The 144,179-nt window shown below is 44.6% G+C and overlaps 2 protein-coding genes across 3 annotated transcripts; both read right to left on the bottom strand.

Moving 5' to 3' along the window:
• Window positions 1-24,497: 24,497 nt before the first annotated feature.
• Window positions 24,498-127,295, bottom strand: LOC139565525 (glutamate receptor ionotropic, NMDA 2B-like). Its single transcript, XM_071385937.1, has 16 exons — window positions 126,537-127,295; window positions 112,538-112,645; window positions 88,577-89,176; window positions 58,871-59,014; window positions 58,212-58,482; window positions 55,748-55,940; window positions 49,818-49,932; window positions 47,830-48,038; window positions 46,710-46,881; window positions 44,290-44,443; window positions 43,875-44,000; window positions 42,576-42,805; window positions 42,174-42,334; window positions 40,972-41,159; window positions 38,867-39,105; window positions 24,498-32,436 (listed from the first exon to the last, which is right to left on the bottom strand). Exons 2-16 carry the CDS (start codon window positions 112,562-112,564, stop codon window positions 30,109-30,111), a joined length of 5,157 nt encoding a protein of 1,718 aa, XP_071242038.1. The 5' UTR covers window positions 112,565-112,645; window positions 126,537-127,295; the 3' UTR covers window positions 24,498-30,108.
• Window positions 127,296-128,250: 955 nt separating this feature from the next.
• On the bottom strand, window positions 128,251-140,423 carry LOC139564979 (activating transcription factor 7-interacting protein 1-like). Of its 2 annotated transcripts, none has more exons than XM_071384934.1 (12): window positions 140,141-140,423; window positions 136,511-137,397; window positions 136,108-136,304; window positions 135,735-135,863; window positions 135,547-135,621; window positions 135,351-135,421; window positions 134,929-135,074; window positions 133,497-134,795; window positions 133,258-133,368; window positions 133,016-133,135; window positions 132,863-132,930; window positions 128,251-129,394 (listed from the first exon to the last, which is right to left on the bottom strand). In XM_071384934.1, exons 2-12 carry the CDS (start codon window positions 137,388-137,390, stop codon window positions 128,903-128,905), a joined length of 3,588 nt encoding a protein of 1,195 aa, XP_071241035.1. In that variant the 5' UTR covers window positions 137,391-137,397; window positions 140,141-140,423; the 3' UTR covers window positions 128,251-128,902. The 2 variants fall into 2 exon arrangements, with proteins under 2 accessions (XP_071241035.1, XP_071241036.1); XM_071384935.1 differs by having other exon boundaries at window positions 136,108-136,301.
• Between the last annotated feature and the right edge of the window lie 3,756 nt (window positions 140,424-144,179).

Below are 144,179 nucleotides of genomic sequence, written 5' to 3'. Positions count from 1 at the left end.
TGAAAAACTGAGTTTAAATGTATTTGGCTAAGGTGAATGTAAAGTTCCAACTTCAACTGTGTGTATATACACTGCTCAAAAAAATAAAGGGAACACTAAAATAACACATCCTAGATCTGAATGAATGAAATATTCTTATTAAATACTTTTTTCTTTACATAGTTGAATGTGCTGACAACAAAATCACACAAAAATGATCAATGGAAATCAAATTTATCAACCCATGGAGGTCTGGATTTGGAGTCACACTCAAAATTAAAGTGGAAAACCACACTACAGGCTGATCCAACTTTGATGTAATGTCCTTAAAACAAGTCAAAATGAGGCTCAGTAGTGTGTGTGGCCTCCACGTGCCTGTATGACCTCCCTACAACGCCTGGGCATGCTCCTGATGAGGTGGGGGATGGTCTCCTGAGGGATCTCCTCCCAGACCTGGACTAAAGCATCCGCCAACTCCTGGACAGTCTGTGGTGCAACGTGGCGTTGGTGGATGGAGCGAGACATGATGTCCCAGATGTGCTCAATTGGATTCAGGTCTGGGGAACGGGCGGGCCAGTCCATAGCATCAATGCCTTCCTCTTGCAGGAACTGCTGACACACTCCAGCCACATTGTCTAGCATTGTCTTGCATTAGGAGGAACCCAGGGCCAACCGCACCAGCATATGGTCTCACAAGGGGTCTGAGGATCTCATCTCGGCAGTCAGGCTAATGGCAGTCAGGCTACCTCTGGCGAGCACATGGAGGGCTGTGTGGCCCCCCAAAGAAATGCCACCCCACACCATGACTGACCCACCGCCAAACCGGTCATGCTGGAGGATGTTGCAGGCAGCAGAACGTTCTTCACTGCGTCTCCAGACTCTGTCACGTCTGTCACATGTGCTCAGTGTGAACCTGCTTTCATCTGTGAAGAGCACAGGGCGCCAGTGGCGAATTTGCCAATCTTGGTGTTCTCTGGCAAATGCCAAACGTCCTGCACGGTGTTGGGCTGTAAGCACAACCCCCACCTGTGGACGTCGGGCCCTCATACCACCCTCATGGAGTCTGTTTCTGACTGTTTGAGCAGACACATGCACATTTGTGGCCAGCTGGAGGTAATTTTGCAGGGCTCTGGCAGTGCTCCACCTGCTCCTCCTTGCACAAAGGCGGAGGTAGCGGTCCTGCTGCTGGGTTGTTGCCCTCCTACGGCCTCCTCCACGTCTCCTGATGTACTGGCCTGTCTCCTGGTAGCGCCTCCATGCTCTGGACACTACGCTGACAGACACAGCAAACCTTCTTGCCACAGCTCGCATTGATGTGCCATCCTGGATGAGCTGCACTACCTGAGCCACTTGTGTGGGTTGTAGACTCCGTCTCATACTACCACTAGAGTGAAAGCACCGGCAGCATTCAAAAGTGACCAAAACATCAGCCAGGAAGCATAGGAACTGAGAAGTGGTCTGTGGTCACCACCTGCAAAACCACTCCTTTATTGGGGGTGTCTTGCTAATTGCCTATAATTTCCACCTTTTGTCTATTCCATTTGCACAACAGCATGTGAAATTTATTGTCAATCAGTGTTGCTTCCTAAGTGGACAGTTTGATTTCACAGAAGTGTGATTGACTTGGAGTTACATTGTGTTGTTTAAGTGTTCCTTTTATTTTTTTGAGCAGTGTATATATATATACAATGTTGTGAAAAAGTATTTGCCCCCTTCCTGATTTCTTTTTTTTTTTTGCACATTTGTCACACTTAAACGTTTCAGATCATCAAAACAAATTTTAATATTACACAAATATAACCCAAGTAAACACAAAATGCAGTTAAGTGATCATTTTATTTATTAAGGGAAAAAAGCTATCCGAACCTTCATGGCCCTATGTGACAAAGTAATTCCCCCCCCTTGTTTGTGACGTAGAAGTCCGTCACTGGCCGCGGGCAGCATTTGGTTCTTCAACGCACACACGCATTCATCACTCCTCCCTGCGCCATTATAAGATAAGTTAACAATGTGGGTCGACACACAAATTAACTTCTGTCTTAGTGCATACATTTCACACTTATGTCAATGTTCATATTTGAGATATACAATATAAATTATACTTATCAATGTTGTGGATGAGCGCATTGTTTGTTTGTTCTGTTCCTCTCTCTCTCCATCTCTGTAGCTTCCGGGTATGCTGGAAAAGGACCCGAGCTAAGGGAATTGGGCTGGCTTTATAGTGCCTGCCCCAAATGGCTCATTAATGCATATGGGCATATTGAAAGATATTGTCAGTAGTGATGTAATGTTGTAAATGTTATGTTGTGATATTGTTTAAAACCGTGTTGCAATGTATATCCTTTAGTATGTTTAGTTAATGGAAAATGTAGGTTTGTATTGTTAATTGCTTAATTAATTAGGGTTAATTGTTCTGAGGGGAGGGGCTAGCCCTACAAAAGGAGCCTCTCTTTCAGTTCATGGAGAGGCATTTTGGATCGAGCTGTGGATGGGGCAGCATTGTTTTTAAGCTGTCCCATAAGGTAGACGTTGATGGCAGTACTGTTGTTTTTTGTTCCGGAATCACTTGTAAATAAACACCTTTGCACAGAAGAACGTTTGCGGTTCCGCCATCTTTTTATTTTGATAGAGGTTAGGTTGTCCAGTTTAGCCTTCTGGCCTACTCTACGTGACATATGGTGGCAGTGGTGGGATGGCGCACCGCAAATTAGTGAATTCCAACAAGAGAGGTAAAGGAATGCGTACAGGATTGCGTTCTCAGCAACAGCATCAACTGTCAGAAAAGGTACCTGAAGTTGAACCGGGGTGGAATACCATGGAATCGTCTGGTGAAGAAGAGGTCAAGTATGAGAAACTAGGAGCCCGACCACGGGGCCAAAGACAACCAGAACTGGGTGAGCTGCTGACTGAAGGAGCAGTTGGGGGACCAGAACCACACCCAACCATGGTAACCCTTTTTCAGCAACTTTTCACCTGCCTTGAGAGGAGGGACGAAGACCTCAAGCAGGAGTTACGTGGCCTACGCCAATCTATCCTCACAGCTCCCCACCAAGCGGAACTCGTCAGTGAGAGCCCAAGATTGGGTCTTCCAACACCAGGACGACAAAGGCTTGACGCAGCAGGGACTTCAACTCCACAGCAGGCACCCCAAGCAGTAATGAGGCCAGCCCCAGCACCAGGAGACCAGTCCAGCAGTGTTAATGTCCATCTTCCAGCATTCCTGAGGAAGGAGCCAAAAATGCCCTCATACCAGCAGGGGGAGGACATTGAAAACTACCTGCTGAGGTTTGAGCGCATGGCCAAGACGTGGCAGTGGCCGGAGGTAGAGTGGGCCTGCAGGCTTGTCCCATTGCTCACGGGCAAGGCCTTAGAGGCTTACACGGCAATGGATGAGGGGCTGTCCAACGTCTACAAGGGCTTGAAGGAAGCGCTGCTGGTGAAGTTCAATATCTCACCGGAGACCTACCGTCAACGCTTCAGAGCTGCATCGACACCATCGGGTGAGTCGCCGACAGAGACGTACCACCGCCTCAAGGGTCTCTACCGACGATGGGTTCGACCAGAAGAGAAGACACAGGACGAAATCGGTGAGGTCATCATCCTCGAGCAACTTCTACAAGTTCTACCACACGATATTCGAACCTGGGTCCGAGAGCACGAGCCCAAGGACGGGCTTATGGCGGCCAAGCTTGCACTGCAGTATCTTAATGCACGTAAAGGGGGCCCACCACGACCTGCAGCACCCGCTCCAAGGAGTCTCAGAGACACAAGGGACATCAGAGACGCCAGAGATGGTGGAGGTAACTCTGGGGGTTATGTGTCTGGGAGGGAGGTAAGGGATCATGCAGTTCGCTCTGATGGGAGGGGTCTGACCTGTTTTTACTGTCGGCAGCAGGGGCACAAAGCTTCAATGTGTCCTCTATGTAAATCCAAGCTCTCAGGTTACTGTTATGTACCCAGAGAGGGGGATGGTGTTCAGAATAGACAGACTCGGGAAGAGTCAGGCTTGGTACCTGTAAAAGTAAATGGTAAAAGTCTTACTGCAATGATTGACACCGGCAGTTCCCTGTCATTGATCAGAAAAGGTAATGTACCTGTTAATGACATTGATTATGGTCATCAGACACTGATCCAATGTGTCCATGGTGACCAGTCACAGCTGAGCTCACAGTTGAGATTCAGGGTCAGAAATACCTCCTCAAAGTTGGGGTAATGGAGAAGCTACCTCTTGAGATGATTTTGGGGAGGGATGTGCCTGTACTCTCTGATCTGTTGGGAAGTGTGGGGGGTCAGCTATATGAGCAGTCAGTTTGCCAGTCTGATGTTCAGGTGTCATGTTCAGTTGTCACTCGTGCCCAGGCCAAAGCTGGTTTACAACCTCTGCCTGACTTGTGTGATAGTCTGTGCGAGGGGGGAACCAAAGGGCCCAGAAAGTCACGCCGCCAGCGGCGTCTTGAGAAGTATGTGGGAACCCCTGTACCTGTTGCTGATGTGTCTGGGTTAGAGGTGCAATGGGATGTTCCACAAAATGTTGCTACACTGCAGAAGTCTGATGCAACCTTGAAATGTTTGTTTGACAAGGCCTTAGCTGGGGACAGTCAATCTTCATGTGGGGGGATTTACACGGTAGACAACCACATACTTTACCTTGGGTCAGAGGCAGATAGCAGGAAGTTGGTGGTGCCATCTACCTGTAGACCACTTGTTCTCAACCTTGCACATACAGTTCCATGGGCAGGTCATCTAGGGCAACATAAGACCTATCTTAGGCTAGGCTCCCGTTTCTTTTGGCCCTCCATGTATACTGATGTACAAACATACTGCAAATCATGCCCCACGTGCCAGAAAACCAGTGCTGTCCGTAGGTCTGACCGGGCTCCTCTATGTTCACTGCCAGTTATCTCTACCCCATTCAAGAGAATTGCAATGGACATTGTTGGACCCTTGGAGAAGAGTAGTGCAGGTTACAAGTATATATTGGTGATCTGTGACTATGCCACCCGGTTCCCAGAAGCCTTCCCACTCCGTTCCATAACCACTCCAAAAATAATCAGTGCTCTTGTTCAGCTCTTCTCTCGTGTAGGAATCCCAGATGAAATCCTGACGGACCAAGGGACAAACTTCACCTCGCGACTGATGGTTCAACTCCACCAACAGCTGGGCATTAAAGGCTTGAGGACCACTCCCTACCACCCCCAAACGGATGGGCTCGTAGAGAGATTCAATCAAACGCTCAAGAACATGCTGAGGAAGTTTGTGGATGACACTGGTAAAGACTGGGATAAGTGGTTACCCTTTCTGCTTTTTGCTTACAGGGAGGTGTCGATGCCTCAGGCATCGACAGGTTTCTCGCCATTCGAACTCCTCTATGGATGGCCAGTGCAAGGACCACTGGACCTGCTGAAGAAGTGCTGGGAAGGTTCCCCAGTAGCTACCTCAGGACAGGGGATTGTCCAGTACGTCCTCCAGATGCGAGACAGGTTGGAGCGGTACCGAGAGGAAGCTAGGGCAAACCTTCAGCAAGCCCAGAAGGACAAGAAGAGAGGTTATGACCAGCACGCTCGCCACAGAGAGTTTGAGCCAGGACAGAAAGTCCTGCTCCTCCTTCCCTCGTCTACCAGCAAGCTCCTTGCGCAGTGGCAATGACCGTACCTAATCGGGAGGAAGATGGGCCCGGTGACCTACGAGGTGCTGCACCCGGACAAGGGTAAGAAGAAGCAAACCTATCATGTGAACCTTCTCAAGGCCTGGGAAGAGAAAGAGGAACTCTCCAAGGGAAAGTCCTTTCTGGTCCGCAGAGTAGAAGAAGAGGATGAGTCGGATGGGGTCACAGAGGCATGGAAAGAACGAGCAGAAGTCATACTGGCTCACCTAGAAGAAAACAAGCAAGATGAGCTGAAGCAGCTGTTTGGCAAGTATCCGGCCCTCTTCAGTCAGAGACCAGGAAGAACCAAAGTCCTAGAACACGTCATTCGTTTGAAGCCTGGCCAGAACCCTGTCCGCAAGCATCCTTACCGTGTGCCTGAGAGGCTGGTAGTAGCCCTCAAGGAAGAGGTCCACACCATGATAGAAATGGATGTTGTCGAGCCATCTTCAAGTGAATGGAGCAGCCCTATTATCATTGTCCCAAAGAAGGATGGCTCTTTGCGTGTCTGCATGGACTTCCGTAAGGTGAATGCCATCTCCCAGTTTGATGCCTATCCCATGCCCCGCATTGATGACTTACTGGAGAGAATAGGTAGAGCTCATTACATCACCACATTGGATCTCTGCAAAGGGTACTGGCAGGTGCCCCTGCATGAACAATCCAAGGCCTACACTGCATTCCGGACGCCGATGGGCCTGTTCCAGTTCAAGGTCATGCCGTTTGGCCTTCATGGGGCCCCTGCGACTTTCCAGAGGCTTATGGACAAGGTCCTCCAGGACTGTGATGATTACTGTGCTGCTTACTTGGACGACGTGGTGATCTACAGCCACTCCTGGGAGGAGCACATACAGCATCTTAGCAGAGTCTTGGGGAAGATCCATGATGCAGGCCTCACGCTTAACCTCCTGAAGTGTGAGTGGGCGAAACAGGAGACAAAGTACCTGGGTTACCAGCTGGGTAAGGGTGAAGTTCGGCCTCAGGTGGACAAAGTGGAATCCATCAGGAACAGCCCTCAACCCAGAACCAAGACACAGGTGAAGTCCTTCCTAGGTCTGGCAGGGTGGTACCGGAGATTCATTCCACAGTTTTCGACCATCGCTGTCCCTCTGACCAACCTCACTTCAAAGGTGGCCAGCAACCCTGTGAAGTGGACTGAGGAGTGTGAGGAAGCCTTCCTGATACTGAAAAACAGAAGAGGTTTCTCGTGCAGGTGGACGCTTCGGCTGTGGGAATTGGAGCTGTACTGGCCCAAGGAGAGCCAGGAGAAGAGCTTCCTGTGCTGTACCTGAGTCGGAAGCTGTTGCCCAGGGAAACAAGGTATTCTACAATCGAGAAGGAGTGCCTGGCTATAAAGTGGGCCCTAGATAGCCTCCGTTACTATCTTCTTGGGAGGGAATTTGACCTGCACACAGACCACAGAGCACTGACCTGGATCCAGACCATGAAGGACCGGAAAGCTGAGTTCAATTTCACTAGCCACACCCAGGCCTGATTACTGCCAGACCTGTTGAATCAAGAAATCACTTAAATAGAACCTGTCTGACAAAGTGAAGTAGGCCAAAAGATCATGCCGCGATCCAAAGAAATTCAGGAACAGATGCGAAACAAAGTAATTGACATCTATCAGTCTGGAAAGGGTTACAAAGACATTTCTAAAGCTTTGGTACTCCAGCGAACCACGGTGAGAGCCATTATCCACAAATGGTGAAAATTTGGAACACTGGTCATCTTTTCCAGGAGTGGCCGGCCTACCAAAATTACCCCAAGAGCGCAGCGACGACTCATCCAAGAGGTCACAAAAGAACCTACAACAACATCTAAAGAACTGCAGGCCTCACTTGCCTCAGTTAATGTCAGTGTTCATGACTCAACCATAAGAAAGAGTCTGGGCAAAAATGGCATCCATGGCAGAGGTCCAAGGCGAAAACCACTGCTGACCAAAAAGAACATAAAGGCTTGTCTCACTTTTGGCAAAAAACATCTTGATCCCCAAGACTTTTGGGAAAGTATTCTGTGGACTGACGAGACAAAAGTTGAACTTTTTGGAAGGCGTGTGTCCCGTTACATCTGGTGTAAAAGTAACACAGCATTTCAGAAAAAGAACATCATACAAACAGTCAAATATGGTGGTGGTAGTGTGATGGTCTGGGGCTGCTTTGCTGCTTCAGGACCTGGACGACTTGCTGTGATTGATGGAACCATGAATTCTGCTCTCTACCAAAAAAATCCTGAAGGAGAATGTCCAGCCATCAGTTCGTGACCTCAAGCTGAAGCGCACTTGGGTTCTGCAGCAGGACAATGATCCAAAACACACCAGCAAGTCCACTTCTGAATGGCTTAAAAAAAAAAGGAAGGTTTGAGTGGCCTAGTCAAAGTCGGGCCTTGAATCCTATTGAGATGCTGTGGCGTGACCTTAAAGGCGGTTCATGCTCGAAAACCCTCCAATGTGGCTGAATTAAAACAATTCTGAAAAGAAGAGTGGGCCAAAATTCCTCCACAGCGTTGTGAAAGACTCATTGCCAGTTATCGCAAACGCTTGCGATTGCAAACGATTGCAGTTGTTGCTGCTGAGTGTGGCACAACCAGTTATTAGGTTTAGTGGGCAATTACTTATTCACATAGGGCCATGAAGGTTCGGATAGCTTTTTTCCCTTAATAAATAAAATCATTACTTAACTGCATTTTGTGTTTACTTGGGTTATCTTTATGTAATATTTAAATTTGTTTGATGATCTGAAACATTTAAGTGTGACAAATGTGCAAAGAAATAAGAAATCAGGAAGGGGACAAATACTTTTTCACAGCACTGTATATGATGGAAACGGCAGATCTTTAATGGAATATCTACATAGGCGTACAGAGACCCATTATGAGCAACCATCACTCCTGTGTTCCAGTGGCAAGTTGTGTGTTAGCTAATCAAAGTTTATCATTTTAAAAGGCTAATTGATCATTAGAAAACCCTTTGCAATTATGTTAGCACAGCTGAAAACTGTGGTTCTGATTAAAGAAGCAATAAAACTTGCCTTCTTTAGACTAGTTGAGTATCTGGAGCCTCAGCATTTGTGGGATCGATTACAGGCTCAAAATGGCCAGAAACAAAGAACTTTCTTCTGAAACTCGTCGGTCTATTCTTGTTCTGAGAAATGAAGGCTATTCCATGCGAGAAATTGCCAAGAAACTGAAGATCTCGTACAACGCTTTGTACTACTCCCTTCACAGAACAGCGCAAACTTGCTCTAACCAGAATAGAAAGAGGATTGGGAGGCCCCGGTGCACAACTGAGCAAGAGGACAAGTACATTAGTGTCTAGTTTGAGAAACAGATGCCTCACAAGTCCTCAACTGGCTGCTTCATTATATAGTACCCGCAAAACACCAGTCTCAACGTCAACAGTGAAGAGGCGACTCCGGGATGCTGGCCTTCTAGGCAGAGTTGCAAAGAAAAAGCCATATTTCAGACTGGCCAATAAAAAGAAAAGATTAAGATGGGCAAAATAGCACAGACACTGGACAAAGGAACTCTGGCTAGAAGACACCCCCCTTTTGTTCAGGGACACATTATTCAATTTCTGTTAGTCACATGTCTGTGGAACTTATTCAGTTTATGTCTCAGTTGTTGAATCTTGTTATGTTCATACAAATATTTACACATGTTAAGTTTGCTGAAAATAAACGCAGTTGACAGTGAGAGGACGTTTCTTTTTTTGCTGAGTTTATGTACAGTACAAGTCAAAGGTTTGGACACACCTACTCATTCAAGGGTTTTTCTTTATTTTTTCTATTTTCTAAATTGTAGAAGAACATTGAAGACATCAAAACTATGAAATAACACATATGGAATCATATAGTAACCAAAAAAGTGTTAAGCAAGTCCAAATCTTTTTTATATGAGATTCGTCAAAGTAGCCACCCTTTGCTTTGATGACGGCCTTGCACACGCTTGGCATTCTCTCAACCAGCTACATGAGGTAGTCACCTGGAAGGCATTTCAATTAACAGGTGTGCCTTGTTAAAAGTTTGGAATTTCTTTCCTTCTTAATTCGTTTGAGCCAATCAATTGTGTTGTAACAAGGTAGGGGTGGTATACAGAAGACAGCCCCATTTGGTAAAAGTCCATATTATGGCAAGAACAGCTCAAATAAGCAAAGAGAAACGACAATCCATCATTACTTTAACTTCTTTGGGGTAGGGGGCAGTATTTTCATGCCCGGATGAAAAGCGTGCCCAGAGTAAACTGCCTGCTACTCAGGCCCAGATGCTAGGATATGCATATTATTAGTATATTTGGATAGAAAACACTCTGAAGTTTCTAAAACTGTTTGAATGATGTCTGTGAGTATGACATAACTCATATGGCAGGCAAAAACCTGAGAAAAAATCCAACCAGGAAGTGGGAAATCTGAGGTTTTTAGTTTTCAACTCTTTGCTTATCCAAGATACAGTGGAAATGGGGTCATGTTGCACTTCCTAAGGCTTCCACTAGATGTCAACAGTCTTTATAACCTTGTTTGATGCTTCTACTGTGAGGTGGGGGCGAATGAGAGGGGATTGAGTAAGGTCTGCCATGAGCTGACCATGCGCTGACCATGCACGTTCATGTGAGAGTTAGCTTGAGTTCCATCGCATTTCTGAAGACAAAGGAATTCTCCGGTTGGAACATTATTGAAGATTTATGTTAAAAACATCCTAAAGATTGATTCTATACTTCGTTTGACATGTTTCTACGGACTGTAATATGACTTTTCGTCTGAACTTTTGCCTGGACCGCGTCGTGAGTTTAGATTGTGTACTGAACGCGCAAACAACGAGGAGGAATTTGGACATAAATGATGGACATTATGATGCTATTTCTGACTTGTTGACTCCAACATGGCGGATATTTCTTTGGGTTGATTTGTCGTCTGAGCGCCGTACTCAGATTATTGCATGGTTTTCTTTTTCCGTAAAGTTTTTTTTAAATCTGACACAGCGGTTGCATTAAGGAGAAGTGGATCTAGAATTCCATGTACAGTGGGGAGAACAAGTATTTGATACACTGACAATTTTGCAGGTTTTCCTACTTACAAAGCATGTAGAGGTCTGTAATTTTTATCATAGGTACACTTCAACTGTGAGAGAAGGAATCTAAAACAAAAATCCAGAAAATCACATTGTATGATTTTTAAGTAATTAATTTGCATTTTATTGCATGACATAAGTATTTGATACATCAGAAAAGCAGAACTGAATATTTGGTACAGAAACCTTAGTTTGCAATTACAGAGATCATACGTTTCCTGTAGTTCTTGACCAGGTTTGCACACACTGCAGCAGGGATTTTGGCCCACTCCTCCATACAGACCTTCTCCAGATCCTTCAGGTTTCGGGGCTGTCGCTGGGCAATACGGACTTTCGGCTCCCTCCAAAGATTTTCTATTGGGTTCAGGTCTGGAGACTGGCTAGGCCACTCCAGGACCTTGAGATGCTTCTTACGGAGCCACTCCTTAGTTGCCCTGGCTGTGTGTTTCGGGTCGTTGTCATGCTGGAAGACCCAGCCACGACCCATCTTCAATGCTCTTACTGAGGGAAGGAGGTTGTTGGTCAAGATCTCGCGATACATGGCCCCATCCATCCTCCCTTCAATACGGTGCAGTCGTCCTGTCCCCTTTGCAGAAAAGCATCCCCAAAGAATGATGTTTCCACCTCCATGCTTCACGGTTGGGATGGTGTTCTTGGGGTTGTACTCATCCTTCTATTCCTCCAAACACGGCGAGTGGAGTTTAGAGCAAAAAGCTCTATTTTTGTCTCATCAGACCACATGACCTTCTCCCATTCCTCCTCTGGATCATCCAGATGGTCATTGGCAAACTTCAGACGGGCCTGGACATGCGCTGGCTTGAGCAGGGGGACCTTGCGTGCGCTGCAGGATTTTAATCCATGACGGCGTAGTGTGTTACTAATGGTTTTCTTTGAGACTGTGGTCCCAGCTCTCTTCAGGTCATTGACCAGGTCCTGCCGTGTAGTTCTGGGCTGATCCCTCACATTCCTCATGATCATTGATGCCCCACGAGGTGAGATCTTGCATGGAGCCCCAGACCGAGGGTGATTGACCGTCATCTTGAACTTCTTCCATTTTCTAATAATTGTGCCAACAGTTGTTGCCTTCTCACCAAGCTGCTTGGCTATTGTCCTGTAGCCCATCCCAGCCTTGTACAGGTCTACAATTTATCCCTGATGTCCTTACACAGCTCTCTGGTCTTGGCCATTGTGGAGAGGTTGGAGTCTGTTTGATTGAGTGTGTGGACAGGTGTCTTTTATACAGGTAACGAGTTCAAACAGGTGCAGTTAATACAGGTAATGAGTGGAGAACAGGAGGGCTTCTTAAAGAAAAACTAACAGGTCTGTGAGAGCCGGAATTCTTACTGGTTGGTAGGTGATCAAATACTTATGTCATGCAATAAAATGCAAATTAATTACTTAGAAATCATACAATGTGATTTTCTGGATTTTTGTTTTAGATTCAGTCTCTCACAGTTGAAGTGTACCTATGATAAAAATGACAGACCTCTACATGCTTTGTAAGTAGGAAAACCTGCAAAATCGGCAGTGTATCAAATACTTGTTCTCCCCACTGTATAACACTTGTATTTTCATCACCATTTATGGTGACTATTTCTGTAAATTGATGTGGCTCTGCAAAATCACCGGATGTTTTGGAACTATTGAACATAACGCGCCAATGTAAACTCAGATTTTTGTATATAAATATGAACTTTACCGAACAACACATACATGTATTGTGTAACATGAAGTCCTATGAGTGTCATCTGAAGAAGATCATCAAAGGTTAGTGATTAATTTGATCTATATTTCTGCTTTTTGTGACACCTCTCTTTGGCTGGAAAAATGGCTGTGTTTTTCTGGCTCTGACCTAACATAATCGTTTGGTTTGCTTTGCTTTCGTCGTAAAGTCTTTTTGAAATCGGACACTGTGGCTGGATTTACAACAAGTGTATCTTTAAAATGGTGTAAAATACATGTATGTTTGAGGAATTTTAATTATGGGATTTCTGTTGTTTTGAATTTGGCACCCTGCAGTTTCACTGGCTGTTGACGAGGTGAGACGCTACCGTCCCACATACCCTAGAGAGGTTAAGACATGAAGGTCAGTCAATACGTAACATTTCAAGAACTTTGAAAGTTTCTTCAAGTGCAGTCGCAAAAACCATCAAGCGCTATGATGAAACTGGCTCTCATGAGGACCGCCACAGGAAAGGAAGACCCAGAGTTACCTCTGCTGCAGAGGACAATTTCATTAGAGTTACCAGCCTCAGAAATTGCAGCCCAAATAAATGCTTCACAGAGTTCAAGTAACCATCCCATCTGGTTTGTGCTTAGTGGGACTATTATTTGTTTTCCAACAGGACAATGACCCAACACATCTCCAGGCTGTGTAAGGGCTATTTGACCAAGAAGGAGAGTGATGGAGTGCCGCATCAGATGACCTGGCCTCCACAATCACTCGACCTCAACCCAATTGAGATGGTTTGGGATAAGTTGAGACCAGAGTGAAGGAAAAGCAGCCAACAAGTGCTCAGCATATGTGTGAACTCCTACAACACAGTTGGGAAAGCATTCCAGGGGAAGCTGGTTGAGAGAATGCCAAGAGTATGCAAAGCTGTCATCAAGGCAAAGGTTGGCTACTTTGAAGAATCTAAAATATATTTTGGTTACTACATGATTCCATGTGTTATTTCATAGTTTTGATGTCTTCACTATTATTCTACAATGTAGAAAATAGTACAAATAAAGAAAAACCCTTGAATGAGTAGGTGTCCAAACTTTTGACTGGTACTGTATATGTATTTATATTCCATTCTCTGACATTGCTCCTTCTGATATTTCTTTATTTGTGTTTTTCTGGATTTTGTGTGCATTTTTATTGAATTTTTTACTGCTGGACTTCTCTGCACCTGCAAATCTGTTAATATGACCAATCATCTTTTATTTGAATGATAATTGGCAGGTTTCAATCGTGGCAGTTAAACAAATGATATCGTTACACATGTTGTCAGTTTCGTTTCCCAAGTCAGTTTACTACTACATCCAGTAGCCTAATAGGTTTTGGGTTGAATACTTTTGGACCAATATTACTCTGACTATAATTAAAATGTTAATGCTGGTGACGTGATAATAAATTCATTATGGTATAAAATGTTGTCATTAATTTAATGCTAGCTACAACATGACAGTTTATGAAGAAACAGCCAATTCGATTAGAGACAAATTACGCTTTTATTGACAACACAGTGCTGTCACACCAGGTGTTAAACGTAACCACTGGCCTCACGCACTGTAAACAAGTTGTCTGTAGAGTTATAGGCCAGGACAGAAGTAGGTTGATGAACCACGTCCTCTACTAAACCAATGCCATGGCACATAGCTATATATTATGATGTAGCTAGCAAAAACGGTGGATAGTGAATAACATTAGTGAATAATATAAATGTTTAATATCAGCTAGCCATTTGAGCACACCCTGTATTTTATTTAGTTAGCTACGTTAGTTGCAGACCAAACTATGCGCGAGCAGCTTCTAGAATCTAGATAGTAGTTTCATGTTGACGTTAGTTGTAGCTAATATTAGCTAGCTAGCACGTTTAACGTTAGCTTCATGCATCACAATTTGTGGGTGCTGCTGGACTAGCTAGGCTGTGCTATAGAAACCCATTTGCGTCATTGCAAATTGTGTTTGAGTTATTTTACTGCAATTTAGCTACGTTAACTATCCTGTTCAAATAGATTTGTGCACAACGAACACAATTAGCTAGCTAACTAGCAATGCTAGCTACCTGGTCTGTCCAATAATCATAATAGGACGGGGAGGCAAGCAGCTTACAAAAAGAGGGTGATTAGGTGCAGATGTTAGAAATACAGCAGTGGTAGGTGGGTAAGCATATATAACACTGAATAAAGCGGATGCTGCTGAAGACAATCTTCCCCCCAACATGTAATTTTCCCTTACTAAACGCAGAGAAAAACAAAACAGAGACACTCTTTCAATGCATACGTTACCTGGGAACGCTTAAGGCCCCTCGAAGAGTAAAAGGTTGTTTTGTGACACTCCCGCTGCTCTGGCAGGAAACCCCGGTCTTGAGTCGACTGCTCCGCCGCTTTTCCCTCACCCTCTGTCGTCTTGACAACCCCGACCAGCGGCGGCGAGTCGGGGGCCCCGTCACAATTAAATCCCGGGCCTTTCCTCCAATTTTCCCTTTCTTTTGTCCTCACCTCCACAAATTATGAGAGCACAATCGGGGTGCCTGTAGGTCCCGTAACCAGTGAGGTCCATACACCCCCTCCCCTCTTGATCCCTCTCCTTTCCCTCTTTCACACACTGTTTAGGTGAAGCCACCTAGCTCGAGCTCAAATTAAACGCATTGCCAGTGTCACCGCACTAATTGTACAACTAATAACTATAAATCTCAAGTGCCTATTTCCATGATACGTACATCGTATAAAAGCATGCATCTATCCGTAGACCTATTCGTTTTCCTGTTACTGTTTTTTTTGCTACTGAAAGACCGCCTTGAAAATGCATACACTCATATTCCTGCACCCCCTCCCTCCCTCCTCTCTTCTCATCTCTTCCCATCACATCCCTCCATCTCCCCTGCTTTCCCAATCTTTTCTACTTAATGATTTTTGTATTTATATATATATATATATATATATATATACTGAGCGCAAAAGATGACTGTTTTAAATCACTGCATTTTGCCATCTTTGCTCTTGGATTGATTCTTTCAATCAGTCTCTTTGTTCTTATTTCATCCAAGTGCATGATTACTGAATTCATTACAAAGGAACCCGTGAAGAGACGTGACAGTGGTTGAACGGTGTTAAGAAAATGGGTTTAATAAAGATACAGACAGCATACTGGTTGATGTGGTTATTTGCCTGGTCTTTAAAATCTCTGATGTTTAGGGATAACGCCTGACATTCAGTAACTGCAGCCTACCTTAGCTACAGCACACTGACACCCAACACATAACATAGAGCCCTTCTCAACTGACTCCTGACTTATGAAATGTCTCATTAAATTACCCTACTGCAAGGAATACCATGCACTGAAATTAAAGAAATGAAAGCCCAGGCTATCGAATAGCCTACCTGATTAGATTTATCACATTGTGATTAGGAAACCATGTTATCATGTACAATAACAGAGGTTCTAAACAATATCGTTTCCCTATTTAATTTGTGTTGTCGCTGAGTGCTTATCTCCTCTCAAGCACAGGCAGTGAATGCAGTGCAGACACACTCACTCTCTCCTAGTCATAATGGCTTGGCCTATGGCCCCCATCCACGCTGCTGCACTTTTAATGTACTGCAGTGTACACACACTCATTCACCGATCTTTTATTTTCTGTCTCTATTTCTAAACAACACCGTTCAATTATTTTGTTCCCATGCAGATACCCGTCTATTTCTATCATGGTTACCATAGCAACTGCATCACAGAATCCTAACTGTGGAAAATGTGTCTATGCCGGTTACACATGTGCACATGCACACACTTACTAGTAAATGTAGGCCTATACATACCTACATACACAGTATGAACATGCATACACTCACAAATACAGTAGCAGTAGTCCTGACATGCATAGAAGCAGCGTAGTACTCAAACATGTTCTATGCTTAGTCACACTGAAAGAATTTAGAGGTGAAAAGAGCGGCATCAACAAGGACAGATATCCATCCAATATACATACAGGAAACATAGGCACTGATATAAGTGAATGTAAGATCATTTATCACAGGCAATGTTACTGTTGTGTCCCTGTTCGACTGTGCTGTCTTTGTCCATTCTCTGTAACATTGCTGACTCTAAAACAAATGATTATCAATCCATTGCTGATATATATATACATATACTGTATATTTATTTATTTTATATAGCACTTTTCCTTATAAAGATAATCTCAAAGACGCTTAAAAACAAAAAAGTACATGTCTTCAACAGTCAGAGGCTGGCACGTCCAGGTAACATCCAACTTCGGTGGGCTGCACATAGGTCAAGTCTACAGTACACCCGTCTCCAAGTCAGTCTCCCTTAGAACTCTCCTCCACGATGCTGTTCTCAGCTCCTCTGATACCCTGAAGCAGGCTTGAGTAGGGGGAAATCAGTGGTCACATCCAGCAAGGTGGGGTGGGGGGTGGGGGGTGGGGGGGCAGAGGCTCACTACACATCAATTATTGGGATAGTCCACCTTGGAGTGAGAGATCCACTCAAAACTACATGCCTCTGTATGATGTTCAAGCTTGTGCCATCTCCAGTAATAAAAAAGAAAGAAGGCTAAACATTGTCATAAGACCGGCAAGTCAGTTAGTTATAAAAACACATAAAATCAATAAAATATTTACAAATATACAGGAGTTCTCTGCCTAGGCCATGGCAAAAAATTTAATATATTGTTGTCAATAAAGTATTCCATTATCTATAAAGAAATATATTATTTTTATAGGGACGTTATACCAGGCGAGGTCATAAAATAATTAGAATTTAAATTTAGAATCTACAGTTTGAATGCATGTTTTAATGATCTACCTCTTCAGTGAATTAACCCTCACCTGATATGTCATATACCTTAGGGAGCACAAAGCTGACAATGTTGCTTGGAGAAGGAACTCAAAATCCACCTTAAAGGGGCAATCTGCAAATGAAACAATAACAAAATTAAATCCCCAACATTTTATCTGTAAAAAGCTGAGGGATGGGGCTGGAGAAATTGAACCACTCTCAAATTCATAGACAGAGCTATGGATGCAAGGACTGACCATCCATGATATCAATATTATAGTTTTAACCATGTTTTGAGGCTATACAGTGTTTATTTATAATTAAATTGTTTACAAACATTGGATTAAAACAAGTTTATATTGCGAGTTTTGATGGGGCACGACAGTTGAATTAAGGTCGTGAGGCATTTCTAAATTATGTTCTTCAAGAATCAATGGGTACATATCATTGATTTAGAAGTAAAAACAATGTATGTAGCAACTGCAGATTGCCCCTCTCAACAGAACAGTGATCTAAACATAGTCTGTAGATTTAGCTAATCGTCAGATTATCAAAGTGAGGAGGGTCAACAATATGCATAATCTCAAGAAAAACGACGATAGCCCTTTAATACATTAAGTTGCAGCTGTACCTGTGTAGGAACACTTGAATTGCTCCAGTAACAGCAAAGACTCAAGACCTGAGGTGGTTTTGTCGAAAAGGTCTAATATATGAAAAGCAAGTGTTCAGGATGCCAATCAAATCACTGAATGAGCAATTAACAACCCAGTTGGAGCACAGTTCTAAACCCTGAACTCACGCAGGGAGGAACACTGGCTAAGTACCTGTACTGGATGTCTTTCTTTATACTGTAGCCTACACATTTCAATAGACCTCTTTTAACCATCACATTTCCCAATGTATTCAAATGTATACTATTACTAGAATCATATCATCAACTATAAAGCGCTACTTACTTTTGATCAGAAAAACAGAAAACTCAAATCCAACCAAAGAGTGAAAGGTACAGGCACTCAGGCAAATGTTAAAGTTACAAAAGGCCTTAATATACTGGGCATATAGCATATAAAAACAGCTATGTGTTTCAGCATAGAGTCTTCATTAAGGTACCACACAGGGTATTTATTTATACCTGCAGGGCTCCCGAAACTTTTCACCAATGACTTCTGCTTTTTGTACTTTCTCTGTAAGGATATTGTAGTCTGGTCAAAGGTTGTCACTGTCCAGTAGAATGATCTCTCTTTATAGAAATGCTGTAGGCAGGTGGGTGTAGTTCACAGCAGTGGAGGCTGCTGAGGGGAGGACGGCTCATAATAATGGAACGGAGCAAATGGAATGGTACCAAACACATGGAAAGCATGGAAACCATGTGTTTGATGTTGTTGATACCTTTCCACTTATTCCGCTCCGGCCATTACCACGTGCCCATCCTCCCCAATTAAGTCTCCAGATGTTTATCTTCACAAATGAAGTAGTTTAAAGGAAGGCATCAGAAGAGACATGTAAGACACCACCTTACATCTTGTCTGATGACATCCAATTGATATGGCAACCAACTACCAGTGCACCGCATGCATGGCATGCAATGTGCAATTTCTATGATGACCACATGGAGTCAGAGTTATACCAGAAAAATACAACATGCTAATCAACAAACATTAGAGCGTCACAGCGGCATGCAAAATATGAGGAATTTGCAAGTGTTAACCCTTTTTAATATTAATCCAACAAGGCCTTTGAAGTGTGTGCTTGTATGCCATGCATCTACAGTTCTACATATATCTACAGTTTACTGGCGTTTGCTCTTTACTGGTGTAATGTCTGTGTCCTACAATATTACAATTGGTGCAATTATAATAGACATTGAATCAATAGAACGGGTTGATCTGATACCTTTCTATGGAAAAAAAGTCTAGCACAGCATCTTGAGTAGCTTTGGCTGCATTCATCCCTCCATCTTTCCTCTCCTCCTGTCCTTGACAAAAGAGAGGAGGCACTTTACAGTAATGGAGACAGCAAACAAGAGCGAGTCCGTTGGCAGTCTAAAAATGCATCCTAGACAGTCTAATTTCACTGCAAATATCTATCATTTAATAGAGAATTCTTAGCATCTTAAATGCTTTACGCTAAGGAGATGTCCTTTATCAGAGCAGAATAACAGAGATAACTGCATTATGACTAATAGAGAGAGTGACTATGTGTATCCAGCAGGGTGCATCCTCTCCTAAAGGCCCATACAACATCCTCATGGCAGGTTCCCTCTCTCGCTGAGGCCGACTGCCACACTCTCCACATTTCCTAGCAACCGTAGAACCCTGCCTCAATCACTACGGTTCCCGGGAGGAAAGGATGGGGGGGGGGACCAGAGAAGTCTGATGGACATACTGAGATCATATTTCAAAATCAGTGATATTACAGAATGAGAAGTGAGGAGAGTGATTACCCCAATTATGCTGGTTTGTCTTATGGCTACCCTTTGGTTACCCTCTCTAGATCCCCCACCCAGCGGCCATTACATTTGATGGTGCCATCATCTCGGTGCTGTCCCTGTGACTCATGGTGGGCCTCTGTGCTTTATTACTTATCTCTTCCAGGGAGTCTGAGGTGTCCTTTCTCATGATGTATGGTTTCTACCTTCGATCCCCTGCTGTGACGTCACCGTGACCTTACATCCCTCCTGTGGTTGTCAGGGAAGTGTCGCTAAGCCACAAGGCTGACAGCGTTTGGTTCCATACCATCCGGCTTGTATTACCTTGGTGGGTGCAGAGGCTATGTACAACGAGAGGAAGGTGAGACTATATGCAAATGTTAATTACTTTCAAGTCCTGGCCCTTGCTGGAGTATTGTATAAAACCAAACAAAGGATTATGTACCCCCTCTTGCTGTTATTTCAACTACAACTAATTAGTGTTTTATGAAAGAATCTCATAATGATGTAATGCAGGTTTCTCTTCATGAAGGTTAAGTCATGTTAATCATGTAGATTGAAATGTTGTCAACGGTTCTTAGAAAGGACATGCTCTGTAATGATTACACATCTACCAGGGCTAGGAGGTCAATCCGTATCAATTCTATTCAATTTAATCATCAAGGTAAAGAGATTCTCCGGTACTTTCGTATACTTTGTATACTTTTGTATACCAGTAATTCTGAAAGTAGCACTCACGAGCCAAAAGTGGTCCTCGAAAATTGCGTACTACGTCACATACTGTATGTGCAGATATGTGCACCACGTCATTGCTCTCTCGCTAGCGCAAATTGCTTGGGGGTTGGCCCACGTGGGAGAAAATGTAGGGAAAAGGGTGCCAGTAAACAGGAAACAGTAAACAGTCGGTTTTCAGTAAACAGTTGCTTTCAAGCTAGGGATTTCGTGGCTAATTGAGGTAAGACAGTATTTCTGCTCTTAGATTATGCATGTATGAACTACACATTGACACATCCAGCCCAAAGCGGGAGGTTTAAAAAATACTTACCAGTCGCCAATGTTCCAGAGCATGTTTTTAATTGAAACACTCGTGATTTATTTGATTAGTTAAGATACATTAGTCATTATAGTGTGCTTCCCGAACCTGACATAGAGCATGTACCGTTTAATAACCCCTTACGGCACATGATGGCACTCTGTCATCTCCACCATCAAAACTTTTACGCTCAGCAATGGAAATGCTGGCTCTTGTTGCCGCGGCAACCATTTCATTCCCCTCTCCTCCTTAACCCTTTCTCCCTAGCGCTTCCTTTCACCTTCTGTCCTTCACCCTCCCAGTGTTCTATCACTTGTAAATGTCCTTTCACTCCATCTGTTACTCGCTCTCCACATCCCATCCCGCTCTCTCCCTCTTTCTCACACGATACTAGATCTTCAACCCTATTTACTCATGTTATTATAACCATAAACTGGTATGACATCCACACCTATACCTCATCTATCATCAAACCTATTATGTCTACATGCATCTACTGCTATCTACTGTATATCCCACCTTGACTCACCCTCAGCTCTGAGCAAAAAACTGTTTTGCAAATATCAACAAATATTTTGTAAAGGATTAACCGTCATAGCAACAGTCATAAGTTCTTAGGTGTGAATTTGTTTTATTCTTCTCTCCGTATTACCAGTAAAACAGACATCTGCAACAGTATTTTATTTGTTTAATTAACCTTTATTTAACTAGGCAAGTCAGTTAAGAACACATTTTTATTTACAATGACGGCCTAGGAACAGTGGGTTAACTGCCTTGTTCATAACGACAGATTTTGACCTTGTCAGGTCGGGGATTTGATCTAACAACCTTTCAGTTACTGGCCCAACACTCTAATCACTAGGCTACCTGCCACCCCCAGGATATTACACACCCAACTGTTATCTTTGTCTGAATCCTTTCTCTATGTATGTGTTTCTGCATTTAGTGTGTGTGCATGTGTGTGATTTGATCCTCTCTCTCCCTGCAGGAATGTTGTGGTTGTCGGTGTCCATGGAGTTCATGTATGTTGGGCTGCTGTGTATCAGCTGTGTGCTGCTGTCTCTTCAGTTGTGTCTGGATGCCTTTTGGACCTAACAGATCTGGGGACAGCTCCTCAATGCCTACTCTGCAGTCTTCACTATATTAGGAGGTACACACTATGTATAGACACTGCATCACCTGTCCTGGAGCATCATCCAGCCAAATTCTCTCCCAATTCCTATCCAGTGTTAAGTGCTTGTGTGGGTGTATATAGTATACAGTATGTGTGATGTAAGCAACCTCAAAACATCTGCCATTTTGCCCAATGCTCATGTACTAAATTGAGCAAATTCACGTTCTCTTAATTCATCTAATACATGTATGTTTGATATTTTATTGTATGAGAAAATTATTTTAACAGTACTATAAAGAATTACTTCTCTTTACTGCCTAAAACCTTTCTCCATATACCTCTTTCACTCACACTGTTGCTAGGTAACAGTTAATTGTTAAAAAGTAGGTACTTGTATTCTAGTGCATTCTGGGATTGTGGGGGTGAGATGTAGTGGAAGTGCGGACAGGCATTGTGAGAAAGAGAAAATAAGGCAACACGTATTGGGGGAGGAAGAAAAAAAGGCATATTCTATATTAATAAAGAGAGTCTGAGACCGACATGTGTTTACAGGATAAGCTAAGAGTTGACATTGAAAAAGCAGCCTGCATTATGGACTTAGAGAGATAGTATCTTCACCGCTGTCATCTGTCCTCCTTACCTCTCGTCCCATTTATATTTTCTCTTACCCTTTCTCGCGCTCCTCTCATTCTCCATAATCCAGTGGACTCTCATCCATAACTCACAGGTCTCCCTCCATTTTATTCCATCCCTGCCCCCCCATCCTAATAACTCAAGGTGACACACAATATATGGGGGCCTTGGAGAGAGAGGGAAAGAGCAATAAGGAGCGAGAGAAAGAGAGAAAAATAGGGCAAGAGAGAGGGCAAGAGAGAGCTTTGCCAGTTAGATGGGGTTAAATTAGAGTCCCTGAAAGCTTGGCCTTCAAACAAGCCCTGAATGGGGATTTGCTCTGACTGGATCATTGGCCTCTGCCCTGGCCTCCCAGCCTGTCTACCTCTGTGTTCCCTCTCCTATATTAACCTCTCTAATCTCTCCCCCTCACTCTCCACCCCTCTACCTTTCTCCTGTCACCTCTGCCTCCCAGACGTCTGAGGGCTTCAAAAAAGTCCTGCTTTTCTCTTGCGCCTTTTTTCTCATGCCTCGCCCCCGCTATCAATCATTTAATAAGTCTTGCTTTCCAACTTGACTGAAAGATTTATAAGAGGGGGAGAGAGAGACATGCTAGAGGAAGCTGATACATGGGGAGATGAGTGTCATGGTGGTTGTAGGTCTGAACAAGAATGGAGGGATGTGTAAACTGACAGACAGAGGGACAGAGATACTGAGAATCATGAGTAAGGTGTACATTCACAGGCATGTGCTTTTGCTCCAAAATAATTATTTGGCTATCCTCATAGGATAACCTTTTTTGGTTCCAGGTAGAACTCTTTGGGGTTCTATGTAGAACCCTCTATGAAAGGGTTCTACGTGGAACTCAAAAAGGTTCTACCTGTAACCAAAAGGGTTCTACCCGGAACCAAAAAGGGTTCTTCAAAGGGTTCTCATATGGGGACAGTTGAATAACCCTTCTAGGTTCTAGATAGCACCTTTTTTTCTAAGAGTGTATGTCTCCCATGTACATTCACACAACTATTTCCTAACCATAGTATAATAGAATAATGTCCCTGACAGACTGTTTAGGTTGACTCCATTGGTCCTACTGGGCCCGGGCAAAATTACATCTTGAGGTTAGTACATGGGAGACAATCTCTATATGAATAGAGCACAGTAACCTAGCTACAGATTCTCTGGGCTCACACCATGGAGGGCTGCGTGTCTCTCACAGAAAGTAAGGGCACCATGTGGTATTTAAATGTATTAAAATGGAGGAGCGCAGGGTTCCAGAGCCGGTCACAGACTACTAGATCTGGTTGAGCACAGGAGCAACCAGAGCCCTGGGCCTGGACTGTGGTGTTGTGGTCTGTAAGGTGCTGTGGAGCGCCAGCAGTGTGGGTCGCAGTGGAAACCCAGCCGCCCTGCAACTCAAGGTACCATGTGGCCCTGCTTCCTGGGCTGCCACCTCTCACCCACGGTCCAAGCTCCTTCCACCTCTGCCGAGCTGAGCTCCCAGACAGAGAGAGAGAGGGAGAGGAGAGGGAGGAGGAGGGGGAGACAGAGTGAGAGATTGGGTGTAAGGGAGACAGGGAGACTGCAGCCCTGTCCAGTAGACTGAGCAGACAGACTCAGTATGTCTTGCCAGTAAAAGCGATTGAACGTGAGAGACATACACAAGCAGGGAGCAAGGCGGAACTTTACTGGAACATAAATATATCAGGGAAATGGAAAACGAAAGATTGAGGGGGTACAGGGGAGATGACAAATCTTCAAAATGACAGGAGGGAGAGAAAGAAAGAGAGGGAGGGAGGGGTACAGAGCACACAAGGGCAGAGAAAGGAAGAGAGGGCGGGAGGGGTACAGAGCACACAAGGGCAGAGAAAGGAAGAGAGAGAGGGAGGGGTACAGAGCACACAAGGGCAGAGAAAGGAAGAGAGAGAGGGAGGGGTACAGAGCACACAAGGGCAGAGAAAGGAAGAGAGAGAGGGAGGGGTACAGAGCACACAAGGGCAGAGAAAGGAAGAGAGAGAGGGAGGGAGGGGTACAGAGCACACAAGGGCAGAGAAAGGAAGAGAGGGAGGGAGGGGTACAGAGCACACAAGGGCAGAGAAAGGAAGACTCATCCCCAAATTCGTGAGATTGGCATTTTTTTAATTAATACTCAACACGTAATTTTTGTTCATCATGTACAAAGAGAAATAAGTCATATTTTAGCACTTATCATTGAAGATATCAGTATTATCCTTATTAGAGGTACCATGATGATTTTTTTGTGCAAATATCCAATGACTTTATTCATTTGTTATTGTGGTTAATTGAATCATTTCCATACAAAAAAAATGAAGGAATGAGTTTAAATGTTTTCTCCAATATTCATATTTACACAATCTGTACAATTCTTTATTTGTATATAATTTTCTGTTTGTATAATGGTGTAAAAATGGTGTAACATTTCAAAGAAAGGGCCACAAAAGGAGAAAATAATGGCCTACAATAATATGTATACAGTTGATACTGTTCATGTTACATTTCACCTACTCATGGTAAATTCAATCAGGATATTCAGCTTCGGTAAAGAAAGATCACAAACCTTGCCCTAAAACGCAGGCTGTCTGTACACACTCTCAGCAATGAATATTTTTTATAAAATAAATTTTGCAACAACCCCTTAACCAATGTTACCCACATTACTATAACATTTGTCATGTTATGTATCTTAATCATGAAGACAAAAGAAAACCAAACCGTTGTACATGTTATATGCTCAAATAAACACGCTCCCACAACTGATCAACCATTCAAGCATACACACAAAAACACACACAGTGCACCACTTTCATTCAATCTACAAGAAATGAGAGCGCAACAAAAAATGCATAAAGTTGCAATGTTAATCCTTCCAAAACCCATCAATATTCATAAGATGAACTTTTTCTTTAATTTGTCCAAAGCACTCAAGTGAGAATAGGCCTGTAACCAATCACTGTGTTCTCAATGTAATCATTGTAATACTATTACTATCAACGTTTATATTGTTATACAAATTAAATAGTTCAAAAACTGTAAGTCCTTTTCATCAATAGGAAAAATATTATAATAAAAACACAATGAAACCAGTGTTGTTTATTCAACTTTGAAATAAAGGAATAAACCAGTGTTGTAGATGTAGTGATGTTTGTTATCATATTAGATAGTGTTCCAGCTGGAGTATCCACCCAATAGCATCGGCCTGTTCTACAGTCCACTACCATGGCAGAGCATTTCCTTGCTTTGGCTGATGTGACATTGCATTTTGCTTCATTTAAACAAATGTGTATGTGTACTGACATGCTTGTGCACCGAGTGTGACTGGGACCACAAGGCCTTGGGGAAATAAACACTGCTTGCTGTTTCTCACTTGCTGCACTTGCTGGCCGTAGAGTAGTTGTGGTAAAGGGTATGACAGCCTGTATAAAGCAGTATAAATTTATTCCACCCTGTCCAATCAGTGAAAAAAACGGTTAAGACCAGGGTGCCATTTTCAAGAAGAGTTCCTGACCATCCTTATCACAATGTAGGCCCGTACATTTAAAGGGATTCTTCCATTCAAGACTAATCAACACACCAGTAGATTCCAACACAAACACTCCAAGGGATCATGCAGTTTATTGCGATGAGTAAAATCAACATGAGGAGTTGCATAAAAAATATGCAGACCCAAACAGAGTGCAGTGAAAACACATCTTTCAATTTCAATTTTCAATAAAAACCCTCTAGACATGAATGCATTTGAATGAGAAATGCCAAGCTAAAATGATTTCTCCCAAAAAGTTGGAAAATAAACTCATTGAAAGTTACTGAAAGCAATAATGCTCAGACAAAAACTAGCAGATAAATAAAAAATGGCTTAGACAACATATACATCTCGTCACACATGCATACCAAACAGTTTGACACACAGTGGAGATTTGATCAAGGATAAATACATCACAAAGGATATCATTTCTTCTCTGACAAGAACCCAAATGAACATAATGATGTCAACTCCTTGCCTTGAATGACTTGACTCACCCTTCATTTCTAACCATCTGCACATTATGTTTAGGTGACATGGATGAGAAACATTTCATCATTCTATAAAGGGTTGCAAAACTGCATTTCCATTTCAGATGGATCCTTCAATGTGATGAAGCGAACCACTTCCCTTTGACCCCATCTGCACCACCATCCTCTGTTATTATGAGAGCAACACTGGGACATGTCCAATATGTTGTGCCCAGTGCTGCTGACACGTATCACTGAAGATATCAGTATTATCCTTATTAAAGATACACAGAATGAGGAGGAAGAGCCAGTCCTGCGTAGTGTAGCTCTATCAACACCAGTGCAGTCGGCATCAGATCCCAGTTGAATAAAGGGCAACATAACACAAATGATCTTGCAGTCAATTACTTAATTAATGAGGATTGCTTAAATGAAGGATCACAATATACAGTCTCTATATGTAAAAGCCATCTACTGGTATGTATACATGTAATACTGTATTACATAAATGTATAGATAATTGTGTGTATCCCGTAAAGCATGAAGAGTAGCCTATCTTAAAAGAGAATCTAACACAATTCAAGGGAAACTTAGCAAAGACTCGTATACTAAACTTTCCCCCTTATCACCAAACGTCTACACTAAATGATCCTCAATTTCCAACACTTTACTGAAAATAAGAAAAAGCATATTCTTAAAATAATAATAATATTTATTGGTGAACTTTTATAATTAAGTAAATATGAGATTAAAAGCAAATAAAAGGTTCAATCATATCACTTATCATTATTAATCATATTTGTCTTAACTATATTTTGCATATTTTTGTTTTTGTATTTTTATGTTTTTATGACCATTTTGTTTATTTCTTAAATTGTTGTAAAACATATTGAACTTTACATCCTGACTTGTCTGCCTACTGTACAAAGGGAAAATAGTTTTAAAATATATTTACAGGGAAAAAGAGAACATACTAACGCTGACATTGATTGATAATAACTCTATTTTCTTTCTCACTCTCTCTTAGTTCTTCCTCTTCTTTTCCGTTGCTTCTTCAAACTTTCTGATACTGGACGACCATCCAAAACATGTGCATATACAAAGTCCAAAGATACCCATCCATTTGTGAAGTAATTCATGGGGGGTGTTGACTCAGTTTGATTTAAGGCTAACTTGATGGGTTTCATCTTAATAGTATGGAGAGAGAAGTCGGTACTGAATAAATGAATAGATTATCAGCAGGTCTAGGAAAACAGCTGTTGTCACTCAATCATTTCCCCTCCATCTTCCACCTCCATATTACAGAGGTGCAGTCTGATCGTATTGGAAGTAGGAATGACTCAGCGCAATCTACTCCCTCAGCACCTTCAATCTCCATTCAGCACTGAAACACAATTTCCTGCAGCCCTTGAACTCATGACACCTCATACTAATTGAAGACAAACCTTTCAATAACTGAAAGGCTCGTACGCTGTACAATATCTTGTGTCATCAGTCAGTTTCATATGATAAGGCATGTATTTCTGAAAGTCTGAACCCAGGGGGGGTGGAGGTTAGGGGGGGTGGAGGTTCAGTGCAATATAGAGGTCTCAGGTTAAAAGTAGTGTCAACATCTGTCAAAGCATACAGCGTGAGCGTTCTCAAGATATCCTCCGTCTAACTGCCTCAGTCTGAGGAGGAATGTCCCTTTTAGAGACATCCTCACAACTTACATTCAGCCTTTAATCAATACCATTACCATTACCACCATTACCATCTTCTTTGGGCAACAACATCTTTTAAGAGGATTTGAGTTAAATTTAGAATTACAGAGCATACGCCTATAATACACATTAAACACTCTGACTGACGTGAAGTAAAACTGCATTCACAATGCTTCTTCAATGTGTCTCATAAGCCTGTATGGACCTTCCTAACGTCAGAGAGTGAACGCAACGGGTTTTACGAGATAAGTGGTGTGTTAAAAAGTGAGCCTAGGAGGCTGCTGGCTGTTTTCTAAGAACCTGAATCCAAAAGGGTTGATCAAATGCTTGTTAGATGAGGCACAGCAGTCTGACAGTATATGTGGTGTTCTTTAGTATGGATGTGTGACAGGTTTATGAAGCACTTCCGATGGTATTGTAATGTCTGTGTAATAATGTCCACATCAAGTTAAGTGTTAGTTATCAAACATGTTATTGTCTTGAAACACACCACAGTCTCTCAGTCTCACATCTGTAAATAATGACTTGGTTTCAGAGTAGCACGTTTTTCCTTCAAGACAAGTGGATATTGCACACATCTTAACACCTTGTTCATTACGTATCCTGCCGTTACATCACGCCCTGCTGAGCTCTCTGGGGTACACATCATCTGGAGTCCTTTAAGGCTCGTCCTTCCGTCAGTATCTTCAGCTTTATGACAAGACACGTCTTTCACAGTTGTTGACCAACAAAAGTTCAGAAACAGGGTGTGAAATCTCTTGAAACTTCAAACAAAGAAGAACCGTTCAGTACTGTGCAAATGATGTCTTCCAGATCTTTCCATAACAATTTTAAAAAGTAGCAAATGAATGAATGAGCATGGACTGTATATCATTAAAACAAAAACAAGAGACCTAATGACTTTTCACTCAGTCCTTCAGGCTTGTTAGTTGAATTAGATAACAAGCTTCCTGCCACCATCGGGCAGACAAAGAAATAACAACAAATATTAAACAGTATTGAAATATTAAAGGAACATAAAACAAACTTAATGTCATAAGCACTTCATAATATCACTTTTGTTAATCACAATGTTAATAACATTATTGTTGTTTTACCCTGTTATTTCAGTAAGAATATCTTTTTTTCATTTATAATTGAATTATCATAGTAAACAAGAGTCAAAGACAGTTGTTTGGGTGTAAGGGAGCAGACCAACTCACCTAGAAAAAAAGGTGCTATCTAGAACCTTAAAGGGTTCTTCGGCTGTCCCCATAAAATAACTCTTTGAAGAATCGTTTTTGGTTACAGGTACAACCCTTAAGGTTCCAGGTAGAACCCTTTTGGGTTCCATGTAGAACCTGTTCTACAGAGGGTTCTAAATGTAACCATAAATGATTCTACCTGGAAACAAAAAGGGTTCTCCTATGGGGACAGCCACATAACCCTTTTGGAACCCTTTTCTCTAAGAGTGTAGAGGCAAAAAGAGGGAGAGTTAGTGCAGGGGGTAAACACGGCCATCGTCTTCCAACAAACTCATTTTCGGTCTTAGAGCTATCATAAACATGAGTCATGACAACATCTCCTTTCTCTAATAACACTTGACCAGATGGACACTTCACTACTAACTCACATTCCCTTTTCATAATCACTCTGTAGGTGTGACTCTAAGCCATTTGGCTCAAACTTGCAATATCACATTGAGGTGTCACTTTTGTGTTCTTTTTGAGTGTGTTGATGGCAACGGCCAAATAAATAATAGAGTTAACATAACCCTACCCACGTGTCACCTCTTGAATTCATTGTTTTATAACAAAATAACAGGGCATGAATGTCCCCATCTTTCCTTCTAACTCACCCTGCTCTCTTCTGTCGAATCTTTTCACCATTCTGTCGTTCATCTTCTCTTCCCTGACTGTTCTCCTTCCTTGTTAAAAGTGTTGCGGTTGCAATGTGGACAGTGGTGCCTCATCATCCCTGACTTCCCGGGACTAATGCCATCCCTCTCTCCCTCCATGCCTCCCCACCCAGTCTCCTCTCTCACACGTCTGACTCTATGCTGGAGAGTTTCTCGTACACGTGCCCGTTGCTGCCATTGAACGGGCGCTGTATTGGCCCCACACCCAGCGTGGAGCCGTGGAGATTCCCTCCCAGACACAGCTCCATAGGGAACCTGGGGGCCACGGTGGACATGACCCCAGCAGTGGCAGTCGCTGGCAAGAAAGACGTCACACCCACGGAGCCCCGGAAGTCACTTCGGCTGTTTTTGGGGGGCATCTGCTGCTGCTGCTGTTGCTTTTTCATGTAGTATTGTTTGGCGCCATGCAAGAGACACTGGTCGTCACCAAAGGTTGGAATAAAGGGGTTTTGGTTGACCCTGTCCGGGTAGAGAGATTTGGATAAGGAGTAGGTTCCTCCTCCACCTCCCTCCATCATGGCTCTTTCTCTGTCCCTCATGTCCCTCTCCCCCACTGAGCGGCGGTGAAGGCCCTCACCACCACGGAACAAGCCGAATGGCGAACCTGCTTCTTTGGCCATCTCACCACCGTAGAACAGAGGGTCTCTGTCTCGCTCCTTCTCCCTCTCTGAGCCTCCATGTCTCTCAAATATGTGGGCGAAGGGGCTAACACCCTCCATGTAGCGCTCCTTCTCTTTTAAGCTAACGCTTCTGGGGGGAGGCAACATCCCGCCCATTCCTACACCCCCCATGCTCCCACCGCCCCCTCCTAGATCCCCCATGACCCCCCTGACTCCGACTGCCTCCTCTTTCTGAAGGTCTACGAAGGTGTCGCACGAGTGTTGCCGTCGGAGGGGCTTTCCAAAGCCGGCAGACTTCCTACGCTGGGCTTGAGATTGAGGCTGGGCGCCTCCACTTAACCCCACAGCCCCCATGCCTCCGCCTTTCCCACCCCCCATCTGTTCCAAGAGGTGGTTGTTGTCCTCACTGATGTCGTACAGGTTGCCTGTCTTTTTGCAGCCCTCGCAGCGCATGCAGGTGGCAGAGCTGGGACGGCTGTTCCCTCCACCCCCCGAGGATCCACAACTAACCCCTCCACCGTACCCGCCTCCCCTCTCCCCCACCCCACTGCCATGCATCAACATCTGCTTGCCCCCTCCTCCGCTGGCACGGCAGTTTCGACACTCCCAGTCTCCTCCTGCCAACCCCGCCCCTGATGTGCCTCCCCCACTCTTAGACTCTGATTTCTTGGGTTTATTTTGTTTCAGGAAGTCGTCCACTGACACCAAACTGGTACAGTTCCCCCCGCCCCCTCCACCCCCCCCTCCAGGACCGTCTGTCAGATCCACATGTTCCCATTGGGGGACACCATCTTTGGGGCGGAACTGATCCAAATAGAAATCCCTCACACTCTCTTTGTCACGGAACAGGTAGGATGTGCTCCCTGCATTGCCGCCTCCTCCTCTCTTGCGTTCGGAGGCCAGTAGGGGAGGGGAGGAGGAGCGGTGGCCGTGGTAGTGGTGGTAGCCTGTGTGGTAGGGCTTTCTCCGGTAGCCCAGCTCAATCTCATCCAGCTCTCGTCTCGACTTGGCCGAGGCGGGCCTCTTTTTCAGGCTGTCGCGATACTGCTTACGCTTTTTAGCATTGCCCTCCAGGTTCCCGTAGGTGACCGTGTGAGTGGAGATGTCTGAAACGTCTGAACGGATGTTTCCGTCATCCTCTCTGCCCCCTCCCCCACAGTACCTGTCGTGCCCAGGGATGTAACCTGAGCTGGAGGCCCCTCCCTTGAAGGAGAACTTTCCGTACAGGTCTGAAAGTCCCGATTTGAAGCCCGGCCCAGAGGGTGGGTTCTGACTGGCAATCAGGTCAAACTTACTCATGTTCCTGTGGGTCAGGGCAGAGCGTGGCTGGGTGGTAAAGATGGGTGCCACTCCTCCACCTAAACTGTCACAGTCAAACATGCCCCCTTCCAGAGAGCTGTTGCTGCCCAGGCTGTGGGGTCTGTTAAGTGGTGGGCCGCTGAGCCCCAGGGCAGAGCCTCCGTGGTGGTGCAGGTAGTGGTCCTGGTACAGGTTGCTGTCCTTCAGGTGGAGGTTCCCGAACGTCCTCTCCACCTCGTTGATGTAGTCGCTGAACATGTTATCCTCCGGCAAGTACGGAGGCTTGCAGTCCGAGTGACCTGCCAGGCTGCGGCGGTGCTCGGAGATGTCGTAGACGGATGACTCACGGCGGATGAAGTCCAGGGCGCTGTGAGGCGAGCCGTTAACCCCGGACAGGGAGGCCATGTTCTTAGCGGTTCGGAGCAGACGCAGGATGTTGGATTGGGTGTTGTTCATGGTGACCGATGGAGAGTCGAGAGCTGAGCTGCTCTTCTCCTCGATCTGAACCCCGTGGATGCAGCTGTAGATGCCCTGTGAGTGAAGAGGGTCATTAAGCAGCATTAGAGGGGGTAAGGGAGAGTCACAAGCAGAATAAAGGAGAACTAAAAATAGGGCTTCTAAGAGTAGACTGAGGCGAATGAGAGAGACTGATAAATAACACAGGCATGTACATAGCCTATGCAACTGTTGAACATTAGACCATGGAACATGCACTACACATAATATCTACGCTACTGGTCAAAAGTTTTAGAACACCTACTCATTCAAGGGTTTTTCTTAATATTTACTATTTTCCACATTGTAGAATAATAGCGAAGACATCAAATCTATGAAATAGCACATATGGAATCATGTAGTAACCAAAAAAGTGTTAAACAAATCAAAATATATTTTATATTTGAGGTTCTTCAGATAGCCACCCTTTGCCTTGATGACAGCTTGGCACACTCTTGCCATTCTCTCAACCAGCTTCACCTGGAATGCTTTTCCAACAGTCTTGAAGGAGTTCCCACATATGCTGAGCACTTGTTGGCTGCTTTTTCTTCACTCTGCAGTCCATCTAATCCCAAACCATCTCAATTTGCTTGAGGTTGGGTGATTGTGGAGGCCAGGTCATCTGATACAGCACTCCATCACTCTCCTTCTTGGTAAAATAGCCCTTACACATCCTGGAGGTGTGTTGGATCATTGTCCTGTTTAAAAACAAATGATAGTCCCACTAAGCCCAAACCAGATGGGATGGCATATCGCTGCAGAATGCTGTGGTAGCCATGATGGTTAAATGTGCCTTGAATTCTAAATAAATCACAGAAAGTGTCATCAGTAAAGCACCCCCACACCATAACACCTCCTCCTCCATGCTTCACTGTGGGAACCACACATGCGAAGATCATCCGTTCACCCACACTGCGTCTGACAAAGACACGGAGGTTGGAACCAAAAATCTAAAATTTGCACTCCAGACCAAAGGACAGATTTCCACCGGTCTAATGTCCATTGCTCGTGTTTCTTGGCCCAAGCAAGTCTCTTCTTCTTATTGGTGTCCTTTAGTAGTGGTTTCTTTACAGCAATTAAACCATGAAGGCCTGATTCACACAGTCTCCTCTGAACAGTTGATGTTGAGATGTGTCTGTTACTTGAACTCTGTGAAGCATTTATTTGGGCTGGAATCTCTGAGGCTAGTAACTCTAATGAACATATCCTCTGCAGCAGTGGTAACTCTGGGTATTCCATTCCTGTGGCTGTCCTCATGAGAACCAGTTTCATAATAGTGCTTGATGGTTTTTGCGACCACACTTGAAGAAACTTTCAAAGTTCTTGAAATGTCCCGTATTGACTGACCTTCTTGTCTTAAAGTAATGATGTACTGTCATTTCTCTTTGCTTATTTGAGCTGTTCTTGCCATAACATGGACTTGGTCTTTTACCAAATAGGGCTATCATCTGTATACCACTCCTACCTTGTCACAACACAACTGATTGGCTCAAACACATTAAGAAGGAAAGAAATTCCACAAATTAACTTTTAAGAAGGCACACCTGATAATTGAAATGCCTTCCAGGTGACTACCTCATGAAGCTGGGTGAGAGAATGCCAAGCGTGTGCAAAGCTGTCATCAAGGCAAAGGGTGGCTATTTGAAGAATCTCAAATATAAAATATATTTTGATTTGTTTAACACTTTTTTGGTTACTACATGATTCCATGTGTGTTATTTCATAGTTGTGAGGTCTTCACTATTATTCTACAATGTAGAAAATAGTAAAAATAAAGAAAACCCCTTGAATGAGTAGGTTTTCTAAAACTTTGGACCGGTAGTGTAAACAGAGATAAGTAAAGTGTCCACTTCTAGTCTGGATTTGACTCCTTGTTTACTGTTTCTCCAAGAATCTGTATTTTAATGATAAAATACAGATTCACATGGACTGAATGTAATAAATCTAATGTATTTCTACTGTATGTGGGTATATGAGACAGGAGAGCAGGAGAAAGTAGGAGAGAGGAGAGGATGGGAAGATGATTGATAATGACAGAGATGCAGTAAAGCCCTGTGGGTCTCAGCGGTCAATACATTCAATCAATGTGATTAGAATTCAGCTGAACAATACCCCGTGGCAGTTAATAAATACCCCCGGCATCGACTGTAGACCGCCATGCAATAACATAAAACTCCAGAGAGAGGATGAGGCCATGAAACACTGACATAATGATGACAGAAAGACAAACCGTGCAATTTGCATCCTGTGATGTACAATACGATATTCAAATACAAATGGATGGAGAGTAGGGTAAACAAGGTGTGACAGATGGATGAGTGGGATCAAATCAATCTGACCCAATGATTTTTAAAACATTTTGTCTGGGAAATGACAGCAGAGGTAATAGGACCCTTTGGCCGCCATTAAAGGTCAAAGGTGTATTGGTCAATGGAAATGATTCCTTAACAGGGTCATTTCCATGTCTTCTGTCCTCTCTCTCAGCCTTGATGCCATAACAACTATGATGCCAACCTTGTTCCCTGTCAACTCTTTCATCACGTTTAACATCTCCCCCTTTCAACTGTTAGTCATTGGTTGTCTCTGTGGTACTGTATCTCTTACTCCTCCTTCTGCCTCTTTGCTTCATCAATGTGCCCTCCATTGCTCCGTGTTAATGTGGCCATGAGCCTGCCATACCACTATTCTCCCCAGTGGTGTGTAATAAAAACATTGACCAAGAAGAAATATAAAATAATGTATTTTTTGTCTCTCTGTGTTTTCATACTTTTCCATCAATTGGCAAGAGGCTGAATGTATCTCATCAGAGAAAGCATCCGGGCGAGCGAAACAGCGCCCCTCTGTATGTGTATGTGTAGGTCATCTACAGTATCTGATGCTGTCTGGTCATAAAGAGTATGACATTGTTGCCGCCCTTAGCATTGAATGCAATGGAAGCCAGCGAGCATTTTCCTCCCTTGATAAAAAATAAAACATATAAAATAATAGCCAATCAGGGTTGAGTGAGCTCAACTGTGAATGGTCCTGGGGCACCAAAACAAAGTGTCAAGGGAAGCCAGTTTGGATTTGGCTTCACTCCTGTCACATCTTATCAAGAGAAATACGTCATTGACAGAAACAACTTGAATTGTTGCATCTCGTTGTGTTGTTGTCCTCCGGTGGCTAGCTAGCAAGCTAAAATTGTCCCTTTTCTAAACTAGCCATGGATGGAGATAGGGATTTGGACTTGTGGTTTTACTTAATCTCCGTACTAGCCAATGAATATACAGTGATTCTGATCCAACCATAAATTCATACATTGTTGTGCCCCTGAACTGAGGATGGAAGTTCAATATGTAGCTAGACGTAGTAGGCTAATGTTAACTAGCTAACGTTGCCCATGAAAGGAAGTTGGGCTAGCGAGCAAGCATTTTAGCCAGGTAGCCTAGGACAACAAAAACTACAAGTGTGTACTGTAAGTCATAGACTGTTTCGTCAATATGAAAGAGAGGAGGGTGGCATTGGCGTTTCTCTACACACACAAATCTGAATTGTGGACAGCCACATCATATTTAGCTTCTGTTGGTTGGACTAAATATTTTTGGTATCTTTTAGTTGTCACTGTATTAGACTAAGCACAGGTGATTTGATGGTGTTGAAATGTTGAAGTTGAAATGGTGCTGGAATAGTGGAGGCAGCTCCTGTTTTCTTTGTGACTTGCAGTAACTCTCTGTGGTTCTAAATCAACAGTTGTTTAGCAGTTTGACCATGCTGCAGGTCATGTAGCTTTTTGTTACATTCAATATGTTTTGTGGACTTCACCGGACAGATGTTGCTCTCTGGTTTTGTGATGAAACAAAGGTGCGGTTGAAATTATTCTGTCACCGTGTCTTATTATTGTCTCGGTTTAGGCCTATATCACAGTGGCAAGGCATATGAACTAACAAGTTATAGAGCAAATGCAATTATCACAACACATAGGTTGTAATATGCCTTTTTTTTCTGGCTTGGCTTCCCTAGTGATTTTACCCACAAACCGCTACTGACTCTCCCATATTCTCTGTGACATGCTGTCCTTGTGTTTACTCAAACCTCAACCCTTGGCAATGTTAGATGACATCATGTGTGCTCTGTTTGAGCTGTTAGCAGAGATGAATCAACAAAACAACAGAATGCCTTAGCATCATCAATGGTGCTCCATACTCAACTGAGATACTCCACATGCCCACATAAAGTAAACATTCACAGACTGTCTCTGGGGTTATTTGGGCAGTGACGTGTGAATGGTAATAGCTCTGGCCTGAATGTTAGAAATGTAAAGTCATGGAGGCACCTACAATCTATAACTGATTACAGAGTGTACATGTGGTTTCAAATTCAACGATTCGCTAGCTGCCCTGTCCTTGAATAGCCTATATGTGACTTTATGCAAATAATACTACCATTTGATCATTTGAAGATGCAGCAATTAGGTTTAATATATTTACAGTACTTATCTAAACTCTTAGCTAAAGTCATTAGATGGTTTCTTAAATCAATGTAATGAATTTGTTTGTGAATTAGTTACAGTGTTGCAGGTGTAAGAGGAATACCTTTGCTAACGAAGCCCTGCTTACTGTTTTTCACCAGCGCAGAGGGGGGAAACTGTAACCAACAAGGGCTTGGACACTAGACTCCGATCAGGCATGACAGATTTCTCATTCTTACAGTGCTGAGCTTAAATGTTAATTGCGGTAATAATAATAACGTTTATTGGATTATGCTGTTAAATTAAGAAACAGGATCAATCCAGTGGCACAGGGAAAAATTCAAACTAAATGAGAATGAACCAATGTGAAGCCTTACCCCAGGAGTGTGAAAAGATAATAAACCATAATTTCCCTCATTGTTCTCACATCGGTAACAATGATTCGTTTTTTTATTGCGCCCCAAATTATGGCGTGCCGTGTAAGGGCACGGGGACGAAGACCAAACAAACACGTACACAAAACACAGGGTTGAAACCCAAACAAAAGAGCGAGGAGTACCTGTAATAAATACACACGCGCACAATGATTATCACATGGGACGAGACTTGTAATCATCTGCGCAATGCACAAGGGCACGAAAGCCCAAAACACACAGCACAGGAACTCACACACAGCACAGGAACTCACACACACCAACGGACATTGGAACAATAATGGACAGCCCAATGGAAACAAAAGGGTACATACATACAAATACTAATCAGTGGGAATAGAGGACAGGTGTGAGTGATGAAAGTTCCGGAGGGTTCCTTGACAATTGTTGTTTAATTATCCCTTGAAAATCTGGTATGTGGAGATGAATTCTAATAAATAAACATATTTTAGGTTGTTTCCTCTGAATATTTTGGAGGTGGTATATAGAACCTAAAAGGGATCTTCGGCTGTCCCCATAGGAGAACCCTTTGAAGAACCCTTTTTGGTTCCAGGTAGAACCATTTTGAGTTCCATAGACCCCAAAAGAGTTCTACCTGGAGCCAAAAAGGGTTCTGACTGGAACTAAAATGGGTTCTCCTATAGGGACAGCTGGAGAGGCCTTCTGGAACATTTTTATCTAAGATTGAACCGTATTCAAGGGTCACATCCAGATATTTACCTTCACAACAACTAGGAAATAATATCATGAATACATGTCATAATGGAACCTCACACAAATGCAAACAGTAATTTTCCTCATTCTTGTCCTCATACAAATGCTAATTGTATAATCATCAACGCTTACTGACCAATCTGTCTTTGGAATGAGAAGCCAACTGTCATGGATACACACCCAAACACACACTGACAAACACACACTAAAATTGACACTATAACACTAGACACAAAATAATCAACTGTTATTCCTCTGCCCTGGTTTTCAAATGAAACAAGCAATGGATTGTGTGGCACTGTCGTAAATGAGCCACGTGGTTAACCCCAAGCGTTTCACCTTGGTGAGTTACACTGGAGCCATGTCAAAACAGTTGGACTGCAAATCAAATACATCGGGGTGACTTTGCTCCCAGGAGAACCAGTAATCTACACTCATTTCTCTGGCCGAGTGAACAATTGATTTTGGCTCAATATTTTGTAAATATTTACCCCGGATGTGAAACGGGCATTAGCATCAAAACAAAAGAAGAAAGCTGTCTGTGGTCAAACTAAACTCAGAGTTTGGCATTGGTTGGCCACTGGGGACATAAACTACATACTGATTTCTGTTATCAGGGCCTATAAGCCTTCTACTTGACCAGGTTCCCTGATGGACTACCTTTTCCAAGAATAAAGCACTCTCATTTACTGGGTATTAGAGACAGTAAAGTTGATGATGTGAGGTTGATGATGAAGGTCATAACTCTAAAAAGATGCCAAAGGGCGCTGATGCAGATCACAAGACCACAGGAAGAAAACCTATGTGAAGAACAGCCATGTATGAGTGTGTGCAGACAGTTACTATGGGTGTCTGAGGTGGACTGGCTCACCCTGCTGATGGAGAAGACGAAGCCTGGCTTGCCCGTGCAGTAGCCCATGAAGCAGAAGCGCAGTTGCCAGTAGAAGGCATGCTCAGCGATGAAGGTGATGAGCGACAGAGCCATGGCCGCCCCCAGCATGTAGAAGACGCCGGCCATGTTGTCCACGTCCAGCTGGCTGCTCATCACCTCGTTCTTCTCATGGTGGCAGATCCCCGTCAGCCACATGGCCTCCAGCTCCTCCATGTCACCTGGAGAGAGGGACAGGATGGAGGGAGGAGTCAAGGAAGAGTGGGGACGGGAAGAGGAGGGAGAGTGGGAACAGAGGATGGAGGGAGGAGTGGGGACAGGGTATGGAGAAGGAGGGAGGAGTGGAGGGAGAGAAAGGAGGGAGTAGGAGAAGGGTGTGGAGAAGGGAGGACAGGATGTCGCAAGAGGATAAATATTGGAACGGGAGATAGATACAAAGTGAGCAGAGAAAAGGTATGGGGATGAGGAGTAGGGAAAGACAATTGAAAATATATGTCTGAAAATTATACTTAAAACTGTAGAGGACAAACACTAATGCATGCAGGCCTTTGGTGGCAATTTAATGAATACAGTTTTACAATACATCCCAGTTTTCATATTCATGACAGCACACTTCAGATTCAGCAAATAGACCCATGTGTGCGCATGAGTATATGGAAATATCAGTGTGCGTGCATGATGTGTGTGTCTACGTGTCCAGCCATGTCCCAGAGTCTCTGTCTGTCTCTTTGTGGGTCACCTTGTGTAACATCAGCAGCAGTTAGTTCTGGCGGACCGTCCGTGGCAGGACTGGCATTACTTAACTAAGCATACATTCAGATGGCTGTGCACGTCAGCAGAGCTCTCGCATGGGACCACTGGCCCCTGAGCATCAACACACACGCACGCACGCACGCACGCACGCATGCACGCACGCACGCACACAGAGAGATGATCGAACTCAGGGCCCACTGCGCCTACATGGCTCCTGGACGACAAGGGCAACTGGTGTGAGAGATGGGGCTCAGTGGCGTCTGTGAGACCAGAGCTCCCTGGGGCCCTAGGCATCCTCCTATGCTCTAAGTGACTGTCTGCGAGCCTCATCATCAAACCAGCCAGGCCCCCGTCTGCACCCGTCAAAGGCCCCTGGTCTCTCAGCACGTGAGGATCACTTTCTCCATCTAGGTCACACTGAGAGGAGTGCATGTTGGGACGTGTCAATGTGACATTGAGGGCCACTTGCTAAGTTTTGGCTGGCTGTACACAGGGGACAGCACAAGATGATGACCCATATTCACACATTCACACACAATAAATTCTACAAGAAACTGTATACTATACACTTACACAATAACGTATTGTCATCGATCCCTAAATACAGAAAACACACTCCTTATCCAAAGCTTACAAACATGTCTTAAAACACACCTGTACATTCAGTAGACAGACACAGAGACCTACACACACAGTCTTCGTAGGGCTGACCCACATTCACACACACCCCTTGTCCACAGAGAAACAGAGACCTACACACACAGTCTTCGTAGGGCTGACCCACATTCACACACACCCCTTGTCCACAGAGTGTAGAATACACCAGCAGCTTTACTGGCACCTCTAACTAGGACACTATAGTGGGGCCTGGAGGGGCCTTGGTCCAGGATCCTCAAGAAAGGCTGGAACACACCCAGATAAAGTGGCTCCAGCACAGACAAGCTGCAGAGAGAAAAACTACTTCTATATGGCTTCGAATGCAGCTCTGACTGGTGCTCAATCAAGCTGGGACACAGCCTTACTATACACAATATAACATACATAGACACTACCTGTAGGATTGTGTGTTCTATATTTTAGCCAGTTGGCAAGTATTCCAAAAGTACACAGTCATCTACAATTCCATGTGGAAACATTACGACAGCACACTCTCAAATCATTTCCCAATCTTTTTGTTTTATTGCATTTCTCTTCAGATGAAGGCAAGTAATCTGACTGGAAAAACTTGGCTGTTTTCCATCAAAGAACACCTTTAAAACCCTCAGTAAAATGGCACGACTCCCTAGCTGAAATACGTCAAACTGTATGTAATTCTAACTGAGCGCCGATCTCACCGTCTCCAAAGAGCTGAAGGATGGCCAGGTCGACGTGTCTCTTCCAGCCAGACTCCTTCTGGATGGCGATGCCGTAGCCCGTGGAGGCAAACACCTTCCCACTGCCGATGGTCACCAGCTTACAGCCCTCGTCCCTCCCGGCCATGTAGTTCAGCACTGCTGCGTCGTAGATGAAGGCGTCCAGTTTACTAATGAGAGAATTTACATTAATCACTTCTGGCCTAGCTTTACACTGTAACTACTCATCCCAATTAACCTGCTAAGTAGCCCTAATGTTGTGATAAGGATAATAGACTTCTGCCTGCTTTGCCAAGGGCTACAGTTGTCTCATACTGTATAATGGTAGACACTGTTGTGCTGGGAAATGAATAAAACCAGAGCTTTTAATGAAAAACAAGGAGAATAATTCAACTAAGATATAAAAATATATATAAAAGAAAATAGAATATATGTTCCCATTATTCCCCCAGTCTAAGGCCACATTCCCCCAGTCTAAGGCCCCATTCCCTCATTCCCCCAGTCTAAGGCCCCATTACCCTTATTCCCCCAGTCTAAGGTCCCATTCCCCCATTCTCCCAGTCTAAGGCCCCATTCCCTCATTCCCCCAGTCTAAGGCCCCATTCCCCTTATTCCCCCAGTCTAAGGCCCCATTCCCCCATTCTCCCAGTCTAAGACCCCCTTCCCCTTATTCCCCCAGTCTATGGCCCCATTCCCCCATTCCCCCAGTCTAAGGCCCTATTCTAAGGCCCCATTCCCCAATTCCACTAGTCTAAGGTCCCATTCCATTCAGGGGCCCTGTTCCCCCTCCTCACACAGTCTAAGGCTCTGTTCCCCCTCCTCACCCAGTCTAAGGCCCTGTTCTCCCTCCTCACCCAGTCTAAGGCCCTGTTCCCCCTCCTCACCCAGGCTAAGGCTATGTTCCCCCTGCTCACCCAGTCTAAGGCCCTGTTCCCCCTCCTCACCCAGTCTAAGGCTCTGTTCCCCCTCCTCACCCTGTCTAAGGCCCTGTTCCCCCTCCTCACCCAGTCTAAGGCTCTGTTCCCCCTCCTCACCTAGTCTAAGGCCCTGTTCTCCCTCCTCACCCAGTCTAAGGCCCTGTTCTCCCTCCTCACCCAGTCTAAGGCCCTGTTCCCCCTGCTCACCCAGTCTAAGGCCCTGTTCTCCCTCCTCACCCAGTCTAAGGCCCTGTTCCCTCTGCTCACCCAGTCTTCAGACCATAGAGGGCCTCGTCCACATTCTTCTGGTGGAACTTGATCATGTAGCCATGCATCTCCTTGTAGTTGTTCTTGATGTTCCTTTCCGTGCTGCCGTTAGGGACCGTTCCAAACCGGAATGGAGGGGAGAAGTCATTGGGTCTCTGGAACTGAGGGGAGGAGATAGGGAGAGAGAGAGACAGAGACGGAGCAAGAGAGATGAGATAAGAGGTGTAGAAATAATGATGGCGTGAGGAAAGTGGTGGCAGGCAGAGGACAGAGCGAGAGATAGAAATCAAGAGAATCAAGGAAAGATGGACAGTGAGATGGAATGGAGGTGAGATAAGGAGAGGAGAGAGATAGTAAGAAAGAGGGAGTAAAGGACTAATGAAGTTTAATGACAGGCCTTACCTTCTTGTCGCTGAGTCCAGACACCTGGTCCACATACTCCTCCTGGATCATGAAGGCTGCCAGGTTGGCAGTGTAGGAGGCCAGGAAGATGACAGCGAAGAAGGCCCATACCGAAACCATGATCTTACTGGTCCAACCCTTGGGGTTCTGCACTGGGACAGAGTTGTTGAAGACCAGACCCCACAGCAGCCAGATGGCCTTGCCGATGGTGAAGGAGGGCCCTCCAGGCTCTGATGGAGAGACAGGTAGTGATCACAATGAGCAATGGTCTCAGGGAGGCGTCTCAGGGTTGTAGTTATGTTGTGGTTAGCTGTAGGATCATGAAGCACAATGTGGCTAGGGAAGCTGGAGGAGCACGACTGATTGGACCACGGTGCTGTGTCATTCTGATAAACACCTGGGTAAGTGTGTTGTAGTGCAGATGAGGCTTTAGTCCACTACTAAGCCTATTGTTGTTGAATATATGTGTGCTGTGGTTCTGTCACTGCCACACAAGATTGAATCCATCATGATAATATTTTTGTATTTACTGTTCTGTAAGTAGCCACCATGAGTATCACTAGTTGGAATCCAACATTTGATCCAATTCGCACAAACACTGAATTCCCAAGACTACTGTATGACCAGCTAACAATAGCACTCCTACAACGCTTTAGGAAAGAGGGTCTTATTCTCCAGAACATGAAGGATGAGAGAGATTAAAAAGGATATGGTCTCTAAATATAGTCCCGTCATGAATAGGATGGAGAGACATTCATTATTTATTTTAAGCTGGGAGATGTAATGAAAACGGGCCCATCCCTGTCAGGCCTGACATGTGATTCCTGAGAATATGGAAATGCATGCAAAACACAGGACCCACATTAAAATACATGAAGATCCAGGGGAGGCGTGCTGAAATCAATGAGAAGAGACTTCACCTGCACTGGGCTCTGAGAGGTGAAGGAGGACAGGAGGACAGGAGGACAGGAGGACAGGAGGACAGGAGGAGGGGGAGGGGCTGTGGAGGAGGGTGGTCAGGGTTTGCTGGCTGCCATGAGGGAGTTGGGGAAGGTCACCGTGCAAAGCAGTGTGTGTGTGTGTGTGTGTGTGTGTGTGTGTGTGTGTGTGTGTGTGTGTGTGTGTGTGTGTGTGTGTGTGTGTGTGTGTGTGTGTGTGTGTGTGTGTGTGTGTGTGTGTGTGTGTGTGTGTGTGTGTGTGTGTGTGTGTGTGTGTGAGAGAGAGAAATGTGTGTGTGTATGCGCGTGTGTGCGATTGTGAGAGAGATGTTCGTGCCGGTGTGGAGCCAGACCGTCTCACCTCTACCGTCGGCCAGACAGCGGTTGTAGCCCACAGGGCTGAGGTACTCAAACACAAACACAGCAATCGCCGACACCAGCAGCAGCATCACGAACATCATCACCCACACATCAGCACTGAAGGGCTCTGAGAGAGAGGCAGAGAGAGAAAGGCCAACGGAGGGAGGGCGAGAGAGAGAAAAATATGCAAATGGAGAGTACACAGAGAAACAAAAAGTGAGTGAGATAGAGGCGAGGGAGAGGAAGTCAGAGAGAGAGAGAGTGGGAGTAAGAAAGAAAATATCGGAGGGGAATGAGACAGACAGAAAGAGAGAGAGTTAAGCACATAATTCAGTCTCAGTACACACTGGACGGAAATTTGGGTGATACTGTAAAGTTGGCAGCGTTGGCAGAGTCTGTTTGTGGGTCACACTCACCGAGGAAGGCAGAGGGCGAGACGGTGCCGTTGCTACGGGATACCATGACGCTGATGCCTGTCTCGATGAAGGGAACCGAGAAGTCAATGACCTCTGACCTCTCCTTGTTGATGGTGAGGGAGCCCACAGCCATGTGGGCCTTCTTCGTCTCCACCTGAGAGAGGTGGAGAGAGAGACGGTAGGGAGAGAGGGAGTGAGAGAGAACGAGAAAGGTCAATGAGAGACAGTTTCTACACATCAAGAACAGTCAAAGTGGAGACTTGTGATCCACAGTGCGGGAGGGGAAGGAGAGAGAAACAGAACGAGGGAGGGAGAGAGAGAACGAGGGAGGGGAGGGAGAGAGACAGAATGAGAGAGGGAAGGCAGAACAGACAGAACGAGGGAGAGAGAGAGACAGAACGAGGGAAGGAGGGAGAAAGACAGAACGAGGGAGAGAGAGAGACAGAACGAGGGAAGGAGGGAGAGAGACAGAACAAGGGAAGGAGGGAGAAAGACAGAACGAGGGAGGGAGAGAGAGAATGAGGGAGGGGAGGGAGAGAGACAGAGGGAGAGAGGGAAGGCAGAACAGACAGAACGAGGGAGAGAGAGAGACAGAACGAGGGAAGGAGGGAGAAAGACAGAGGGAGAGAGGGAAGGCAGAACAGACAGAACGAGGGAGAGAGAGAGACAGAATGAGGGAAGGAGGGAGAGAGACGGAATGAGGGAAGGAGGGAGAAAGACAGAACGAGGGAGGGAGAGAACGAGGGAGGGAGAGAGACAGAACGAGGGAATGAGGTAGAGAGACAGAACGAGGGAAGGAGGGAGAAAGACAGAACGAGGGAGGGAGAGAGAGAGAGAACGAGGGAGGGAGAGAGAGAACAAGGGAGGGGAGGGAGAGAGACAGAACGAGGGAGGGAGGGAAAGAGAGAATGAGGGGGGAGGGAGACAGAACGAGGGAGGGAGAATTGGGTTACCACAGTGGGTCATGGGAGCTTAAAATAGCCACCCCATTGCCTCCTCCTTTCTCTCCTCCCTGCTTTCCATCCCTCTCTTCGTGCCCCTCCATCTCTCCAGGTATATTTAGCCCTAAATACCTGGGCCCTACAGCGCCAGGGTAAAGTGGGACAGAACTGAGTGAGTTAATAAGGTGTGAATATGAATGACAGAGGGAGGGAAAGAGAGGGGGAGTGAGACTTTTTCCTTTACCTGTGGTCTGTAGGTTTGCGTGCCAAGGATTTGTTTGTGTTAGTGTGTGTGTCCCCAGGGGGAGCAAGTCTGTCCAGCAGTGTACCCACTTCCTCTCTCTTTCCGTACTCTCCCTCCCACGGCTTGTACTCTCTCCGTTATGAAAGTGACCTGTGTGGGTGGTACTGAGAACGAGCGAGCGAGCGAGAACTCTTGCGCGTGTGTTCTGTGTTCACGTCTGTCGATGTTTGAAGCCAAACTCACGTAATCAAGAGTATTGCCTCAGATATTTTGGATTACGAGGATTAGTGGCTGCCTTCCCTCCATCAATGCCGACACCAGTGAACAAAATGAAGTCAGCACAAAATGGAGCGGAGGGACCAACTTTAACCCTGCAGTGACTTCTCTCTTTTATGCACAGCTCTGATGCATTGTGTAAGTCAAGAGGCATCTATGTGATCCACGCGGTCGTCGTGTGCAGATCTGGGGTCATTAAGAGTGTGAGATACGCTTTGAATAAGAGAGTCTGCTAAATGGCTCAAATGTATACTGTTAATGTGGATTATACTGTAGTAGGACAGTGGATATGTAGTCCTGTCTATGACAGTGGATATGTAGTCCTGTCTATGACAGGGTAAGGTTATTCCAACCAGAACATCCTATGCTACAGTAAACTTCCACTACGTATTTTTACCCACAGCCTTTGGGCTGTTACCAAGGTGAGGGGCAACATTAGAACTTTCCGGAAGTTAGAACAAAGTTTTAAAGTAAAAACTCTGCTACTCTCTGCCTCAGTGCAGCTGCTGCTACTGCTGTATATCAGAACTGACAACAACCTTACCTTGGGACCAATGTCGATTACGCAACATCTTTATAACACAAACTGGACTTTCATGGTAGACTGCTCTTTACCCTTGAGTGAGGTACTTAACCTGACTGACATTAGCTAATGCCCAAATGAACAAACTGGTGACATGGAAGTGGACGAGGAACGTCTGTCTATAAGTCACTCAGAATGAGTTTCCCTTCCAGGTAGCTCCAAGTTAATAACAGAGGGCATGATTCCTGTTGGGATAGCCACTGACACAGATACAGACACAGACACAGACACTGGCAGACAAACAGAGACAGACAAACATAAGATACAGTTGACAGATTGATACCTGCAGACTGCTAAACAGACAGACGGACACAGGTAGCTAACCCCCATGACACCATCATACACAGACAGACTAGCTGCCGCTCCGGAGGCCCACCTCTCCCACCATGCCGTTCCAGGTGCCGTTGATCTTCTTGCCGTGTTTTCCATTGGTCACCAGGTAGAGGTCGTAGGTGAACTTGACGTGCTTGGCGATCTTCTTCAGGATGTCGATGCAGAAACCCTTACAGCAGCGCTTGATATAGATCCCAGAGTCTACGGTTTTATTTCTAAGAGAGAGAGAGAGAGAGAGAGAGAGAGAGAGAGAGAGAGAGAGAGAGAGAGAGAGAGAGAGAGAGAGAGAGAGAGAGAGAGAGAGAGAGAGAGAGAGCGAGAGAGAGAGAGAGAGAGAGAGAGGGAAAGAGGGAAAGAGGGAAAGAGCGAGGGAGGAGGAGAGCGGCAGAGAAAGGAGAAAAGCATGCAGAGAATTAGGGTAGCATAAAATGGAGGAAAGGAAGAGAGAAAACAATGGAACAGAAGAGGGCGAGATATAGTAGGGGAAAGTGCAACAGGAATAGACAGACAGAGCAAACGTAAAAAAATATGTAAAAGGTGAGAGGGAGAACAATAGGCCTTATTAACACCGGGCATTCATACATCTCGAGGCGGCAGGCAAAGATATTTTTTCCATGCTGAACAACGTATGTTTAGACAGAGATTAGACGGAGGGGAACATTATCAGCATGCTTGAAGCGTTCGGCTTTCTAGAGACTTTAACAGAGCTCTTCCTACCCCGCTAGCCTGGATTTGGATACCATCATGGCCATGTTGCCACGGCAGAGTGAGACAGGGTGGAGAGAGGAACATATTGAGACACAGGACAGGACGTACCCAGACAGTTAGAGGCTTAATACAACTCAGTACAGATGTAGAGATACTGGAGGCAGATGGCAGATACTCATAATGTACTGTAAGAATGGAGTTTGAGGGTCTAAAGGCTTTTATGGTGGATACTGTGGAACACTATAAGGGGCATAACTAGAATTATTATACAGCTTAAAATTATAGACTTGGACACTGCTTTGACATCAATACTTTGCATTATAGTTGAATACATTGTTGTGGAATTGTGAGAATATCTGTGGTATTATACACATTACATTAGTATTAAGGATATACATTGTGTAATAGACATTGTACGTGACATTAGACAGTGTTGTGGAGAGTTTTCCCCTCACATTGTTTGGAGCTGTCTCCTGCAGGGCACAGTGTTCCTCATACACGTGCCACTGAGGGGGTCAACGTCCTCCACGATGACGAACGGAGCCTCCTCCAGCGTAACGATGGAAAGGTGGTCGTCCTCCCGGCTCTCTGCCCCTGAGTAGATCTCAAAGCGAGGCCAGACGTGGTACTTCATGGACAGGGAGCCGTTCTCCCACTTCCCCACCTGAGACAGTAAGCAAACACACTCCATAAGGCTGGCTTCTGTGTTCACATTGGAATTCTGGTTTGGATTCAGATTGATGTTTTGTATTTGGGGGGACTTTTTGCCAATGCATATTTAGTTGGCAATAGCGTTATGGAAATGGGCCCCTTGAAAAATTCATTTAAATTCAAACTGCTACTATTTTTATTATAATAAGGAAGCATTAATAAGCCTTAAACAAACACCAAAAAAGTAGGGGACAGAGTGAGTGAATGAGTGAAAGACAGACAGAAAGAAAGGAAGAAGAGTGAGTTGAACAACTGTGACTTGTTCTATCACGTCAGCAGGCGGTTGGGGAGAGAGCAACCAGAGACGAGGACTGGGACACATAGCACACTGGGTAGGAGAAAGGTTAACGTGAAGGACGGCAGAGGAACGGGGGAAAGAGAGTTGAATTCAGAGCGAGGGGGGACAACAGAGAGAGGTAGAGAGGGAGGAGAGATAATTCGTATGCAAATGAAAGCACTCCTGGACCAGAGTGTCCAACTCGATTCCTGGAGGACCCTCCAATCCCCAGCTCTGAATTAGCACCATCATTTACTCAATTTTCACCATCACTGCCGCCGACAAATCATACCTGAAGACTCTGTCTTTTGCCCTCTACTCCAACAGCAGCTAACGGGCACTTATTTCAGGGAATGGCTGGGTGTAAATGTATATGGATGATCAACTAATTGGGCCTGTCAAGATGGGAGATGGACAAGGAGTTGGTGCACGTGCGTGCATGCACACAGACCCATACGCTCACACACACACACCCACACACACACACACACAGCCCAGAGAGGAAAGTTGTCAGGCTGCAGCAGACTGACTCGGCTGCAGAGCCCCGGTGCCAGATGGATCCTTGCCAGATGGATACCTCCAGACAGAGAAGGAAGGGTTACAGTCAACTCACAGTGTGTAAACTGGACCGGACACTCCAGAGCTTCAGAACTACTTCAAAAGAGCAGAGGAATAGGGAAGGAGAGAGAGCGAGAGAGAGAAAGAAAGAAAGAGAGAAGGGGTGGAAACCTGCACTCATTAGAATCCAAGAAAGTGGTCTGGCTGGAAGTCAAGCTAAGAATTAAACATGAGAGTGAGAGGAGAGGAGAGGAGAGGAGAGGAGAGGAGAGGAGAGGAGAGGAGAGGAGAGGAGAGGAGAGGAGAGGAGAGGAGAGGAGAGGAGAGGAGAGGAGAGGAGAGGAGAGGAGAGGAGAGGAGAGGAGAGGAGAGGAGAGGAGAGGATGCAGAAGGGGAGGCGAGTCACCTTGCTCTCTGATCAGAGGACAGAATATAGATTGCAGAGCACGATTAGAGAGGGGCGAAAAATACAGAATAATAGGTGGAAGAAGTAGAGCAAGAGAAAGAAAGAGACACACAGTGAGACGTAGAAATACCCACACACACACACACACACACACACACACACACACATACACACACCGCCAGAGACGTAGAAATACACACACACACACACACACACACACACACACACACACACACACACACACACACACACACACACACACACACACACACACACACACACACACACACACATACACACACACACCGCCAGAGACGTAGAAATACACACACACACACACACACACACACACACACACACACACACACACACACACACACACACACACACACACACACACACACACACACACACACACACACACACACACACACACACACACACACACACACACACACACACAGACACACCGTACAGAGCTGAAGCCTTACCTTGTCCCACTGCCTCATCTTGTCCAGTAGGATGATGACCAGTTTGGGATGCATCTGGTAGCCGTCCTCACTGAAGGACAGGTTCCGGCCCTCAAACGTCACGTTCATCAGGTACCTGGACAGGAACAGAGATTCAGATTAGTAAGGCTCTTATTCCCACACACAGAGTAGAGTGGCGATATGGGTGCAGTGAAAATAGAATAAAATAGAATACAGCAGAATAGGATAGATGAGAACAGGGAGCATGTCTACTGTATGGCTGCAGTGAGGAGGCATACAGCACTGCAACAGTCTCCTGGCTGATCATGACATTGCAACCCCTTCCAATGTGCCTCTGTTTCATGTCAGCGGTTTCTCTCTGTTTTCTAGCTGTCAGATATATGTGTGCCAGTGTGTGTGGGAAGAGTGTGTGTGTGTGTGTGTGTGTGTGTGTGTGTGTGTGTGTGTGTGTGTGTGTGTGTGTGTGTGTGTGTGTGTGTGTGTGTGTGTGTGTGTGTGTGTGTGTGTGTGTGTGTGTGTGTGTGTGTGTGTGTGTGTGTGTGTGTGTGTGAGAATGTGTTTCTGTCAGGTGAGCTCAAATTATTTCTCTGCCACCTCCCATTCTACTCTCCTCTTCTGCCTATCTCTCTGCTTCTCTCTCTGCCTCTCTCTCTCTGTCTCTCTCTGCCTCTCTCTCTCTCTCTCTCTCTCTCTGTCTCTCTCTGCCTCTCTCTCTCTCTCTCTCTCTCTCTCTCTCTCTCTGCCTCTCTCTCTGCCTCTCTCTCTCTGCTTCTCTCTCTGCCTCTCTCTCTCTCTCTCTCTCTCTCTCTCTCTCTCTCTCTCTCTCTCTCTCTCTCTCTCTCTGCCTCTCTCTCTCCGCCTCTCTCTCTCTCTGCCTCTCTCTCTCTCTCTCTGCTTCTCTCTCTCTCTCTCTGCCTCTCTCTCTCTGCCTCTCTCTCTGCTTCTCTCTCTGCCTCTCTCTCTCTGTCTCTCTCTGCCTCTCTCTCTCCGCCTCTCTCTCTCTCTCTGCCTCTCTCTCTTTTTTTTCCTGGGTTACTGTTTCCATGGCAACACTCTGCCTCAAAACCACGCACACAATACATAGATAAATAAATAAATGACAACAATGAGGCATGACTGGAGCTGAGAGTGACATGTGTGTGTGTGTTTGTGTGTGTGTATGTGTGTGTGTGTGTGTGTGTCCGTACTGCACACGCTCATTTTTGTGCTACCCTCCTGAACTGAATGGTCTCTGCATTGAGAGCTAAGCAGCATGCCCAACAACATGCCCAGCGACACTAGCCAGGCAGACCGGCACACTGCATACCAGTAACTACACATACTGAACCACTAGAAAAGCTCACCACTATCAATGTTCTCCCATCTGCTTCCCTGAGGACCCGACCCCTCACTTCCTCTCCACACAGAGCAGCTCTCCACAGACCTCAGCATGCCAGCATGGAGTCACAGTCACACATTCACACATTCACACGTCAGCCCCTGTCATCCACACACATCCACACACATCCACACACATCCACACACATCCACACACGAAAGAGGGAGCGTTTGACTGTGACATCTCCAGGTAACTGCCAAAATAATGGAAACACTTGAGTAAATGAGGGATTCATAGTATATTGAAAGCAGGTGTGGTTCCTGAGTTAATTAAGCACTTAACATCCCATCATGCTTAGGGTCATGTATAGAAATGCTGGGCAGGCCATTATTTTGGCTACCATGGCTATGCCCACATAAGATGACAATGCCCTGAGTGGTCACTGAATAGTTTGATGAGCATGACAACGTTTTCCACCACCGTCAACATAACACCAAATGTTGGAATTTCTCATGGAAGAATGGTGTCACATCCTTCCAATAGAGTTCCAGACACTTGTAGAATCTATGCCGAGGTGCACTGAAGCTGTTCTGGCTCGACACCCTATTAAACACTTTATTATGGTGTTTTCTTTTGGCCGTTACCTGTATGTTGCGTAACGAGAGGTATACAGTACACCGCTGCACCTTGGTATGATCTGTGTAGGAGAGTGGGAGAGTGTGGATTCGCTTGATAGAATGACATGATAGGTAAACAGGTAGATGCAAACTGGCAAACAGCATTCTTCTTCTGTGTGCTCCGAAATGTCACGGGTCCAAAACACAGGATTTACAACGTCCTTTCAACATTTCTCAAATATCCTTCAACCGAATCGTTCTACTTTTATCTCTCTCTACTGCACGTGGAAAGATAAAGTATGAAATATTAAGTGGAGAAATAATAGAGAACCGTCTGTTAGAAATGCCATGCGAATCAGAGGCAACCTTGGCACCGACGCAAAGCCTATGGAATATGCTGCATAAATGATAAACCATTTACAAGGTGACTGGAGAATGTGTCCTCTTGAACGTTTAGGATGGTATAGTTATGCATGACAATGTACATGTGGGGTATTTGTGTGCAAATGTGTATACTGTACCATCCTACACACGTTGACAACGGCGACACAGAGACTCACACAAGCATATGTAATGTGTTGCCATGGTACCCTCAACCACCAAGATTTCCAAGCCAATCTGCTGCGTTGCTATGGGAACCATAATCTCACAGAGAGAGAGAGAGAGTGTGATAGAAGAGGGGAAAAGAGAGGGGGGAGACGGGCCATATTTCTCTCTTCACTTCACTTCTACCCCCTGTTTCTCTCCATCGCTGTAATGATACTGTTCTTTGCTGTGAAATGTGTTTAACTTTCCTGCCTATGTCACCTTCTCCCACTCACTGCCCTCCTAGCTCGCTCTCTCTCAGTAAAATCACCACACACCTATATACACCCCTTCCTCTTAGTCAACGCATAAAGCCCAGGGGAGGACGTGTCATTAACGCACACAGGCCACATGTCAGATTATGTAGATACAGTACGCTGAACACACAGGCCACATGTCAGATTATGTAGATACAGTACGGTGAACACACAGGCCACATGTCAGATTATGTAGATACAGTACGGTGAACACACAGGCCACATGTCAGATTATGTAGATACAGTACGGTGAACACACAGGCCACATGTCAGATTATGTAGATACAGTACGGTGAACACACAGGCCACATGTCAGATTGTGTAGATACAGTACGGTGAACACACAGGCCACATGTCAGATTATGTAGATACAGTACGCTGAACACACAGGCCACATGTCAGATTATGTAGATACAGTACGGTGAACACACAGGCCACATGTCAGATTATGTAGATACAGTACGGTGAACACACAGGCCACATGTCAGATTATGTAGATACAGTACGGTGAACACACAGGCCACATGTCAGATTATGTAGATACAGTACGGTGAACACACAGGCCACATGTCAGATTATGTAGATACAGTACGGTGAACACACAGGCCACATGTCAGATTATGTAGATACAGTACGGTGAACACACAGGCCACATGTCAGATTATGTAGATACAGTACGGTGAACACACAGGCCACATGTCAGATTATGTAGATACAGTACGGTGAACACACAGGCCACATGTCAGATTATGTAGATACAGTACGGTGAACACACAGGCCACATGTCAGATTATGTAGATACAGTACGGTGAACACACAGGCCACATGTCAGATTATGTAGATACAGTACGGTGAACACACAGGCCACATGTCAGATTATGTAGATACAGTACGGTGAACACACAGGCCACATGTCAGATTATGTAGATACAGTACGGTGAACACACAGGCCACATGTCAGATTATGTAGATACAGTACGGTGAACACACAGGCCACATGTCAGATGATGTAGATACAGTACGGTGAACACACAGGCCACATGTCAGATGATGTAGATACAGTACGGTGAACACACAGGCCACATGTCAGATTATGTAGATACAGTACGGTGAACACACAGGCCACATGTCAGATTATGTAGATACAGTACGGTGAACACACAGGCCACATGTCAGATTATGTAGATACAGTACGGTGAACACACAGGCCACATGTCAGATTATGTAGATACAGTACAGTGAACAGTACAGTGTGTGTGTGTGTGTGTGTGTGTGTGTGTGTGTGTGTGTGTGTGTGTGTGTGTGTGTGTGTGTGTGTGTGTGTGTGAGAGACAGAGAGAGAGAAAGAAAGAGAGAACGGCAGTCTGACCCAGTTCCATTAAAGCCCCATCATAAACAGGTACCATTTAACATCCATCGCCCAAAAGCTCTGTGAAGTAGTTCACTTCCATCCCCATAACAGATACTCAGCAGGAGTTTATGGACTGCAGCTGCCTACTGACTGGACCTGGCAGAGGCCACTCCAAAGACCATGCAGGGTCAAAATACTGCTCAAGCATTTGTCTTCTCCAACAGACAAACTACCGCAGACCTACATTTCCACAACACTTAAAAGCACTTGACCCCTTTTCCAACACACTGCTCATTTCTAACATGTAACTTGTTCATGTTTAGTTGGGTCAGAGTCAGCTTTGTTAGACCATGATCCAGCTGCCTTCAGGTTCCACCAATGGAACGGTCCATACTCTACCTGTATGTAAAAGTACAGGTAAAAGGAATTCAATGTATTCCATGGTGTGTTTCTACTGACTCTAACATGATTCTCTTATAAGAAAAGAAAATATCCATTCATTTAGAATTTAAAAAAACACACCACTCACATATGATACCTTATACCGGTGTCCTAGATCCTTGACAAATACCTCGGGCAAATACAGGATTTCATTTTGTTTTTCCACACATGACTTATAGCGCCAATCAGGTCCCCTAACTCTCCGGGATTCAATAAGTGAAAAACCCTGAAGGGAAGTACAGCAAGGTATCAACATACGCGTTTCATATTTCAGCTAGAGTCACACAGAAAGGCTGTGTTTAAGTGGCCATAGACTTCTTTATCTTTTTTATCCGATAAATTAAAAACGACAATAAAATGACGATACATAGTAATATAGGCTGTCATAGGTCTGATAACCCCTGGCATCCCATCATGCTGCTCTCATAGCCCCATAGTGCTATATCTATCACATGAGAGGAGCACTGATTGAGTTAGCAAGAGTCTATCTGTCTATCTGTGGGCTTGCTGCTAATCAGCTCATTGACCCCCTGAAGACAGAGGTTATCAACAAACAGGTCTGGTTCAAGTAAAACCAGAGCATGATCTGAGACCAGTTCAGCATGATTTAATCAAATGCACAGCCTAGTTTATTATGAAACAGTGGGTTAGAGGCGGCTGGGGAGAGTATTACAGAGGACAAATATACCGGGGACTACTAGTAGCCGTGCCGTTATCTAAAAGCACTGGGCAGTGGCAAACAAATACGGCATAACGTAAGAGGCCTACGCTGAAATGACACCTGACAGCTTCCTGTGAGACAATACAGCAGGCAGAGCTTCCGAAGTGAGCTAGACTCAGTTAGGCTTTGAACTGCAACCAGAAATGCTTGTGCGAGAGAAAGCTCAGAGCATCCCCAGGTGCTGCCGTCATACAGCAACAGAAACAGCACTCAGCCGCTCCCAACAAGCCCTGAATCAGTGGAGGAAACAGCAGCCAAACCCACTTTGGTGTCCCAACAGGATGCCCAACAATCCCCCAACACATAGAGGCAGAGTGGCAAAACATAGAGTAGGGTGGAACTGCCCCGGAATACAATACCACGCTCAGTTCCACAGAGCAGCGCAACGGGCTACTGTTCTCAGACTGAAACGCCACTGGGACCAATTAAAGCGCTGGCAAAGCAAAGCGCGGCAGAATGCTCTGCATCACAACCAGTTCAAAAGGCCCAGCAGAGGAAAGGAGAGGGTCCGGGTGTGGGGGTGCAGCACGGGGAGGGGGGCTGTTTTGGGAGGGAGATGTGTGTGTATGTGTGTGTTACTCTGTGTGTGCAGATGTTGAAAGATTTCAAAGGGTTGATAGGCGATTCGCCCCAGATTTACCTGAGCACCTCATTGGGGTTCCCAGCAATGGGCCCCTTCTTGTCCGTGGCCCCGTGGCACTCAGACTTCATCAGGGTGTGTGCCCCCCTGTCGAGCATCATGGTGGAGGTTGCCATGGCGATGACAGCCACCCCATCGCGCACGCGAGCCTCCAGGCCGTAGTCCCACTCGTCATACGACACAGAGATTAAACCTGTAGAGACAGAGAGAGAGAGAGATGAGAAGGAGGGGGTGGATAGAGAGACAGAGAGAGAGAGAGATGAGGGAAGAGGCAGAAACAGATAGAGTGATGAGAATAGGAAGAAAGGGAGAGCAGAAAGAGAGAGATCCATAACATACGGTCGACAGAGGAGACAGTGACAGGAGGGAGATAGAGAAAGAGAGTAGAAGAAAAGGGGTTATGCACTCAAGGGGCTAAACACACTATGAGGCGTGTGCCACACACCACTGACAGCCACCCCTCTCCTCTCTTCTCAGTCAAACTGCATCCTCACGCCCTCTCCGACTGCTCCGGCCCGCTTGACAGGGTCTGGCCAATCCATTACCAGGCAACTGGACAGAAATAGACAGACAGCATCCAACCTGTAGACCCACGGGGCTCTGGGATGACAGCTCAGTCTCTCCAGGACCATATCTAATGTCACACTCTGTTGACACTTTCTCAAGGCTTTTATAGTCACCCTACAAAAATGATAATATAGAACTAGAGTGTCTGCATGCTAGTGGAAAGGGTTGGTTGGTTGGTAGCCAGTGGGAACTGTCCATCTCAGGACATGAGGAAAATGTTGCAACAACTTAGACAATCTCATCTCCCTTAGCGATGGGGGTAAACAGGAAGTGGGGGACAGTGGCGTTGACTTGGAGGTGTATGAGCACTTGTCCTTCCATTTGAACTGCAGTAGTCCTCTACTCCCCGCCCCTCCTTCTCGTTCTAACTGTTTATTGGAGGACCTGATTACAAAACCACGCCATTGGTGCCAGACAGCTCATCATTGTCTGTGATGTAAGATTAGGAGGGTCACATGCTAAATACGTCAGCAATATCTGTGCGTCAGGAGAAGTGTGTTTAAGTGAATTGCGAAAGAGAGAGGGATAGAGGAGGGGGGGTGGGTAGAGGAGGGGGAGGAGGAGAGAGGGATAGAGGAGGGGGGTTAGAGGAGGGGGAGGAGGAGAGAGGGATAGAGGAGGATGAGGAGGAGGAGAGAGGGATAGAGGAGGAGGAGAGAGAGAGGGATAGAGGAAGAGGAGAGAGAGAGATAGAGGTGGAGAGAGAGGGATAGAGGAGGAGGAGAGAGAGAAAGAGGGATAGAGGCGGAGGAGGAGAGAGAGGGATAGAGGAGGAGAGAGAGGGATAGAGGAGGAGGAGGAGGAGAGAGAGAGGGGAGGAGGAGGAGAGAGAGAGGGATAGAGGAGGAGGAGGAGAGAGAGAGGGATAGAGGAAGAAGAGGAGAGAGGGATAGAGGAGGAGGAGGAGGAGGAGGAGAGAGAGAGGGATAGAGGAGGAGAGAGGGATAGAGGAGGAGGAGGAGGAGAGAGAGAGGGATAGAGGAGGAGAAGGAGGAGAGAGAGAGGGATAGAGGAGGAGAGAGGGATAGAGGAGGAGGAGGAGGAGGAGAGAGGGATAGAGGAGGAGGAGGAGGAGAGAGGGATAGAGGAGGAGGAGGAGGAGAGAGAGAGGGATAGAGGAGGAGAGAGGGATAGAGGAGGAGGAGGAGGAGGAGAGAGGGATAGAGGACGTGAGATACTGTAGCTCTCCAGAGTGCCACTTAAGGAACGCATCAGTGGAATTACCTATGAGGATTGGAGGCCATCAAATATGGCCGAAAAGTATTTAGCGTGCCCGTTAGCAAATTGGCATGTTCGCGTGCACCTTGGCTTCACACTGAACCATCGCAAACACCAGGCCTTAACTATATCGCGTACCACATTATTTTTACTCCCAATTAGTTATGAACTTAGTGAGACAATTCACATTCTGAAGGTTACTGTAAGGCCTATACTGTAAATTCATCAAACAGTGATAAACTGAAGTGTTGATTTTGACAGTTTGACACAAAACACCCTTAATTCATGCAGTATCTGCCATCTGTCACAGACTAATTTGCAGGACAAACCTTCTCAAGGGACAGTTAAAACCTGCAGAAAAACATGTTCATTACCTCGCCCACTCGACCATCACAAATCATATGTTTTACATAGCTAACATGGTAATATATTATTAAGGGCCATATCCATCAACTTGAGATGCAAACGATTTACGATGATTTATCGTAAATCATGCAGAAATATTAATGTAAGATTTTGCACCCAAAAATGTGCGTTGCGTGCATGGATTTCAGGTTAGGATTTGATCAGTATCAGCTACCTGGTCCCACATATTCCCAACTATAAATCAACATCAAAACAGCAACCAATCATAGACTTTAAATGGAGATAAATCACATAGAACTTATTCCAAACCAACCTGTAGGGAACTCAGCAGGGATCACTTCAGCATCCCCAGCCACCAGCGAGGGGACGATCCAGGTGTAGCCGTAGCCCGTGATCCCTACGGAGTGGGCCACTTCGAAGATGGTGTTGGCCTCCTCCTTAGTGCAGTACAGCAGGATGACGGGGCTCTGCAGCTTCTTCAGCTGGTTCTGGATCTTAGAGTCTCCATCGTCCACTGACATGTCCAGCAGCAGAACCTCCTCCAGCTCCCAGCCCACAAAGCTGTTCTCTATGGTGCTCCGGATCTACAGGGTAGAGGGAGGGACGGAGGGACCAGGGAGGAAGAAGTAGGTGGGTGAGAGGTAGGGTTGGGTATGATAATATGTAATATTGAGTTATCACAAAAAGTGTTCAACGACATTGAGGAAGATAGAGGTGTGTGAGAGGGCTGAAGGGCCATTTGACAAGGCCAATCTGATTTCTCTCGACAGAACAGTATTTAAATACCTACGGACACTTCCTGACTACATGAACAAGTTGAGTAGTTGCCTTCCTATCACTATCCTAGAAGTTAAGACTATAAGTCCACGGTGACGTTAGAATCTGCTCATGGACTGCCTGGTGGCAGTATTCAAAGGAAGGAGGGAAAGAGAGAGAGCTACCCTGTCGTGAGGGCGTGTATTGGTGAGTTACCTTGGTGACAAAGTCCAGGTATCCGGGGTAGTATGTGGTGACGATGGAGAAGATGTACCAGTCGTACTCCTCCATGATGTTGAGCATGACCGAGGCCTGCTGCTCGATGGACGGGCCGAACTGGAAGAACATAGAGTTGTCATCCTGGGGGAACAGAAGAGTGGAGGTTAGTAATGCTATGTTACATGTCCACATTGAATATTGAACTGGAGAGGAGACGTCTAGACAACACTCTGCAGTTCTTCCCCCCAATACTGTATGTGTGTGTGTGTGTGTGTGTGCGGCCATGTTTCTGTGTGTGTCAGTGTGTGCGTCGGAGTGTAAAACCAGGTGTGTCTGTCAGCCGGGCAGGGTATTGAAATCTCTTTGGCTTAGGAATCCGTGCTTCACTCAACATCAAAGCCTAACCTCTACAACCCAGGGGACACACATGGGTTGATCCGTTACCTTGTTTCCACATGAATGAGATCAGACTAAACCACTGAAAAGGCACAGCGGAAAGGGGTGAATAAGTATGCTGTGTGTGTTTGCTACTTATATATGATATATCATACATGTACATAATAACTGTGAATAAACAGTATATTCCACAACAGTATATTCCACAACAGTATATTCTACATGTCTAAGCCAGTGTAAATTTCCACTGTACCCTCCTCTCCACTAAGCCATGATTGACCCCCTAGCCCTCTTCCATGTGTCCCTCTACACACTACCTTCATCCCATCTCATCCCCTTTTGCCACTTTCTTTCTCATGTCCCTCTCTCCTGTGATCTCTCTCTATCTCCTCTCCCGCTCCCTGTCCCATTTATTCCAGTGAAATTACTGCCGGGACACAGTTATAATTGAATTTCCAGCCCCCCTCCTCCACACGATCCCCTGCAGCTCCCCTCCTCTCTTTCTAAGAGCAGTGTTAATGTACTGGCCCATGCAGTCATTCAGAGAGCCAGAAGTCCGCAGAATGTTCATTAGCAAAAAAAAGAGAAGAAGAAAAGAGAAGAAGAAAAGAGAGAGAAAAAGGACCCAGAGCCAAATAAAGACTGGCTTCATTTACAACAACAATAATTAAGGTCAGTCCGAATTATCACCTCCCTGAGCGCTGGGGTATCGATTAGCACACATTAAAATGCCTGAGGAGGGAGTGTGTCTCTGTCTGTCCCAAACAGCCACTGCAGTCTACTGTACTGGACCACAACACAGAGGCTAAATAATAAGAGGAGAGAGGGAACAACACTGAAGGATAAAGGGAGAGAGAGACAGAGAGAGTAAGCTGGGTGAGGAACAAAGAGGGTAAAAGAGAGAGGAAATGACAGAAAAGGAAGGAGGGAGAGAAATTAGTCAGAGAGAGCAATGGAATCGTGAGAGAAGGTGAGTATGGAGGGAGGGGGAGGGAGGGGGGTCTATGGTAACAATGAGGGGAGCGGGTGGCTGGTGGGCTGTGACCTGGTACAGACTGCAGAGTGAGTGAGCAGCAGCGGGCCAGGGAGTCAGGGCAGCGCCAGCCACAGCTGCTAACCCACAGCCGATTGGTGCTGTCAGGGACAGACAGGATGCACATGTATACCCTCCTCTCAGCAGCACCCAGAAGCCCTGACAGTAGTGAGGGGGTGAATAACCGATTCAGTTACATATCGCTATATTATTTCTTGACAATTGTAAAAATAATAAATATATATATATATTTCTAGGTAGCGTTAGCTAGCGCTAGTCGGCTGTACCTGTGCCAAAACTCCTGTATTTTTCATCCTATATCTTGTTCTCTATCTTCTTTTTAAACAGTGAGCCAACATGTCTTCACTTTTATTTCCATGACTGATCAAAACTCATTTTCTCATGATCTCGCTTGTTTCTCTGCAGCAGACATACAGTGGGGCAAAAAAGTATTTAGTCAGCCACCAATTGTGCATGTTCTCCCACTTAAAAAGATGAGAGAGGCCTGTAATTTTCATCATAGGTACACTTCAACTATGACAGACAAAATGAGAAAAAAAATCCAGAAAATCACATTGTAGGATTTTTAATGAATTTATTTGCAAATTATGGTGGAAAATAAGTATTTGGTCACCTACAAACAAGCAACATTTCTGGCTCTCACAGACCTGTAACTTCTTCTTTAAGAGGCTCCTCTGTCCTACACTCGTTACCTGTATTAATGGCACCTGTTTGAACTTGTTATCAGTATAAAAGACACCTGTCCACAACCTCAAACAGTCACACTCCAAACTCCACTATGGCCAAGACCAAAGAGCTGTCAAAGGACACCAGAAACAAAATTGTAGACCTGCACCAGGCTGGGAAGACTGAATCTGCAATAGGTAAGCAGCTTGGTTTGAAGAAATCAACTGTGGGAGCAATTATTAGGAAATGGAAGACATACAAGACCACTGATAATCTCCCTCGATCTGGGGCTCCACGCAAGATCTCACCCCGTGGGATCAAAATGATCACAAGAACGGTGAGCAAAAATCCCAGAACCACACGGGGGGACCTAGTAAATGACCTGCAGAGAGCTGGGACCAAAGTAACAAAGCCTACCATCAGTAACACACTACGCCGCCAGGGACTCAAATCCTGCAGTGCCAGACGTGTCCCCCTGCTTAAGCCAGTACATGTCCAGGCCCGTCTGAAGTTTGCTAGAGAGCATTTGGATGATCCAGAAGAAGATTGGGAGAATATCATATGGTCAGATGAAACCAAAATATAACTTTTTGGTAAAAACTTAACTCGTCGTGTTTGGAGGACAAAGAATGCTGAGTTGCATCCAAAGAACACCATACCTACTGTGAAGCATGGGGGTGGAAACATCATGCTTTGGGGCTGTTTTTCTGCAAAGGGACCAGGACGACTGATCCGTGTAAAGGACAGAATGAATGGGGCCATGTATCGTGAGATTTTGAGTGAAAACCTCCTTCCATCAGCAAGGGCATTGAAGATGAAACGTGGCTGGGTCTTTCAGCATGACAATGATCCCAAACACACCGCCCGGGCAACGAAGGAGTGGCTTCGTAAGAAGCATTTCAAGGTCCTGGAGTGGCCTAGCCAGTCTCCAGATCTCAACCCCATAGAAAATCTTTGGAGGGAGTTGAAAGTCCGTGTTGCCCAGCAACAGCCCCAAAACATCACTGCTCTAGAGGAGATCTGCATGGAGGAATGGGCCAAAATACCAGCAACAGTGTGTGAAAACCTTGTGAAGACTTACAGAAAACGCTTGACCTCTGTCATTGCCAACAAAGGGTATATAACAAAGTATTGAGATAAACTTTTGTTATTGACCAAATACTTATTTTCCACCATAATTTGCAAATAAATAAATTAAAAATCCTACAATGTGATTTTCTGGATTTTCTTTTCTCATTTTGTCTGTCATAGTTGAAGTGTACCTATGATGAAAATTACAGGCCTCTCTCATCTTTTTAAGTGGGAGAACTTGCACAATTGGTGGCTGACTAAATACTTTTTTGCCCCACTGTATAGTGAGCAATATGTTTGGAACATAAAATCGGAATAAAATCGCAGTATGGGATCACAATACATATAGAATCATGGGAATCGCAATACATATCATTTTGGCACCTAACATCGTATCGTGAGGTCCCTGGCTATTACCAGCCCTATCTGACAGAGCCGGAGATCGGTCCTCTCTCTGCCTGGCTGCCTGCCCCACAGCTGTCCAATGAGAGAGCTCACACACTCACCAAGCTGCCATTTGACTTGGAGGGAGAGAGTCAATAACTCAGGTATTTCAATTAGACACGCAGGGACACACCAATGCCTACAAAGAAATGGAGCTTCTCCCAGCCCTGCCTCTGAATACGTGCATACAGGCACATCCCTGTATGCAAAAGGCAAAAATATGTATGCAAGAGGCAAAAATACACAGGGATACATTTATGCACAGCGTAAGGAGTACAGTATGTTATGTACACTGACTGCACACAAACAGATCTGGGACAAAGTTACCTACAGTACAGCATATAAAGTATAGCATATACAGACAGTCCACGCCACCCCAACCCACACAAGTATTCAATGTACATTGTATTCCGTATGTGGGTGTGCTTTGCATTACTGCAAGCCTGTAAGAGTACCTGGTGTCCCTGCCTCAGCAACAATATAGATTTTTTTGCCGTTTTGAAGAATGTTCAAGTGTATTTGATTTTTTTCATAACCACCATTGCTGTTTTTCTACTTGTGTGAGTGTGCTGTCTGCTCCAAGGTTTTGACAATGCATATTTCTATCCTGCCTATAAAGGGTTCTTTGAACATGAGCGAGGGGGGGTTGCTATTGACTGCTGCTCTGCACTGCCTGATGGGTAGAGATGCAAGAGCGAGGAAGGAGAGCAAGACGGAGAGAAAGAGAGGAGAGCAAGAGGGTGAGAGAGAAAGCAAGCAGGAGAGAGAGAGAGAGCGAGAGAGAGGGGGGAGAGAGAGAGAGAACAGCTGGGTCTTGCTAGAAGAATAGCTTGTTTAAAATGTACAGTGCAGGATACATACACAACACAATACATAAAGTACATAATAGCTAACAGAATTGTCCAATCAAACACACTGATATGAACACAAATAATGCACTCAGAATACATCATCAAAATGAATTTCAAAAAATGTCATGAACATGTTCACTCACTTGTGTCTCATTATGTCCTTCTCTCTCTGTCTCTCTCCAGCTCTCTCACTCACTCATTATCTCTACCTCAATGAGACCTGCCTCTCTTCCCCTCTCTTCCCCTCTCTTCCCCTCTCTTCCTCTCTCTTCCCCTCTCTTCCCTGCTCTCATGCTTCATCATCATATTTCTTATCATAAAAACCTCCTTATCTTTAATCAAACACATGCAGACTTAATTAGTTCTCACATTTGTCAGACCATCACCTAATTAGCGCTGACCTTATTCTAACTACTTTTTGAACCCTAATTAAAAAATCCCAGGTCTTGATTAAAATATTTGGCTAATTTTTCCCCTAACATGATTGTGATTATAATGTAACCACCCGTCACAGCAGCCCTTCCAGGGAAAAGAGAAGAGGAACCAACGGAAGACCAAAGAAAAAAACGGAGAGCTCTTTGTTTTGCCTTTCGACATGAGACGTTAGCTGACTGAAACCCGAACCACTTAACTCACACAGATCGTTTCTCTATGGCGCATTTCTTGTCTAAGTTTAGACGGCAACCAACTGAGGGCTGCAGCAGTTTGACGTCTTTCCACCCATTAACAGCTCTGTCTTAATAAAAAGGCTGCAGAAATACTGATCAGCCCACAACATCTCCTGTGGTCATGACATGCACTCAAAACCCCCGTCTTACAGTAGGTTAGTCCTTTGCAGGCGGCCAATGTCATTCCTTTGCTGCACGTCCTCTCTCTCTCTCTCTCTTTCTCTCTTTCTCTATTTCTCTCTTTCCCTACCTCTCTCTCTGCCCTCATCCTAAATTGCACCTGTCCTCTTTCTCCGCCACACCAGGCCCTGAGCCATGGTCATGCTGTGGCTGCGTCTCGCCACTTCACACTCAGACATCGCTGCGCTAACAGACACTGACTCCCCGTGCCAGCACCCACAGAGCTGGAGGTAACACCAGGTTTGCCTCAATGCGTTCACTCTCACACACACAGGCGGCAGAGCAGGGCAGGACAGGGGCAGTGGTCAGCCTCCGCCCCTAACCCTGCACCCAGAACACATCCCCACCTCATGGACAGCTCAGACAGGTCAACTAGGTCTCTGTGTGAGCGAGTGTCTGAGTTTCTATGTGTTATTTTTCAGGCAACATGTAAGCACGCTCTCCGTCACTGTCAGTGTGAAAAGACCACCCGCTTTCTCCTTTTTCTCCCTCCCTCACAGCTCCTCCTTACCCGTGCTCCCACCAATTAGCCAGATTAAAATTCAAATCTGCTTTATTGGCATGACAGGAGTATTTCCAAAGCGGAACATGTTACAAGACAGGGTAAGACAATAAGCCAATCTACACACTCCCTCCTCCTCTAGCTGCCTCTCACTGCTTTGTCACTGAGCCACCCAAGACCCCTCCTCCTTTTTAAATCACTGATACCACAACAGTCCCCTTGCCATATCCAGGTCGCTTGTCCTGTGTGTGTGTGTGTGTGTGTGTGTGTGTGTGTGTGTGTGTGTGTGTGTGTGTGTGTGTGTGTGTGTGTGTGTGTGTGTGTGTGTGTGTGTGTGTGTGTGTGTGTGTGTGTGTGTGTGTGTGTGTGTGTGTGTGTGTGCGTGTGTGCGTGTGCGTGTGTGTGTGCCCTCGTTCTGCCAGGCGTGACACTGGCACACTAACGTGCCTTTGGGCCGTGGCTGGCTGACAAAACTCCTACGAGGCATGTGTCTGCTGTGGCTTTTTAGGTTCTGGTGGGAGAGCATCCAACCTGCCACTGGACTCATGAATTGTTAAGAGTATCAGTCCCTTGTTAACTCTCTGACTTGGTCTGACTCCGTCTGTGAAGTGGGACAACAGGACATGCATCTCTTTCCACCTCTCATACTTCCCTTTTTCTGTCTCCCTCTCCAACACACACTCCCACACACATACACAAATACACACACTCCCACACACACACACACACACACACACACACACACACACACACACACACACACACACACACACACACACACACACACACACACACACACACACACACACACACACACACACACACACACACACACTCCCACACACACACACACACTGGCTCTCCCTGAGATTCAGACTGGCATGAAAGGCGACGCTGCCAAAGCTATTTAAACACAACAATATGTAAATGGTACAATGGCCCATTAATGTCAGTAAACCCAGCAACCTCCTTTCCACCATCAAAAATGTTTAATTCACTCCCATCTATTCTCTCTCTCTTCCCTCACATCTCTCTCTTTCACACATTCTGCATAGTACACAGACATGTTTTTATTTAACTAGGGAAGTCAGTTAAGAATTCTTATTAACAATGACGGCCTACCCCGGCCAAACCCGGATGACGCTGGGCCAATTGTGCACCACCCTATGGGACTCCCAATCACGGCCGGATGTGTTGCAGCCTGGATTCAAACCAGGGACTGCAGTGACAGCTCAGTGTTGCGCCACTCAGGAGCCCATGGAACCCACCAACAGTAAAAAACTATATAGAGAAGTAATATTGGAGAGAGAGAAAGAGAACATACAGAACATAGTGAGACAGAGAGGAAGAGGTTGTCGTTACTGCACTAGCTGTGTGTTAACACTGGAGCAGTACATGTATAACCATGTCATGCCAATAAAGACTCTTTTGAACCTGAATGTGAGAGGTATGGAGGGAGGGAGGGAGGGAGGGAGGGAGGGAGGGAGGGAGGGAGGGAGGGAGGGAGGGAGGGAGGGAGGGAGGGAGGGAGGGAGGGAGGGAGGGAGGGAGGGAGGGAGGGAAAGAGAGGTGTAGGGGGATTAAAGGAGACTGCTCTATAGTGATGTGCTGCTGATCCAGTGTTCAACTGCTTTGGCAACACAGCAGTCATGCCAATAAGCCAATAAAGTTCACCTTTGAACTGAATTTGAAAGAAGAACAGAGGGAGAGGGGGAGAGGGGCGAGAGGAAGAGATAACACGAGAAAGGGTAGAGAGTGAAAAAGAGGGTTACTTTGTTATAGCTGGCATACATATGGATGAAATCTAAAATTCTATTTTAATGAAGTGGGACAATGTAGAATAAAATGAAATTATGTAAAACATTGAAGAGATCCTTCCAAAACTGTATAGCTATAATAAAAAATTGAGTGACCGGGACTTGACCCCAGTAGATATACTTGTTATATTATCGTCATATCAGGGTGCTTTCAACACCAGAATGGTAGGTTCATTTCCTGCAATGGGCCACATTCAGCATACTGAATATATGTTCACTTCAAATCGCTTTCCATGGTAACAGAATTACACTCCGATTTAAAAAAAAATGTATGCCAAACAAAAAACATTGATTATAAAGTTTAACAAACGATACAACAATGACTTCTTTGAACAATTTACACGGTAAATAAATTAAAAGAATTACTGGGAAAACTGTGCAGATGCAAAGTTTGGTAACAGAATCTCCCTCAGTTTTATTCTGTTACCAAACTTTGTATTTGCACAGTTATTCCTGTAAATGTGTCTTTGTTACATTTTCACTGGAAATTGTTAAAAGTATTCCTTGTCCACAGAGTTCTATGGTCTGTTAAACTTTAATGTCAATGGTTTTTGCTTGATATGAAGTTGAAGTCGGAAGTTTACATGCACTTAGGATGGAGTCATTAAAACTCATTTTTCAACCACGCCACAAATTTCTTGTTAACAAACTACAGTTCTGGGAAGTCGGTTAGGACATCTACTTTGTGCATGACAAGTCATTTTTCCAACAATTGTTTACAGACAGATTATTTCACTTATAATTCACTGTATCACAATTCCAGTGGGTCAGAAGTTTACATACACTAAGTTGACTGGGCCTTCAAACAGCTTGGGAAATTCCAGACAATTATGTCATGGCTTTAGAAGCTTCTGATAGGCTAATTGACATCCTTTGAATCAGTTGGAGGTGCAAGGAAGAAGCCACTGCTCCAAAACCGCCATAAAAAAGCCAGACTAGAGTTTGCAACTGCACATGGGGACAAAGATCGTACTTTTTGGAGAAATGTCCTCTCTTCTGATGACACAAAAATAGAACTGTTTGGCCATAATGACCATTGTTATGTTTGGAGGAAAAAGGGGGATGCTTGCAAGCCGAAGAACACCATCCCAACCGTGAAGCACGGGGGTGGCAGCATCATGTTGTGGGGGTGCTTTGCTGCAGGAGGGACTGGTGCACTTCACAAAATAGATGGCCTCATGAGGAAGGAAATTATGTGGATATATTGAAGCAACATCTCAAGACATCTCAAGACATCATTTACATTTAAGTCATTTAGCAGACGCTCTTATCCAGAGCGACTTACAAATTGGAAATTCATACATATTCATCCTGGTCCCCCCGTGGGGAATGAACCCACAACCCTGGCGTTGCAAGCGCCATGCTCTACCAACTGAGCCACACGGGACCGTCAGTCAGGAAGTCAAAGCTTGGTCGCAAATGGGTCTTCCAAATGGACAATGACCCCAAGCATGCTTCCAAAGTTGTGGCAAAATGGCTTAAGGACAACAAAGTCAAGGTATTGGAGTGGCCATCACAATCCTATAGACCTCAATCCTATAGAAAATGTTTGGGCAGAACTGAAAAAGCGTGTGCGAGCAAGGAGGCCTAAAACCTGACTCAGTTACACCCGCTCTGTCAGGAGGAATGGGCCAAAAATCCCCCAACTTATTGTGGGAAGTTTGTGGAATGCTACCCAAAACGTTTGACCCAAGTTAAACAATTTAAAGGCAATGCTACCAAATACTAATTGAGTGTATGTAAACTTCTGACCCACTGGGAATGCGATGAAAGAAATTAAAGCTGAAATAAATAATTCTCTCTAATATTATTCTGACATTTCACATTCATTAAATAAAGTGGTGATCTTAACTGACCTAAGACAGGGAATTTTTACAAGGATTAAATGTCAGGAATTGTGAAAAACTGAGTTTAAATGTATTTGGCTAAGGTGTATGTAAACTTCCGACTTCAACTGTACATCAGCGTAAATCTGTTACCATGGAATTTTCCCAAAGCGACTTAAAGTTAGCACATATTCAGCATGCTGTATGTGGCCCAGTCTCAGCGTAATTCTGTTACCGTGGAATTTCTCTTTATTGGATTAAAGCATCTGCTAAACGACTATATTCCTATCATCACTATTATCAAAATGTGATATTGTTCAAACCCTATTACAACCCACCCTGCATGCATCCATCCACTGGCTATCATCCCTCCATCCTCCTAACAGCGGCAGGCGGGCAGAGAGCAGCACAGACGCTGGAGTGAGGCTGCACTTCCTCTCCCACACTGTGACTGCACACTGCCTCACCAGCTGTGTTCACAGTACAGACAAGCCTCTGGCAGCCACCTTCTCTATACCTCTCCCACACTGTGACTGCACACTGTCTCACCAGCTGTGTTCACAGTACAGACAAGCCTCTGGCAGCCACCTTCTCTGTACCTCTCCCACACTGTGACTGCACACTGTCTCACCAGCTGTGTTCACAGTACAGACAAGCCTCTGGCAGCCACCTTCTCTATACCTCTCCCACACTGTGACTGCACACTGTTTCACCAGCTGTGTTCACAGTACAGACAAGCCTCTGGCAGCCACCTTCTCTATACCTCTCCCACACTGTGACTGCACACTGTCTCACCAGCTGTGTTCACAGTACAGACAAGCCTCTGGCAGCCACCTTCTCTATACCTCTTTCACACGCTTTCCCTCTCTCTGTCATTGAGCGGGAAGACAAGTTCACATTCAAACTGGGGTTGAGTCAACATGACAGTGAATTTAGGGATGCCAGAGCAAAATATACTGTACAGTCGTTTTTCAACAACGGCAGCCACTTCAACATATCGACAGTATCAACTCCCACAAGATGCTCGTATGCAGCAGCTATTGGAAACTGAATATCTACAATAGGATAATCTGTCTCTCTTTGGGAATTAATTAAAAACACTTCTCTATTTCAAGCAAAGCTTTTGTTTCTCCACTTTTCCACATGTATCCGTTTCTCCATCTCTCCCTCTATCCTCCGTTCTCTTTCTTTTCCTGCCTGATCTCTGCTCCCATGTTCCATACTCGCTCTCTATCTGAGCTGAATACAATAAATACATTTCCCAAAGATTCTAAAAATATATGCAACAAATTGACATCATGAGCACATACTGTACAGTACACACACCCTACAGACACACACATTCTACAGACACACACATACACACACACCCTACAGACACACACATTCTACAGACACACACATACACACACATACACACACACCCTACAGACACGCACATACACCCTACACACACACACACACACACACACACACACACCCTACAGACACGCACATACACCCTACACACACACACACACCCTACAGACACGCACATACACACACACACCCTACAGACACGCACATACACACACCCTACAGACACGCACATACACCCTACACATACACACACCCTACACACACGCACATACACACACACCCTACAGACACGCACATACACACACACCCTACAGACACACACATACACACACCCTACAGACACGCACACACACACACAGTACACACACGCTCATACACACACGCCACCCTACGACTACGCTATCCATTTCACGCTCAGCATCTTGATGTACTACTTGAAAGAAAATGTCCTTCATGGATACAACACAGACCTGAATAATACACTGAGATAAAACACTGGAATCTCAGCTGGTTATTCTCATATTGTGAGAAACTATCCAGACACCATCTGTAATTGAAATACAGACACTTTTGCCAGCGAAGATGCATGGAAGCCACAAACCCCGAATAAATAGCTGTGTCTGAGTCAGATATTGCCAGTAGCTCTACGTTATACATACTAATCTCAGCACATCCACAAGACAACACTGACTCCCAGCAACCTGCGCTCCACTGCTACCGCTGCTAACAGAGCACTCCTACTGAACCATGCCACTGGCCATTTACACAGTGAGATATCAAATGGAGTGATATTAGTTGGGCGGCGGGTCATCAGATGGGGCCAAAGCCCTTTAAGGTACGGAGGCACCTCTTATCCCTCATTATTCTACTAGCCGTCTGACTCAACACCCCCTGGCCTCCACGCACACTGAGACCATCGCTACAGTGATGTTATGCTTATAGGTCCCTGTGTGTGTTCTCCACTCTCCCTCATCAACTCTTCGCTAATTTGCGTGTGTGAAGCCAAAAGTCAAATATACATAGTTACTAACACACACACACACACACACACACACACACACACACACACACACACACACACACACACACACACACACACACACACACACACACACACACACACACACACACACACACACACACACACACACACACACACGTTTAACCTGCAGTTAAATACAAAGGAATGAATCATTCACAGCACAAATATTAAATTCCCCATCAAATGACCAAATCTAATTCAGCAAAAGAGGACAACCGTCCATCTATGGCTTTTCATTTCAATTAGTTCAGCGTATTATCCTGAGAGTAATGTATTCCCATACAGTATTAAAAAAACACTTAATGTTTGTTTTATTTGTCTGGCTGATTCAGTCAATATGTCCAGGGTCACTCCTCCTCAATCAGCCAGCAGTCAGGGAGAGGGAGGGAGAGAGGGAGAGAAGGGAGGGCGGGAGGGAGGAAGTTGAGTTTGCAAAAGGAATCAAATGAGACAAATGCTCATAACCTTGTGAGTGTACAGTACATTTGTCTTCCATCTATCTCTCCACCCATCTTGCTCCCTGTCCCTTCAGATCCATCTCTCCTGCTCTCCTCGGTCTCCCATCTCCTCCCCTTCCAGCTCCTCACGCTCTCACCATCTTCTCTCTCTCTCTCTCTGTCTCTATCCATCCCTCACTCTCCCCTTCCAGCTCCTCACGCTCTCACCATCTTTTCTCTCTCTCTCTCTCTCTGTCTCCATCCATCCCTCACTCTCCTCTTCCAGCTCCTCATGCTCTCACCATCTTCTCTCTCTCTCTCTCTCTCTCTCTCTCTCTCTCTCTCTCTCTCTCTCTCTCTCTCTCTCTCTCTCTCTCTCTCTCTCTCTCTGTCTCCATCCATCCCTCACTCTCCTCTTCCAGCTTCTCATGCTCTCACCATCTTCTCTCTCTCTCTCTCTCTCTCTCTCTCTCTCTCTCTCTCTCTCTCTCTCTCTCTCTCTCTCTCTCTCTCTCTCTCTCTCTCTCTCTCTCTCACTCTCTCTCTCTGTCTCCATCCATCCCTCACTCTCCTCTTCCAGCTCCTCACGCTCTCACCATCTTCTCTCTCTCTCTCTCTCTCTGTCTCCATCCATCCCTCACTCTCCTCTTCCAGCTCCTCACGCTCTCACCATCTTCTCTCTCTCTCTCTCTCTGTCTCCATCCATCCCTCACTCTCCTCTTCCAGCTCCTCACGCTCTCACCATCTTCTCTCTCTCTCTCTCTCTCTCTCTCTCTCTCTCTGTCTCCATCCATCCCTCACTCTCCTCTTCCAGCTCCCCACGCTCTCACCATCCTCTCTCTCTCTCTCTCTGTCTCCATCCATCCCTCACTCTCCCCTTCCAGCTCCTCACGCTCTCACCATCTTCTCTCTCTCTCTCTCTCTCTCTCTGTCTCCATCCATCCCTCACTCTCCCCTTCCAGCTCCTCACGCTCTCACCATCTTCTCTCTCTCTCTCTCTCTCTCTGTCTCCATCCATCCCTCACTCTCCTCTTCCAGCTCCTCACGCTCTCACCATCTTCTCTCTCTCTCTCTCTCTCTGTCTCCATCCATCCCTCACTCTCCTCTTCCAGCTCCTCACGCTCTCACCATCTTCTCTCTCTCTCTCTGTCTCCATCCATCCCTCACTGTCCTCTTCCAGCTCCTCACGCTCTCACCATCTTCTCTCTCTCTCTCTCTGTCTCCATCCATCCCTCACTCTCCCCTTCCAGCTCCTCACGCTCTCACCATCTTCTCTCTCTCTCTCTCTCTCTCTGTCTCCATCCATCCCTCACTCTCCCCTTCCAGCTCCTCACGCTCTCACCATCTTCTCTCTCTCTCTCTCTCTGTCTCCCATCTGCTCCCCTTCCAGCTTCTCACGCTCTCACCATCTTCTCTCTCTCTCTGTCTCCATCCATCCCTCACTCTCTTCTTCTGGTTCCTCCACCAGACCCTCACACCTTTTTCTCAATCTCTTCCCATCGACCCATCCTTGTTTCAAATTCTCACATGTTCTCTGTGTCCCTCCATCTCTCTTGGACTTCGAACACACCGACAGCGTCATTGCGCAAAATAGTACGCAGCATCATCTGGATGTGTGTGCAACAAAAGTTCAACATTCACCTTCTGCTACCATTTCTGTCAAGTCGTTTACGCATACAGTTTGACGCATACGTTCGATAAATCCAACCTATGCACCACACCAAACGCACTGAAACTGCCTCCGCAACGCAATGCTGCAAGGCAAACACAGCGTTCCATTGGAAATGAATGTAATTCTGGTGTACCAAAATGCAATGACGCTGTCGGTGTGATCAAGGCATTAGGAACTTCTTCCACACCCTACCATTATCTTGTTCTCTTTGTCTCTAACCATCTACAGTGAGCTCCAGAAGTACTGGCGCCTTGACATTTTTTGATTTGTTTTGTCTCTGTACTTTGGATTTGAAATCATACAATGACTATGAGCTTTAATTTGAGCGTATTTTCATATAAGGTAAACGATTGAGAAATTACAGCACTTTTTGTACATAGTCCCCACATTTTAGAGGACCAAAAGTATTGGGTCAAATTCACTTGTATGTGTATTAAAGTAGTCAAAAGTTAAGTATTTGGGCCCATGACTACATCAAGCTTGTGACTCTATAAATTTGTTGGATGCATTTGTTGTTTGTTTTGGTTGTGTTTCAGATTATTTTGTGCCAAATTGAAATTAATGGTAAATAATGTATTGTGTAATTTTGGACTCACTTTTATTGTAAATAAGAATATAATATGTTTCTAAACAGTTCTACATTAATGTGGATTCTACCATGATTAAGGAATGAATTGTTAATAATGATAAGTGAGAAAGTTACAGAGGCATAAATATCATACCCCGAAAAAATGCTAACATCCCCTGTTATTTTAATGGTGAGAGGTTAGCATGTCTTGGGGGTATGATATTTGTGCTGGAGTATAGAGCCAAAACAACAACAAATGTGTCGCTGTCCCAATACTTTTGGAGCTCACTGTATCTCTGTCCTACTTAAAACCCCTCTTTTTATATCCATCTCTCTGTCCTCCTTCCAGACCCTCACTCACTCCCTCTCTGTCTGACTGCCAAAGCGCCCCTTCGCTCAGCATCCGCCGTTACCCTTCTCTTGCTATCTCTTTGCCAGGTTCTCCATTTCTCTCTCAATCACTCTCTCCACAATGTTAATTCAAATTGGCTGGATTGGGAGGACAGCATTGTTCCAATAATGCCAAAAGCACTTACAAGAGTATAATCAATCTCTCTCTCTCTCTCTCTCTCTCTCTCTCTCTCTCTCTCTCTCTCTCTCTCTCTCTCCATCTCTCTCTCCTCTAACTCTGTCGTTACTGACTCAATCCGAACTATTTTGATTTCATACTTTTTCACCCCTTTCTCACTCCATCTCTCCATTCCACCCAATTGTGTGAGCAATTATTTCTCCAACTACCCACTACTTACTCTTTCAGTTCAACGTTTGCCCCAATTCTCCATCCATCCTTCTGTCTATTCCTTTACACACACATCCTCCTCTCTCTTTCAGAGCAACAGTTCTCACAGCTGCTGCTCTCTGCCTCATGACTCATGACCTCTGCCCCCACTCCTCACCTCTAACCCACACACTTTATCTCTCTCTCTCTCTCTCTCTCTCTCCCTGATGTGTACACCTCTCAACTGGCATCAGCTGCACTATCAGGTCGGGAGAGAAAGGTAGAGAAGGCAAGAGATAGGAAAAGAGAGAGAGAGGGGCTGAGAGAGGGAGAGATATACTTCCAATTCATAGAGACAGGTTGCGTTTCCGTGGTAACGTGGTTTCCATCGTAACAGTCTTGCTAAAGATGCCATTAGTGTGAACAAAAAATCCACTCGTCGCAATGATGCACTTGTACGCATAGTTTGCAGGCACACACACACTCTTACCCACACACACAACAAACACACACCCACCCCCTAACACACACACATACACACACACACACACTGTCTAACCCACATACACACCCACACATCTCACACACTTGAGGTCAATTCCAGTGCCATCCTTATTCCAATGAGATCTGCTGCATCTCGTTCTAGCCAGTGAGCAGGATCAGTCGGGAGAAATTTGTTTTGAACCTGAATGGCAGCATCCTAATTGTCTTTGTTCATGGCCTTTGCTCTGTATTCAGAGCTGTAAAAGTCTCAGTGCCACAGACAGAGCAGCAGGGTCTGATCCTGTACCATGGCTCGGGGCTCTACAGCCACTGTGATTGTATTACACTGTCTTTGACTGTTAGACAGTAAGGTGTTCAAAGACTGCCTTCAACCACAGTGTGCTAGAAGGGCCAAACTGATCCTCAACTAACACCGCAGTCTGTCATCAAGCTGTCTAAAAAGACATCATCACATCCACAGGTGGAGGCAGGGAAAAAAATAGAACAAAAGCACAGCGAAAGAAGTGAGAGAGGGATGAGAACAGAGAGAGAGAGAAATTGGGACGTGGGAGGGGGGTCTGTTCTGTTGTGTCATGTCTTTCTGGTTTTTGTTCTCGTTTTGGTACACAGCGTTCTGTGTCTTGAGGGACATTTACATACTGTATTGTTAAAAAGCCTAAGTGCCTCATGCCAATAAAGTCTACTAAGCCTGTTTGACTAACTTTAGAATTGCAAATGCAAATCTCTCCATGCCAACGAGGTACTATTTACTCCCTCAGACGACTCAGACAACATAAGAAGACCAATACAAAGCATCTGTGGTGTGTGTGTGTGTGTGTGTGTGTGTGTGTGTGTGTGTGTGTGTGTGTGTGTGTGTGTGTGTGTGTGTGTGTGTGTGTGTGTGTGTGTGTGTGTGTGTGTGTGTGTGTGTGTGTGTGTGTGACTACATAATATACAGAATATGAATATATGCAATATGTATACGCCTGACTATAAGGGTTATTATCGTTGAGTATCTATATCTTTGTGATATGTTGATTTGACATGTCTGAGACAGTCTGTGTGTACATACAGTACCAGTCAAAAGTCTGGTGCTCAGGATATGTGGGAACTCCTTCAAGACTGTTGGAAAAGCATTCCTCATGAAGCTGGTTGAGAGAATACCAAGAGTGTGCAAAGTTGTCATTTTTTTATTTCACCTTTATTTAACCAGGTAGGCCAGTTGAGAACAAGTTCTCATTTACAACTGCGACCTGGCCAAGATAAAGCAAAGCAGTGTGACAAAAACAACAACACAGAGTTACACATTGTCACGGCCGTCGAATGAAGTAGACCAAAGCGCAGCGTTGTGAGCGTACATATTCCTTTTTATTAGGATGACGCCAACAAAAACAATAAACAATACAAAACAACCGTGAAGCTTAAGGCTATGTGCCACAAATAAAGTTAACTTCCCACACTGAAAGGAGGGAAAAGGGCTACCTAAGTATGGTTCCCAATCAGAGACAACGATAGACAGCTGTCCCTGATTGAGAACCATACCTGGCCAAAACATAGATATACAAAATCATAGAAAACAAAAACATAGAATGCCCACCCCAAATCACACCCTGACCAAACCAAATAGAGACATAAAAAGGCTCTCTAAGGTCAGGGCGTGACACACATAAACAAACGTACAGTCAATAAACACAATAGAAAAATCTATGTACAGTGTGTGCAAATGTAGAAGAGCAGGGAGGAAGGCAATAAATAGGCCATAGAGGTGAAATAATTACAATTTAGCATTAACACTGGAGTGATAGATGTGCAGATGATGATGTGCAAGTAGAGATACTGGTGTGCAAAAGAGCAAGAGGATAAATAACAATATGGGGATGAGGTAGTTGGGTGTGCAATTTACAGACTGGCTGAGTACAGGTACAGTGATCGGTAAGCTGCTCTGACAGCTGATGCTTTGTCATCAAGGCAAAGGGTGGCTACTTTGAAGAATTTCAAATCTAAAATATGTTCAGATTAGTTTAATACTTTTTTGGTTACTACATGATTCAATATGTGTTATTTCATAGGTTTTTGATGTCTTCACTATTATTCTACAATGTAGAAAAAAGTAAAAATAAAGAAATACCCTTGAATGAGTAGGTGTGTCCAGACTTTTGACTGGTACTGTATGTATATTGGTGTTTGTGTGTATGTGTGTGAGCGCTGGGCGGGGCAGGGTGCTCTGTATGGAGACAGTTGTGGGTTCTGGTTATTTGTAGACGGAAGGAGTGAGGAAGGTAGTGTTTGCTCTAATTGAGGAGAACAGGGGAGGGGCACCATTTACATTCATCACAGGAGCTCACTTTGTCTCAACTCAGAGAACAGGAGAGAAGAAGGGGGAGTGAATGGAGAGATCTCTCTGTGTGATTTCACTGTTTTTCACAAACCTCTATGGCATTAAAACTATGGCATTAATTGTGTTTCGTCGGTCTAGTGGGGTGTGGGCCTGTCACGCTCTGACCTTAGATATCTATGTTTTCTTTATATTTTGGTTAGGTCAGGGTGTGACGAGGGTGGGTACGCTAGTTTTTGTAGGTCTAGGTGATGTGTATGTTTATGTTTATGGTGGCCTGATATGCTTCCCAATCAGAGGCAGCTGTTTATCGTTGTCTCTGATTGGGGATCATATTTAGGTAGCCATTTTCCCTTTTGTGTTCGTGGGTTCTTGTCTATGTAACGATCGTCGTTGGGAGGAGGACCAAGGTGCAGCGTGGTAAGTGTTCATTATTTTAATTAAACAACTGAACACTGAACAAAACAACAAAAAACGACAAACGAATAGTCCTGTAAGGTGATGAAAAACACTAAACAGGAAACAATCACTCACAACTCAAAGTGGGAAAACAGGCTACCTAAATATGGTTCTCAATCAGAGACAACGATAGACAGCTGCCTCTGATTGAGAACCACACACGGCCAAACACAAAGAAATAGACCACATAGACATACAAACATAGAATGCCCACCCACATCACACCCATACCAAACAAAAAATAGAACCATACAAAGCAATCTATGGTCAGGGCGTGACAGTCTATGTGTAGTTGCCTGTCAGCACTCATTTGTATAGCTTCACGTGTCGTTTTGTTATTTTGGTTAGTTTGTTCAGTGTTCATTCTTAATATAATAAAGAATGTATGCATACTACGCTGCGCCTTGGTCCGATTCATACGACGAACGTGACAGAAGAACCCACAACAAAAGGACCAAGCACAGTGTTCAGGAGGAGCAGACATCATGGACATGGGACAAGATTTTGGATGGTAAAGGATCCTGGACGTGGGAGGAAATATTGGCAGGAGAGGATCGCCTACCATGGAAGCAGGTGGAGATAGCGCAGGAGGAACGGCGACGATACGAGGGGACACGGTTAGCACGGAAGCACGAGAGGCAGCCCCAAAAGGAGATTGGCTGAGAGGAGATTGGCTGAGTCAGGTTGGAGACCTGAGCCAACTCCTCGTGCTTACCGTGGGGAGCGTGTGACTGGTCAGACACCGTGTTACGCAGTGATGAGCACTGTGTCTCCAGTTTGCATTCATAGCCCGGTGCGCTCTATTCCAGCTCCTCGCATTTGCCGGGCTAGAATGGGCATCCAGCCAGGACGGATGGTGCCGGATCAGCGCTCCTGGTCTCCAGTATATCTCCTTGGACCAGGATATCCTGCGCTGGCTCTGCGTACTGTGTCTACGGTGCATCTGCACAGCCCAGTGCGTCATGTGCTAGCGCCCCGCACTTGCCGGGCTCAAGTGAGCATCCAGCCAGGACGCATTGTGCCAGCTCTACGCACCAGATCTCCAGTGCGCCTCCACAGTCCAGTACGTCCTGTGCCTCCTCTCCGCACTCGCCCTGAGGTGCATGTCATCAGCCCGGTACCACCTCTATCAGTCCCACGCATCAGATCTCCAGTGCACCTCCACAGTCCAGTACGTCCTGTTCCTGCTCCTCGCACTCGCCCTGAGATGCGTGTCATCAGCCCGGTACCACCAGTTCCGGCACCACGCATCAGGCCTCCAGTGCGCTTCCACAGTCCAGTACGGCATGTGCCTCTTCCCCGCACTCGCCCTGAGGTGCGTGTCCTCAGCCCGGTACCACCAGTTCCGGCACCACGCATCAGGCTTCCAGTGCGCTTCCACAGTCTAGAGCTTCCGGCGACAGTTCCCAGTCCAGAGCTTCCGGCAACAGTTCCCAGTCCAGAGCTTCCGGCGACAGTTCCCAGTCCAGAGCTTCCGGCGACAGTACCCAGTCCAGAGCTTCCGGCGACAGTACCCAGTCCAGAGCTTCCGGCGACAGTTCCCAGTCCAGAGCTTCCGGCAACGTTTCACAGTCCGGAACCTCCAACGACGGGCCACAGTACGGAACCTCCACCGACGGTCCACAGTCCGGAACCTCCACCGACGGTCCCCAGCCCGGGGTCTCCACCGACGGTCCCCAGTCCGGGGTCTCCAGCGACGGTCCCCAGCCCGGGGTCTCCAGCGACGGTCCCCAGCCCGGGGTCTCCAGCGACGGTCCCCAGCCCTGGGTCTCCAGCGACGGTCCCCAGTCCGGGGTCTCCAGCGACGGTCCCCAGTCCGGGGGCTCCAGCGACGGTCCCCAGCCCGGGGTCTCCAGCGACGGTCCCCAGCCCGGGGTCTCCAGCGACGGTCCCCAGTCCGGGGTCTCCACCGACGGTCCCCAGTCCGGGGTCTCCAGCGACGGTCCCCAGCCCGGGGTCTCCAGCGACGGTCCCCAGCCCTGGGGCTCCAGCGACGGTCCCCAGTCCGGGGTCTCCAGCGACGGTCCCCAGTCCGGGGTCTCCAGCGACGGTCCCCAGTCCGGGGTCTCCAGCGACGGTCCCCAGTCCGGGGGCTCCAGCGACGGTCCCCAATCCGGGGGCTCCAGCGACGGTCCCCAGTCCGGGAGCTCCAGCGACGGTCCCCAGTCCGGGAGCTCCAGCGACGGTCCCCAGTCCGGGGTCTCCAGCGACGGTCCCCAGCCCGGGGTCTCCAGCGACGGTCCCCAGCCCGGGGTCTCCAGCGACGGTCCCCAGCCCTGGGTCTCCAGCGACGGTCCCCAGTCCGGGAGCTCCAGCGACGGTCCCCAGCCCGGGGGCTCCAGCGACGGTTCCCAGTCCGGGGCCTCCGGCGATGATCCATGGTCCGGTTCTACAAAGGCGGAGGGATCAGCGTAAGGAGGGGGGGGGGGGCTGCGTCCAGAACCGGAGCCGCCACCGAGAGTAGATGCCCACCCGGACCCTCCCCTATAGGTTCAGGTTTGCGGCCGGGAGTCCGCACCTTTGGGGGGAGGGTACTGTCACGTTCTGACCTTAGATATCTATGTTTTCTTTATATTTTGGTTAGGTCAGGGTGTGACGAGGGTGGGTACGCTAGTTTTTGTAGGTCTAGGTGATGTGTATGTTTATGGTGGCCTGATATGCTTCCCAATCAGAGGCAGCTGTTTATCGTTGTCTCTGATTGGGGATCATATTTAGGTAGCCATTTTCCCTTTTGTGTTCGTGGGTTCTTGTCTATGTGTAGTTGCCTGTCAGCACTCATTTGTATAGCTTCACGTGTCGTTTTGTTATTTTGGTTAGTTTGTTCAGTGTTCATTCTTAATATAATAAAGAATGTACGTATACCACGCTGCGCCTTGGTCCGATTCATACGACGAACGTGACAGGGCCGGAGGCAGGACTTTTGTCCCACCTGGTGTATGGCTGTTTCTTAGTCACTAACATGGGTCACTTGAGTTGGAGATGACACCTGAATAGATTGAATTGTCACCTGGAATCGGTGTGGTTTGTTTGTGTGTGTGTGTTTGTCTGTGTGTGTCTGTGTGTGTGTGCGTGTGCGTGTGTTATATGGGTTGGTGTTTCAGAGCATTACTGTGTGTGTGTGCTTTTGTTTCTTAGTGTGTGCACATGTGTGTCTCGCAGTGTGAAGCTTTTCCAGGGGCCAGCTTGGCACGGCGCTGCTGGGTAATTGACTGAGCACATCTTGTGGTCTTCACTCATGCCTTCTGTCTTTCACACCCCTTCCTCCGTCTTCCTCCATTGACAGAGAGCCTGTGGTCTTTGTTCGACACAGGAGGCCGAAGGGGGAGGTAGGACGGAGCAAGGGCAAACAAGAGGAGACGAGAAGAGGAGCCAAAGGAAGGGGGAAAGATGGGAAAGAGAAGTGCAAGGCAAGTGAGAAAGAGGGTGGGTGTGGAAGCAAAAAAAGGAGGGATAGAAATTAACACCCTGCGGAATTTAATGGGTGGATAACGGGTTGATAGTACGGAGAGAGGGAACGAAAAGAGAGAGTAGTGAGGGAGAAGACAGAGGAGAGAGGAGAGCAAAGGATGACCAGGGCTGGTCAGAGGGTGGACATGGAGCGACATGGCCCTGATCCCCTCATGGCAAGGGCAGCAAGCCGGTGATAACACTGGGGCTCTGTGTAATTCAGAATCACTGAGTCATTCCACAGCCTATGAATAGATAGTGCCCATTGCCCAGCCTTCGGCCACTTCAGACAGGGCAGAGGCTTTGGGAGATAAGGGTAATAAGGGTCCTAGCATGGGGCCGGGTGCTCTGTCCAGAGGGAGGGGTGTGAGCGCGGGGAGATGTGGGAGGCCAGGACAACACCTGGGCATCTGGAGGGCATCGGTCTGCACCCGTGAGCTGCCAGGGTCCAGGCCGAGGCACTGCCATTACCATCCACAATGAGATAGAGAGAGGAGATGGAGACAATGAGAGGAGATGTGGGAGTGATAGGAATTAAAGAGGAGGAGGATAGGAAGATATGAGAGAGAGGGGGGGAGAGAGAGAGACAGGGAGAGAGACAGAGAGAGAGAGAGATAGAGAGACACAGAGAGAGAGACAGAGAGAGGGGAAGAGAGAGAGATGGGGAGAGAGAGACACAGAGAGAGAGAGAGAGAGAGAGAGAGAGAGAGAGAGAGAGAGAGAGAGAGAGAGAGAGAGAGAGAGAGAGAGAGAGAGAGAGAGAGAGAGAGAGAGAGAGAGAGCGAGCGAGCGAGCGAGCGAGCGAGCGAGAGAGAGAGAGAGAGAGAGAGAGAGAGAGAGAGAGAGAGAGAGAGAGAGAGAGAGCGAGAGAGCGAGAGAGAGAGAGAGAGAGAGAGAGAGAGAGAGAGAGAGAGAGAGAGAGAGAGAGAGAGAGAGAGAGAGAGAGAGAGAGAGAGAGAGTGAAAAGTAATGTTGATAATATTTCCCGTTTTGTTTTGTCTTTCATACAAGGTCATGTGTCTTCTCAGTCATGTTGAGACTGGTCTACTACTGTTGCTTTAATGTATTGTTGTTCTGATTAATATTGTTGTTGTAGTTGTTGTTAATGGTAATCCCATGTCCACTACTACTATTATTATTGCTGTTGGTCCCACCATTTATTTATATATAAATATATATATATTTTGTATATATATACATATATATTTGATTTTTATTATTCGATATGTATACTTTGACAATGTAAGTAATAATGAACTTGCCATGTCAATAAAGTCAATTGAATTGAATTGAATTGAGAGAGAGAGAGAGAGAGAGAGAGGAAGAGAGATAGACAGACGAAAAAGGTCGAGAAAAGTTGCAGCTGAGTTTTAAAATGGTCCACATTCTAAATGGGCAGAGAGAGTCAGACTGGGGGGGAAATAGGACACGTATATTTAGGGCTCTCTCTCCTCCTGACTCTCTCTCTCGCTCAAAAGGGGGACACACACTGAACTGTCACATTTCTAAACCAGGACAAAAAGGGGGTACTAGGAGACAGGGAGGAAGGAAAACAGGTTGAGAAACAATGCCAAAAAGAAGGAGAGCAGACAAAAACGAGACCAAGAGATGGGCTAAATGGAGTGTTCCAGTGTGTTCCTTCCCTCCGCACCACGTCATGAACCAGAACCACAGCAACAGCACCTAATCACTCAGAGCCATGCCACCAACAGAGAGCCAGCCGGACAGAGAGGCGCTTTATTTTAATTCCCTTATCGTTTACAAATGCTTCTAATTGCGGCAGTGTTTTAGGGAGACATGGCTCTGTGGTGCAGAACAGCACATTACTATAATAGAATACAGGACCTCGCTGATTAGTACAACAAAAGGTGCTATTGTAAGCCATAATTGAGAATATAAATGTGTGCAGAAAGACCAACTCAACAGGATTTAAATGAAAGCCCCCGGTAAAGAAAAGAGGAAGGGGAGTGTTCCTCATGGGGGAAACATAGTGTTCCTGCCCTTATGCTCACATCATTGCTCTAAAATGACAACGGGTATAGTGCCCTAGGGAGGCAAGTGCCACTCCTTATGTCCATCCCTCACAGGAAGAAGGACATTGGCTTCCATAAACAAGGCCTGGGCATAATTGGTGTCAGTGAATTCACTGTTGTACTGTGATTAAATGCTTCAACTAGCTTGCTGCACTCATCCCCCCACAACAATTAGGCCTGGACACATTTCAGCGCCATCATTTAGCCTCCCCCCACCCCCACCCACCCATCCACCAACAACACACACACCCACCCACCCACCCACACACACACCCACACCCACACCCACACCCACACACACACACACACACACACAAAGACACACATAAACGCATGCATGCGCACATACAAACATAAACAAACATACACACACATGCTCTCACACACACACAAACATAAACACACACACACACAAACACACACAGTAAGCACCGTAACGTAAACACTGGAAATAAAAATACCCTTAATGCAGCCAGGCAGGAACAGGAACTAATTGGTCACCTCGGTCACACCTTGACAGGCTAAATAAAAAAGGCTTGTTTTGTTCCTCATGGTAGACCTAGCGGTTAGCATCACACTCCCACTGTTACACAACAACAGAGGGGGCTATTTCCAAACAAATCAACGTTTATTGGTCACGGATACAGGTGTAAACAGTACAGTGAAATGCTTACTTGATAACTCTCCTCAACAATACAATATCAATATATTATTTTAGAATCAAATGCCCAATATAAAGTCCAAAATTACAAGAGTAGTACAAGAAAAAAAAACTATCAAAAGTAGTTATGAGACATATGTACACAACTGAATATACAGTAGGATGTATAAAATGTGTTATGCCAAATTATGATGACTGTTATATACAAGTAGTACAAGTAGTATAGTGAGAAGTGACTATCTATAGCAGCTTCAATAAATAGTCATAATAAGGATCCACCCGTTTTTCAATTTTGGCCTAAAATGACATACCCAAATCTAACTGCCTGTAGCTCAGGACCTGAAGCAAGGATATGCATATTCTTGATACCATTTGAAAGGAAACACTTTGAAGTTTGTGAAAATGTAAAATTAATGTAGGAGAATATAACACATTAGATCTGATAAAAGATAATACAAAGAAAAAAACATGTGTTTAAAAAAAAGAAATTGTACCATCATCATTGAAATGCAAGAGAAAGGCATAATGTATTATGCCAGCCCAGGCGCAATTTAGATTTTGGCCACTAGATGGCAGCAGTGTATGTGCAACGTTTTAGACTGATCCAATGAACCATTGTATTTCTGTTAAAAACCATGTATCAATACTGCCCAAATGTGCCTAATTGGTTTATTAAAACATGTTCAAGTTCATAATTGTGCACTATCCTCAAACAATAGCATGGTATTCTTTCACTGTAATAGCTACTGCAAATTGGACAGTGCAGTTAGATTAACAATGCAGTGCAAATCAAATATTTATGGTGTCACGCACGTCTTCTGTTGTTTGATTGTGCTGATAAATAATGTGTAGAGACCGTGATTCATATTGGATAAGATTCCTCGGGGGTCATTTGGTTACTTTTCCCATTTGCATTTATTGCTGACGTTGTGATATTTAAATCCCAGCACCACTGTAGGTGAGGATGTGATCTCTTCCATATTGAAGACTGGGCTGGCTGGCTGGCTGGCTGGCTGGCTGGTTGGCTGGTGTAGTCTAGATGAACTGCTGTTCATCCAGTGGGATGCTCTGAGGTGATAACCTACATCACTAGCTATTTGTCAGGCTATCAAGTTAACCTTGAAGACTTGTCAAGTAGCACAGCTAGAAACATCTTCACAAGACTTGATATCCTTTTTGCTAAGCTAAACAATATGTTACCCATTGTGCTAGATTAAGAGGCTAATGATGATCACTAAATAGAGTGATTGGCATGTAAGTTAGATACTGTAGCAATATACAGTACCAGCAAATCTAGTCCATGGAAGAATGATCTATCCCAGACTGCTTCAATCTGCATTTCCATCTCTCTTTCCTTCTATCTCTCTTTCCTTCTCTCTCTCCTATCTCTCTTTCCATCTCTCTTTCCTTCCATCTCTCTTTCCTTCTATCTCTCTCTCCTATCTCTTTCCTTCTCTCTCTCTTTCCTTCTCTCTCTCCTTCCATCTCTCTCTCCTTCTATTTCTCTTTCCTTCCATCTCTCTTTCCTTCTCTCTCATATCTCTTTCCTTCTCTCCTTCTATCTCTCTTTATCTCTTTCTCCTTCTATCTCTCTTTCCTTCTCTCCTTCTCTCTCTCCTTCCATCTCTCTTTCCTTCTCGCATTCCATCTCTCTTTCCATCTCTCTCTCCTTCTATCTCTCTCTCCTTCCATCTCTCTTTCCTTCTATCTCTTTCCATCTCTCTCTCCTATCTCTCTTTCCTTCTCGCACTCCATCTCTCCTTCTATCTCTCTCTCCTTCCGTCATGCAGTAATGCACTCGCTCCTCTCTCACTTATCTCTCACCCTTCTCTCTCTTCCATCTTATTCATTGATACAGATGTGAGTACAGCTTCCCTCTATCCATCTTTCTTTTCTCTCCGCCTCAACCATATTTTCCCTCGTTCCTGAGTGACACTGTCTGAGACCCACCAGCTGTCGCACCTTCCCTCTGTTCCTCTATAACACCAGCCTTTGGTCCATCGGTCTATCCGTCACCCATCCCTTGGTTTCAATTTCACAATAAATAAATATATAGATATATATACTGTATATTTCACAACACCACACCAAAATCCACTGTAGATACTACTCTGTGCACTATTTCAGCACCATTCCTGTTTTCTATTCCAGACATCAGCTATGAAAATATCTTATTCCCCTTGGCTCTCTGTCTCACTTATGATCCTGCTGTATAGGTAAGCAAAGGGTTGCCTTGCCAACTGCATCAGTGGCATTTGGCCTTGTATGAAAGAGAGAGAGAGAGAAAGATAGAGAGAGAGAGAGAAAGAGGGAGGGAGAAAGAGGGAGCGACAGTGAGAGAAACAGAGGGAGAGAGAGAGAGAGAGAGAAAGAGGGCGGGAGAAAGAGGGAGCGACAGTGAGAGAGACAGAGGGAGAGAGAGAGAGATAAAGACCTTCTTTTACATTTCCCTTTCCCCCATCTCGCTCTGTCCATTCTCCGAAGCTTATTATACTGAACAAAAATATAAACACAACATGTAAAGTTTTGGTCCCATGTTTCATGCGCTGAAGTAAGAGATCCCTGAAATGTTCCATGTACAAAAAGCTTATTTATCTCAAATGTTGTGCACAAATTTGTTTACATCACTGTTAGTGAGCATTTCTCCTTTGCCGAGATAATAAATCCACCTGACAGGTGTAGCATATCAAGAAAAAAATGTTTTGTCACACAACTCAATGCCAGAGATGACTCAAGTTCTGAGGGAGCGTGCAATTGGCATGCTGACTGCAGGAACGTCCACCAGAGCTGTTGCCAGATAATTGAATGCTAATTTCTCTACCATAAGCCCAACTCCAACGTCGTTTTAGAGAATTTGGTAGTACGTCCCACCGGCCTCACAACTGCAGACCACGTGTAACCACGTCAGCCCAGGACCTCCACATCTGGCTTCTTCACCTGCAGGATTATCTGAGACCAGCCACCCGGAGAGCTGAGGAAATTGAGGAGTATTTCTGTCTATAATAAAGCCCTTTTGTGGGGAAAAACTCATTCTGATTGGCTGTGCCTGGCTCCCCAGTGTGTGGGCCAGTCTCCCAAGTGGGTGGGGCTATGCCCTCCCAGGCCCACCGATAGCGGCGCCCCTGCCCAGTCATGAGAAATCCATAGATTAGAGCCTAATTTATTTATTTAAATTGACGGATTTCCTTATATGAACTGTAACTCAGTAAAATCATTAAAATTGTTGAATGTTGCGCTTCAACCTTTTACTTTACCTTCTTCACTCTATGTCTCTCTCTCTTTTCTCTTCCCAGCTACGGGGCCTCTCCTTGCTCCTTCACGCCTCCAGTCTGTGCTGCTGTCACACTCTGTCTGCTACGTTTCCAGCAGCTAGCTTCTTTAGCGCCGTCCTCTCCACACACCTGCTGACCATCTTCCCCAAGATTCTCTCTCAGGAGGAGAGGCTGTTCTTTCACCATCCCTCTCCTTCTCCCGCTCTTGTTCTACCATATTCTCAAATAATATTGTTTCAGCCCATTAAACAACAGACACAAATCCGTTTGGAGACGGAGACTAGCATGGCCTTGGATGTGGCTCCATTTCTCTCTCCTGGGCCCTGTGTTGGCTTCCGGCCTGGGAAATCCATTTAGCCGCAGCGGCACAAGCCTGTGTTCCTGGCGCATGGATGGCACGTGCACTTAATGAATTATACCTTCAGTCTGCATGCATACCCCGTACACCTCTTTATGAACAATAAAATACATCATGTTCACACGTTTAAGACGGGCGGGTGATGTATCATAAATATATCTATGTGTGTAGGATATACTATGGTGTTTATGACACGTATGTATGGCTGTGGAACAAGGGGCAGGGTCAGTGGGTGTCGTACCTGTCGATAGAGATGTGTGGGGTAAATGTCATTTGACTGTCCAATGCTATCCTCCATGGTGTAATGGGGATATAGGGGGATGAATGGCTGGCTGGTGGCCCTAGTGTGTCATAGTGGGTCATGTTTACTGCTGGACCCTGTTGACGCAGGGTCAAACGTGGAAGGGTGAGCAGAGATAATGTTTTATCCACAATGGAACCCGTTGTGCTGAAAGCACGTGGCGTCAGTTGGAATGCCCAGCGGACGGCCTCATTCCCGGCAGCTTTTTTTTGGAGGCTGTTTGAAATTCTAGGAGTTTCTGGGAGCCCATTTTGTACAGCTGTGTTTGTTCAGGCTGAATAAAAGTTGATTATTCTGCAGAAAAAAATAGTCCAGTCCAGCAGCACGGTCCAAACGCGGATCACAGCCGGCTAAGATAAAGCAGGACCAGATTGCTTCATCCCATTAGACATGGTTAAAGTGAATAGAATGAAAAGGGGTGGGGGAGAAATATCATAGGGATGAGCCATAGAGGGATCTAGTGGAACCTCTCTCTCTCTCTCTCTCTCTCTCTCTCTCTCTCTCTCTCTCTCTCTCTCTCTCTCTCTCTCTCTCTCTCTCTCTCTCTCTCTCTCTCTCTCTCTCTCTCTCTCTCTCTCTCTCTCTCTCTCTCTCTCTCTCTCTCTCTCTCTCTCTCTCTCTCTCTCTCTCTCTCTCTCTCTCTCTCTCTCTCTCTCTCTCTCTCTCTCTCTCTCTCTCTCTCTCTCTCTCTCTCTCTCTCAATGGCAGCTCATGCCAGTCTACTTGAGTTATTATTTTCTTTCTCTATGCACGTCTTCTCTCCCTGTCTTCCTGTTCCCTCCTATTGCACCACGCTGATCCTGTCTCCAACTTCCCCACTCTTTCCAGTTTTCTTCAAAGGAAACAACCCCTCTTGCTCTCTGTCAAACCTCTGCATCTGTTTTCCCATGAATGAACAAGCATTGATCTGATAGTGGTAACGATGTTGCACCAGAAAGCCGTCGCCGCTTCATTTGTGAACAGATCATTGTTTAAGACAACAATGAAATACAGAGGATCAAGACTAACAGATAAAAACATTGCTCATACTTTTTCACCCTCTCTCTCTCACACACAGTACACATAGAAACACACACACTGTACCTTGGCAGCCATGATCATGGAGGAGCCACCGCGGACCCCCAGGATGGGGATGTGTGTCTGTGCAGAGATGAAGTCCAGGATCTGGGCTATGGCCTCCTGATCCGTGTCGTCCCCGAACACCACGCCCTGCAGCCAGTGCTCTGTCATCAGGTCACAGATGCTCTTGATGATGCTCTTGGGGTCCGTCTCGTTCATGGTGAGCACTTCCACGTTGGGCGCCAGCGGCATGTGCAGGAAGTCGTCCTTCTCCCGGGCGCCCGCCAACGCCACCTCGCTAGAGTTGCCCACCAGCACCACGGCGATGCTGAGACCCTGCACCAGCTTGGGCAGCACCTGGTGGTGGGGGGTCTGGGCCATGGGGATGTAGTGGGCCACGCCCCCGCCCTTGTCTCTGCGAGAGTGACAGGCGAGGGGCAGGTGGAACAGGCACATCAGGAGGCCCAGGAGGGACAGGGCGAGGGAGGAGAGGGCCACACGGCGCCGGGGAGGACGTCTCACCTCCTGGGGGGGCAGGGGCGTGGGGGACGCTCGCCTTTCCTGAGGGTGGGAGGGGCTGTGGCAGCCGCAGACAGGCATAATCGAGGAGTGGGAATGTAATACCTGGGGGAAGGGAGGAGAGAAAGAGAGAGAGAGAGAGAGAGAGAGAGAGAGAGAGAGAGAGAGAGAGAGAGAGAGAGAGAGAGAGAGAGAGAGAGAGAGAGAGAGAGAGAGAGAGAGAGAGAGAGAGAGAGAGAGAGAGAGAGAGAGGTCAATGTGGCCCATACACATTGATTGACTTAAGTGGATTGACAAGAGCCTATAACATGAATCAGTGTATCACTAACCATGTTTCTATCTACAGTTTTTATGCGAGTAAAGTCATACCGTATAAAAAAAATCACTACATCTGTGATGGGAACAGGAAGTTTCGGTATAATTTAATAAATGCTGACAGATCTTTTTTTGTTCGACATGTTTTGTTTTTCATTGGAAAAATTAATTATGCGAGAAATGGTGGTGGAAATGCCTTTATGCGCAAATATTGATAGAATAACCATCGTATCGAAGTAAACTTGGAGAGATATGGTGTGTGGTTCTCCCACTATGACTCGGGAAACCATTCCATTTATTAGGCTACAGATGAAATGATGATGAACTTCACAGGGTGGTGAAAGTGCACGGTGATCTTGATGCTCCTTTCCAATAAATATCCAGGGTCTTATTCTGGTGACACGATGATTGATGCTTGACTGGTGTTTATCCATGATAAACTCCTCATGTAGACTACCCTCACTGTAACTGTGAGCTGTTGGCTAGAATGGTGTTTATCCATAGTAAACTCATCATGTAGACTACCCTCACTGTAACTGTGAGCTGTTGGCTAGACTGGTGTTTATCCATGATAAACTCATCATGTAGACTACCCTCACTGTAACTGTGAGCTGTTGGCTAGACTGGTGTTTATCCATGATAAACTCCTCATGTAGACTACCCTCACTGTAACTGTGAGCTGTTGGCTAGACTGGTGTTTATCCATGATAAACTCATCATGTAGACTACCCTCACTGTAACTGTGAGCTGTTGGCTAGACTGGTGTTTATCCATAGTAATGTCATCATGTAGACTAGCCTCACTGTAACTGTGAGCTGTTGGCTAGACTGGTGTTTATCCATAGTAATGTCATCATGTAGACTACCCTCACTGTAACTGTGAGCTGTTGGCTAGACTGGTGTTTATCCATAGTAATGTCATCATGTAGACTACCCTCACTGTAACTGTGAGCTTGACTGGTGTTTATCCATAGTAAACTCATCATGTAGACTAGCCTCACTGTAACTGTGAGCTGTTGGCTAGACTGGTGTTTATCCATAGTAATGTCATCATGTAGACTACCCTCACTGTAACTGTGAGCTGTTGGCTAGACTGGTGTTTATCCATAGTAATGTCATCATGTAGACTACCCTCACTGTAACTGTGAGCTGTTGGCTAGACTGGTGTTTATCCATAGTAAACTCATCATGTAGACTACCCTCACTGTAACTGTGAGCTGTTGGCTAGACTGGTGTTTATCCATGATAAACTCATCATGTAGACTACCCTCACTGTAACTGTGAGCTGTTGGCTAGACTGGTGTTTATCCATAGTAAACTCATCATGTAGACTACCCTCACTGTAACAGTCTAGCCAACAGCTCACAGGTGTTTATCCATAGTAAACTCATCATGTAGACTACCCTCACTGTAACTGTGAGCTGTTGGCTAGACTGGTGTTTATCCATAATAAACTCATCATGTAGACTACCCTCACTGTAACTGTGAGCTGTTGGCTAGACTGGTGTTTATCCATAGTAATGTCATCATGTAGACTACCCTCACTGTAACTGTGAGCTGTTGGCTAGACTGGTGTTTATCCATAGTAATGTCATCATGTAGACTACCCTCACTGTAACTGTGAGCTGTTGGCTAGACTGGTGTTTATCCATAGTAATGTCATCATGTAGACTACCCTCACCCTCTATCAGTAGAGTTGAAAATGCATTAGAAACACATTGAACTTCAGGTTTTTATTCGGTAAATGAAAACTTAAGCAAAAGGTACATTTCGCTGGAAACACCACTGGTGTCTTTATGCAGATTCTTTTTTTATATTCGCATGACAATCTGTCGCCAATTGGATGGAAACCTAGCTAGGACAGGTTGTATATGACATACAGTACATCAATAGTGCATAAACACACACACATATGGATACAAGGTATACATACACTCATACGGATCAATATTTCATGAGGGGTGTTTTCAAGCAGGATAACGGTCTTTATTATGGATGACATAAAATCTCCCGCTGGATGGGTGGCTGAATCCCTGACAGGGAGGGGAGAGAGAGGGGAGAGAGAGGGGAGAGAGAGAGAAAGAGAGATGGAGAGAAAGAGAGAAAGAGAGATGGAGAGAAAGAGAGATAGAGAGATAGAGAGATAGAGAGATAGAGAGATGGAGAGATGGAGAGATGGAGAGATGGAGAGATGGAGAGATGGAGAGATGGAGAGATGGAGAGATGGAGAGATGGAGAGATGGAGAGATAGATAGATAGATAGATAGATAGATAGATAGATAGATAGATAGATAGATAGATAGATAGATAGATAGATAGATAGAGATGCATGTTGACTGAGGAACTGGCTTGATGTGATGAGTGAACACTGGCTCCCTGATACACAGACAGAAAAATGGACAGATTCTGAGGGAGGGAGTGATGGATGCCCCGAGCGAATAACAAGTCTCAATACCCCCCGCATCTTCACCCCTCCTCGTCTCTTCTGTCCTATTTTATCCCAACACTCCTTTACTCTCCATCCCTCCATCCACCTCGCTCCAACGCTTTACTTGAATGACCACATACTGTAACTCTCTTTTTTATAGACCTTCATTAACAGTGATGCAGAGGGGGGAGGGCTGAGGGAAGGAAGAAGAGAGAGAGAATGACACAAAGTGAGAAGAAAAAGTAGTTAAACATATCCTATTTGAAAAACTATACAGTGAGCTCCAAAAGTATTGGGACATTTTTTGTTGTTTTGGCTCTGTACTCCAGCACTTTGGATTTGAAATGATACAATGAGGTTAAAGTGCAGACTGTCAGCTTTAATTTGATGGTATTTTCATCTATATCGGGTGATTCGTTTCCAAATTACAGCACTTTTTGTATATAGTCCCCCCATTTTATGGGAGCAAAATTATTGGGACAAGTTCACTTACATGTGTATTAAAATAGTCAAAAGTAAAATAAATGGTTCCATATTCCTAGCACGCCATGATTACATCAAGCTCGTGACTCTACAAAGTTTGTTTTGGTTGTGTTTCAGACAAGTTTTTGCCCAATAGATGAATTGTAAATAATTTGTGTCATTTTGGAGTCACTTTAATTGTAAATAAGAATAGAATATGTTTCTCAACACTTCTACATTAATGTGGATGCTATCATGATTACGGATAATCCTGAATGATGAGTGAATAATGGTGAGTGAGAAAGTTACAGATGCACAAATATCATACCCCCAAGACATTCTAACCTATCACCATTACAATAACAGGGGAGTTTAACATTTATGGGGGGGTATGATATTTGTGGGTATGTGAGTGTGCATATCAGTGGCTCCTAAATATTGTGGGGATGGTTGTAATAGCGTGTGAGTGTGTGCGTGCACCATGGAGTGTGTGAGTGTGTGTGTGTGTGTGTGTAAGTACCATGGAGTGTGTGTGTGTGGTGTGTGTGTGTAAGTACCATGGAGTGTGTGTGTGTGTGTGTGTGTGTGTGTGTGTGTGTGTGTGTGTGTGTGTGTGTGTGTGTGTGTGTGTGTGTGTGTGTGTGTAAGTACCATGGAGTGTGTGTGTGTGGTGTGTGTGTGTAAGTACCATGGAGTGTATTTGTGTGTGTATGTGTGTGTGTGTGTGTAAGTACCATGGAGTGTGGTGTGTGTGTGGTGTGTGTGTGGTGTGTGTGTGTGGTGTGTGTGTGTCAGTACCATGGAGTGTGTGTGCACACTCACCGTGGAACAAAAGCAAAAGTTTAAAAGGCAGAGGGAGTAAAATGAAAAATCCTGAACAAACAAACCCTATAGGAACGAGACAGTGAGCAAGATAGAGAGGGAAAGAGAGAGAGGAGAGATTGAGAGGCTGGGGGATGAAAGGGGGAGGTGTGTAGAGATGACAAAAATACTTCTTTAGGATAACTAATTGCTGGAGGTTCGTCAGCACTAATTACAGGTCCCTGTGTTAATTGTCAATTGTACACTCCTCTAAAGAGAGAGGGAGAGGGAGCAGGGGAGGGAGGGAGGGACAGAGAAGAGCGACAGAGGAAAAGAGAGAATAGAAATACAGACGATCTGCTAAAAGTAAGGCATATGAGGAGGTGGAGGGACACCAAGAGACAGAGAAAGAGATTCATGGATCGAGAATGAAGGAGGTGAGAGAAAGAGTAAGAGAGGGAGAATAGTCAGCTGGAGTGGGCCTTGATGAAAAGCAAGTGAGAGGGAAGAGGAGACTGAATGAATGAGGGGAAAGGAAGAGGGGAATGGCAGCAGATAGACTGAGAAAAGAAAGAGGGATGGGAGAGAGAGGGGGAGGAAAAGGAAGAAAGAGAGAGGGGGGAGATGCTTCCTTTGAATCTGTACTCTAGCAGCACTCAGTTTCCATGGCAACAATTAGCATAGGCCTCTCCACACACTGTTGATGGACACAGAGATATATACGCATACACACACGCACGCTCACACGCACACACACACACACATTGATGTACCCTGGCATATCGCAAACTCTGATAAGCAATCAATGCACCCTTGCAATGGGTCCATTTTACACACCGATTCTTTTCACGGGCAAATTAACATAGACACATTTTACACACCAACACACACACACAGGCACATATTACACATTTACTGTATACACAATGTCCATTCAGATGATGAACCCATGAAGTTCTATAATTCCCAGAACGGCACTTAAAGCACACAAAGGTTGATCACATAACAGAAGGAGAAGTCTAAGAGAAGACCCCACAACAAGCCCTGAAGACATGTCTCACGCACCATTTGGTTTATTTAACGCACCAAAGCACACTGCGATATCTATTACACACCGATGGACCCCTAGATAGGCTCCCACACTGATACCAGCCTAGGGGCTAAACTCTGCAGCGCTCGGCCCATGTGACTAGAACCCCACCCAACACTGAATCCAAACGACTGACTATTTAGGAATGTCTGCCGACTGCTACTGGTGGTTACCTCCCTGAAAAACCCCAGGTAATAAGTGGGACTAAATGGACTATAAAAAGTGTAATTGTCATTAATGAAAGCTTGGGCTAACATGGCTCAACTGATGTAGAGACACTGTTGGGATATGAGGCATGACGTGGATATTATGGCTCTGTAATTGGACGCCTTTGTCAGCCATAAATCACACAATTACAACTAGCACGGGGCCGGGGTGGTGGTGGCGAGCATGCCTTGTCAAAATAGCCCAGAAATTAGACGGGCACTCGCGTTTACGCACTGACATACAGTACCAGTCAAAAGTTTGGACACACCTACTCATTCAAGGGTTATTCTTTATTTTTACTATTTTCTACATTGTACAATAATAGTGAAGACATCAAAACTATGAAATAACACACATGGAATCATGTAGTCACCAAAAAAAAGTGTTAAAAAAATCCAAATATATTCTAGATTTTAGATTCTTCAAAGTAGCCACCCTTTGCCTTGATGACAGCTTTGCACGCTCTTGGCATTCTCTCAACGAGCTTCATGAGGAATGCTTTTCCAACAGTCTTGAAGGAGTTCCCACATATGCTGAGCACTTGTTGGCTGCCTTTCCGTTACTCTGCAGTCCAACTCATCCCAAACCTTCTCATTGGGTTGAGGTCGGGTGATTGTGGAGGCCAGGTCATCTGATGCAGCACTCCATCACTCTTTCTTGGTCAAATGACCCAAAACACACAGGACAATGACCCAAAACACACCTCCAGGCTGTGTAAGGGCTACACAGCCTGGAGGTGTGTTGGGTCATTGTCCTGCTGAAAGACAAATGATAGTCCCACTAAGCACAAACCAGATGGGAAGGCGTATCGCTGCAGAATGCTGTGGTAACCATGATGGTTAAGTGTGCCTTGAATTCTAAATAAATCACTGACAGTGTCAACAGCAGAGCACCCCCACACCATCCCACTTCCTCCTCCACGCTTCACGTTGGGGACCACACATGCGGAGATCATCATTTCACCTAATCTGCGTCTCACAAAGACACGGTGGCTGGGAACCCAAAATCTCAAATTTGGACTCATCAGACCAAAGGACAGATTTCCACTGGTCTAATGTCTATTGCTCGTGTTTCTTGGCCCAAGCAAGTCTCTTCTTGTTATTGGTGTCCTTTAGTAGTGGTTTCTTTGCAGCAATTCGACCATGACGGCCTGCTTCATGCAGTCTCCTGAACAGTTCATATTGAGATGTGTCTGTTATTTGGGCACTGGGTCTTCCATTTCTGTGGCGGTCCTCATGAGAGACAATTTCATCATAGCGCTTGATGGTTTTGCGACTGCAATTGAAGAAACTTTCAAAGTTCTTAAAACTTTCCGTATTGACTGACCTTCATGTCTTAAAGTATGGACTGTTGTTTCTCTTTACATATTTTAACTGTTCTTGCCATAATATGGACTTGGTCTTTTACCAAATAGGGCTATCTTCTATATAACACCCCTACCTTGTCACAACACAACTGATTGGCTCAAATGCATTAAGAAGGAAAGAAATTCCACAAATTAACTTTCAACAAGGCACACATGTTAATTGAAATGCATTCCAAGTGACTACTTCATGAAGCTGGTTGAGAGAATGCCAAGAGTGTGCAAAGCTGTCATCAAGGCAAAGGTTGGCTACTTTGAAGAATCTTAAATATAAAATATATTTTGATTTGTTTAACACTTTTTTTGGTTACTACTATACAGTATGTGTTATTTCATAGTTTTGATGTCTTTACTATTATTCTACAATGTAGAAAATAGCAAAAATTAAGAAAAACCCTTGAATGAGTAGGTCTGTCCAAACCTTTGACTGGTACTGTAATGGAGTGCCATCACACTGGCAAAAGACAGCCGTACACACAAAATAACAGTAGTATAGTGCGCGCTCTCTCACTCACACACACACACACACACACACACACACACACACACAGGGCCATGCTGTTGTGTTTCCTGGAAATTCATAATACGGAGAAGCTATCAAAAGCTGTCATTTATAATTCATGCGCATTTGCTTTCTACAGTCACAACACAAGTGATGTTGGGCAAAGTATACAATACAGGGGAATATTGACTCCCAGTATTATCTAAAAGGTGAGGTTTGTCTGTGACAGCAGCATGTACTATCAGGTCCCTGAGGGGATGAGCTGGCCCCTAGAACACAGGGCCAAACCGCTGAGAGGAGTGAACTATGTTGGCTCTAGTGGAAAAGGACACGCATGGCCTTTAGCTGGCTGCTGGGGAGGAAGAGGGGGGGTCTATTTGAACCTGAGGTCTGGACGTGATGTTCTGCAGCAGCCACTCACAGCCCCCTCATTACCATACACAGCCAGGCATACATTCACATGTTTACCAAGAGTCATTGAGTGTATAATGGTGTCTATTTCAAGAGAGAGGATGTTGGAGTGCAAATCCCTCTCTCTTCTCATTATGTGTCAGGCCTGACAGTCGGAATATTTGCATGAATACTGAGAACAAATACATTATGTCATTTTTATTTCTTGCTTTGATATTTAGGAGAGTGCGGTGGACATCTTTACATATTTGAACTGTTCTTGCCATAATATGGACTTGGTCTTTTACCAAATAGGGCTATCTTCTATATAACACCCCTACCTTGTCACAACACAACTGATTGGCTCAAATGCATTATGTCATTTTTATTTCTTGCTTTGATATTTAGGAGAGTGCGGAGGACAACAACACATCTAAACTGTTTATGACCCGTGTATTCATACACTGTCTTTGCCCGGAACTCGTACAGTACTGCAGTACTGAGAAATTGTGTCAAATACCCAAACATTTTCTCCAAAAGAAGCCATGAAGTGTGTATCTTAATCTGTTTTCAGGTGGAGAAGGATTCGATTGTTATAATATGTTATAACAAAACCCAATATCCGTGGCTTGTCTGAATATCAAGCGTCTTTAAGGAGAAAAGTACTGAACAATGCCTGAAAATGTGTAATGTGTATTGACACAACCGTGAAGGTAAGCAGTTGGTCCTGTAATAACTCTTAGATTTCTATTAACACCCACTCTTCTGATTGGAGGAGAAAAGTTAATCTCCTCCCTGACTTGTGTCCCCATATGCTTATCAGTGTACGTGAGCAATTCCACTTCAGCTGGCCTATTTCCATTTTAAACATCCTTTACAGGTGTGTATGATTTCAAAGTGTTGCCTTCTGGAATGGTGAGAAAACCAGAGTGACCACCGTGCCAATAACGGCCCGGTAATCACTTTAAATGTGTTTTATTGACAGCTTTTCACAGACCAGAGCCGCAATAATCTGTCCTCCTCCATCCATCTCATTCCAAGCTGTTATTTTTGGAACCAGGATCCAGCCTTTGGATTAGTAGGTGTGCAGGATATTTCCTTTGTGTGCATGTGCGTGTGTGTGTGTGTGTGTGTGTGTGTGTGTAAGAGAGACAACAGTTTGAAAATATTGCATTTGTCCTTCTGCGTGCAGGGATATAAATGGTCTGAATTGAATTTGGTGCTGCAGCAGTTGCTTAAAAGAAGATATGGGGATATAGATACCCGCTCAAAATCTGCCTCCCATGAGTGAAAACCAACAGCTCTTGTGTACAGTCAAATGAATCAAAATGGTACCCTGAAATATGCTTCGGCAAGAGCACAACCTGATCCAGTTCAGTACTGTGGTGTCCATGTCTGTCTGCATTACACCCCTGCAAAGGCAGAGGACGAAGGGACGAAGGGACAAAACATCCCAGACCTTGTGATACTAAGACTTACTGTACGACAAACTAACAATTGAGGATGACAACTCTATTCTGTTCCCAATGGCTACTACGGCTTCGAAAAAGTTAACTTATTGAGCGCATAGATAGAGTGTCCTAACTAGTTCACTTATTGAGTGCATAGATACAGTGTCCTAACTGACTTTCAAGAGGCTTGGACTGTAATATTGCTTTGGTTACAGATTGGATGGATGGTGACCAGGGTTCTTCAGTATAGTGTGTGATAGCTGCTGTTTACTGTACCAGAGCAATAACAGCAGCTATCACCTGACCTGTATCAAATTCCTCACGTTTCTATCTCTGATAATGGTCAAATAGTAATACGTTACTTTGTCCTCCACTCAGGTGAATGGCTGATGGATTTCATTTTCAAGTATTCATTTAACGTTTTAATGAATGGATTTTGATTAATTGTAAGAATTAATTCATGGGACATGGTATTTGGAGAACCCGGCACACTTTGCAAAGGTGTGAGACAGGTTACATTATTAAAGGGTGTAATTCAGCGCTGGAGCATCTGTTTTGGCAGAATGTTTAAACCCTTGTGGGAGTCGCTGGAGACTAGGATTCCAGTACAGTATCTCTTTTCCGCCGTTGTTTTTATGCATGATCATCAGTATTTCTTGCAGGCGTACGGCTGTCATGCCTGTCTCCAGCCGTCTTCCAGGGCCGTGTGCGTCTCCGCTCCCAGCCAATGATGAGACTCCCCACGAGGATAATGACATCCAGGAGCGCTTCCCAATAGATGTCCCGTGTTTAATCCCACCCAGCACTCAGCCACGAGGCACGCCGCAGAGTAAGCCTCAGCTCTGTCGACAACGCCACCACATCCGGAGCTGTCACTCCAACATGGTACCTGTGTGACAACTATCGTAATATTTCAATCAAACACACTTTGCTTGGAGTGTTCGTTGTACGGTTCTAAGAGACCCACCTCCATTAACTACTGTATAAGAAGCAGTGCTTGACCTGGGCAGAACCTCCTATTTTCTACTGCTTGTGCTCCTGTTGCTCCTACAAAATATTAGCTCAAAAGTATCGTGGAGCTCCTGCACCTAAATATAAACAGTAACGGTAACCAAAATGAGTACCGGCACCTATTTCAGTCCAAATCAAGCTATAATAAGAAGCAAAACACAAAGTTGAATATCTTTGACAATGTACTTTCTGTACTCTTTATTAAGATATCATCTAGAAAAAGAAAGTCAATTAAATAATAGTGAGTAATTGCAGTGTATTGCCACACAGTATATAGGCTGATGATTCATAGCTAGCTGTACAGAACAAAACTTTTCATATCATTTAGTTACATACCAAATGGAACAGCTTACCTATAGTATATTCATATATGCAAATAAACGCAAATTGACGGTACAAACATAGAGGCCTGTGTGCAAAAGGTGATGTGAGTCTCACCAGGTTAAACCCGCCTGAGTTTTCTGTGGCAGTAGTTACGAGTGCCAGAGGACTTAATTTGCATCACCACAGTCAGTGAAGTGAGTCCGCCAACACCTTCAATTATGAAACAATTAGCATTCATAAGTTTGCTTGTGAAAAGCTGTAAGATTGAATTGCAGTTAGTCATCCTCTGACTGAAGCGCTTCCTATTCGCTATGCTCCACGGGGCTAATTTTCCTCTGCTGGCTCATCCCTGCTCTCTCTGGGATGGTGTCAGCTGTACTCACAGACACCAAAAGGTCATAAATTAGCAATAAGGGCCATTGAAGTAGGCAAGTTGTTACGCTTCAACCTGGTGATACTTTCAAGAGGAGCATTCAAAAAAACACAGTTTTGCATATAAATATATTCATAGATGGTATTTATTTCATTTCTGCCCATCAAAAGGGAAAGGTGGAGAATAAGTTCCCCTGCTCACCTCTTTTTATGAATTGCCCTAAATATATGGAGCAATTGTTTGTGTTTGAAAAGCAAATGTTTCACATTAGTCATGTGTTGAAAATAGCCAGTGGACAACAGTACCTGATCATCAGCATCATAATAATCATGCTGTGTGTGAAAGTGTTTTGGTATCATCAACTGACACAACTTTAAACATCATCAAAGTGTCACAATGTGAAACCTGTGCGTCTACGTCACTCTGGCCTAGCAGCAGCGCTAAAGCCCTTGTAGCTGTTTTGTGTAATATAATGGTGTTGACCCTAATGGCTGCGGGCCTCACTATTGAGTTATTATTTTTATGCAAGCACTAAGCTCCCAGACTCTTTCATAACACTGTCAGCACAGCGCGCCCAACTCTCAGAAAAAATTTAGGAGAGAAATTATGTTTTATTCACTCGTGGCAGAGTACAATTCATAATACGGCTCGACTGATTCACAGTTTTAATTAAAAACTAGCCTTAGCGCCGGTGGTAACATCCTGATTTATTAAGACCCGACCTCATCCACCCAAGACTGAGTCCACAGTGGGTGAGGGGAAGGTGGTGGGCAAAATGCCTAGGAGGGGGGAAAGTGCTTTGTTTCACACAGCAAGGTGGTACAGTAGGCGGGCAGTGTGTGGGGTAACATTTCATTACAGAGTTGCTTTGGCAAGTTTGTTTCAAAAAAGAATAGTAAGGGAAAAAATGATATGCAGTGTATATATAACAGACACTATTGGAGAATGGCCAGTACAGCAAATTTCATATGAATTGATGGAATTTGCTTTGGTCTGACAGTAATGTTAGGTTTATGTCACCCTCCCATTTAAATCACAGCTACAACGGAATCCCTTGATGCAGAGAGATTTTAATTAAAAACGGTGAGAGAGAGAGAGAGAGTGTGCTGGCAAGAGAGGGAGGCAGATTGAATGAAAGAGAGAAAGTTATAAAGATAGAGAGGTAGGACCAAAGTTAGATCAGAGCTGTGATACACATAATGGACAGAAGAAAATAAGAGAGGGAACAGTGTGAAAAAGAGAATGGTGGCAGGACAGAGGAGAAAGACTAAGAATGCGTATTCAGGGGTAAAATGAAACTAGGAAAAGTTTAAAGTACATTTAAACTCCCCTTATTCCTTACTTTCCTCTCTATATAACTCATTTCACATTTGGGGGATTTTCCCCCCCCATTCTGCTCACAGTACAGGTCAGATGTTTTACCGTTTGTGTGTGTGTAACTGCGCCTTTTCTCTATTTTCATTCCCCTTTGTCTTCTCCACATCTCCCTTCCTTAGTCACTCTCACTGAGTGATTCTTTAAGGTTTGGCGCACACTGGTTGATGCAGACCACAGCCAAACACACAGCCATAAACAAGCACACACAGACACACACAGACACACACAGACACACACACAGCCATAAACAAGCACACACAGACACACACACCCACAATTTGACTGATGCATACGTATACAATGCAATAATCAATTTATGTACACTATACAATGGCCTTACCTTAGGTAATGAACATGTAGAAATACACTCACACACTACCCCAGCCAGTCATCTTTAACCATACTGCCTTCTCAATTACACATCCTTTACCTCGGACAAATGGACACAAACACGGTATCTACTGTAGATCAGGGCTTGGTAGCTCGTGCCCTAAGGAGCCATGGGGGATTCTGTTCCTCGTATCCCCGATTTCATAAGACACATCAATTCTCCTCCTCAACGAAGCCCAATCAATGGCAGCAACATGAAAGGTGGCTGATCGGCCCGCCCCCCAGGGGCTGGTCCTCTAGCACGCAGCCGGGCTCCTCAGACTCCTGACTCAGACTCCTGACTCAGCTCTGGGAGGGCTGGGGGAGCTGGAGCCAACCACCACCAGGAATGAGCCCTCTCCTCAGTAAACCCAGGGTAAACCTTCAATTGGACATCGTACATGTAAATGTGAATGAAAGCAGGATAGCAGGGTGTCAAGACTTTGAAACGTTTCTTACTTTATGTCTTATGCATGTTTTTGTATGGCCTTGTTAGATAGTGTCCATTGACCTTTAAGAACTTTTAGAGGGTATATGGTGGCAATTCTTATGTAAATCATCATTAGACTTCAGCCATACTTCATTCACCTGTGTAAAGCTTTAAGATCTTTTGAACATTTTCTACTGGTTTTATGCGTTTCTTTCTCTAGAGCCACTGATCACATCCATCCACAACTCTCCCTCATTCCTTCACATTGGTCTTGACTGATCTTTATCACGGTCGACATGATGCAATATACCACGTCTTTCTTGTCCTGGAGGTTTGAGCCAGAAGAGGCCATCTATCCCACACTCACAGTGTGTCCATTGATCATAAATGACTGGATGGGTAGAAGGATCATTAGGCTAGTGCTATGGTGGTAGCTATGTAGCCCACCTTCTCTCTACTCCTTGAGTCACAAAACACACTCTCTCTCACACACTTAATGAGTGTGCCATCAGGGTCTGGCGGTGGGAACGTATCAGGGTCTGGCGGTGGGAACGTATCAGGGTCTGGCGGTGGGAACGTATCAGGGTCTGGCGGTGGGAACGTATCAGGGTCTGGCGGTGGGAACGTATCAGGGTCTGGCGCGGTGGGAACGTATCAGGGTCTGGCGGTGGGAACGTATCAGGGTCTGGCGGTGGGAACGTATCAGGGTCTGGCGGTGGGAACGTATCAGGGTCTGGCGGTGGGAACGTATCAGGGTCTGGCGGTGGGAACGTATCAGGGTCTGGCGGTGGGAACGTATCAGGGTCTGGCGCGGTGGGAACGTATCAGGGTCTGGCGGTGGGAACGTATCAGGGTCTGGCGGTGGGAACGTATCAGGGTCTGGCGGTGGGAACGTATCAGGGTCTGGCGGTGGGAACGTATCAGGGTCTGGCGGTGGGAACGTATCAGGGTCTGGCGGTGGGAACGTATCAGGGTCTGGCGGTGGGAACGTATCAGGGTCTGGCGGTGGGAACGTATCAGGGTCTGGCGGTGGGAACGTATCAGGGTCTGGCGGGGGAACGTATCAGGGTCTGGCGGTGTGAACGTATCAGGGTCTGGCGGTGTGAATGTGGCCTAATTGTCTCAGCATTCTAGGTGGTGAATATTTGTGGCTGTGGCTTCATTTAGCACCCCATCGTCTTCCTATAGGGACTTTATTTACAGTCTGTGTTCTCCACCCCCTCCAACCTCATACCTCCCCCACTGCACCCCCTCCCAGCACTCCTTTCAGCCACCAACTTTAATTCAACCCCCCCTCCCCAATTCCTCTCTGGTCATGGTTAATTAATTGCCAAGCTGTTCACTGCCGATGCCAAATGTAACATAGACAAACACTGATACGTTGATAACCACATACATTCACGCTCGCCGACTCCCCTGACAGAAAACCCCCTTGGTCCAGTATTGGAAGATGTTATAGGACAATAATGTAGATGTTATACAGTACCTTCAGAATTCACACCCCTACAAATTCTAACATTAGTAAAAAAATAACAAAAAAAACAAAGACTAATAAAACACTAATATATCTTGACTAGAAACCGTTGAAGTCAGAAGTTTACATACACCTTAGCCAAATACATTTAAACTCAGTTTTTCACAATTCCTGACATTTAATCCCAGTAAACATTCCTTGTTTTAAGTCAGTTAGGATCATCACTTTATTTTAAGAATGTGAAATGTCAGAATAATAGTAGAGAGAATGATTTATTTCAGCTTTAATTTCTTTCATCACATTCCCAGTGGGTCAGAAGTTTACATACACTCAATTAGTATTTGGTAGCATGGCCTTAAATTGTTTAACTTGGATCAAACGTTTCAGATAGCCTTCCACAAGCTTCCCACAATAAGTTGGGTGGATTTTGGCCCATTCCTCCTGACAGAGCTGGTGTAACTGAGTCAGGTCTGTAGGCCTCCTTGCTCGTACATGCTTTTTCAGTTCTGCCCACACATTTTCTATAGGATTGAGGTCAGGGCTTTGTGATGGCCACTCCAATACCTTGACTTTGTTGTCCTTAAGCCAATTTACCACAACTTTGGAAGTATGCTTGGGGTCATTGTCCATTTGGAAGACCCATTTGCAACCAAGCTTTAACTTCCTGACTGATGTCTTGAGATGTTGCTTCAATATATCCACATAATTTTCTTTCCTCATGATGCCATCTATTTTGTGAAGTGTACCAGTCCCTCCTGCAGCAAAGCACCCCCACAACATGATGCTGCCACCCCCGTGCTTCACAGTTAGGATGGTGTTCTTCGGCTTGCAAGCCTCCCCCTCTTTCCTCCAAACATAACGATGGTCATTATGACCAACCAGTTCTATTTTTGTTTCATCAGACCAGAGGACATTTCTCCAAAAAGTACAATCTTTGTCCCCATGTGCAGTTGCAAACTGGAGCAGTGGCTTCTTCCTTGCTAAGCGGCCTTTCAGGTAATGTCGATATAGGACTTGTTTACTGTGGATATAGATACTTTTGTACCTGTTTCCTCCAGCATCTTCACAAGGTCCTTTGCTGTTGTACTGGGATTGATTCACACTTTGCGCACCAAAGTACGTTCATCTCTAGGAGACAGAACGTGTCTCCTTCCTGAGCGGTATGACGGCTGCGTGTTCCCATGGTGTTTATACTTGCATACTATTGTTTGTACAGATGAACGTGGTACCTTCAGGCGTTTGGAAATTGCTCCCAAGGATGAACCAGACTTGTGGAGGTCTACAATTTGTTTTCTGAGGTATTGGCGGATTCATTTTTATTTTCCCATGATGTCAAGCAAAGAGGCACTGAGTTTGAAGGTAGGCCTTGAAATACATCCACAGGTACACCTCTAATTGACTCAAATTATGTCAATTAGCCTATCAGAAGCTTCTAAAGCCATGACATAATTTTCTGGAATTTTCCAAGCTGTTTAAAGGCACAGTCAACTTAGTGGATGTAAACTTCTGACCCACTGGAATTGTGATACAGTGAATTATATGTGAAATAATCTGTCTGTAAACAATTGTTGGAAAATTACTTGTCTCATGCACAAAGTAGATGTCCTAACCGACTTGCCAAAACTATAGTTTGTTAACAAGAAATTTGTGGAGTGGTTGAAAAATAAGTTTTAATGACTCCAACCTAAGTGTATGTAAACTTCCGACTTCAACTGTAAGTATTCATCCACCGGCGTTAAAACATGTTAGAATCACATTTGGCAGTGATTACAGCTGTGGGTAAGTTCTTAAGAGCTTTTCACACCTGGATTGCGCAACATTTATCATTATTCTTTCAAAGTTCTTTAAGCTCTGTCAAATTGGTTGTTGGTCATTGCTAGACAACCATTTTCAGCCAAATTTAAGTCAAAACTGTAACTCAGCCACTCAGGAATATTCACCGTCTTCTTGGTAAGCAACTCCAGTGTAGATTTGGCCTTGTGTTTTAGGTTATTGTCCTGCTGAAAGGTTTTCCTTTAGGATTTTGCCTGTTCTTAGCTACATTCCATTTATTTTTTATCCTGAAAAAGTCCCCAGTCCTTAACAATTACAAGCAAACCCATAACATGATGCATTCACTGCTGTGCTTGAAAATATGGAGAGTGGTACTCAGTAATGTGCTGTTTTGGATTTGGCCCAAACATAACACTTTGTATTAAGGACAAAAGGTTAATTGCTTTGCCATATCTTTTGCAGTATTACTTTAGTGCCTTGTTGCCAACAGTATGCATGTTTTGGAATATTTTTATTCTGTACAGGCTTTCTTCACTCTGTCAATTAGGTTAGTATTGTGGAGTAACTACTGTACAATGTTGTTAAACCATCCTCAGTTTTCTCCCATCACAGCCATTCAAGTCTAACTGTTTTTAAGTCAAAATTGGCCTAATTTTCCCGAGCGGTTTCCTTCCTCTCCGGCAACGGAGTTAGGAAGGACCCCTGTATCTTTGTAGTGACTGGGTGAATTATTGATACATCATTCAAAGTGTAATTAATAACTTCACCATTCTCAAAGGGATATTCAATGTCGACTGAGGGACCTTACAGATAGTTGTATGTGTGGGGTACAGAGATGAAGTAGTCATTCAAAAATCATGTTAAGCAGTATTATTGCCAACTCCCGGGTGGCGCAGTGGTCTAAGGCACGGCATCGCTGTGCTAGCTGTGCCACCAGAGACTCTGGGTTCGAGCCCAGGCTCTGTTGCAGCCGGCCGCGACTGGGAGGTCCATGGGGCGACGCACAATTGGCACAGCGTCGTCCGGGTTAGGGAGGGTTTGGCCAGCAGGGATATCCTTGTCTCATCGCACACTAGCGACTCCTGTGGCGGGCCGGACACAGTGCACGCTGACCAGGTGTATGGTGTTTCCTCTGACACATTGGTGCGGCTGGCTTCCGGGTTGGATGTGCGTTGTGTCAAGAAGCAGTGCGGCTAGGTTGGGTTGTGTTTCAGAGGACGCATGGCTCTCGACCTTCGCCTCTCCCGAGTCCGTATGGGAGTTGCAGCGGTGAGACAAGACTAACTACTACCAATTGGATACCACGAAATTGGAGAGAAAAATGTAGTTGTTTTTTAAAATTAAAATAAAAAACTATATTATTACAGACAGAGTGAACCCATGCAACTTATTATGACTTGTTAAGCATTTAGGCTTAGTTATTGACTCAAGACATTTCAGCTTTTCATTTTTTATTCATTTGTAAAAATTTTGAAAAACATAATTCCACATTGACCTTATGAGTTATTGTGTGCAAGCCAGTGACAAAATATCTAAACGTAATACACTTTAAATTCAGGCTGTAAAACAGCACAATATGGAAAAAGTCCAGGTGTGTGAAGTGAGTACCGTCTGTATTTATCAAGGGGGAGGTGCGTCCCGGAAACTATGTAGCAGGTAATCCACATTACCTGGCAGTTTAACTTGTTGAATTTGGGACAGTTTGCACTGAGGTGTTTAAGCAGCCACTGTGTTTGACATTTTTCGCTTGCATGGCTGAGAAGAGGTTCAAAATAAGTTCTGACAATTATTCAGTTTGCTTCCCAGATTTAAAAAAAGTCAGGAGGGGGAAAATCTAAATTAAATACTGACAATATTGCATATATTCAACCTGGGGTTTGAAATTCAGTTGCGTTGCAGTTAAGCAGCGGTTGTGACTAAATACAAAATGACAAGAGAAACTGAGTGTTCCCTATAATACAGTGGTTAGACTAAATGTGTGCAAATTAATCTGTGGGAGGGTGACATCCACAGGGCAAAGCGGTGGTGCTGTACTTTTATAATCCAACCTTGATAAACAATATTCATTAGCTCTCAACCATGTTTGGCTTCAGTAATCAATGAGAGTTACACGTGAAATTGATTGAAAACATGCAATTATTTATACCAGAGTGCTTTAAATTATGATGTTGTGCTGCATTGGCTGTTCTCAGATATTATAGTATCACACACTTTGACGAGCGTGTTGAGATTGAACCCCCCTGTTTTCAATTCTACTCGATGCTGGTTACAGTGTGGCAACTTCTATACAATGTAACATCCTTGAGTGTGTCATTGTTTCATCAAGACATCGCTCCCTCTTCCTAATATAGGTCAGAGAGAGGCTCAACCAGTTATTCCTCTCAGTGGTAAATATATGTCTGCAGTGCCCAACACTCACAGCTCTTTGCTGCCACATTTCACAGATCTTGACAGTAACTGGATGGTAATCTCTCAGGGGAGAATTAGGTTCCTATTGGCAGTTGTGCTAGGAAAACTCATGGGGGCAATTTCCCCTAACACAGTCCAATCAATAACTTCTAATATTAACTACTAGTCACATCAATCCTTCTGATTCCTTAGGGTGGCAGGGGTTGCTGGCTGGCGGGGTTACTCCAGCAAAGTGTCCATTAACTATGACATTTCAATACCAGTGGGAAGAGAGGCTGGACTATGGCAGTGACAGCCTCTCAGAAAAACCTGCACTTCAGGATGGACATGGGTCACTCACTTGGTATATTTGTACTGTACATTATATGATTGTGACATCACAAGCTGGCTTTTAGAAATGTAAGTGTTTTGCTTGGTTGATATGGCAACCTTAATGTATCAGAACACAGAGTAATGTACAAAATACTGTATGTAGACTATTGAATCTAGGAAAAGAGCCTATTTCTTTGATGGACTGTGGTTAAATTCATCCTATCTCAAAGCTTTAATTTTTACCCAGAGACCACTGCCTCTGTAGTTAAGCAAAGGTAAAAATGTTGAACAACATTACTTTCACATTCGTAAGATTTATGACCGTAGAAAATGCTAAGGTAATCTCATACAGCAAATATAGCACCTGTCCTGGCATTTTCAAACAGTGGCTGTGGTTAGTCTGTGAACATTCATATTAATGCATCATGCAGGTTCCACACAGGTTGTGAAGCTTAACGTTTTTGTTACTTCAAATACGTGTGGGACATTTGAATAAAACGAACTCCCTGTGGCTCAAGTTACGTGCAGCAAGGCCTGGATTTGTATGTCCAGCACCACAACATCATTGCTGTGTAGTAACATCGTTGCTGTGTTGATTCAGTTGAAGTCAGAAGTTTACATACACTTAGGTTGGAGTCATTAAAACTTATTTTTCAACCACTCCACAAATTTCTTGTTAACAAACTATAGTTTTGGCAAGTCGGTTAGGACATCTACTTTGTGCATGAGACAAGTCATTTTTCCAACAATTGTTTACAGACAGATTATTTCACATATAATTCACTGTATCACAATTCAAGTTGGTCAGAAGTGTACATACACTAAGTTGACTGTGCCTTTAAACAGCTTGGAAATTCCAGAATATTATGTCATGGCTTTAGAAGCTTCTGATAGGCTAATTGACATCATTTGAGTCAATTGGAGGTATACCTGTGGATGTATTTCAAGGCCTACCTTCAAACTCAGTGCCTCTTTGCTTGACATCATGGGAAAATCTAAAGAAATCAGCCAAGACCTCAGAAAAAAAATTGTAGACCTCGACAAGTCTGGTTCATTCTTGGGAGCAATTTCCAAACGCCTGAAGGTACCACGTTCATCTGTATAAACAATAGTACGCAAGTATAAACACCATGGGATCACACAGCTGTCATACCGCTCAGGAAGGAGACGCGTTCTGTCTCCTAGAGATGAACGTACTTTGGTGCGAAAAGTGCAAAGTGCAAATCAATCCCAGTACAACAGTACAATATAGTAGAGTAGGGAATAGAATGGCTATTGGTTGTGTGTTGCTTGTGTTTTGATGGCTTGTGAGAGTGTGGTGTGTATTGGATCATCAACAATACTATTCCAATATTGTAGGCCTATTTGTGAAATATTTGGGGACATATAATAACTAATTATTTCTGTGTAGTCTTTCTGGGTTAGGATCTGTGGAATATATTCAACATCAATCTGGCTAATATCCAATTATTGAAGAATGTAGTGGGTATTGTAGAATTATATGGAAACTATTGGCTTTAATAGGTTTTATTGCAGAGGTAATGCTATCAATGAATATTAATTGGATCTACCAGAATCACCTTTTTAGTTTGACCTGACACATGTTAGGCTGAGCATAGAACTGACTGAATTATCAACAGGAATCAATACACCTTCACTCATCCTTGTCTCCACAGAGGAACATAAGTCACCTGGAAAACTGCCTCGAGACTCAATCATTAGCTGAGCATTGCATTCCAACATTTGCTTTGGTGACATCTGTTACCTTCAGGCACCTCTTTGGATACTGCCGTGTCGAGACTTCAGAGGTGTATGTTGATGTTGCTGTATGTATGTATGGAAAAGCCTACATGTACATCGATAGCTTTGAACAGTTGAAGTCGGAGGTTTACATACACCTTAGCCAAATACATTTAAACTCAGTTTTTCACAATTCCTGACATTTAATCCTAGTAAAAATTCCCTGTCTTAGGTCAGTTAGGATCACCACTTTATTTTAAGAATGTGAATTTTCTTTTCTGAGGTATTGGCTGATTTCTTTTGATTTTCCCACGATGTCAAGCAAAGAGGCACTGAGTTTGAAGGTAGGCCTTGAAATACATCCACAGGTATACCTCTAATTGACTCAAATGATGTCAATTAGCCTATCAGAAGCATGACATAATTTTCCAAGCAGTTTAAAGGCACAGTCAACTTAATGTATGTAAACTTCTGACTCATAATCCACTGTATCACAATGCCAGTAAGTGAAATAATCTGTCTGTCAACAATTGTTGGAAAAATTACTTTTGTCATGCACAAAGTAGATGTCCTAACCGACTTGCCAAAACTATAGTTTGTTAACAAGAAATCTGTGGAGTGGTTGAAAAATTAGTTTTAATGACTCCAACCTAAGTGTATGTAAACTTCCGACTTCAACTGTACATCTACAGAAACTTGAAGAATAGTCTTAGTCTCTTCACTATCCCTCCCTGCTCCTTTCTGCTAACCAACTCTCAGGATCTACATTTTGCCTCTTTTTATGGATAAGTTGAAAGAAAAATCATCTCTCTCTCTATTCAGCAAAGAGGGTAAAGCGGTATAAAACACTGGAGCAGGTGTCAAGATATTGACAAGATATATAACTCCATGTGTAGTAAGTCTTACTCATCCTTTAATCTTTTAATTAGGTTTTATGGTGAGGGGGAGGGCAGAGTGTGCTTATTTTAGAATGTTTCAGACTATTTTCAAGATCAAAGGTTGTAGCTGTATTGTATTGTATATGCTACTGCATGTCTACCTCTGACATGTGTTGGGATCCATGCTTGTATGTGCTGCTCGAGAGTCTATATTTAAACCGCTTTGATGACTTAGTAAAAGAAAACACAATTTTAAAAGGTTTCCTTTCTACCAGTTCAAATAGCAATCTATTCTCTTGCTCTCCATCTGCTTCGAGACCGTTCTCTCCATCAGTCAAAAGAAAAATGACTAACGCAAGAGCCAAGCCGCAGAGCATTGATACATAACTGTGCATGGCAATGATAAAGGCTACAGTAATAAAACAAAGAGAAGAAATCCCATTTGTAATAGGTATACATGAGCTATAGACAAGACCTAAAACAGATCTATGAACTAGAATTCTGATAGACCAATATCCTTATTCAAACCATTATTCTAAAATGTCCTATTTAGTTTCTAAGCTTCATAAAAGATTAGAGAGAAAAAAAAAAGATTGAATTTAGGCCTAATAGCCTCATGTAGAAAAATGTTGCTATTAAAAAGGCTTAAACACACTCGATGTAAAAGTCGGTGGAGTTGAAACGGAGTAGTGAAATGGATAATAGTATTCAATATTATTGCTGATTTGGTTATGTTCTATATCAATGCTAGGTCTAATAATGCAACATCAGCCGTTAGTAACACAGTAGAGTGGTCCATGAACAGTAAAGAAGGCCGTTGTAAGGGTGGTGCTTTTCAGTTATAGTAGTAATAGTGTAATAGCATTTGTAGTGTGCTCACATCTAGAGCCCATAAGAGAAGAACTGAGTTTCTCAGTCTCACACTCCGTACAGTGGCTCAGTCTCTTGAAAGTCACGCCTGATTAACAGTGCACGGAGAAAAAGACGATAGGAGGGTGGAAAAGGGGGAGAGCGTACGTTCAAAGTCAAAATGATAGTGAGAGTCAGAGGACGCATATGAGAGAGGGAACGAGTATTGAGAGAGAGATGAGCTGAACGCATTGCAAAGAGGAAAATATGAAAAATATGATTATGGCTCCGGTTGGTAATAGATGTTTATGGGCCATTATTTACTGTTTCTGTATTCATATACGTAGCGAGCCCAATCTCAGTCGGACTTCAGGGAATAACAAATGTCTTCCTTCATCTTATCACACATAACAAAACACAGACACACATAGGCCTACATACAAAATCTGCACACAATCTACACACAAACAAGCACTCACAAATGGGCACACCCTTTTACGTCAAAATCTCATTCAACAAATCCTTTAATTGCTTGATCAATATCCGTAGAACCATGCAAATTAAGCTAGTAGTCAATAGCGGCTAGGTCAGGTTGAATAACCAAGTAACGCTCACACAGTGACGCAGTCCATTGATCAAAAAATTCACCACGCTAAAATCCTGTGCCCCTTTCCACCACAAGGCCTTCAGGTCTCACCCTGCACCACTACCACCACAAACCATCTCCACATTGATATGTTTATGCTGGAGATTGCAGTTTTATGGGACACCAAAAATGTGTAAACTTGGAGATGTTGTAGAATTTGAGATGATGTTGTTGACTCATTTTCACAGACGAGCAGAAGAATACCAACACGAGACAAACTCTCATGCATGCAGTATCCCCAGTGTGTAAACTACAGTGTGTGACTAAGACACACACACACACACACACACACACACACACACACACACACACACACACACACACACACACACACACACACACACACACACACACACACACACACACACACACACACACACACACACACACACACACACACACACACACACACACACACAGGGATGAACTGGGATGTGTGGGTAGTTGCTGTAAGACAATAATAGTCTAAAAAATGTCCATCAGTGCGTCCTACCTTGTGTATTGGCAGCCAAAATGTCATCCCTGCTTCTCAGAAGTAGCATGATGGTGTGGCCTGGGACTCCTCTCTCCCTCTCATAGCCTCAGACTGAGGGAGGGTGAACTGAGATGCACACACATGGAAAAAGACAAGAAAGAGATGATTCACAATAGCCTAATCAAAAACTTTAAAACTGCTCTGTCATTGAACAATAACACAGGAACCTGTTACATCTACAAACAAAGTAACATTGAAGTATGTATTACATTATGACAGTTCATTTACATTTTGATGGCTATGATGATGCTGTGTATGCAGGCCTGAATATCCAAAGACCATGTGTAAATGGAAGGCTTTATAGAAAAAGACTCAACACATCAATAAGGTATGAGACACGAGGTAGTAAGAGACATATTTTTGGTCTTGGATTTTATTTCATACTACATTGATCTCTTGATATAATTGTGTACATAGGCTAGCTCTTGAGAACCCAAGGATGGCCAAAGGGGGCTTACAACTTCCCACTCTTGGGTTCTCAACTGAAGGTATGGACCACAGCAGGGTCCATGTTAACTACAATCCCGATGCTCTGTTTTAACGTTTGAAAACGTTAATAATCCTCACTTGCGATACATTTTTGGAAACATAAAGCCCTCTATTCTCAAATCAAAATAACTTCACAAATGCAAAATATACACTTACTGTACACTGTTTAAAGTGGTTTTAACACAGCTGCAGTCAACAGTAATTTTCAGTTACAACACTATTCTGACGCCCGTTTTCCGTTACACACAGGTGTTCGGAGACACTTCGATAGCTAATTAAAACAGGTGGTCGCCTCTGTCTTCCGTAAACAAGGGCTGTAACATGGAAATATGGCTGCCCCAACCCTATACATTTAAATGTTTCATTAATTTAGCAGACACTCTTATACACAGCGATTTGCAGAAGCCATTAAGGTTAAGTGCCTTGCTCAAAGGATTTTTCAGCTAACAGATTTTTCAGCTAATTGGCTCAGGGATTTAAACCAGCAAACTTTCGGTTACTGGCCCAACGCTCTTAACCACAAGGCTACCTGCCGCCCCTTTAAAGGTGTGTAGTAACTATTTTTTGATGTATTATTATTCTTTCTCGCTGATGTGAAAGTTAAGTTCTAAATGTTTACAAAACCGTATGGCAAGCGAGGCATAGTGACGTTCAGACAAAGCTTCAGGACAGCGTCGGAGCCTTTGTCTTTGGTGGCAGACAGGTTTATGTACAGACGGTATACAGGGCCTTCAGAAAGTATTCACCTGACTTTTTTCACATTTTGTTGTGTTACAAAGTGGGATTAAAATGTATTTAATTGTAATTGTTTATCAATGATCTACACAAAATACTGTAGTTATAGTGGAGAAAAAGTTCCAACATTTGTAAAAAATGTATGGAACATAAAAAACTTAATATATCTTGATTAGATAAGTATTCAATCCATGTCAGAATCCCCTTTGTCAGCAATTACAGATGTGAGTCTGAGTAAATCTTCTGTCACTATTCGTTTCAAAATTGTTCAAGCTCTGTCAAATTGGTTGTTGATCATTGCTAGATTTTCAAGCAGATTTACAATGCCTTCGGAAAGTATTCAGACCCACTGACTTTCTCCACATTTTGTCATTATGACATTTCTGCAATTTTATAAAAAATTCTAAACTGAAATATTACATAAGTATTCAGACCCTTTACTCAGTACTTTGTTGATGCACCTTTGGCAGCGATTACAGCCTTGAGTGTTCTTGGGTATAAAACTTGTCACACCTGTATTTGGGGAGTTTGTCCCATTCTTCTCTGCAGATCCTCTCAACCTCTGTCAGGTTGGATGTGTTGCTGCACAGCTTTTTTCAGGTCTCGAGAGATGTTTGATCGAGTGCAAGTCTGGTCTCTGGCTGGGCCACTCAAGGACATTCAGAGACTTGTTCTGAAGCCACTCCTGTGTTGTCTTGGCTGTGTGCTTAGGGTCATTGTCCTTCGCCCCAGTCTGAGGTCCTGAGCGCTCCAGAGCAGGTTTTCATCAAGGATCTCTCTGTACTTTGCTCCGTTCATCTTTCCCTTGATCCTGACTAGTGTCCCAGTCCCTGCCGCATAAAAACATCCCCACAGCATGATGCTGCCACCATACTTCATCGCAGGGATGGTGCCAGGTTTCCTCCAGACGTGACACTTGGCATTCAGGCCAAAGCGTTCAATCTTGGTTTCATTAGACCAACGAATCTCGTTTCTCATGGTCTGAGAGTCCTTTAAGTGACTTTTTGAGTGGCTTCTGTCTGGCCACTCCACCATAAAGGCCTGATTGGTGGAGTGCTGAAGAGATGATTGTCCTTCTGGAAGGTTCTCCCATCTCTCCTGGAGCTCTGTCAGAGTGACCATTGGGTTCTTGGTCACCTCCCTGACCAAGGCCCTTCTCCCCTGATTGCTTAGTTTGGCCCGGCAGTCAGCTCTAGGAAGAGTCTTGGTGGTTTCAAACTTCTTTGGAACCATCTGTTGGTCACAGATACCTTAAAAAAAGGTAGGGTCGTGCATCAGAAAACTAGTCAGTATCTAGTGTGACCACCATTTGCCTCATGCAGTGTGACATCTCTTTCGCATAGAGTTTATCGGTTGTTGATTGTGGCCTTTGGAATGTTGTCCCACTCCTTTTCAATGGCTGTTAGAAGTTGCTGGATATTGGAGGGAATTGGAACATGCTGTCGTACACATTGATCCAGAGCATCCCAAACTTGCTCAATGGATGACATGTCTGGTATGCAGGCCATTGACGAACTGTGCAATTTTACGCTTCCGGGAATTGTCTACAGATCCTTGAGACGTGCATTATTGCGCGTAAACATGAGGTGATGGCAGCAGATGAATGGCTCAGGATCTCATCACGGTATCTATGTGCATTCAAATTGCCATAGACAAAATTGTGTTCATTGTCCATAGCTTACGTCTGCCCATACCCTAACGCCACCATGGGGCACTCTGTTCACAACGCTGATATCAGCAAACCTCTCGCCCACAATGCCGTCTGCCATCTGCCCGGTACAGGTGAAACCCGGGATTCATCCATGAAGAGCACAGTGACATGGATGACCATTGAAGAGTGTCAGTGTGCCAGTGACCATTGAAGGAGAGCATTTGCCCCTGAAGTCGGTTACGACCGCAGTCAGGTCAAGACTATGGTGAGGACGACAAGCACGCAGATGAGCTTCCCTGAGATGGTTTCTGACAGTTTGTGCAGAAATTCTTTGGTTGTGCAAACCCACAGTTTCATCAGCTGTCTGGATGACTGGTCTCAGACAATCCCGCAGGTGAAGAAACCAGATGTGGAGGTCCTGGGCTGGTGTGGTTAAACGTGGTCTGCGAATGTGAGGCCGTTTGCACGTACTGCCAAATTCTCCAAAACGACATTGGTAGAGAAATGAACATTCAATTCCCTAGCAACAGCTCTGGTGGACATTTCTGAAGTCAGCATAGCAATTGCAAGCTCCCTCAAAACGTGAGACATCTTTGGCATTGTGTTGTGTGACAAAACTGCACACTTTAATGTGGCCTTTAATTGTACACAGAATCTCTAGTGACGATGCAGTGCTTTAGACCACTGTGTCACTCGGGAGGCCCGACTGAGGGACCTTAGAGATAATTGTATGTGTAGGGTATTATTCAAAAATAATACTATTATTGAACGCAGAGTGAGTCCATGAAACTTATTATGTAACTTGTCAAGCACATTTTCACTCCTGAACTTATTTAGGCTTGCCATAACAAAGGGTACTTATTGACGCAAGACATTTCAGCTTTTCATTTTAAATAAATTTGTAAACATTTCGAAAAACATAATTCCACTTTGACATTATGAGGTATTGTGTGCAGGCCAGTGAGAAAACAATCTCAATTTAATCCATTTTAAATTCAGGCGTAACACAACAAAATGTTGTGAAAAGTCAAGGGGTGTGTACTTTCTGGAGGCACTGTACGTTTAACATGACCGTCTATGAACGGGCTAGAGATAGGCCTACAGTATTTTTAGCATTATGAAAAAGGAATCCATTAAATGGATGGGGTGGTGTAAATGGCTTACTAGGCTACTGCTACAAATGTTTATGTCATGTGTCAAAACAAGGTTATTTTAAGCATCTAGGCCTATGTGGTAATATTACAAAATAATACTGAGTAGGCTACCCCCCTCCCCTCCCCAAACAATATGTAAAATATTATACTTTACAGCCTTATTCGAAAATGCATTAAATTTTAAAAAAAATCCTCATAAATCTACACACAATACCCCATAATGACAAAGCGAAAACAGTTATTTATTTTTAGATTTAAAAAAGAAAAAAATACCTTATTTGCGTAAGTATTCAAAACCTTTGCTCAAATTGAGCTCAGGTGCATCCTGTTTCCATTGATCATCCTTGAGATGTTTCTACAACTTGATTGGAGACCACCTGTGGTAAATTCAATTGATTGGACATGATTTGGAAAGGCACACACCTCCCACTGTTGACAAAGCATGTCAGAGCAAAAACCAAGCCTTGAGGTCGAAGGAATTGTCTGTAGAGCTCTGAGACAGGATTGTGTCGAGGCACAGATCTGGGGAAGGGTACCAAAACATGTCTGCAGAATTGAAGGTACCCAAGAACACAGTGGCCTCCATAATTCTTAAATGGAAGTTTTGAACCACCAAGACTCTTCCAAACTGAGCCATCGGGGGAGAAGGGCCTTGGTCAGGGAGGTGACCAAGGACCTGATGGTCACTCTGACAGAGCTCCAGAGTTCCTCTGTGGAGATGGGAGAAACTTCCAGAAGGACAACCATCTTTTCAGACGGAAGCCAGAAGCCAATCCTCAGTAAAAGGCACATGGCACCGAAAGACTCTCAGACCATGAGAAACAAGATTCTCTGATCTGATGAAACCAAGATTGAACTATTTGGCCTGAATGCCAAGCGTCACGTCTGGAGGAAACCTGGCACCATCCCTATGGTGAAGCATGGTGGTGGCAGCATCATACTGCGGGGATGTTTTTATGCGGCAGGGATTGGGAGACTAGTCAGGATCGAGGGAAAGATTAACGGAGCAAAGTACAGAGAGATCCTTGATGAAAACCTGCTTCAGAGCTCTGACAACCTCAGACTGGGGCAAAGGTTCACCTTCCAACAGGACAACGACCCTAAGCACACAGCCGGAACAAGTCTCTGAATGTTCTTGAGTGGCTCAGCCAGATCCCAGACTTGAACTCGATCAAACATCTCTGTAGAGACCTAAAAATAGCTGTGCAGCAAGGATCTGCAGAGAAGAACGGGAGAAACTCAAATACATGTGTGCCAAGCTTGTAGCGTCATACCCAAGAAGTCTCGAGGCTGTAATCACTGGTTTTTCAACAAAGTACTTAGTAAAGTAATTTTTGAATAAGGCTGTAACGTAACAAAATGTGGAAAAAGTCAAGGGGTCTGAATACTTTCCGAAGGGCACTGTATGTGGTAACATTACAAAATACTACGGCGTATTACACCCCCCCCCCCCCCCCCAAGACTCCATAGTCTTGGCTCATCTGACATGTTTTCAATTATCAGAGAGTAGGGATGTCATTTTACTCATGGAACATGGTTAAACTAGGCTACAAAACACTGTACATGGCACTGACCCTGGTTGTAATGGTTAGACAAGAACCTTTCCAAATGTACCATGCCCTTCTGAAGTTTAGAATGTACTGCTCTCCTGTTCTTTTTATGTGTAATTGGCTCGGATTTCAAGTTTAGTTTACCTCCCTCCTGTCCGGCCTACTCTGTAGCTTTTTCAGTGTTAAATTGAGAATATTAATCAACACATATTGGCCTCGACACCTCATGAGATGGGGCGTTTATTAACGAATTTGGCAGAGCATGAATGGTGTGGAGACATTCAAAATGTACCTTCCTTTGATTTATCTCCTCGCTAAATCCTAATCCTTTCTATCAGTTGATTGAGAATGTGGTCGGATTTTCGCGCCTCAAAACACTCAGTGGTTTCAGGGAAAACGGCACGAGCGCTAAATCCTCGTTGGGTCACAGTGTAAAGCCATGTTCAATGTAATTGCTCTCCAAAGCTCGACTTTTCTTTTTAGACCCCTTTTCTGAGATGCCGTATTTGTTGCTATAGAGTTTCCATCTGACTGCAGCGGATCTGTTATTGATGAACAAGGAATAGGGAGGATGGGAGAGGTTAAGAACACATAAATGGATGTGCAACCACACACACATGGTGAATTTGGCAATAGGCTTCAGAGGTCCTAAATGTGATTCATGGGAACTTCGAGAAAGGCATGTGCTTTCTTGCTGGGTCAGACAGACAGTGAATGAGAGCTTCCATTAGAACACTAGGCTCTTTATACCTAGTGTAGGTCCAAAATCCAGCAGGCACTCTGATTGGTGCTTGCACACAACCACACCTGACGCTTCTCTACACTGACGAGGCCAACAAGTGATGCTGTTTCCCTTCAGTACAAGCAATTATGTATTTTAACCAAATATACTGTATGTACTAAATTGTCTCCATTCCCCCTTAGTACGGTAGGAGTGTAATGAATAACTTATATTAGTCCTAATTATACCCATGCATATCTCAAAATACCCTACAAGAAATTTCTCAATGAATGAAAGTGGATTTGTCTGATCAAGGGGATGTTGCATAGGCCATACTTTAGATAAATAAATGATTAATTAAATATGCTGATAAATAATGAACTATGTCTCTAGGGCAACAGATTGTAAGTTCAATATTTCATAGATTGATAGGCCTCACACAGACACATGCTGTACACAACATAATCACAGTGACATACACTTAACACATAAACCAAGAGGGTGACCCTAAATGGAAACGTCAGAGAAAAATAGAGAAAGCTACCATCCAGCCACTATTTCTACCCATTAATACACACAAAATGGCATAAATGCTGAACACATTTTCCTGTAGTTAGATCCTCCCTTATGTCGTTGTGTCAATACGACTCTTCTTAATCAGCTATGATTAATTATAGCAGATCATGACCCATATTCTCCGGTCTTGGAGTGAATAAACTGCCAATAAATAGTCTCCTCGCCCCATATACTGTAGCTCCCTCCAATCACCAAGTGAGCAAGCCCAGTGTCTGATCCACAGATGCATTCAGTGGGTTGAATGAGAGGGAGACTGACAGATTACTCTAAGTTTGAGATGGTTTCATAATCTTAGGGAAGAAGTAGGCCTAAAACATGGGTTAGCCCTGTCTGTGTTAGACAGCATAGCGAGTGACAAAGCTTAGGGGTGGTTGAACGGAGATTCTGAATGTTCACAGCCCCTGCTGTCTGCTGGCCTTGCTATTGAGTCAGCAATGGCTGCAGCACGCAAAGCATGAAATGTAGAAGATGCAGGACAACGTTGTCTTTTTGATGGTGGAGATCATATGCAAACTTCTATGTTTTAGGATGAAACTCCAGTGTATTTAAATGGTTACTTAGGTTAAACAATTTCAGAACGCATCCTGAATAATTCACATCCAGTGGTCCTGCAGTGCCAAATGGCATTTTAGAATATGTCCATTTAAGGAAATAATAATATGCCATTTAGCAGACACTTTTATCTAAAGCGACTTTGTTGGGGCGTTGTTGGGGCGTTGTTGGGGTGTTGTTGGGGCTGTGTTTCTAGACCTAAGGAAGGCTTTTGATACTGTTAACCATGAGATTCTCATTTCAAAATAGTCCAAGTTCAACTTTTCCCCCGATGCCTTGAGATGGATGAAATCATACCTTGAAGGCAGAACTCAGTGTGTCAGAGTGAGCAATGAGCTGTCGCCCACTCTTAGCTCTGATGTGGGCGTGCCCCAAGGGTCAATATTGGGGCCCCTTCTGTTCAGCCTGTACATTAATGATCTGCCTTCTGTCTGTACTGGGTCTGAAGTTCAAATGTATGCAGATGATACAGTGATATACAGTGGGGAGAACAAGTATTTGATACACTGCCGATTTTGCAGGTTTTCCTACTTACAAAGCATGTAGAGGTCTGTCATTTTTATCATAGGTACACTTCAACTGTGAGAGACGGAATCTAAAACAAAAATCCAGAAAATCACATTGTATGATTTTTAAGTAATTAATTTGCATTTTATTGCATGACATAAGTATTTGATCACCTACCAACCAGTAAGAATTCCGGCTCTCACAGACCTGTTAGTTTTTCTTTAAGAAGCCCTCCTGTTCTCCACTCATTACCTGTATTAACTGCACCTGTTTGAACTCGTTACCTGTATAAAAGACACCTGTCCACACACTCAATCAAACAGACTCCAACCTCTCCACAATGGCCAAGACCAGAGAGCTGTGTAAGGACATCAGGGATAAATTGTAGACCTGTACAAGGCTGGGATGGGCTACAGGACAATAGGCAAGCAGCTTGGTGAGAAGGCAACAACTGTTGGCACAATTATTAGAAAATGGAAGAAGTTCAAGATGACGGTCAATCACCCTCGGTCTGGGGCTCCATGCAAGATCTCACCTCGTGGGGCATCAATGATCATGAGGAATGTGAGGGATCATCCCAGAACTACACGGCAGGACCTGGTCAATGACCTGAAGAGAGCTGGGACCACAGTCTCAAAGAAAACCATTAGTAACACACTACGCCGTCATGGATTAAAATCCTGCAGCGCACGCAAGGTCCCCCTGCTCAAGCCAGCGCATGTCCAGGCCCGTCTGAAGTTTGCCAATGACCATCTGGATGATCCAGAGGAGGAATGGGAGAAGGTCATGTGGTCTGATGAGACAAAAATAGAGCTTTTTGGTCTAAACTCCACTCGCCGTGTTTGGAGGAAGAAGAAGGATGAGTACAACCCCATGAACACCATCCCAACCGTGAAGCATGGAGGTGGAAACATCATTCTTTGGGGATGCTTTTCTGCAAAGGGGACAGGACGACTGCACCGTATTGAGGGGAGGATGGATGGGGCCATGTATCGCGAGATCTTGACCAACAACCTCCTTCCCTCAGTAAGAGCATTGAAGATGGGTCGTGGCTGGGTCTTCCAGCATGACAACGACCCGAAACACACAGCCAGGGCAACTAAGGAGTGGCTCCGTAAGAAGCATCTCAAGGTCCTGGAGTGGCCTTGCCAGTCTCCAGACCTGAACCCAATAGAAAATCTTTGGAGGGAGCCGAAAGTCCGTATTGCCCAGCGACAGCCCCGAAACCTGAAGGATCTGGAGAAGGTCTGTATGGAGGAGTGGGCCAAAATCCCTGCTGCAGTGTGTGCAAACCTGGTCAAGAACTACAGGAAACGTATGATCTCTGTAATTGCAAACTAAGGTTTCTGTACCAAATATTAAGTTCTGCTTTTCTGATGTATCAAATACTTATGTCATGCAATAAAATGCAAATAAATTACTTAAAAATCATACAATGTGATTTTCTGGATTTTTGTTTTAGATTCCTTCTCTCACAGTTGAAGTGTACCTATGATAAAAATTACAGACCTCTACATGCTTTGTAAGTAGGAAAACCTGCAAAATCGTCAGTGTATCAAATACTTGTTCTCCCCACTGTATGTGCATGCAAAGAGCAAACAACAAGCTGCACAAGAACTCACTACTGTAATGGTCCAGGTTACAATGTGAAAAAAAAAAACTACCTTGGCATCATACTTGATTCCAACCTCTCTTTTAAAAAGTATGTGAAAAAGGTCATTCAGATTCAAATTCAACCTAGCTAACTTCCGATTTATACGAAATTGTTTAACTACAGAGGTAGCAAAACTGTACTTCAAATCTATGATACTCCCCCACTTAACATACTGCTTGACTAGTTGGGCCCAAGCTTGCTGTACAACATTAAAACCTATTCAGTCTGTCTACAAACAGGATCTCAAAGTGCTTGATAGGAAGCCCAATAGCCATCATCACTGTTACATCCTCAGAAAGCATGAGCTCCTGAGTTGGGAAAATCTTGTGCAATACACCGACGCATGTCTTGTATTTAAGATCCCAAATGGCCTGGCTCCCCCTCCACTCAGTATTTTTGTTAAACAGAAAACCCAAACATATGGCAGCAGATCCAGAAGGTCTGCCATGAGAGGTGACTGTATAGTTCCCTTAAGGAAAAGCACCTTTAGTAAATCCGCTTTCTCTGTTAGAGCTTCCCATGTCTGGAATACACTGCCATCAGACACACATAACTGCACCACATATCACACTTTCACAAAATGCATGAAGACATGGCTAAAGGTCAATCAGATTTGTGAACATAATCCCCTAGCTGTGTATTTCCGCTTTCCATGTTGTCTGTTGTCTGTAGCTTGTGAGGTGTGGAAACACTTTGTTGCTTTTATGAATTTTGTCTTACTGCTTTTTGTTCTATGTTGCTCTGTCTGTATGCTACGTCTTGCTTGTCCTATGTTGCTCTGCGTGTGCTCACTGCTCAATGATTGTTTATATTGTAATTGTTTTTAATAACCTGCCCAGGGACTGCGGTTGAAAATTAGCTGGCTGGCTAAAACCGGCACTTTTACTGAAACGTTGATTAATGTGCACTGTCCCTGTAAAAATAAAACAAACTCAACTCACAGTCACGCATGCAAACATTTTACATACGAGTGGTCCCGGGGATCCAACTCACAGTCACGCATGCAAACATTTTACATACGAGTGGTCCCGGGGATCCAACTCACAGTCACGCATGCAAACATTTTACATACGAGTGGTCCCGGGGATCCAACTCACAGTCCTGCCGTTGCAAGCCCCATGCTCTACCAACTGAGCTACAGAGGACCTGAATAGATTCAGGATATGCACAGACCACAGAAAGTCAACACATCATGTGGAACTGAAGCCCAAGAGGATCAGTCCAACCATTTCAGGTACAACCACAATCTAAGGGATGGGTGGGCCCATACAAACACATAAAATGTTAACATATACTGTAACACTAGTAAAAACCATTGTATTCAATTCTATCAGTTTAATGATAATCAACTTTCTACCCATTGTGGTTGTTTTTTCCTTTTAGGAGACCCACAAGAATCTTGTGGTTGAGCCCATAGTTACACAATGGCCAACCATCTAGCCCCATTGCGATGTTACTGACAGGTATGACAGACTACATGGGCTTAAGGGCCCATCTGCAGGTAGACTCTTACAGTCACATGTAGGGTCAAAATAGAGCGCACCATGGATAATGGCAAGCATTGCAAGACCAAGTCCCAGGTGGATTTGACGCATATGGAGCTGTAACCTTGACCAATTCTCAGCATACAGAATAAATCCAAACCCTGTCAGCCAAATGATAGGAAAGTGAATTAGAGAAAAGGGGTCAAACACACAGGACATGTGATGGATGGACAGGCGGGTGTGTTGCAGCAGACACACTGAGCTGAGGCTCTCAACCCAAAGCGGAAACAGACAACAAAGAAAAAAGTGCATAATACTGTACGTTGCGACACATTGACGTTTTCCTTTGAAATAATGAGGTATTCACCAGATAAGCTGCAGGGAGAGGTAGGCGGAAAGGGCAATGGACTCACTCTCTCTCCTACTGTCTTACAGTGACACACACACACTGTACATTAACCGAACTGTCTAGAACTGCATTGGAGAGTGGGTGGGGAGAAGGTTTAAAGAATACAGAGTACAGATACAGGCAAAGAAATAGAAGCTTGTTTATGAGGTATGAAGATGGGTCATTCCACCAATAAAGTGCCTTTTGGGTTCACGTAACAGGTTGACTTTAAAATGAGGGAAATTGGAAACATTAATCATGAGAAATAATCATCTTCAGAAATGACTGTCAAAGCAACAAAATAACCACGGCTTTACAATGATGGTGAAAACGTGGGGGAAAGTATTGAATTGAACAGATATATAGAATTGTCCATGTGGTCTATATTAAATGGGTACGTCATTTAATATAACAGGCTTTTAAAATGCAGTATTGGTGCACAATTGAAGGTATCAAAGGGACTCAAAGGGCACTATTCGTGGAACGACCCAGAAACAGATTATGTAGCCTAAATGTATAGAAAGACTGTGATGAGATCAGAGTTTTTGATTTTATGGACAGACTAACATCTATAAGACCTCAAACAAGGTATTAAAGGCTCAAGGAAAACATCTATAGATATAGTAGATTTTAGGGGAAATGACTGATCTTCGATAATCCACCATTCAACTCGTTCAATATCCACCTCTCTCTATCACACACACACACCGACACACTGTGGTGCAATGCTATGTATGAAAGACTTGGAATATGTATGTTATAACACCCACATTGAACGACAAAATGTGTGCACACATACCATTAATCAATGACAAGAAAATGAAGAGCAAGAGAGATAGTTTGTGTGTAAGAGAGACACTGTACTCACCTAATTAACCCTTAATACTGAGTGATTCTAAATGTAATTGTGTTTGTAGATAGGAGAAATTGTAACAATCACAAATATATCACTAGAAGATAAAAGATGTTGAGTCCTTAATCCTTGATAGTAAAATCCCATTAAAATTCATTAGTAGAAAAAAGTATTAAAATCAGCTTTAGTCCATTCGGAAAAACCACCAAAAAGTCCTGAATTTCAATTAACAGTTAGAGGCTTTCATTTGGAGTCCAACCCGAAACATAGAGTAATTCCTCAGGAAAACAGCTACATCCAGAATGCATTTATCATTGTGAAGAATATTTAAAAAAATTACCATTCCCCAATATCTTCATATAATAGATCATAAAATTCTCCTTCAAGAACAAAAGGAAATATAAAGAGAGGTGGAGAGAGAATGAATTGTGGTTTGCTCTACTTATCTATGTATATGTCTATTGCTGTGTTTATTACACTCTCTCTCTCTCTTTCCCTCTCTCACTCTCTCTCACTCGCTTTCCCTCTCTCACTCTCTCTTTCCCTCTCTCATACCAAAAAGTCTGTTTTTTGGTTAGTTCACAATAAACCTAATTCCCTACAACCTTTTCACCACCCTGCCTTCAACACTTTTCTTCTCCTATTGCTAAACATTGTTCTAAAATAACTACACTAAATTACCTGCCCCTTAAAATATATATCACAGTAGTACCAGTAATAACTTACAAAAATGATTCCCCATATAAGTAAACATAACTCTCAAATTATATCATAAATGACCCTCTAACATACAGAACATTGGGATATGTGAATAATTTTCTGATGGCAAATGAAAAAGATGGAGCAACAAATAAAGAAATGACTGGATAATTAAGTGTGGGGGTGTAGGTAGAAAACGATGGGATAGAGATGAACGGCGCTTAAAATGAGAGCAGATGACAAAAGCATGAAAAAAGAAATCCTCTGAAAGGTAAAGAATTGCAGCAAGCGTTTTAGTCCATTATCTTTGAGTGCTTGTGTGTGTGTCAGAGGGAGTGAGAGGAGAAGGGGTGGTGGGGGGGAGGGGGGTAGAGAGAGATGCATACACAGGTGACAGACCAGTAGAATGAGAAATGAGTGAGTATTAAGCGCAGAGCTACAGATAATGTTTGACAGTCAGACAGCAGTGGTTTCATAAGAGGTGCAGGATGAGATGGGAACAGTAAAATATATAGGTTTATTCCTTTTTTTGCTAGATATGGAGTTTGCCTTGGGACCTTGCATTAGTCTCCTCCTGTGTGTGAGTAAAATGATTCAATATAAGGAAACGGAGGCAGTTACACATTTAATGGGAGAAGAGACTGTTGTGCAATACTGTGAGAGAAAATGTGCTCCTCTGAGAAGAGAGGAAGGCATTGTAGGATGTATCACTGTGGTTTTGATGGAGGTCAAAAGCAAAAAGGTGATGTTTGGGATGGAGAGAAAGAGCATAGGATGGAATGTCATGAAAACAAGTACCAGCTGAATGATTTGATGAAAGAATCATTCCTATACCAAGCCATACTGTGGATTAATGTGTGTGTGTGTGTTATGTGGATGCGTAACACACACAAAAATACACACACAAACAGATTGAGACGGACACTAAACACTAAGAGACCTACCTATAAATATAAATAAGAATCCCCAAAATAGAGATGCAAAGGATTGTGGGAGAAGAAGAGGTACAAAATAGGAAAAGGTAAAAACATGAAAAAGGTAAAATAGTGTCATCAACCAGTCTTTTCTGGTGGAAAAATCTGGATAATTGAAACACTGGTGGATTCAAAAACTAGTCAAAGTTATGGGGTGGACAGTGAGTGGAGAAATGGGGGGAGGAGGAGTGTGGGTAACAGGGGACAGATTGGGAGTCATAGGAATGGTAAGGGAAGGGAGAATGGATAAGGAATATAAAAAAGGAAAAAAAATCTCTTTCCTTCCTTTTCTCGTTCATAAATAAAATAAATTGTAGACCAGGTAAATGGAGAAATAGATGAGGAGGCAGAGGACGGAGAGAGCAAGCAAATGAAAAGATAAAGCACCTCCCAGCAAAGCGATGAGGAAGAAGAAGAACAAAGAACGAAAGAAAAAAACAAATACTCCAGTAGCCTCCGTTTTTTCTTGTCTCTATGTGGAAGGGGGGAATGGCAGTTGCCAGTTATTCCCCCTCCCAGCTTATCTTCTTTCTTCTTTCAACAAAACAAGCCTCCCCATCCAGATGAAAACATGTTATTTTCCTCTAGCTCTGGTCTAGTACATACCACTCACACAGGTTAGACATGTTGCAGAGGCTCATCAATATTGCTTACAGAAAAAGACATGGGGCTATAAGACAAGCATCGCCTGCCTTACTGAACTGAAAATGCTATCTGTCCCCTCTCCCGCCTATCCCTGAGAAATCTGGGTTGGGAGGGGAGGGAGGAGGGTCCTCTCGCAGAATTAGTATGCATTGAGAGAGTGGAGGAGGGGGGGGGTGCATTTCCAATAAATGTCTAGGAACCAGTGTTAGTGTGAATAAAACTGATAAGGGACTAGCTCCCCCTAGAGTCAAGTATCAATATACCAGTATAGTTTACAAACATTTTAATGAAAGATTACAATAGTCTGAATATTTCTTGGTACTTAACCTTTCGGTCAATCTGTTGTCAAGTCCAATGCATTTATTTACATGTTTCTAACCAGCCATTAAGACTTTACATGTCCCTATCAGATGAAGCGATCAGCAGACAGTGTGAATTACATGGGGCCCAGGGGGGACCCCTGAATGAGACATGAGTTTACCTAAATGCAATAAAATCAAACTTTGGGGGGGGGGGGGGGTCTCTAAATAATACTAATTGAACAATTCTACTATTTCTTTAAAATGCCTCTGTACTGCTACAGAGGTAAATATTAAAATAAAAGCGTATTCCAAATTAAACGAACACCCCCGCCGGTCATGGTTTAAAAAATATATATATCCACGTGGCTGCACTTGTCAACCCGGGACAGTCGCATCTCTCAGCCCCTTTTCAGGCGTCACAACTTCTCTTTCTTCAAAAAAGGTCCTTTTGTCAAAGACGCATCAATTAATTCAGGCTACAAGAGTGTAGCCTGTAAAATTTTTGGTGTTTCATAACGGATGTCTCTTTCCATTCATCTATTCGTCAAATGTTAGGATGCTGGAATTATTTTGGACTAGACGAACACACGCAGGTAGCCTACTTTTTGAAGTTATTTGTTTGACAATATGAAAACATGACTAGTTCTGTTCATGCCAAATTAAAAAAGGTTAAAAAAAACATTAAATTACATCCATTAAAAAAAAAATGGCACAGGACGTGCACACATACACAGGAGGCCCTTGATCATGTATTATTTAATTGTAGAACATGTCCTTCACAATGGCAGAAATTGAGCAGGAGGAAAAGATCGCATAGGCTTTAGCAGGTTCATTTCTCATGAGACGCAGAACTACTGTGTATTACCATATAATATCATGGTCATTCTGCCCTTCATAGTATGTTCTTTCAGTTAGACTGACAATTGCAATGAAAAGTTTGAGTTTTCAAATACCTTCAGGAAACTAGGAGAAGAATACTTTGTCCATAATCTTTCAGAAACAGGACCAGGCCATTTCAGGTTTGATTTTCAAATCCTCTCGTCCTGTGTCAAAGATACCATTTTGGTACAATGCTGCTCCCATGTGGTCAAACACACGGCAGGCAGACAATGGTCACATGGGGCCAACCGATTTCACCAAGATGGGCAACAACATTTTCCAGTAACATTCAAATGATAAGTCACTCTTGTAAACATCTGGGCTCAAATATGATTTGAGTGAACAATTCTGATAAAAAATACCAAACACATTCATTTGAAAATAGAGCAATTAGTTTTGCCAGAAGCTTTACTGAACTTTACCAGAATTTTTTTTTACAGAATCAACATTTCTCCTCGTTTTAACTTTACACAACAAATTGTACATATTAACTTACATCTTAAGATTTGGTTAAATTGGAGCTTTCGGTGAAGGGGACGTTAAGACGTCAGTGCACTGAGGCGCACAGAATGGTCCAAAGCGGCCAAACACGTCCCTGGCACGGACCGCAAAGTAGTACTTGGAGCCAGAGACAAACTGTGTGAGTGTACAGGCCATGGGCAAAGCCAAGGCCTTCACCTCCCCTATCTTCTTCCAGAGTAGGGGAGGTGTGCTGGGGCCAGAGTGGTCCTGGTGGTAGGCGTATAGGTGGTAGCTGTCCACGGCAGCACAGCTCCTGTCTACCTCAGTCACAGACCAGGAGAGCACGATGCCATCATTCTGGCTCAGAACCCGGGTTATTTTGAGCAGAGGCTGTTGTGGAGGGCTGGTGCTGGCCGCTTCGAGGGGCAGGCTGATAGTTTGAGGTGGGACAGGCAAGGGGGGAAGGGGAGAGGGCTGGGGGCAAGGTGTGGAAGATGAAGAAGTGGTTGTGGCTGAGGCAACACTTTCAGATGGGGAGCCCTGAAAGATGAATTTTGATCAACTTTCACTCAGCCTTTCACATCCATTTGCTATGTTTACTCTCTTTGGTTGATTATAGGCCAATATGTACATTTGCTTTCAATTGGAAAACATTCTGGAACATGCAGTATTCCATGGCTGCATTCCAAACACTTACAAGACACACCCTCTCCCCTCAGCCCTCAAATTAAGTGGACACTTCTGATGACATATCATGACATGTGACGAGTTGACACTTGCAGGTATTTTAAATGGCCCGCTCTTGCCCGGAAATGTGTCACTCGTTCATCTCATGGTTGTTTTCAGTCATCATGGAACCACTGGTAGCTGTTGTGTGTGTGCCTTATATGCGCTACAGTCAATTATGATTGCATTTCATAATCTTGGCTAGAAGACAACACCTCCGCAGACATCGAATGTTAGCCATCCTACATTATCAGATACATCGAAAATTACAATGTATAAGTGTGATGTCAGGGAAAGTTGTGCGCAAACTATCGTTTCCAAAAGCTAACCAAACAAAAACATCATTACTTTTATGATAAGTGTTTGAGCCGTCATGTGCATAAGTAGCACCATTTCTAACTTATTTACATTTGTTTTTACTTACACTTGTATGTTGACTCTCCATATTAATGTAGTTTAAGTTTAGGCTGACTTTTCTTAACGGATGTACAATCAACGCAAATTTATTATGGGGCATTTCAGGCCCCGGAGTGAACATAATTGTACTAGAGGTCGACCGATTATGATTTTTCAACGCCGATACCGATTATTGGAGGACCAAAAAAAGCCGATAACGATTAAATCAGCTGATATATATACAGTGGGGAGAACAAGTATTTGATACACTGCCGATTTTGCAGGTTTTCCTACTTACAAAGCATGTAGAGGTCTGTAATTTGTATCATAGGTACACTTCAACTGTGAGAGACAGAATCTAAAACAAAAATCCAGAAAATCACATTGTATGATTTGTAAGTAATTAATTTGCATTTTATTGCATGACATAAGTATTTGATACATCAGAAAAGCAGAATTTAATATTTGGTACAGAAACCTTTGTTTGCAATTACAGAGATCATACGTTTCCTGTAGTTCTTGACCAGGTTTGCACACACTGCAGCAGGGATTTTGGCCCACTCCTCCATACAGACCTTCTCCAGATCCTTCAGGTTTCGGGGCTGTCGCTGGGCAATACGGACTTTCAGCTCCCTCCAAAGATTTTCTATTGGGTTCAGGTCTGGAGACTGGCTAGGCCACTCCAGGACCTTGAGATGCTTCTTACGGAGCCACTCCTTAGTTGCCCTGGCTGTGTCTTTCAGGTCGTTGTCATGCTGGAAGACCCAGCCACGACCCATCTTCAATGCTCTTACTGAGGGAAGGAGGTTGTTGGCCAAGATCTCGTGATACATGGCCCCATCCATCCTCCCCTCAATACGGTGCAGTCATCCTGTCCCCTTTGCAGAAAAGCATCCACAAAAAATGATGTTTCCACCTCCATGCTTCACGGTTGGGATGGTGTTCTTGGGGTTGTACTCATCCTTCTTCTTCCTCCAAACATGGCGAGTGGAGTTTAGACCAAAAAGCTCTATTTTTGTCTCATCAGACCACATGACCTTCTCCCATTCCTCCTCTGGATCATCCAGATGGTCATTGGCAAACTTCAGACGGGCCTGGACATGCGCTGGCTTGAGCAGGGGGACCTTGCGTGCGCTGCAGGATTTTAATCCATGACGGCGTAGTGTGTTACTAATGGTTTTCTTTGAGACTGTGGTCCCAGCTCTCTTCAGGTCATTGACCAGGTACTGCCGTGTAGTTCTGGGCTGATCCCTCACCTTCCTCATGATCATTGATGCCCCACGAGGTGAGATCTTGCATGGAGCCCCAGGCCGAGGGTGATTGACCGTCATCTTGAACTTCTTCCATTTTCTAATAATTGCGCCAACAGTTGTTGCCTTCTCACCAAGCTGCTTGCCTATTGTCCTGTAGCCCATCCCAGCCTTGTGCAGGTCTACAATTTTATCCCTGATGTCCTTACACAGCTCTCTGGTCTTGGCCATTGTGGAGAGGTTGGAGTCTGTTTGATTGAGTGTGTGGACAGGTGTCTTTTATACAGGTAACGAGTTCAAACAGGTGCAGTTAATACAGGTAATGAGTGGAGAACAGGAGGGCTTCTTAAAGAAAACCTAACAGGTCTGTGAGAGCCGGAATTCTTACTGGTTGGTAGGTGATCAAATACTTATGTCATGCAATAAAATGCAAATTAATTACTTAAAAATCATACAATGTAATTTTCTGGATTTTTGTTTTAGATTCCGTCTCTCACAGTTGAAGTGTACCTATGATAAAAATTACAGACCTCTACATGCTTTGTAAGTAGGAAAACCTGCAAAATCGGCAGTGTATCAAATACTTGTTCTCCCCACTGTATATACACTGCTCAAAAAAATAAAGGGAACACTTAAACAACACAATGTATCTCCAAGTCAATCACTCTTCTGTGAAATCAAACTGTCCACTTAGGAAGCAACACTGATTGACAATAAATTTCACATGCTGTTGTGCAAATGGAATAGACAAAAGGTGGAAATTATAGGCAATTAGCAAGACACCCCCAATAAAGGAGTGGTTCTGCAGGTGGTGACCACAGACCACTTCTCAGTTCCTATGCTTCCTGGCTTAAGTTTTGGTCACTTTTGAATGCTGACGGTGCTTTCACTCTAGTGGTAGCATGAGACGGAGTCTACAACCCACACAAGTGGCTCAGGTAGTGCAGCTCATCCAGGATGGCACATCAATGCGAGTGGCCTGCTGGAGGTCATTTTGCAGGGCTCTGGCAGTGCTCCTCCTTGCACAAAGGCGGAGGTAGCGATCCTGCTGCTGGGTTGTTGCCCTCCTACGGCCTCCTCCACGTCTCCTGATGTACTGGCCTTTCTCCTGGTAGCGCCTCCATGCTCTGGACACTACGCTGACAGACACAGCAAACCTTCTTGCCACAGCTCGCATTGATGTGCCATCCTGGATGAGCACGGTGTTTCCTCCGACACATTGGTGCGTCTGGCTTCCGGGTTGGAGGCGCGCTGTGTTAAGAAGCAGTGCGGCTTGGTTGGGTTGTGTTTCGGAGGACGCATGGCTTTCGACCTTCGTCTCTCCCGAGCCCGTACGGGAGTTGTAGCGATGAGACAAGATAGTAATTACTAGCAATTGGATACCACGAAAATTGGGGAGAAAAGGGGTTAAAATAAAATTTAAATAAAAATTTAAAAAACGAGGGCTGAGGGGCTTCCGTTGCCCATTTCCCTTGCTTGGCTAATCATTCTGAACCGACAACAAAGATGGTCGTGGGGATTCCCCCAATTGCATAAGGCGAGGGTAAGTGGAGGAGGGTGTGTCTTTTATAAGTTTGAAACGCAGCCCATGTATTGAAAGACAGTTTCTCTGCTTTCAAATATTTGGTAGTCTCACCTGCAGGGGGCGATGATAAACAGCATGCGGAGATCCAACAGCTGAAGTCTGACCAAGAGATGACCTCACTGAAACAATAAATTAAAGAGAAAAACTCTGGGTATTCTACTGTCAACATAACCACAGACAGTGTTTGCACAAGACACCACCTACCGGCCTGTGTTCCGACTGAAGTGGAGGTGGCTGTTTGCTGTGTGGCTGTTGTTCGCTGACCCGCTGTTGAAGGCGAGGGTGAGGCCTTCAAAGCCATCGGAGCCTTCAGCACTCCAGTAACTGCACACAACACATGGGGACAACTTCGGGAGATGTACAACTCACTGCACGTCTGGCCTCTATTATATCATAAAATACTGCTCACCAAAAGGAAGAGGGAGGGAAAGGAATATCAATCTTACCTAGAACATCATCATCCTCCTCCTCCTCCTCTGTCAGGTCTATGAATGCTTCTGATTTGGCATGGTGAGATGCCTGTGTGGAGTCTGAAGGTGGGTTTGTAGATTCACTACCTACATAGAAGATAGAAGAGTGTAGGAAAACACAGCTTCTCAGAATGACACTGAGAATCTGGGCAAAACAAACTACTTACATATACTCTTCCAAGATAACAAGCCAAACTTCTGAGGTGTAAGCTAACCTGTTTTCACAGGCATCTGTGGTAAAGGGGCAGCTAGTTGTGCTGGGGCAGCTGGATGCACAGAGGCAGCTGGTCGCACAGAGGGTTGAGTGCCTGTGGTGGCTGGCATTGAGAATCTTGGTAAGGATGAAGTGGAGTTCGCCACAGACACAAGCCGAATGGACTCACAGACGGAGACAGACACACTGGAGCTGGGCCTGCTGACTGTCCCAGTGGCTCCAGAGTGGGAGACATTGGGTGTGGCACAGAGTGTGGTTGTGGCCCTGCGTGTGGGTGTGGCCCTGGGTGTGGTTATGGGTGTGGCCCTGGGCGTGGTTATGGGTGTGGCCCTGGGCGTGGTTATGGGTGTGGCCCTGGGCGTGGTTATGGGTGTGGCCCTGGGCGTGGGAGTGGTTGTGGCCCTGGGCGTGGGAGTGGTTGTGGCCCTGGGCGTGGGAGTGGTTGTGGCCCTGGGCGTGGGAGTGGTTATGGTTGTGGCCCTGGGCGTGGTTATGGTTGTGGCCCTGGGCGTGGTTATGGGTGTGGCCCTGGGCGTGGGAGTGGTTATGGTTGTGGCCCTGGGCGTGGTTATGGTTATGGTTGTGGCCCTGGGCGTGGTTATGGCTGTGGCCCTGGGCGTGGGAGTGGTTGTGGCCCTGGGCGTGGGAGTGGTTGTGGCCCTGGGCGTGGGAGTGATTATGGTTGTGGCCCTGGGCGTGGTTATGGTTGTGGCCCTGGGCGTGGTTATGGGTGTGGCCCTGGGCGTGGTTATGGTTGTGGCCCTGGGCGTGGTTATGGTTGTGGCCCTGGGCGTGGTTATGGTTGTGGCCCTGGGCGTGGTTATGGTTGTGGCCCTGGGCGTGGTTATGGTTGTGGCCCTGGGCGTGGTTATGGTTGTGGCCCTGGGCGTGGTTATGGTTGTGGCCCAGGGTGTGGTTATGTGGGACGTTGTGGCAGCTGGTGAGTCAGTGGGTATAGTCGTGGTTGTGGTTGTGGCAGCGAAATGAGATAAGAGGGCAGAAGCAGAGGGGGGCTTGGGAGCAGCAGGGGTGTAGGGAGTAGTCCTCTGCAGGAGGAAGGCAGTGGTGGGTGTCACGGTAGAACTCGTCATGGCGGGAAGTGCGCACACTGGGATTAGCTGGGAGTTGGTTGGGTTGGTAAGGATGGCTGTCCCTCCACCAGGCAGCTGTATGAGGAATGACTGGAGAGGGAAGGCGGACGGGCCTGGTGCTGGGGTAACACAGGTGCTCAGCATCAAGGTTTGGGATGTGGGTTGAGATCCGGCTGAGGCTGTGGAAGAGGGGGAAGGTAGCAAAGGGGCTTGTGGAAGAGAAAGAAATGGAGATTTAAAAAAAAGGAAGAGACTGTATACAATGATATTACTAGTTGGTTATAGAAAACACAGATTAAGATAAAGAGAAACCTGCCAACAGACCAACTCCCTCCTGCTCACCTGTGGGTACAGGAGTAGGGGTTTGACAGCCCTGATCAGTACGTACAGGAGTAGGGGTTTGACAGCCCTGATCATTACGTACAGGAGTAGGGGTTTGACTGCTCTGATCATTACGCTTTGGATCCGGTGGGTTGTTCCCCATTGTTCTGTTTACAAGGAGAGGAAATGATTACAGGCAGATGATTCAGGAAGCTGATCAAAAGGCTGCTCAGTGGAGAATGATGGTGAACACAAACATAAGTGGATGCTGAGAGATACAGTATGACGTCACTGTGCATCCAATCAATTGCTTTTATCCCAAATAACTCAATGATAAATTGAATTTGTTGTCAATGCACCCATTTATTTTGGTTACCCTCTGGTGAAATGTTTTTCCTCTGATTAATTGGGACACGCTGCTACACTTCAAACCATTGACTTACCTCAGGCCGAGAACTGCTGATCCTGCTGGGGTGGTTGCTGTGGCAGAAGTAGAGGTAGGTGGCAACAGTACCTGATGAATATAGGGAAGAGCACTTTGTATAGAGTTCCAATGGTACCACCAATCTTTCAAAAAAGCAAGTTCTCTCTGAAATCACAGTCATCATTGAAAGATCAATTGCCTCCATTTTCACTCACTTCTGGATGATTCTTGGCATTCTCCCTGGCCTGGTTGGCAGTTCCAACTTTCTTAGAAAGTCGGCCAATCTTTGCCTGAAAGGGCACACGTGGCGCATGGATTTGCTTGTCTAATGGGCAATACATTCCAAAGTCTTTATCCTAGATTACCCTGTTTGTGTTTTATTTATCATCTTCTGACAACTGACCTGCAGGATCTTGAGTGCACTCGGGTGTTTTTCTATTTTGTCCAGTCTGTCTCTGAGCCCCTGAAGACTCTTGTCAAATAGTGTGAGCTGCAGAACACACAACTTCTCCTCAACAAGCTGCTGCACCACCTACAGAGGACAGGGGTTTTAATGGGCAAGTGAGGAAAAAAGATGGAAGGTTATTTTATTTGTTTAACCTTAAAACCAGTCCAACTGAGATTTTTTTTTTTTTTAATAACACGAGAAGGTAACACCAATATAAAAATTGCCAAAAATATGCCATGCAACTCAGGATACAGGACTACAACTTGGGAACTGAGACGTGGTTTCTTTAAATAAAAAATTTAATAAAACATCTCAATTGAGGACAAACCTTCTTTAGCTTGTGTTGCCTTTCAGCACTCCCACTGATCTTCAGCTCCACATGAGCCTCCAGCTCTTCACAGTCTACTCTGGGCCTCTTATGATGCCTCTCCGCCACTTCCAAGTCTCTTTCTCCCTGCTTTTGACCACCATCCTCCGAGTCTCCAGACAAGGATCGTTTCTTCTGTAGAGCAGCACCCTCCTCTTCTTGTTTAGAGAGAACACAAAACATTATAATATCAAAACACCGCTATTGTCGAAGCTAACATCTTGAAAAAAATTACCTCCACTAGCCAACAGGCCAGTTGAAGTCAGAAATATGACCAATTCCTGCAACCTAGCTAACATACGAACTAAACTTGACATAATCACTTTGGTACTTCAGTTGGGATTGGAAAAGACTATAGAATTACCTTCATCAATCTGAAGGGGCGTTGGTGATGAAGGGGACGGACAGTCAACTGGAGCACCACTTTCAAATTGTTCTGGCTTCTCCATGTTAACCTCAACTTTTTCTACCCCTCCTTCACTTTCCCTCTGTTCCTCCTCTTTCTCATCTTTTTCCTCCTCTTCCTCATCGCTCTCATCCTGGACATCATCATCATCTTCACTAAGCACCAGGAACCCTGGCCTGACCTCCTGGTCTGACTCTGCCGTGTATGACGGGGAGAGTGAAGGGGAAGAGACAGACTCTACAGCCGTGTTGGAGGACAGGAGGAGGGAGGTGGCAGGGTTCAATATGGGCACTGTGTCCTGAGTGGTACCTGGTACCAGGTCTACTTCCATACCATCAACCTGTCTCTCTCTTACTGCTTCTGTTTTCTCTGAACTCACAGGAGAGGAAACGATAACATCCTCCTTGGAATTTCTATCCACCTTTATCAGTCCATTCATTTTGTCTTCTACCTCAAGGCTGGGTAATGTAGACTCCTTGTCCCCCTCTCCTTCTTCCTGAACATCTTTTACATCAGAGTGTATGTTCTGTGATGAAGAAACCAGTAATTCAGAGGCTGTTGGTTCCTCAGAGGTCTCAGTGGTTAGGGATGTGGCCGTCAGGGAGGAAGGGCAATGAGTGGTGGTATGTGTAGTTCCATGTATTTCTTTATCTACTTCCATAGACACATCTTCACAGTGCTTCCCATTTACCATTGCTGGCTGAGGTGGGGATGGGAAAGAACATGGAGAGGAAAGAGTGGTGTGAAGGGATTCCAGTTGCCGTCGATCGCTGACTTTCATAGTCTTTTTTGCTCTGAAAATTTTCCTCAGGGGTTCCTCTGCGACAGCAACATCCATGCTTGACCTGAATGGTGGTGGAGAAGAACGAGCAAAAGAATGTCAATCGTGTACAATTCTGTTTGTTTTACTCTACTTAATTGCATTTCAATGCCTTTGATTCATGCAAATTAAAAACAAACATTTTCATTAATCTCTTCATTAATGAAGTGTATTAAATTCAAATAGAAGTGGGCGCACTGACTTTCCCATACACACTATTGTTGAAGTCCAAGATAGGACACACCCACAATCATGCAGCTCCTCCTCTTTACACCCTGTCAACTCTGATTGGTAGAGTGCAAAGCCTGCCAGGCAACTCAAGCAGGCGATTCAGTGACGGGTTTCAAATATCTGGGCCTGGTGGGAGGTGTTTGCACCGTGTGAAAAGCGATTGCATTTGTTTTGGAACCGGGCTGCCTCCTGGGCGTGAGCAGGTGCCCTGCTCTGGCCGACGGCGGCTCAAAACAAAAAAAGTGGGTTAAGCAAGTGGAGTAATGAGTAGGATTCTGTTTTCACATGCAAAAAATATATATATATATATATTTTTTTTACCCCCTTTTCTCCCCAATTTTGTGGCATCCAATTGTTAGTAATTACTATCTTGTCTCATCGCTACAACTCCCGTACGGGCTCGGGAGAGACGAAGGTCGAAAGCCATGCGTCCTCCGAAACACAACCCAACCAAGCCGCACTGCTTCTTAACACAGCGCGCCTCCAACCCGGAAGCCAGACGCATGTCGGAGGAAACACCGTGCACCTGGGTTACCGCACACTGCGCCCGGCCCGCCACAGGAGTCGCTGGTGCGCGATGAGACAAGGATATCCCTCCCGGCCAAACCCTCCCTAATATATTTGTTAAACACTTTATCTGCCTTCCCAATGAAAGCTAGTTTGAAAATTCTCACATTTCATGCAAAAGAGATGTTTCTGAACGATGCACCATGCTGCTATGTTGACAGCATGAGCTTACAGCCCAGATTACTGTTCCATTTGAGAAGGGTGCTCCTCCCACACCGCTTTTGACCTTTCATGTCACCTAGCAGCATTCACAGAGGCAACATTCTGGCTTGTAGAGGTCGTGAGAGGAAACTTTCCTGATCCAAACACTAATTTATGCCCAACGTAGATTTCCATTAAATAAAACATAAGGTTTCCAGGTTATAGTCAACTAAGTGGTAAGTTCAGCATATACTTACCACTGCCTCATCAAAATAGGAAGGAAAACAAATCAATCAAATAACCTTGCATAGTGCCATGCCATCTTAGCCATGTTATCTTGACAAATTTAGGACAGCTCTTAGAGCCAGTAAGATTTTTTTTTTTTTAAGCAATAAAATAAATCCCATTGAGTTGGAAGAATCTGTAATGACATTAGTACACTTTTTCAAAGATGATTTGAAAACTTAATGTTGCCCTCATGGAATGTCATTCCTTAACCTGCCCCATCGTAAATCCAGTACTACCTGCAGCTGAAAATGTAATGCGATGCATTTGCTCCATGTAAAGAGTTTCCGTTTAGGAGGGTGGAGACTTTTTACTTGTCTCTTTAATATCTTTTCAGAAATTCTGAAATTTCCCCCCCAGAACCTAATTGAGCATTTGACGCAATTATGTAAGATTAGTTCTGAGATTCAGATTCGCTCCATGTGACCCCCCTCTGACAGTATGGGCCTGAATTGACTTGTCAAACCCAAGGGTATGGGGTAATCCCCCTATGATAACATTCATGGGGATTCCCTTTGCAGTTGGATGAAATTCTATTTAGCCCAGTTAGATTACCCTGTGAAAGGAGGCAATTAAATGCACCTGTGGACACTCAGACTAAGTATCAAGTTCTAGACTAAGTATCAAGGGCTAGACTAAGTATCAAGGGCTAGACTAAGTATCAAGGGCTAGACTAAGTATCAAGGGCTAGACTAAGTACGACATTTGATTTTACTTTCCCAGTGAAAAAAGTCCAGTAGAGACTATCAATCTGCACACCTGAATTTAATTTCATACTAATTGATTACTGTTGATTTGTCGCACCAGGTGTTGGCTAAGTGAAGGAAGGCGTGGCCAACCTAGTCCTACAGTGTATGTCACAAAGCAGAATCAATATTAGCCAGGTAACTAACAAACATTCAGATATAGCGGTTTGTTTTCTGGTTTATTAAAAAGTGCTAAAGTAAATGATGGATTATTGAGTCGGTACCATTTACATTTCAAGTCAATCTTTCTCAGTTAGCTGGCTAAGTCATCGATCCTGACATTACTTAAGAGGGCCATGGAGTGCACAGGCTTTTGTTCCAGCCCAGAAATCACGACACACTCCTGTGCCTCAAACAATTTGAAGTTGAGTATAGTGATATTTCACACAATTTGTTTTACACTGACAAAATAAGATCTCTAATGGAACATGTATAATAAGACTGGCCGTAGGAACACTGCCCTTGAAGTCAAGATGTGCAGGATCTGATGGCTTGGACACATTTTCACAGAGTGATAGCTGTGCTGGAGTAGCTGGGTCTCATGGGACAGGGCACGGACTGTGGCAAGGCACTCAAGCAGTAGAAGATGAAGAGGACTAAGTTATGTAAATTTAATTCCGTCAAAATGGTGCGTTAACGGACCTACAATTGCTACATCAGTAAGGTATGTAGATGCCTTCAATGGCCTCACCAATACATCACCACTTACATAAAATGATCCATTCAGTGAAGTTTAGACTAAGATTTAAAGTATATCTTAATGCAGTAACTCAATGTTAAACACGTGAGGTCACTCACCCTTTACATCCAGTTTCAAAACAGGATCCTGTAGTGACCAGAACTTGCTAAGTGCTAAATTGAATCAGCAAATGCTAACTTGCACAGTCATTTAACCTAACTTGACCTGTCTCCTTATCCTGTCTGTTGTCACTGATTGGGAGTGAATCACAACCACTCAAAACCAGCACATTCTTAGTATGTTCTAAACTTCCCAGCCCACATTCGTATGTTCTAAACTCCACAGCTAGCCTATTCAGTTCGTCAATTCGCTCCCTCTCAAACAAAGCAGGAAGTGTGATGGGGGAGGGAAATCCAGACAGATGAAGGCGGGGCTACCATCTTTGGAGAAACTGCAGAAAAGGGAACAAAGGTGTTTCAAAGCACTTTCAATTGCACCATTCTTCATGAAAAGGAGTCGTCTACATTTTTTAGCAACTCTCATACTCTATGCTCATGATACAATCCCATCTCAATCCATCCCGCATTGTGCTTCGGGCATTATTATATTTTATTATTATCCTGAATATTGTCCCCAGAATACTCATTACTAACTTGTGACGAACTATACCCAGAGGGAAATGAACTATACCCAGAGGGAAATGAACTATACCCAGAGGGAAATGAACTATACCCAGAGGGAAATGAACTATACCCAGAGGGAAATGAACTAACATGATTCAAAACCATCTCATATTGCTTCTGCATGTTTACTACTACTTTTTCTTACTGTTTGATTAGTACTAGAATATTTGTATGCATCCTATAATGTATACTTTTCAGTCGATAGTTTAACACAAATAAGCCTACAGTACATCAACAGCCTAGGTTCTGCAACCTCATTATGCATGTCAAGCTTTTCAGTCAGCCATTTTGGCAGCTGTCAGAGAAGAGTTTTAATTTATTAAATTAAATGTTCTAGCTAGGTATCATGTCATTATGAATGAACGACTATAGGCTAAAACAAATATCTTACACATCAACAATCTCCACAACATTTGGCTCAATTGGAATTACTTATCTTGAACATCAAGTGAGAATCATTTGTTTTTATTTGTCATACATTCTCTGCTCGTTGCCCATTCAAACATGGGCAACAAGTAATCAAGCTATGAATGAGGGATAGAGCAATTGAGATTCCAATAAAGTAGGCTATTGGCCAGACAGCTGGGTAGGGTCGGACAGACAGGTTTTTGGAAATGTTTGCACATTTATTTCAAAAAAAGAAAGAAATGCCTTATGTAAATAAGTATTCAGACCTTGTGCTATGAGACTCAAAATTGAGCTCATGTGCTTCCTGTTACAATTGATCATCCTTGAGATGTTTCTACAACTTGATTGGAAACCACCTGTGGTAAATTCAATTGATTGGACATTATTTGAAAAGGCACACAGCAGTCTATATAAGGTCCCACAGTTGACAGTGCATGTCAGAGCAAAAACCAAGACATGAGGTCGAAAGAATTGTCCGTAGAGCTCTAAGACAGGATTGTGTCGAGGCACAGATCTGGGGAAGTGTACCAAAAAATGTCTGCAGCATTGAAGGTCCCAAAGAACACAGTGGCCTCCATCATTCTTAAATTGAAGAAATTTGGAACCACCAAGACTCTTCCTAGAGCTGGCCGCCCGGCCAAACTGAGCAATCGGGGGAGAAGGGCCTTGGTCAGGGAGGTGATCAAGAACCCGATGGTCACTCTGACAGAGCTCCAGAGTTCCTCTGTGGAGATGGTTGTCCTTCTGGAAAGTTCTCCCATCTCTGCAGCATTCCACCAATCAGGCATTTATGGTGGAGTAGCCAGACGGAAGCCACTCCTTAGTAAAAGGCCCATGACAGCCCGCTTGGAGTTGCCTAAAGGACTTTTAGACCATGAGAAAAGAGTCTCTGGTCTGATGAAACTAAGATTGAACTCTTTGGCCTGAATGCCAAGCGTAAGGTCTGGAGGAAACCTGGCACCATCCCTACAGTGAAGCATTGTGGTGGCAGCATCATGCTGTGGGTAGGTTTTTCAGCAGCAGGGACTGGAAAACTAGTCAGGATTGAGGGGAAAGATTAACGGAGCAAAGTACAGAGAGAGCCTTGATGAAAACCTGCTCCAGAGCACTCAGGACCTCAGACTGGGGTGAGGGTTCGCCTTCCAACAGGACAACGACCCTAAGCACATAGCCATTCCTGCGTCATCTTGGCTTCGGGACAAGTCTCTGAACATCTCTGGAGAGACCTGAAAATATCTCTGCAGCGACGCTCCCCATCCAATCTGACAGACCCGGAGAGGATCTGCATAAAAAGAATGGGAGAAATTTCCCAAATACAGGTGTGCCAAGCTTGTAGCGTCATACCTAAGACTCGAGGCTGTAATTGCTGCCAAAAGTACTGAGTAAAGGGTCTGAATACTTCTGTAAATGTGATATTTCAGTTTTTATTTGTCATTATTGGGTATTGTGTGTAGATTGGGGGGGGTAAACGATTTAATCAATTTTAGAATAAGGAGAGAGAATACAGTAGACGGCACACGTCAAACGTGTGATTTATGACCCTACATTATGGGTCAGGTGTGTATGCCCATATATGGGCATCCTGCAGGACATCCTGACAGGAAGTTCATGGTAGGGGGAGGGTGTTTATTTAACCAGATAGTGCATCTGTTCCTTTGAAGCTGTCATGATGATTGATGTGTAGGGACCTCGTTGAACTGGGGGATGTGTTTGAACATTTCAAAGCGAATGGCCCCCCCTGTTGTAGTGACCTTAGGGCTGTTGTCTATGAAACAGGAATGTCCGAGGTTATTGGGGGAAGCCCCATTATAAATAAGAGCTGAACACCACAAGCGACCTCGATAAACCACTAAAGAAATTAAAATAACCCCAGAACATTAAATAACAAATAAATATGTCTCCTAGGCCAATTGTAGGTGTACTTTGTGCCTTGTGTCAAGAACACAATGACGACAACATCGAGGACATTCTGTGTGATGCACCTGAATGTTTTAATGGAGTGCTGGATATGAGTGATGGATATATGGGTTACATTTTCCAACCGGAGGATTCAACTGTGAAGATTTTCACAGACAGCGGCCACAGCCCCCTTTATCAAACAAAACCCGGGAGTTTTTCTCCTGCGCTGCGTATGAGAGAATGGCTTAAGATATGGCTCGGGCTATGCCAGATAGAACACGCCCTGAGTGGGACAACGCTGCCCGGGTATGCGCTGGAAGAGGAAGTGTGTGGGCGAGATGATTTGAAAGCCATAAGAATCTCTTCAGTGGCGTATAGTCTAGACTCCAAAGTGACAATTTTAACATGTGCTCAATTCAATAGTTCAAATGCTACAAAATCGGTTAGTTCGTATGTGTTTTCCAAAGCCTGCATGGATGTGAACTATTTTGTGCCTGTCTTTAGCTTTAAGTTGAGCGATTATCATATATTCCTGGCCATGATGAAACAGCTGGACAATCTTTTCCAACATTGTGAACAATTACATCGCCGGGCGCTTCTATCCTTAAGACAGACCCGGGGTCTAAATGCAAGACATTTGATATATCCTGGTAACGAAAACTTACGGAACGTGGAGTGTGTGGGATATCTTGTGAGGAAGAGACCCTGTCTGGAAGATGGGGAATTAGAAACGGACGGGTGTCTGGGTTAACCATATAGCCACCCCTTTATCTGTAAGAAAGGAATAGTAAAATTGTTTAACTAATTATAGCATGTTTAAAAGGTCTGTACTAAATATTTAAAAAAATGTAAAACCCTTTTATTTAATTCTATCTCACCTTTAACTAACAGAATATCAGTCTCTCTCTGTCTCGGAGAAAATGCTTCAGGAAAGACGTGTGTGCGCGCGTTTCAAAACAATGGGCTTTTCGGGGGGGTGTCTCTGCTGTTGTTTTAAAACAATGTTTTTTATTTTTATATGAATACAGTCTTTCCTACAACAGACAGTTATAAATATAAGCATTTAAAGGGTATTACAGTTTAGTACTGTGCTGTAATAATATATATACAGTGGGGAGAACAAGTATTTGATACACTGCCGATTTTGCAGGTAGAGGTCTGTAATTTA

This window comes from Salvelinus alpinus, chromosome 36, assembly GCF_045679555.1.
Source record: "Salvelinus alpinus chromosome 36, SLU_Salpinus.1, whole genome shotgun sequence".
In the NCBI taxonomy this organism is placed as follows: domain Eukaryota; kingdom Metazoa; phylum Chordata; class Actinopteri; order Salmoniformes; family Salmonidae; genus Salvelinus; species Salvelinus alpinus.
Note: the sequence above shows the minus strand (reverse complement) of the source record. Positions and strands in the feature narration are given on the sequence as shown.

Bases quoted from the DNA above. Each gene is read 5' to 3' on its own strand.
- LOC139565525 (XM_071385937.1), bottom strand. From the start codon at position 112,564: ATGACATTTTGGCTGCCAATACACAAG. The intron at 55,941-58,211 runs GTTGGTTTGGAA...CTGTCTCTACAG, and splicing joins CCCTGCTGAGTTCCCTACAG to GTTTAATCTCTGTGTCGTAT. The intron at 49,933-55,747 runs GTAAATCTGGGG...GTTCCTGTCCAG, and splicing joins AACCCCAATGAGGTGCTCAG to GTACCTGATGAACGTGACGT.
- LOC139564979 (XM_071384934.1), bottom strand. From the start codon at position 137,390: ATGGATGTTGCTGTCGCAGAGGAACCCCTGAGGAAAATTTTCAGAGCA. The intron at 135,622-135,734 runs GTCAGTTGTCAG...GTGCCCTTTCAG, and splicing joins GTGCACTCAAGATCCTGCAG to GCAAAGATTGGCCGACTTTC. The intron at 135,422-135,546 runs GTGAGTGAAAAT...TATATTCATCAG, and splicing joins ATGCCAAGAATCATCCAGAA to GTACTGTTGCCACCTACCTC.